Consider the following 144,179-nt stretch of genomic DNA (forward strand, 5'->3'; position numbering starts at 1 on the left):
TGGGGAATATAGAAAACCACCATTAGAACACCAAAGTAGTAATTGCTGCCCATAAGACCACTGATGAATGCTAAATTTAATGAGTAAAACTTTAAGAAGAAATATTTAAGAAGAAATATTTGCATAGCCTCAAAGCATCTCCCCTCCAAATTTTAATTACCATTAAAAAAAAACACCCACAAATTCTTTGATACTTCTCCCCACAGGAGGTAAAGCTTAATTCTCCTTCTTTTGAGCATGGGCTGGATTTAGTGACTCATTTATAAGAAACAGAGTATGGAAATGGAGAAATATCTTACAGAGGAGGAACTTGGCAGACATCATTTTAGCCAAGGAATCAAAGTTAACACCACCACTAATAAATCATGTTGATATCATATCACATGAATCACATCACAGAATACCACAGAAAAGGGAATATCACCTCTGTGTTATTCTTCCCTAAATCCTGTAATCTCAATAATCATGAGAAAACATCAGACAAGCCCAAACTGAGGGACATCTTACAAAATAACTGACCAGTACTCTTCAAAAAATGTCAAGGTCATGAAACGAAAGAAAGAACAACTCTCAGAGAATGTAGGAGAATAAGGAGACATAATAACTAAATACAGTTAGTATCCTGGATTGAATCTTGGAACAGAAAAAAAGGACTATGGTGGCGCCTGGGTGGCTCAGTCGTTAAGCATCTGCCCTTGGCTCAGGCCCTGATTCCAGGGTCCTGGGATCAAGCCCCACATCAGGTTCCCTACTCTGCCGGAAGCCTGCTTCTCCTTCTCCCACTCCCCCTGCTTGTGTTCCTTCTCTCTCTCTCTCTCTTTTTTTCTCTGTCAAATAAATAAATAAAATCTCTAAAAAATAAAATGGGGCCAACAAGGAAGACACTGAGGAGGTAGGGCTTATGCCCGTCTTCTGTCTCAAATTCTCAGAATTTTTGCTCAACTCAGCTAAAAGCCAAGGCATCTGTTATATGTTAAAATGGACATAAACAGACTTTCTGCCCAACACTAGCCCTAGCAACCAATCATATATAGGTTAGTATAACTGTAGCAATACCAGCACCAATCACATTTTCTTCAAAACAGTTTATGTAAATCCCCTCCTTCCTCTTTAAAAACGCTAACCTCCTTTATCTCTCTGGAGCATGTTTTTGATTTTAGTCAAATCTGTGTCTCCTGGATTGCAATCCCTAAGACCCCAGACAAGCACACATATTTTATTTTGCAGCTCCCATTTTTGTCTTTTGTTGGTTGGAAGTCCATTTTGCATTTGAGTTGTAAGAGCTATTCAAATATTAAGGTTAACTCCAAATCAGTAATATATGTTGTAAATATTGCATTGCATTGTTTGTTTTTTGTTTCATTTTGTTTTGAATTTATTTGTATTTTAACATGCTTTATAATATGATTTTGTTTTAAGGCATTTATAATATACTTCATGGAATTTTCTGCTTACAATAATGCATGTGTATAGCAGAAAAAGAAAAGAAAAATAATTAAACATGTTAATAAAGAAACATTCAGACACTGAGAGTGGTAACAACTTTTTTAATATTCGATGTTAAAAGCCATTGAATTGGCAGTGAGGATGCAACATGACATAGTTGTTAAAAACCATGACTTTAGATATAGACAAATTGGGTTAAATTCTTACCTTTCACATGAAGGGAAAGAACAATTCTTCTCTACCTGTCAGGTTCTTCCAGCTGGACTAAATTAAATTTTCATAAGACATCAACAGGAGAAAAAAAGTTTTATTACATGTGCACAGAGCCCCAATAATGAAATTGTAACCTAAAGAAATGACCAAGGCAGGCAGTTGTTATACTTTTTAGACAAAGAGCTAATAATTCTGTGAGGAATTGACAGGACAAAAAAAACACTTTTGGGAGCTTCGATTAGTAAGGAATTCTAAACAGAATTTGGGCTGGGGTAGTAAGTTAATAAAAAGTCACAAGGGTTGTTCATACAGCCTTCTCAGCTCTAAATTTCTCATCTCTGGTGATAAATATGTCTCTTTACCTCCTGGTACAGAGGATACCTTTCACATGGGAGATTTATTTCCTGCTTTCAGGGTGGACAGAGAAAGATCCAAGCCTTCCTGCCTAGGCTATCTCATAAGTAACTTTTATTTAAAATGATCAAAATTCCAATGCCATTTTTCAAAGTGCTGGAACAAACAATCCTCACATTGCCTGATTTCAAGCTATATTATAAAGCAGTGATCACCAAGACAGCATGGTACTGGCACAAAAACAGACATATAGATCAATGGAACAGAATAAAGAACCCAGATATGGACCCTCATCTCTATGGTCAAATAATCTTTGACAAAGCAGGAAAAAATATGCAATGGAAAAAAGCCTCTTCAATAAATGGTGCTGGGAAAATTGGACAGCTATATACAGAAAAATGAAACTCAACCATTCTCTAACACCATACACAAAGATAAACTCAAAATGGATGAAAGACCTCAATATGAGACAGGAATCCATCAAAATCCTAGAGGAGAACATAGGCAGTAACCTCTTTGATATCAGCCACAGCAACTTCTTTCAAGATACATCTCCAAAGGCAAGCGAAACAAAAGCAAAAATGAACCTTTGGGACTTCACCAAGATAAAAAGCTCCTGCACAGCAAAGGAAACAGTCAACAAAACAAAGAGGCAACCCACAGAATGGGAGAAAATATTTGCAAATGACACTACAGATAAAGGGCTGATATCCAAGATCTATAAAGAACTTCTCAAACTCAGCACCCAAAACACAAATAATCAAGTCAAAAAATGGGCAGAAGATATGAAAAGACACTTCTCCAAAGAAGACATACAAATGGCTAACAGACACATGAAAAAATGTTCATCATCATTAGCCATCAAGGAAATTCAAATCAAAACCACATTGAGATACCACTTTACACCAGTTAGAATGGCAAAAATTGACAAGGCAGGAAACAACAAATGTTGGAGAGGTTGTGGAGAAAGGGGAACCCTCTTACACTGTTGGTGGGAATGCAAGTTGGTACAGCCACTTTGGAAAACAGTGTGGAGGTGCCTCAAAAAATTAAAAATAGAGCTACCCTATGACCTGGCAATTGCACTCCTGGGTATTTACCCCAAAGACACAGATGTAGTGAAAAGAAGGGCCATATGCACCCCAATGTTCATAGCAGCAATGTCCACAATAACCAAACTGTGGAAAGAACCAAGATGCCCTTCCACAGATGAATGGATAAAGAAAATGTAGTCCATATATACAATGGAATATTACTCAGCCATCAAAAAGGATGAATACCCAACTTTTACATCAACATGGATGGGACTGGAGGAGATTATGCTAAGTGAAATAAGTCAAACAGAGAAAGTCAATTATCATATGGTTTCACTTATTTGTGGAACATAAGGAATAGCATAGAGGACATTAAGAGAAGGAAGGGAAAAATGAAGGGGGTGGAATCGGAGGGGGAGACGAACCATGAGAAACCACAGACTCCAAGGAACAAACTGAGGATTTTAGAGGGGAGGAGGACGGGGGGATAGGTTAGCCTGGTGATGGGTATTAAGAAGGGCATGTATTGCGTGGAACCCTGGGTGTTATACGCAAACAATGAATCATGGAACACTACATCAAAAACTAATGATGTATTGTATGGTGACTAACATAACATAATAAAATAAAATAAAATTTTAAAAAATAGAATAAAATAATCAAAATGCAGGGACACCTGGCTTGCTCAGTCTGTAGAGCATGCTACTCTTGATTTCAGGTTGTGAGTTCGAGCCCCACATTGGTTGTAGAGATTACCTAAAAATAAAATCTTTTTTTTTTTTAGATTTTATTTATTTATTTGAGAGAGAGAGAGAATGAGAGAGAGCACATGAGAGGGGGGAGGGTCAGAGGGAGAAGCAGACCCCCTGCCGAGCAGGGAGCCCAATGCGGGACTCGATCCAGGGACTCCAGGATCATGACCTGAGCCGAAGGCAGTCGCTTAACCAACTGAGCCACCCAGGCGCCCCAAAATAAAATCTTTTTAAAAATAAAATAAAATAATCAATATGCCAAAGTGGCACATTGACCCCTATAGACAATTCACTTAACGTTTTTGTCCCTCGGGTGCCCTATTTATAAAGGGTAATTCTGATATATTTCAAATGGTTATTGTTAAGATTCATTTATTTAATTCATTTATTCAGCAAATTTATTGAGTGTCTACCAATCACTATTTAAGGCCAGTAGTTCTTAAAGTGTGGCTGTTGGACTAGCAGCATCCCCTAAGAACTTGTTAGAAATGCAGATTCTCAGGCCCCACTCCAGCCTAAGTGAATCAGAACTCTGGGGGTGGGGCCCAGCTACTTGTGTTTCCAAGTTTGCTAGTTGATTATGATGAGTGCAATAAGGTTTGGGAACCACTGCTGTAGGCATGAAGGTCATAACGGATCCCAAAATAAAAGAAACAGAATGAAGGTTACAAATATGAAGCACTTGGCTCTTAAGAACAGTCTGGACAGGGGCACCTGGCTGGCTCAGTTGGTTAAGCGGCTGCCTTTCCCTCCGGGGCCTGATCCCAGGGTCCTGGGATCAAGCCTCCCCCCAGCCCCCTCTCCCTGCTCAGCGGGGAGTCTGCTTCTCCCTCTGCCCTTCCCCCTGTTTATGTTCACTCTCTCTCAAGTAAATATATATAATCTTTAAAAAAAAAAAAAGAACTCAACCAGGACAGCCCTGAGAACCAATAAATCGGCATTATATACTACCTTTCCACATGTTTTTGTAAAAAGGAATTTTTCAAACACATTTATCACTGGTCCACCAAACAGCATGAAAGGGAGAAAGCGCTTGCAATACTCCACTATTACAATAATGGTATCTCCACTACTTGCAAAAGCGGTAGTGAAATTACAGTAAGCATTCAGTTCCTTGACAAGAACAGGAGCCAAATACCAAAGGAAAGGGTATTTTAAAAAATTGATCCCGGGGGCGCCTGGGTGACTCAGTCAGTTAAGCGTCCTCCTTCAGCTCAGGTCATGATCCCAGGGTCCTGGGATTAAGCCCCATGTCAGGCTCCCTGCTCAGTGGGGAGTCTGTTTCTCCCTTTGCCTCTGCCCTTCCCCCTGCTCGTGCTTGCTCTCTCTCTCTCTCCCTCTTTTTCTCTCTCAAATAAATAAATTCTTTTTAAAAAATAAAATAAATAAATAATTGATCCCAAGGGGTGCCTGGGTGGCTCAGTCAGTTAAGCATCTGCCTTTGGCTCAGGTCATGATCCCAGAGTCCTGGGATCGAGCCCACATTGGGCTCCAGCCCACATTGGGCTCCCCACTCAGCGGGGAGTCTGCTTCTCTCTCCCCCACTGCACTCCAGCTCCTTGCACTCTTTATCAAACAAATAAATAAAATCTTTAAAAATTTTTTTAATTAAAAAAAAAAAGAAATTGATCCCAAGGTAAAGAGTGGTATATGCTTTGCATGATGGTGTATTTGCTTAATATGTGTAAGATATCTAGGTAGTAATGTACCTTATTAGGCACTAAGTAGTTAGTAGGCCCGGATAAAAAAAGATGTCTTTGTTTTAACTGAGCATAATATATGGGGAAATAATGATGCTTTACACAGTACTTAGCTTTATAGATTGATCAGTAGGATATAGATTGTGTGGGATAGAGTAAGGAGTTTAATGTTTTAGCTTGAACTTAAATCCTGTGCCACCCTATAATTAATACATTCAGCTAAGTCTCCTGACCTTTGTTAAAAAACAAAATTCAACCTAGTAAATTTGAAGATATAATCGGCTTCATTAAGCAGGAGGGTGGGACAAAGAAGTTATTAGCAAAAGAAAGGATTGTTTCAGGCAACATCACTGTCCTTTAGGGGTAAGAGCAGAGGGTCTTATTAGGTGGATTGCTTCATCTTTCTTTGGGGGATGGAGAGGGCCCATGTGACAAATTACCTCTGCTGCTGACCAGAGAATTCCTGACTGACCAGTTAAGACTGCATTACTACATTTCTGAGGAAGGTTGAAACTGCAATTAGGTTAGGTATTAAGCCCCAGTTTGGTGACTTAGCCTAGCATAAATGACTCTATTTGGGGTCTGTGGTTTTCTATTAACACTTAGAAGAGTGGCCCTAATAGGAGAATATGGAGTGGTTTCAACGTAAGGAAATAGGCAAATAGGGCTTTGTATGTCAGAGTGGAGGGTAAGGAACAAGCCTCACACTAACACGGTATCTGTCGCTCAAATTTATCTCCTTTCCTAGGCCCCTAGCCCCCAATGCATTCATCATGGAAAGAGGGGACCTGTAAGTGAAAATGGCTTTTTGTGGGTGTGTATTGCATCTGTGCCCAAGCAGCACTGGGACAGTACCCATGTGGGTACATGTAATATTGAGGTGGAAAGAAGTATATTCTTTACATTGATTGACGGATAGAGGAGGATTTGGTCCACCAGGGACTCCAGATAAATCAGTAAGATGTGTATTATCTTGAGGACTCCAAAACATCTGCAGCAGTGCGAAGCAGAACATCGCAGTTTCCAGGGTAAGGCTCACGATGGATGGCATAGTAGCAGAAGAATGAAAGAGTGGGCAACCACCTTTGCTGTCTGGTCTTGTTTCTCAGCCTGGGTGTCATAAACATTGGATAGTACCTCCATCAATAACTGAAGGAAATCTGAAGAGCGGAGGTTCTGCATGGGGGTGGGGTGGAGGAGGTAGCCAAACACAACAGCTCATTTCATACTTACTACTTCATTTGATCTACTCAGCAGTCCTGTGAGACATTTTCCCCATATTGCACATAAAGGACTAATTATGAAATTAATATATCTGCAATAACAGCCTAGCTGATACTTCTACCTAAGGGATTCAAATGTCACTTGAAATTTATCATCCTTTGGAAAATTTTTTTCAAGTATTTGTTAGCTGTTCCATACTGCCTTTATAAGTAAACTGACCTGTTATTTTGATAATTTTTATTTTATTTCTATTTAAACATTTCATTAATTTTTATGATACAACTAGAATATGTTCTTTTGGAAAAATGAGAAAGTACAGGTATGCAAAAAATACAAAAGGAAATTAAAATTTCCCATGAGTCTGCTCCTTAGAGAGGAACCAGAATTATTAAGCTTTTCATGTACATTTTTTCCAACTTTTTCTATGCACATATGGAAAGTATAAATATACTTATTTTAAATTGGGATATCATATATATGTATAGATACAGATATAGGATATAGATAGATTTATATATATATATTTACACATACATACACTATTTTCAACCTACTTTATTCACAGTACAATATATAAAGACTGTTTTTCTATGCAATTTGGAAAACCCCCTACTAAAATGCAGGCTTGCATATAGAGTCACAAGACAAAATCCAGTGAGATATTGGTTAACAACAGGAACATCTAAAACCAGTACCATCAAAAGGTTACAAAGAAGATGAGCAAAGTGATATGCAGAAAATGCAACCAAAATAAAAGTTGGGCTCTGATTATATAAGAAAAAAGAAAATTGAAGGTAAAAAGCATTAAAAGGGATAAGGCTGCTTCCTGGACTGCCTTTGCTTCCAGGGCATTATCCTAAATTTATTTCTTAATCTTTTTATCTCTTCCAGGCACCTTTCTATCTCATCTCCTCCTCCTCCTCCTGTCCCTTCATCATTACTGGCATGTCTATGGGGTGCTTGCTCCTGGCTATTATTTCCTCTAGCTTCCTGGCCTTCACCTTCCTCCAAAGGTAACTCTACATTCAACCTTTTCTTCATTTGCTTGGTGGGTATTTTCCATGTCGAGATTTGTTTTTCCTTTTTCTTCTTTGAATTAAATTACTGTTAGGGAGGAAATGCTGAATGTGTGTTGTTCATTCCAGCACCCATCAGCTTTCTCAAATCACGGAAATGGGTACAAAGGTCTCGCCCTTCCTCTAATTCGCTCCTCTCTTCGGGTTCTTGCCTTTCTCCCACACCTGAAAGGCCAGTGTAGATTTCCTCATTCTCTCTCAACAATTTCCCATTTAGTCCTTTCTATGGTCCTTTCCCTTGACTGAATGAGAGGCAAGTAGGAGCAGTGTGGCGTCCTAGTCATATTCTTGCCTGAGCCATATCCACTCTTTCACCCCTCACCCTAGATAGAGCTCCAGGCCAGATCACTGTGTCATACCAACCTGCCCAAATTCCAAGCCGTTCCTCCTCCAGTTTCCCTTCTTGGACTAAGACATGCCTAATGGATATTTAGACCTACAGACAGATAAGAGTGTGTGGTACTGAAGTAGTTGGTGGACAGGCCAGTATACGAGACAAAAGTCCCTTTCAAGATTAGCCACCCCATCTCCTCAAATCTCAAAAGTCCTCCTTCCTGTCCTGGGTGCCAGGGTGGCTCAGTGGGTTGAGCGACTGCCTTCAGCTCAGGTCATGGTCCCAGGGTCCTGGGATCGGGTCTCACATCGGGCTCCCCCTGCTCTTTGGGGAGCCTGCTTCTCCCTCTCCCTCTGCTGCTCCCCCTGCTTGTGCGCGCTCTCTCTGTCAAATAAATAAATAAAATCTTAAAAAAAAAAAAAAAGTCCTCCTTCCTGTCCTGTCTCACCTTCATCCCCAGCCATGAAGCTCCCACCATATTGGAATAGGGAACTTGTTTTAATGGTTTCTTAGTCTCCATTCATTTGCTGTGTGCCCTCTACATAACCACCGTTTGTTTTATCTCCTCCCTCTTCATCTTGAGGCTTATCTCCGTGTTTATCACCGTTTCCCTATAGGCCGGCTATGAAAGAATATTATTTCCAAACTATCCCCAGGTCTATATGTCCCCTCTCTGATCCTTCTCCAGCCCTCCCTTCTATCTCCAGGCCCGTCATTTTTTATTCCAAAAGGTTGAAGAGGCATAGAGCATACAGGCCCAAAACAGCTTCAGTCTTTGCCCTCCTTCCCTTCCACTCACACCCCTTTACACCACATCCACCAACACAATTCCCAGTCCAGTTGCCCACACAGACCTGCTTTGTTCTGGGGAAGTGGGTTCCTCCCTGTCCTGCTCTGCACCGGATGCCAGCCCGCCTCCGTGGAAAAGGGGGTGTTGCAGAAAAAAAGACCTGGACAAGAGGGACTTATGCTCACCTTAACTCCTGGTCATGTGAGGGCCTTGCATCACTGCAGAGCTCGCCCCGCACCCCAACTCACTCCTGGCCCTGCCCCACCTCTCATCTGGCAGGCAGTGCAGCAGGTAGTCCTGCCAACATACACACTCCCAAAGGCCCCCTCTCTGTCCTTCTGTGCATGGAACCTCATCCTGAACTGCCCTATTGTCCATTCCTGTCCACGATAATCCGCGGGGCCACAATTGGTTTCACTGCCTTAGGTTGGAGTTTGCTCTTCCCTGGTTGCTAGTGAATGTCTTCACCCACTCCCCATCCCTACTCTAGCCAGGCCTTGGATTTTCTGCTTTTCCCTCTTCTACCTCTTGGTTACCTGCCTCTCCTGCTCCCTCCCACCCTCCTCTACCTTCCCCCTCAGCCACCAGTGCCCACCTTGCTTTTGTCACGCAAGGTGGCAGGGATCTAAAGTGTGATTTTTGCTAATTCTCAATATTTTTCTGCATAATTGTTTAATCATGAATACAGAAAGCTATTTTCATTTGGGAAGAGAATAGTTTGTTTTTTAAGATCTTTAACATTCCACTAGGTCAGATTCAACTTTAGCATTACTTCTTTTTTTCCACTTCTTGGTCATTGGTTGTTTTAAATTTTACTTTAGAAACTTTAGAAAGAAGGGATGCCTGGCTGGCTCCGTTGGTAGAGCATGTGATTCTTGAAAAGGGATAAGGCTGCTTCCTGGACTGCCTTTGCTTCCAGGGCATTATCCTAAATTTATTTCTTAATCTTTTTATCTCTTCCAGGCACCTTTCTATCTCATCTCCTCCTCCTCCTCCTGTCCCTTCATCATTACTGGCATGTCTATGGGGTGCTTGCTCCTGGCTATTATTTCCTCTAGCTTCCTGGCCTTCACCTTCCTCCAAAGGTAACTCTACATTCAACCTTTTCTTCATTTGCTTGGTGGGTATTTTCCATGTCGAGATTTGTTTGTGGTTATGAGTTTGAGCCCCATGTTGGGCATGGAACATACTTTAAAAAAAACACACACACACAAGGGATTTAAAAAGCAATTCAAGTTTATGACCTACTTAAGGGTGGCTTATCATTAACATTGTAACTATAATTCACTTCCATGTAAATGATACCTGAAATTTTTTAAGGGGACCAGGAAGGAGAGAGATCTTAATAGAAATTTCTACTATTAAAGTAGAAAAAGATTTTGCTGCCATCTCACATCCTCAACAAGTTGCATATTGACCTGTTTGTTCCCCAAAATACATATACAACACACATATACACATAGAGCAGTCCAAATAGATGCATTTTTTTTTATTAACAGTGCAGGCTTCAGCACCAAGCTTCCACATGCTCTCATACATTGCTAAACTGAGCTGAACAATCCAATATAACTCCTTCAAAAAAATAGCAGTGTTGATTCCTCTCCACATTAAAAATGTTTATTAATTGAACAATAATAGCTGTAAATCATGCTTACAAAACTACCATTTATGACATACTTACTATGTACCAGGGGCATTAATTAGATATTTGCCTATAATCCTCACAACCATTCTTTGACAGATGCTCTGTTATTGTCCCAATTTTACAGGGAAATCCTCATTCTACTTTTTACAGAATTCTCAAAGACAAAAAGAACCTGACAAGTAGAGAACATTTTTATATATTTTCATATCAGCTTTTAGCTGTTATTGGAGATGAACTCCATTTGGGGAGTGTTTAGAGGATTGGTATAAAATGTGGTTCTTGGAGGGCAACTTTATGTACACCACTATACTGTAGTCCTGATATATTTCTAGTCTGAATCCAATTTCACCTTTTCTCTTGTGTAAATAAAGATTACATTACTCTTATGTTGGATTCTTTTGCTTTACTCCCATCCTTGCTGCATCCTCACACCCCTTGTTACTCCATTCCTACCATTGTGCTATTTCCTTCCTCACTTGCTCTGGGGCTCCCGACCACTGTTTTCTTCCTGCACTGGATGGGGATTGAATGGGACAGGACCAACCTTGGTCTCTATGACTCTCTTTTTTTGATACTTTCCCTGCTGGCAAAGCAGTTCACGTAAGTCTTTCTATACCAAGATCTGATACAATACGTTCAGGTTTTCTTATTAAACTACACTCTTCTTTTTGTCTTAATGTCCTAAGGTTGTTTCCAGTCCACTTTTATTGGATACTTAGATGTTGTCAAGCTCCTCTCTTCCTCCCACAAGAATCTGATCATATCCATGGTGTGTAGATATTGCTCTTTTAACTTTTACAGAAAAGTCTTGCTGACATGTGGTGGTCTGTCCCAACAAGTTGGCCTATGGAATGATTTCTTAAACTCTTGCCAGAAATAGAGTTCAGCCAGCTGCCCCGTCTTTATGTTCCTCTAAAGTTGTTTGCATAATCTATCACCTCATGTTTGCCGATAACCAAAATTGTCAATCTTGATTCTAGATTCTCATTTAGCCACCTTTTCTTCTGGAGGGCTGACCAGATATTTATGCCTTCCCCCACCCCACTACCACTAACTTTTTATTTTGAAAAGTTCAAACCTTCAAAGTATTTCAAAAATAATAAAGTGAATGCCTATATACTCTTAATCCCTTCACGTAGATTAGATTCACCAATTAATATTTTGTCAATTGCTTTCTCTCTCGTGCTATATATTTATTTTCTTTCTTTTTTCATTGCTGAACTACTTTAAAGCTAATCATAGAATCATAATACTTCAGCATTTTGTCTCTTAACAATAAGGACAGTCTCCTAAACTGTCACAATACGATAATTGCATTCAGGGAATTTAGCATTGATGTAATACTATTTTCTTATCTACTATCCTTATTCAAACAATGTATTTAGTTGCTACGTCTTTTAATCTCTTCTAATTTAGAATAGTTCTCTCGCCTTCTTTCTTTCATGGCATTGACATTTTGGTGAGAATGTGGAGCAACTGAAATTCTCATACATTGTTTGAGTACAAAATATTACAACCAATTTGGAAAACTGTTGGCAATTTCATGTAAAATCAGTTGCCTTTTCTTTGCCCCAGCAGCTCTACTCCTAGATATTTACCCAAGAGAAATAAGAACACATACATGCAAAAAGCTTATACAAGTATATTCATAGTAGCTATATTTATAATAGACCAAAAAATGGAAACAATGCAAATGTCCAAAAATATCTGAGTAGATAAACAAATTGTTGTATATTCACACTATGGAAAAGGACAGGGCACTTTCTGGAGTCATGGACATCTTTTTGGAGTAATGGAAATGTCCTATTTTACACACAATTATATATACTTAAGATCTGTGCATTTCACTGTATGTAAATTTTACCTCACTTTTTTTTTAAAGAGTGTAAATCAGAATAGATGCATTGTAAAGGCAGGAACTTCCTTTTATTCATTGCTGTGTCCCAGGGCCTAGCCAAGGGCCAGGGACTTAGTGGGAGCTCAGTAAACAACAGGGGTAGGGGATGGGGGTGGTGAAGGAAGCAGACCTTGGAAATCATCTACATCAGTGGTTGTCAAATGTGTGATGCAGACTTTGACTTTCAACCCTAGATGTATAGGAATGTCTTGTATCTGAAACCTTATATCATTAATTCACTTCCTAGGTTACTAAGAATCCTTTTGATCAATTACAAGTGTTCTGAAATTTTTTTCAAAAGTCTATTACAACAAAACTTTTTCTGACTCTAAACCTATGCTTTTCCAGTTTTTTCATACTGCCTTGGCTTTACATGTGAGCCTCCAGGATTAAGGGATAAATTGGCTGAGTGATGAGTATGTGTCCATGCAGGGTTATGCCCATATAGTTGGATAACACTTATCTTAGCCCATGTGGCCAGTGTCTGCAGACAGTTGAATATAGAGCCTCAGGAGAAAAGTCTGGGGTGGATAAACTGATTTTGGGCTAGCACAGTCTGATACACAGTAAGCATCCAGTGAATATTTGTTGAACGAGTCAATAAATGAAATGTAGATTTGGGAGCTCTGGCAAATACAGCTGAGGGTGCATCTTGCTGGTATTTTTCTATAATTATGTATTTTTAAAAGCAGAATTAGGAATCAATTTCATAAGGTTTTTTGAAAATTATGTTTATTGCTATTTTATTTTTGAGAAATTAATATCACTTTGTAGGAGAATATTTAGAAATTAATTATGAAATGCCACCTTGTGACCAAAGACAGAAAATACAGCGTTTCTCACAAGGGAGAGTGGCACCGAGGTAGCATAGAAAGGGGTAGCTTGGGCGCCTGGGTGGCTCAGTTGGTTAAGCGACTGCTTTCGGCTCAGGTCATGATCCTGGAGTCCCTGGATCGAGTCCCGCATCAGGCTCCCTGCTCGGCAGGGAGCCTGCTTCTGCCTCTGACCCTCCCCCCTCTCATGTGCTCTCTCTCTCTCATTCTCTCTGTCTCAAATAAATAAATAAAATCTTTAAAAAAAAAAAAAAAAGAAAGGGGTAGCTTCTCAGCTAGTAGTACCCTCAGAGGTCTGACACACCAGGTTCTTCTCAGAAGTAAGTTGGAACAGAAAGGAAACAAGGAACTGGAAGAGCCAACAGGTCCTATCTCAGCTAAAGAGATAGGAGAAATAGAATTATACTACTTTCACCTTTATGATCCTTTTCTAATTGTAAAAACTCTAGATGGGGCACCTGGGTGACTCAGTCGGTTCAGCGTCTGCCTTCAGCTCAGGTCATGATCCCAGGGTCCTGGGATGGCACCCCGCGTCCCGCTCCCTGCTCAGCAGGGAGTCTGCTTCTCCATCCCCCTCCCTGCTCCCCCTTCGCATTCTCTCTCTCAAATAAATAAATAAAATCTTTAAAAAAAAAACAACACATGTTCATTGAAGAAGTTAAAACTGGAAATACAGAGAAGGATAAAGATGAGCTTATAAATTTCCCATAATAATACCATTTAGAAATACTCACTTCCAATAGTTTGATATTTCTCTTTAACCTCTGTGTGTGTGTGTTGCCGCTAGCTTTTTCATGAAACAGTATGATGGTCAGAAACAGCTTTCCATGTCAAAGAGATGTTTCTACATCATGTTTTGTAATTCATGAAAGTGAGATTTTCTTCATTATTTCAAATTTTCGGGCAGGTAACTAAGTAATTGGAAATGTGGAAGGAATTTTTTTTTCATCCTACAATACACAAAAGGGACCAGAATGCATAAATGTTGTAAATGTATATAGGATTCAAATATTTCTCTTATAATTCCTAATGAATGACAGTTACTCCATTTGGTTTATGTACTATTTGCTACTTAGTTTATGTAAAATTTGCTACTAAGGGATAAGGTTGAATGAAAGAAACGAGAATAGACTTTTCTTTTGGAAGGGTGATAAGGAGTCAAGGAATCACAGACTTTGAGTTCTTATTTGAATATAATCTCAGGATCATCCGATAATGATGATGATGATGATGATGATGATGACACTTGATAATGATGATCAAAGATCTAACATTCTCTAAGGGCCTGTTGCATGCCAGGAATTTCATATAGTTTTCTGCATTTACTTCCCACAATAGTCTTATGGGTTTATGTAAGGTTAAACTCATTTTAGAGATGAATGAACCAATCTGGGTTCACACTTCTTATAAGCAGAGAATCCAGTTCTAGCCAGTGCTTTCCCATTATATTGGCCTCACCCTTTAGATGATGGGTTTCCAGGGCTTGCCCACTGATCCTTAGAAATCTTTACAGTATGTGGCCTGTGCCTAACAGGAATCCATTGAATATTCACTCAATACCATTCCTTGATGATGATAATGATAATTATGATAATAACAGCAATGATGGTGGTGGAGAAGAAATTTTCTCTTTGATCTAGAGTTCTATTTCCAGGGAGCCCATGCATGGCCCATTTCAAAGATAGTAGGTGTCCTCCAAGAAAAAAAAAAAGATAATTTGTGATTTATGCAACGTTACATGTTGTAAGGGGAAGAGCCAAGATTGGAACCCAAGTTTTTCTGGTTCTAAGGCTGTACACTTAACCACTTTGCCTTCCTAAACCCAAGAATTTGAATTTTATCTTCACCTTATTGCCCAACCAATCTTTTAGGATATCAAAAAAAAAGTGGTAATAATTCCTCAGATGACAGACCTAAAGAGCAAGGGTCACAATTGCTCCTCCACCATCAATGCTTTCAAAAACATCTTACCAATTCACAGCTTGACTGCGCTGGCCCCCAAGTTTGAGGCCGGGTCTGCAGTGCAAGGGTGTTGTTCAAACACAAGGTGATGTCCTCTTTCTCCTGAACTGTAGGACCACATGCTTTTGCAAGCTTCCTTTGCCCGGGGTTTCCTATATCCCTGAGCCTGGGCTCATGCAGACATCAGAAGTATGACACCAAGCACACACAGAGCTAAAGGCACCAACAGAGGCCCTTCTGGGAGTCTGAGCAAGGTAGGTGGGAGAGGAATGAGGGAGGTCTTGTCTGAGATCTGTTCTCATTTTCACTTCAATTGTTTTCGGAGTTCCTTCACTGGACTCTGAGAGAAGGGTCAGCCTCTTTTGCTTTATCTCCAAGTTACCTGGTCAGACCCAGTTCATACAATTGTTTAGCCAAAGACTATCATGACCCATGTTTCCAGTTAGGAATCTTTGGGGCTTTATCTTTTCCCTCACACGAAGTTCCCCAAAAGAGAAAGGGAGAAGAACGGAAAGGCAAAGTGCTCTGACCTGCAGTGAGGACAGTCGTTGTCTTCCAACTATGTCCAGGACAGGCCATTCATCAGGTTAGGAGAGTCTGTGCCTGCTGCAGGCTGGAGCAGGGAAACCATAGTCAGACCCACCCTGCGGAGGAGTGTGACTTAAGTGAGCCCTTCCACAGCCTACCTGAGCACCAGCCCTCTGAGCACCAGGAGAATGGATTCATCCTGTCTTGTCAAACTGGTACAGTTAGTCCCTGGAATTTCAGCTCACTCCAACCAGAGTCCAGCCCAACTGGCACCCATCAGGCTGTTGCAACCTTGAAGAATGGTCTGAAGACATGAAGATCCCCCAAAATGACATCACACAATGGAAAAAATGAAAACAAAGCCAAAGGGCATAGGACTGGCTCACCATTTTGTGTGATCACAAAAAGAGAATTTGAATACATTTTACTCATATTGGAAGGAGTGAATGCATGGCCAAACATGGTGTTGTCAAGAAAAGTGCATCTAATATTACATTCCCTCATCTTTTTATCTTGTATTTCTTTATTAAAGGAAATCTTTCAAATGCTATGTATAAATCTGTCAGTCTTTTCATAGTTAAAAAGATAAACACGGTTATAGGCCTTCTGAATTTCAGTAAACATTCACCAATATTGTCTTCTAATTAAAGTTCATATTTGTAATAATGGAAAGCATACTGTATATACCAGTCATCCTCATGCTGCAATGTGCGTCATAATCATCTAGAGGAGCTTGCTAACTGTTACTTCTGTAGCCCACCTCCAGTCAGCGAATCCTAGGGTGGGCCCCAGAAATCAGTATTTTATTTTTTTTAGATTTTGTCAGAGAGAGAGTACAAGCAGCAGGCGGGGGGGGGGGGGGGAGAAGCAGGCTCCCACTGAGCAAGGAGCCCGATGTGGGACTTGATCCCAGGACCCTGGGATCATGACCTGAGCTGAAGGCAGCTGCTTAACAGACTGAGCCACCCAGGCGTCCCCAGAAATCAGTATTTTAAAGATGCTCCCCAAGGTGGTTCTAATGCAGGTGATGATGCAAGACTTTGATGAAACATTTGGAGAGCAATCTATTTCATGCACTTTCTTTTTCGAAATGCTTGCCATAATGTTAGAGAAATAAAAAACTTGTGGAAGACTATTGAGTCAACAGCAAAATGTGGATAACACCAGCTCCTTAGTGATAATTAAATCAAGAAACCAATGAAATATTAAAACATGTCTCAGTTAAACACAAGTACATAGGACTATCAGGAGGTTCTATAGGGGAAGTTTTTTGTTCTATAGGGGAGATAAATACAATTCCTAACATTTACATAATAGCCTTTCTACTGGATTTATAGTTCTTAGTGCCTTTGCAAATTTTTTTTTTTTTCATGTTTTAACTCGGGATGGGATAGGGTGAAGGGACTATTCCCTTAGATCTGTTTCCTGTCTTATTGTGTGCAACTTATGGATATTCAGTCTTCTGAACCAGTAGGGCAGGCCTGCCAGGAACCTTCATGGACCGATCATCTCACCAGAGAAGGAAGACAAAATCTTAGTCCTTAGACCTAAGGCAACTCTGACTACCGCTGTTTTTTTTTTTTTTATTCAAACTTACCCCTTGGTCCAACTCCCAAAACGGCCTCATCATGTCTGACTCGTATTTAGAGGAGGGGTCCTGGGATTGAAAACAGAAGGGGCTGTTTTGCTAAGAACCCTGCAAGGCAGCATGGCCCAAACCGTCTCACTTGTGTGAAGGGTCACTAGGAAGCAGAGAGGCTTCAGAAGACAGAGTAGGGGTTTGACCCACTGGGGAGTCCAGGAAAGTGAGTGGGTTTTGGCACCTGAGGACTCCGGTGCACCAGGAGCAGTGAGGGCCAGCAGAGAGCAAAGGGCCCAGCAGGCAGGGCAGAACCCAGGGGAGGAGGAGCGTGGGGCTCAACAGCAGATGACTGGCATGAAGCCCCCAGGGCCCTGCCTCCTAATGGACTTGTTCCTGAGCACAGGGAAGTCGTGTCAGGGCCCTCCCTCCAATAACTGATGCTCTGTGGTGGGTTGGGGTTCTGTATGTGCAGAGCGTAACCAAGCACAGCTTGGAGTCACCTCCTTTCTTCCTGACAGCAGCCCTGCAAGGCAAATGTTTTCCCCGTGGAAAAGACAGAGTCTTAAGCAAGTGTATCTGTAATAATTGCCAGTTTTATTCCTCTGGCTAAGAGATCCAGAGGTAACTTGAGGTTTACATTTTTTTAATATTTCTTCCATCAAGAGTTTAGGTGCCCCCATTGCCCTTAGAAGCTGGTTGCAAATTATTTAACTCTTACTTATAAAACTTCAATTCTTTGTGTGTGTGTGACATGTGTTCATGAAAAAATACATATAAGCAAAAAGAAAAAAGCTCACGCCACACAGAAATAAGCAGTTACGTTTCTGATATATGTTTGTATGTATACACACACACGCACACACGCGCACACAAATTTGGGATTTAATCCTACATATGTGAGCTGATACTAAATATATCGCTTTGTAACCTGTTATGTTTTACTTCACAATATATAATGAATATATTTTCATGCAAATGTGTGAAACTTTCCAATTGAAAAACAGACCTGGAGAATGGGTCAAAATACAAAATCCAGTGAGATGCTGATAACAAGGAAACTACCTAAAACAAAATTCCACCAGATGATTAAAGTAAACGAAGATCAAAGATACATCAGAAAACGCTAACAGAAAGAAAGCAGGGGCCAGATTTTAATATCAGACAAAAAAAGAATTCAAGGCCTAAAGCACACAGGGTAAGGACGGCTGCGTGAATGTCTTTGCTTCCAATGCATCATCACAAACTTGTTTCTTACTCTTCTTATCTCTTCCCTAAGCCTTTCCAACTCATCTACTCCTCTTATCATTTCTTCAGGGTCCAAATGCCTCACAGGAGTGTCCTCTTTAAACCCCTGGCCAGGCTGGGTCAGCCCTCCTCTAAGATTTCCTTCTGCTTCCTGGCTTACACCTTCTTCGGAAGGTTGAGGATTTCCTTCCGCCTCCTGTGGTACATCTTCCGAAGGGCGGTCGGCCTCGGTCTTTGGCATGTTCTGTGGTTTTCCTTCATTTTCTTCACAAGACTTTTGCATGTTGAGTATTTTTCTGTTATTTCTTTTGAATAAATTAATCCTGGAAAACAAGGAAACAAAACAACTAGATGCCAGACAAACAGGCAGCCAAAGTATGGGTTCCCAGAGAGCCTTGCCTCTTCTCATTCAGATCCCTAATTGTCAAAGTTTTCCAACTAGAGAAGGCTAGGTCCTCAGGCTCGGAACTCCCCTGACTCCACCCCTTCCTCCACCTCCCTTCCCTCCCCCTCTCGCTCCAGCTCCATCTTCCCTCCTCCCGCTCCAGCCCACCATTTCCCAGCAGGCCCTGCTTACAGGCCTCTCCTAGCCCAGAAACGGAAGCAGCGCGGAAGCAATTAACCCCCTCCTTAGACGCTGGTCTCCAATATTCCCGCCCTCTTGGGCTTTCCCAAGCCGTCCCAGTCTCCCGCCACTCACCTGAGATCTGCTGGTGCAGTCTCTAGCCTCCCCTCCCCCTTCCACGTCTCTCCAGCCTCCCCCGCCCCCGCCCCATTTCCGCTGCAGGCTCTGCAAAGGCCTCCAGCGCTTAATCCGGATGGGGAGAGGCTGTGGCGACCCCAGGATGTGCTTTGGTGTCATCCACGCACTCCCACTCCCACCCGCACCCCCACCCCCACCCGAAGGGACCTGAGGCAATTGCACCCTTACACTGACCTGCAGGGATCCAGGGGATTTTCCTGCCTCCTTCCCTCACTCGATTTGTGTCGCGCCCAAAAGACCAAAGAGTCCTGCAGACCGACAGGAGTGCTTGCTGAGCGAGCAGGCCAGTACCTAAATCACCGGTCCCTTTCATGATTCTAGGCCTTGTTCGTCTGAAGTTGTCCCACGTCCTCATCCTTTCCTTCCTTTTAAGGCAACCCCGCCCTCCCCCCACCCCCCCCCCCCCGCCGTGCCCACCGGTTCCCTGCAAGCAGGGAGTGGGAGACGCCAAGTTATTTCCCAAATTGTTTCTCTCTCTCTCTCTAGGGACCCTCAATTGGCTACCCTTCTCTGTCTCCACCCCCCACCCCCACCAAACAGCCCCAAATTTCCTGCACAAAAATGGGAGTTTGGCGGGCTCTAATGTTGGGAAAACAGTGGCGACCCCGCCTGGCTACTGCTCTCTGGCTCCTAGACCCGAGGGTCCCCAAGGCAGCGCCCGCTTTTACACTGACCTGAAGGGATCCGGGGCACTTTTCTCCTTCTCCAGCAATACGGAGCTGCTACAGGGAAACAGGCCCTGGACTATAAGGACTTCTGCACACGTCGACTCCTGGTCACGTGAGGGTCGCGTCATCAATGAGCTCCAGTCTTCAGTGACCCCTCCCATTTAACACTGCAGCCCGCCCCCTGCATTCCCTCCACTTGATACTGTCAATCTTTTTTCGTATTTGCCAATCAGAGACAATAGAACTGGTATCTTCCTGCAGTTGCAATTCGCCTTTTTTGGATTGCCAGGGAGGATCAGCCTTTAGGGGTTAATCGACCATTTCTCCTTCTTTCGGGAATGATCTCTTTCTCTCTCTGCTTCGAATTTGCCCACCTCCCCTCCTACCCCAAGACCTACAGTCCACCATTTCCCCAGGAGTACCATCTAGCATTAAAATGGGTGAAGGTGGTAGATGGGAGGAGGGGTGGGGGTAGAGGTGGCTAGAAAAGACGTAGGAGTGAGAGTGTGGGATTTTTTTTTACTAGTTCTCTTGAATTTTTTCATGTTTTAAGCATGATATTAAATGATCATGATGTTTTACAATGTTTTAAAAAGAGATGCCACATGGGCGCCTGGGTGGCTCAGTTGGTTAAGCGACTGCCTTCGGCTCAGGTCATGATCCTGGAGTCCCTGGATCGAGTCCCGCATCGGGCTCCCTGCTCGGCAGGGAGTCTGCTTCTCCCTCTGACCCTCCTCCCTCTCATGTGCTCTGTCTCAAATAAATAAATAAAATCTTTAAAAAAAAAAAAGAGATGCCACATAATCAATATCTGACACAATCTAGAGGCAAAATAGTTTTATCAATTTTTAAGATTTGGAAAAGTTTCCTAATGGCTACAAATGAAATGACAGTTCTCACAACACATTGATGTGTTAGGAAAAAAAATTTTTTTTACATCTTATTAAAAGAGCACCTTTAAAAAAAAAAAAAGCTGACTCCCAGGTTAATCTGTGGCTTTTCTCTTGTTAGCAATTTTATATAAGTAATCCACTACTTTTTCTCTCTCTGGCTGAACTCAAGTTATCAACTGTTAGATGTCTGACCTTTTCATTGATGACTGCTGGATGGCTTCCACTTGGGTTTCAAATAGGCTTCAGACAGACCTCTTATGTCCTATAGGATCTGATGCCTTGTTAATCAGATGAGTCCCCAGAAAAGCCTGCTTTCCTCAGAGTGAACTTTATTTTGGAACTCAAATAAATATGTGGGAAAATAGCTTTCATACACTCACAAAGCCCTCAGAAAGGAGAGAGTACCCTGTATCTCACCATTTGGGGTGAGGCTTAATTAGCAGGTAGAATTTTCATTCATTCATGGCACTCTTGAGATAGTCTGGTATCATTCACTTTGTTCCATTAAAAAAGAGAACTATCAACATGCATAATTGTTATGATCAGAAGCAGAGAGAACATCATTGCTGTAAAAAAATATATATTAGTTAAAAGAGGAAACTGATATCCCAACAACCCATAATCCACTGGTACTTAGAAGTGTGTTATTGCCAGAAATGGCATTCTGGCCAGTGGAGCCAGCTGGAGAATCAGGAGGAGGAAGTGAGGGATCTTTTGTCTAGGATGGTCACAGTGGGATGCGGCAGCCAAAAACAAAGCATGCCATAGGAAAGGAAGGGTTCAAAAAATAAATATTTTTGCTGACTTAATGTTTTATCATTTATATTTAAGCATCAAGAATTTATCCCACGGTTGAGGAATACATTTTCTATTATCCAAGAGAGAATTTTCAATGTAAATATAGCCAATGAATTGTAAAGATGTGATCCTTAACTACCATAAAATGTTTCCATTCATTCTTTTCTGATATTACATTTAATGGAGGAAAACTCTGATTTTTTAAAAATTATTATCATACAACAAAATTGGCCCTTTTCTGTGTGTACAGTTCTGTGAAGTTTAACAAATGTATAGATTTGTGTAATCACCACCACAATCAGGATGCAGTTCAATCACCCCCTCCAAAAAAACTCCCTCATGCTACCCCTTTGTAGTCATATTTTACCCCCTTCTCTGAACTCTGGCAACCACTGATCTATTCCCAATTCCTATAGTTTTGTCTTTTTCAGAATGTTACATAAAAGAAATCTACGATATATCACATTTAGAGGCTTCTTTCACTCAGCATAATGCCCTGGAAAGTCATTTAAGCTGTTTCATGTAGCAATAGCTCATTCTTTGCTTTTTGCTAAGTAGTATTCTGCTTTATGGATGTTCCAGTTTATTTGTCCATTTACCCACAGGACATCTAAGTTATTCCTAGTTTTGAGTAATTATGAAAAGAGCTGCTATATACATGTGTGTACAGGTTTAGGACCTTATTGTCTCACGCCTGACTCAAGGGAACTCCTTCTCTGACCTATCTGCGTTCAGTGCCTCCCTCTCCAATTTACCTTACACGTTACCATCAAATTAAACTTTACTCTTCCTTATTCTTTTTTTTTTAAGATTTCATCTATTTATTTGACAGAGAGATAGACAGAAGAGCACAAGCAGAGGGACTGGCAGAGGGAGAGGGAGAAGCAGGCTCTGCACTGAGCAGGGAGCCCAATGCGGGACTCGATCCCAGGACCCTGGGATCATGACCTGAGCCAAAGGCAGACGCTTAACCATCTGAGCCACCCAGGCGCCCTACTCTTCTTTATTCTTAAAACTTGTTATTTTCCTACTCGAAGGCCCTGGTGGGCAACCCCACCATCAGAGAAGTAAATCCTACTTTACTCTTCCTGACATTCAACATTGATCTGAATTGAGCCTGAGGACACATGTTCCCAGCCTTGTCATATGTTTCTCTACCGCATCAAAGGAACCCTCACTCGCGGTGCCCCAGGTATGCCTTCTTCTCTCTGTCCTCACAGGCCACTTTTTTCCTTGTGATAGCCCTCCACTTCCTCCTAGATCCTGGTCCCGCTCATTCTTAGGAGCCCAGACTTCCTCACCCAGCCACTAAATCCACCCCACCAGGAAGTGATCTCTCCCTTCCCTATCCATGCTGCACAACGGTCTGCACCCCTCATATTGCCCTTAGGAAAGGCTGCCTTGTACCCTTGCCCTTTCCTGTGAGTTTAGGGGAAGGGCATATCTAAAAAGGCAGATGGTCAGAGGTGGGTTGAAAATGGGGTGTAGTGAGTCAGGATCCAGCTCACATGCTGCTTGAGGGGCTCTTATGATTTTTAAAGGCACGTCTCCCAGAAATCTCCGAGTTTCAGAAGGAGCTGTTTGCAGATTGACTCAGAGATGAAGCTTCTTTTTGTCTGCACAAAAATTAGGGCAGAAATTTCATTGTCCCCTCCTCTGCTTATTCTGCTTACATGTACTCAGAGCAGCTTTAACACCATTTTTATGGAGCTATCAATAGAGAATATTGACCCCGTTTTCCTAAATACTCACAAGAGAGAGATCAGTCACCTCACTGGTACACACCTGACAGCCAGATCATACAGGCCTTTACCTTTATTGTCCCTGAGCAATTTCAGTGCATCAATATAACACGTAGCTACCCTTAAAATTAAGTTAATCACAGTAGCTTTTAAATATAAGTAGATTTTTGAAGACAATAGCATTATATGAAAGTAAAAACTATTTTTAAAAAGAAATGAAAAATGTGCACGTATTAATTTTAACAATAAAGACATGAATTCTAGAAAGCAGACACCCCAAGCTGCTGACCTAATCAATGTCCTGTTTTCGTGCACCAAGAGGGCACTAGGGATAGCAACAAAGCCCAAGGTCCTTCAGGTGGTACGAGGGGAGAAGACAGGAGGAAGCATTTTACCAGCCAGGAGCTCTTATACAAGACTGTGATATCCAGAATATTGTTTTCTATGTTCCCTTTAGAAATCACTTCCATAGTGTTTTGTTCTGAGCCTCCATATTTAGCAATTCCTCCTGCATATTTCTTCATTGCTGTTTCAAAGCTCATCCCATAGCAGAGCTTGAGACAGCTATTCCTCTCCCTCACTTCTCTAGCATATTCTATATGGGTTGCAAACATCGTTCCCAGCATGGCAAAATCTGCTCCACATCCAAAGGTTTGGCTGCATAGTGTGGACCCAAGTGGCCACCATCTAAGATGATTTGTCCTTTCAGAGCACAAGTAAACACAACATAATAGGTCTTTGTTCTACGGAGGGTAGTCTACTCCTGTCCTGATAAGTAGAACACGAAAACCTGATTTCCAATTACACTGTATCTGTTTCAGAAAGTAAACTCTTCTACCATCCCTCCCCACTATGTTCCCTGTTATTTGGAAATTTGGCATGGATAAGTTTCAGAAGTTCATAGACTATTCAGAATAGCAATTGGCCACGTCTAAGCAAATGAACTGAACTCAAAGCACAACTTCTATGATTCTTTTCCTCCCTTCCAGATGAGATTCTGCCCACTTCCTGAACTCACAGCTAAATACTACTACACCCATTGTGGATGATGGTGGCGAAGAGTTTTGAATTATCTGGGCATAATGCTATGACTAATTTCTGTGAACCTGAAATGCTGTGCCATAACCACTGCCATTCCAAATGTCCTCGTGGTATCCACGTTGGCCACAGTAACAGGAGCCCTTGGGCCGGACTGCTTAGACTTTTAATATGTGACAGTATGCTTAAAATCCACCTCAGCTAGATTCTCTAGATGGCTTTGTGTAATTAAGCCTTGAGATCCGCATCTATGTAGAACCTCTTGTTGGGTTCAGGGGAGGCACACTTCAGCTGTACTGAAGCTTAGGCCAGGCAACTTTTTCCTGTGGCAGAAGCTGAGTGGGGAGAGAGTGCCCTTGCTGTAAGGCTGAGTGCTTTTATTTATTTTTTTTAAGATTTTATTTATTTATTTATTTGACACATAGAGAGAGAGAGAGCGCACAAGCAGGGGGAGAGGCAGAGGGAGAAGGAGAAGCAGACTCTCCGCTGAGCAGGGAGCCCAATGCAGGGCTCGATCCCAGGACCCTGGGAGCATGACCTGAGCCAAAGGCAGACGCCTAACTGACTGAGCCACCCAGGCGCCCCAGCTGAGTGCTTTTAAAAATTAAATTGATAGGGCGCCTGGGTGGCTCAGTCGGTTAAGCGACTGCCTTCGGCTCAGGTCATGATCCTGGAGTCCCTGGATCGAGTCCCGCATCGGGTTCCCTGCTCGGCAGGGAGCCTGCTTCTGCCTCTGACCCTCCCCCCTCTCATGTGCTCTCTCTCTCTCATTCTCTCTGTCTCAAATAAATAAATAAAATCTTTAAAAAAAATAAATAAATAAAAATTAAGTTGATAATGAAAAGAAAGTCTGTGCTGGCCTCTTGATGCTGCCTTGCTTGCCTGTTCTACATTATCCTTTAGACCCTGTACTTTCCCAGCCTGACACTTTCACCCTGTTTTGTTGGCTTTCCACTTTGTGTCCCTCACTTATCTGAAAATGCCATCAGCACAAAAACTTTATCTGGTTAAACTTTGTAACCATTCCAGTGTTGGAACATTAAGTTGGTGGAAACAATTTAAATGTGCACAGATATGGGAATGATTGGAGAAATTATCCATACTGTGGAAATTGTGCAGGTATAAAAAGGAATGAAACAATGCGCATATGAGTGACATTGAATTATATTAAAATTGTATTTTTTGAATGAAGGAAGTGGCAGATCAGTATTTAAAGAATACTGCTTCATGCACATACACATAATAAATACATATATATATATGCACACAACTAGTTTATTAAGTAGTTCCAGTTTTCTGGGATAACATGGAATGGTTTTATTTTTTCCAACAATTACTGTCAACAGCAGTCTGTCAAATTCTCCCTTTCTCCCTGAATAATGAGTTCATGTAATGACATTTCAGTTTCTTTCAACTGTTCAGTCACTTTCATTCATTAGGAGAGTTTTATCATGGGTTCTTGAAACTCAGCCTGGTGTGTTTTTTAAACTTTATGTTTTGAAATCATTTTAGTTCTAAAGAAGAGTTTTAAAGATAGTACAAAGCATTTCCATATACCCTATGCCCAGCTTTGCCTAATAATTATCCTACTTTTATAAAAACAAAGAAATTAACTTTTGTGCAATACTACCAACTAAATTACAGACTTTATTCAGATTTCTCCAGGTTGCCTACCAAGGTCCTTTTTCTGTTCCAGGATTCAACCAGGATACAAAGTTGCACTTAGTTAACATGGTTTTTTTTAGTCTTCTCTACTCTGTGACAGTTTCTCAGTGTTCCCTTATTTTTCATGACCTTGACACTTTTGAAGAGTGAGGTATTTTGTAGAATGTTCCTCAATTTGGATTTGTCTGATATTTTTCTCATAATGAGACTGGAGTTACTGGTTTGGGGGAAGACTATCACGGGGGTGAGATACCCTTTTCATCGCAATATCAGAGTTACATGATATCAACATGACTGATCACTGGTGAAGTTAATTTTGATCACTTGGCTAAGATGATGTCTGCTGCGTTTCTCTACTACTTGTAAAGTTATTGTTTTTCCCTTCTGTACTCTATTTGTTAGAAGCAAGTTACTAAGTCTAGCTCACATTAAAGAGGGGAATTAAGTTCTATCTCCTGGAGGGAGGAGTATCAAAGAATTTGTGGATATGTGTTTGAAAGCAACCATAGTAATTAATAAATATTTGGGGTCAGATAATTTGAAACTTTGCAAATATTCTGTGGATTTTGCCTGCAGTGATTATTACAGTGATGTTCTGATACTAAATTTTTGTATTACTCATTTCCTTCTACATTTAATACTTCCAAATTATTCTGTAAGGAAGATTTGCCCACCCATTTATTTACTGATACAACTACTTGTTTCTATCAGTATGATTCATGAATTTTTTTTTTATTAAAAACATTTTTAAGAGGTGGGTGAGGGGCAGAGGGAGAGGGAAAGAGAGAATCTTAATCCACACTGGGTGTGGACCCCAATATGGGGCTCTATCTCACGATCCTGGGATCATGACCTGAGCCCAAATCAAGAGTTGGACACTTAACCAACTGAGCCCCCAAGGCACCCCTAATGAATTTTTAAATCTTTGGGGTTATAATTCAATATGATCTTTTTTTTTTTTTGGCCCAAATGATTCCAGTCTTGGCCATTAGGGGCTCTTTCAGGTTGGCATACCCTCATCCTTTTCCTGCTTCCTTGCTTTCTGGTACTAGAAGATGTTCCAGATTCATTTTGTATTTTTCTTTTTTTCAACCCAGTAATCAGCCATTTCTCCAAGCAGTCTTAGTTACTTTTATTGGATAATCATATTTAGGAATTAAGATCTGAGTGCAAGATATTTTTGTTGCTACTGGAGTGTCATTGGTTCTAGGACTTCTCAGCTGATAGAGCAAGGAGATGTATGTATGCTGAACATGGTTTGTATAAACACATACCTACATTTATTTATTGTGTCTGTATCTTTTTCCTTCTCGATCCCTCCCTTCCTCTCCCTTCCCCCACCACATAAGTTCATACTTATACATGTGACTCTTATCCATTATGACAGGTATCCATTTAGCTTTCTCTCCATTTATTACTTTTATTTAAGTAATCTCTACACCCAGTGGAGCTCAAACTCACAACCCCAAGATCAAGAGTCGCATGCTCTTCTAACTGAGCCAGCCAGACTCTCCAATCTCTCCACTTATTTTTTTTTTAAGATCCTATGTATTTATTTCAGAGAGGGAGAGAGAGAGTATGTGTGTTGGGGAGGAACAGTGGGAGAGAGAGAGAGGGAATCTCAAGCAGACACTCCACTGAGTGGGGAGCCTGACACGGGGCTCAATCTCATGACCCTGAGATCATCACCTGAGCCAAAATCAAGGGTTGGCCGCTTAACTGACTGAACCACCCAGGCACTCCCTCCACTTATTTTTAACTTCTGTCACTGACAGTGAGAAACCTGGTTCTCCTTATATATGATTTATTTACTTATTTATTTAACCTTAGTATACAGTTAGAGTAATTTCAGAATGGTTATCATCTATCCCTGTAAGAAACAAATTTCCCAGCCAGAGCACAGAACTTATGTACAGCTCTTTTTGTCTTGAGCTTTACAACATACAGCCAAAACACGTTTTCTAAAGCAACTTGGTCAGCTCTTTTTTCCCCCACCCTTTCAGTGAGGTTAGGGCATGCATCTATCACACAGTGCCTCAGTTTTTCATGATATATATTTTTTCTTCCTTTTCCTTTCAATTTTAATTTGTGAATTAAAGTGTGTCTCCTGTAAACAGCATAGAGTTGGAACTTTTTAAAATTTGGTCTGACAATCTCTGCCTTTCATTTGAGTTGTTTAATTCATTCACATTTAATGTTATTATTGATATAATTGGAATTATTTCTGCCAATTCACTTTTTGTCTATCATATGTCTCATGTATTTTTGTTCCTCTATTCTTCCTTTCCTTCTTTTTCTTTACATTAATTGAATATATTTTAATAAAGGATTTTAATTTCTTTGATGATGTTTTCATTATATATTTTTGAGGTGTTTCTCTTGTGATTGTCCTAGGACTTGGCATATACATCTTAATTTACCAGGATCTATTTCATATTTATATTAACTAAATTCCAGTAAGATATAGAAACATAACTCCCATACAGTTCTATTCCATTTTTCCACTTATTGTGGGAATATTGTTATACAGATTACATCAAAAAATGTTTTAAACCTATCCATTGTTGTCATTATTACTTTACATAATTTTGTGTCTTTTATGGAAGATGCAAAAAGCATAGTAAGTATATACCCATAGAATTATGTTAGTCTTCTTATTTATCTCGTTCTCTTCTGGTCCTCTTCATTTCTTCAGGGATATTTTAGTTACCTTATGGATTCATATCCTTAGCCCAATACAGCTTTGCCCCCACCCACCTCCTTTGTGCTTTTATTGGCAGATACATTTCTATTCTATATGTTATAGACTCAAACAACACATTACAAATGTATTGTTTTAAACAGTTGCTTTTCAAAATTAGTTAAGAGAAGGAAAGGGAAAAATATGCATTTGTACTGTCTTCTATAATTACATAATTACCTGTATGTGTGCTTATTTTTTCATAGATTCAAATTACTGTCTGGGGTTATTCACTTTCAGAACTAGAGAACTTTCTTTCATATTTTTTGTAAGGTAGGTATGCTAGCAACAGATTCTTTTTTTTTTTTAATCTGAGTATGTCTTTATTTTGCCTTCATTTTTGAAAGATATATATGGTAAATACAAGATTGCTAGTTAACAGTTTGTATCTTTGAGCAGTTTGAATATGTTGTCTTTCTTCCTTCTGGCATCCATTGTTTTGATGACAAATGAGCTCTTAATCTTATTGAGGTTCTCTTATAAGTTAAGAGTCATTTTTCTCTTGCTGTGTTCAACATTTTCTCCTTGTCTTTGGGTTTCAGCATTTTTACTATGTTGTGTCTGTTTGCCAGTCTCTTGCATGTGTCCTACTTGAAATCCACTGAGCTTCCTGGATATGTAAATGAATGTTTTTCATTACATTTGGGAAGTTTGCAAACACTATTTCTTTGAATTATTTTCTGCTCCTTTTGGTATTCCTATTATGTGTATCATTGGTGTGATTAATGGAGTTCCATATTTCTCTGAGACTGTTCATTTTTTTTCTCTCTCTTCTTTAGATTACATAGAATCTATGAATCTTAGACTTTACAAATTCTTTCTCCTGCTAGCGCAAATCTACTGTTGAGCTCCTCTCATGAATTTTTTATTTCAATCTGTACTTTTCAGAATTTCCACTTGTTTCTTTTTATATATCTATCTCTTTATTGGCTTTTTTTTCTACTTGATGTAACATTGTCATCATACCTGCCTTTACTTCTTTAATCACAGGGGGTTTTTTCATTCTTTGAATATATTTATATTGGCTACTTTGAAGTTTTTGTTAAATTTAACATCTGGTCACTCTCACAGACCTGCTTTGTTGCCTGCTTTGTTCCCCATATATGGGCATACTTTCCTGGTTCTCTTCATGTCTTGCAATTTTTTCAGATAATACATTTTAGCAACTCTGAGTACTGGTCTTCTTCCTCTGGGGCTTATTAATATTGTTTGCTTGTTTGTTTAGTGACTGGCTATTTTAGTCATGTCCATTTCCTCCCTGTTATGTGAAACCCTTTTGTTGCTCCTGAGAGGGCACAGCATTGGGTATGCCCACAGTCACTGTGGGATGAAAGTGCTTTTGTCAGTCCTCTTCACTGTCTTTTTCCCTGAACACACTTAACTGTTAAAGCTCCACTAATAGCTGGTTGGTTGCTCTATTGTTTTTGAAAATGCACTGAGGCATAAATTGTTTCACAGATTCGTGGTATGACATTTGGGCTTCTTTTTAGAGGTGGTTTTTGAAGTCATTGTTTGATGTTTGTTTTAACCCCCAAAAGACTCTACTTAGCCATCTCTTTCCCTAATTCTGTAATTCTGATAAACTAACTAGCCTGACACTGAGTTATATCTCTCATTAATCTACTGACCTCTTCTTAATTGCATTTCACCACAATCTTCACCTTTTTATATATGCTTTTAGCCTTCAACTTCTCTCTACTGTGTGACATTTCCTTTGGGAAGGGATTGGTTTCTCTGTTTCAAAGCCTGCCTCTCCCACTGGGAAAAATCTCTGATACAAGGCTCTGGAGCTAGGGATGGGCACAGTGGCACAGTTTTCTCTAAGTGACACTCCTGCTTTAGGATCTGTGCATTTGACTGGGGATGCACAGTACCTTCAAGTCCTTTTGGCTTGCCTCTCCCAGTCAATGGGGGCCCCAGTATCCTTAGCACACTGTGCTGGAGGGAGAAATTCTTTCTGATAAATGGGGACTGGGCAGAAGGGAGCCCCCATCTTTCAGCTACACTCACCCAGAACTTAGCCTGAGCAACAGATAACTCAAGGCAGGATGAGAAGTTCCTTCTCTCCCAGAAAGATAATGTGACCCTTACAGTTGTGAGCTGAGGTGAGGAGACCTGTGCTCTTGGCTGTACCCTCTAGGCATGTACTTTCCATCATGCTGAGCTGGGGATGGGGCAGGGGGAGGAAGGAGAAAATCTTGGTTAAAATGCCACAGATTCTCATAGTTATTGTTCTAGTAGGTTTTCTTAAAGAAATATTTTTTTTTCTCATTTGCTGTATGTCCTTATGACCACTTCCAAAGAATTTAAAAGGTTATATTTAAAAAATAACTTCCAGGGGTGCCTGGGTGGCTCAGTTGGTTAAGCATGTGCCTTAGGCTCAGGTCATGATCCTGGGGTCCTGGGATCGAGCCCCACGTCGGGCTCCCTGCTCAGGGAGGAGCCTGCTTCTTCCTCTCCGCTTCCTGCTCCCCCTGCTTGTGCTCTCTCTCTCCCTCTCTCTCTCGTTCTGTGTCAAATAGATAAAATCTTAAAAAAAACTTTCAGCAATTTCACTGGGGAGTGGATTCTCAGAGTTCCTCACATCACCATGCCAGAAGTGGAACACCAACCACAGTTATTTTAAATTCCCCGTCTGATAGTTTCAAGACCTGTGTCACATCTGATTCTGGTTCTGATTATTGTTTTGTCTCTTCAGAATGTTTTATTTTCTTGTCTTTCTGTATTTCTCATAATTTTTACCTGAAAACTGGATTTGTATAAGACAGTAATTACTGAGGTAAATAGAATTTATGACTGAAGATAAGCATGTCTTTCCTGCTAAGTTTTTAGTATGGAGGTTTGCTTTAATCTGCACAGAAGGTGGGTTGAGTTTGATGTTTTCCTCCCATTGGCTTTGAGTTTTTCCAGTTGGCCTTGCAGTTTTCCTTTGCTTTTCTTAGAAAGAATATGTTTCTTACTGTCCTCCACTGTTATTTTTACTCAATGTTTGTTAGTGTGGTGTTGAGGAGAGGGACGGGCATTCTCTCATGTTCTGATCAGGTTTTCATCTTAATGCAACCTTCACAAGTGTTCATGCTTCTCCTTCAGATACAATGCTGAGCCTAGCACACATGCCTGCTCCCTCCCCTCATAAAGCTTTTTGTTTTTTGGTTTCCTTTCCCCAGCTGCAGTGGGTTTCCACCAGTGCCTTCAGGATATGGGTTTTGTTGTCTTCCTGCAGATTGAGTCTTTTGTTTAGTAGGGGAGTTTGGTCTGGTTGGAATTTCATCCTGAGTGAAGGCTGTCTCCCTCTCTTAGCTGGCACTATGGAGCAAGCTTTCTCAGATTCTCCCTGCTCTTACCTGGGAACACCTAGTGAAGTTTCTGGAGTAAAACCTGAGTGTAAGCCTTTTATGTCTGCAGCCCTCAGGGACTTCACACACTCATGCTAACCCTCACTGGGCCTTTAGCAATTTGTTAGCAATTTCTAGCTAAATTTTCTTACTGATCTACATGTTGTTTGGTGGTGTCTATCCCAGATAAGCAGAAGCTCACGTCCTATTTCTCCCTCCACAAGTCTCTCTCTAGATTTTTGGATCATTGTTTGCCCTGTGAACTCAGTTCTCTGATGGTTTTAAGAAAAATTGCTATCTTGCAGTTTATGTAGTTGGATAAAATATTCATTGGGTTTGGGAAGATAGTGAGGGAGAAGCAAAGTAGCTATCTTGTATTATATGACTGTCCTTAGCAACATAGGTCATTGTCTGTTGACTCAATGTGAACAGGTGATAGGCTCAAGAGTCTCCAGTGACAGGAACTCTTCATTGTCAGTCATAAAGCTTTGTTTTTTTCCCCTATCCTTTTTCCCTTTGGAGTATGAAGGAGAATTTTGTAGGGATGGAAATTAAACTCGATACCATAAAACTTTAAAGCATTGTTCCCTTTCTGAGCCAGCTACAACTGGATTGGACCAGATCATTTGAGTTTGAAGTAGAAAGGTTGAACCCTTCTCTCAGAGTCCAGTGAAATAGCCCCCCGAACAATAGTAAAGGATGCAGTTAGGACGATTGGACAACATTCCTCAGACTCCCAGAAGGGCCTTGATTGTGCCTGGGCTTGTTTTGGTGGTTTTGTGGTGACATCAGTTTTGTATCTGCCTGGTGGAGTACTTCTTTTTTTTTTTCCCTCTCTCTCTTTTTTTTTTTAAATTAACATATGATGTATTATTTGTTTCATGGGTACAGGTCTGTGATTCATCAGTCTTACACAATTCACAGCGCTCACCATAGCACATACCCTCCCCAGTGTCCATCCCCCAGCCACCCCATCCCTCCCACCCCCTTCCACTGTAGCAACCTCAGTTTGTTTCCTGAGATTAAGAGTCTCTTATGGTTTGTCTCCCTCTCTGGTTTCGTCTTGTTTCATTTTCCCTCCCTTCTCCTATGATCCTTTGTCTTGTTTCTCAAATTCCTCATATCAGTGAGATCATATGATACTTGTCTTTCTCTGACTGACTTATTTCACTTAGCATAATACCCTCTAGTTCCATCCATGTCGTTGCAAATGGCAAGATTTCATTTTTTTGATGGCTGAGTAATATTCCATTGTATATATGGACCACATCTTCTTTATCCATTCATCTGTTGATGGACATCTAGGCTCTTTCCATCGTTTGGCTATTGTGGACATTGTGCCCGGTGCAGTACTTCTGATGTTTGAGTCATCCTACACCCCAAAGTATAGGAGACCCCAGGCAAAGAGGGCTTAAAAAGGCATGTCATCCTCCAACTCAAGGAGAAAACAGGAGTTAACACCTGTCTGAATACCTACATGTACTATAGGCATAGCCAATGACTTGGGGGCCAAGGCCGTCAAGCTGTGAATTGGCATTAAATGCCTTTAAAGGCAGTAATAATGGAGGAAGTAATGCCATTCCAAGCATTCCTCTTTAGGTCTGTCATCTGAAGAAGCATTACCACTATTCTGACATCTTAGTTTTTTTAAAGATTTTATTTATTTATTTGTCAGAGAGAGAGAGAGAGAGCACAAGCAGGGGGAGCTGCAGGCAGAGGGAGAAGCAGGCTCCCCGCTGAGCAGGGAGCCCAATGCGGGGCTCGATCCCAGGACCCTGGGATCATGACCTGAGCCGAAGGTAGACACTTAACCGACTGAGCCATCCAGGCATCCCTGTTCTGACATCTTAAAGGATTGGTTGGTTAATAGGGTGAAGATAAAATTAAAATTATTCTGTTTAAGAAGGCAAACTAGTTAAGGATCATTGCCTTAGAGCCAGATAAACCTAGCTTCCCATATAGGCCCCTCCCCTTATCAGTATGTGACCTCACGTTAATTACTTATACTCTTCGAGACTCAGTTCAGTCACCTATATAGAAGGCATAATAACACCTCTCCCAGAATTGCTTGTCAGAATTAAGGAGCTAGAAATATGAAAAAAAATTGACTGTGAACAGTAGTGATCTATATCACTTCTAGACCACAGTGTGGAAAAAATGAGTGTGAGATCTCCATGTACTCTTTTCCTCTGTTGCAGGGATATCATGATCAGTCTGGATCTCTGGGAAACTAGGGAGAGCAGAACCTCACCATTCCCCATTCTCATGAAGTTTGAGAAATAAACCTTTGTTCTTAAACCACTGATGTTTTGGGGTTGGTAGCTATCTTAGCATAAGCTTAGTATAAGCTTAGCCTAACCTGACAAATGCACAAATGGTCCTCAGAGTTAAACAACAGAATCACTGGAATGCCTTTTACAATACACATTAGATATGATAAAGCTATATTGGGAGGCAGGCAATAGATATGGGGATTGTGATGGTAAGAGAGAACTACTCAATTATCCTATCAGAAAGTCAATGGATAATGAGTAAAGTTAACAAATCAGGAAATAGCAGTTATAAGTCATACATCTGATAAGAGACTTGTACCCAGAATAAACAAAGAACTCTTACAACTTGACAATAAAAAAACAACCAACCCAATTTTAAAATGAGTAAAGGATTTATTTTTTATTTTTTTAAAAAAGATTTTATTCATTTATTTGACAGAGAGAGAGAGCAGGAGAGCACAAGCAGGGGGAGCAGCAGAGGGAGAGGGAGAAGCAGGCGCCACAGTAAAGGATTTAAATAGACATTTCTCCAAAGAAGATATACAAACGATCAATAAACACATGAAAAGATGCTCAACATCGGGCACCTGGGTGGTTCAGTAGGTTAAGTGTCTGCCTTCGGCCCAGGGTCCTGGGATCGAGTCCCGCATCAGGCTCCCTGCTCAGAGGAGAGTCTGCTTCTCCCTCTCCCTCTCCCTCTGCCTGCCGCTCCCCCCCTGCTTGTGCTCTCTCTCTCTGTCAAATAAATAAATAAATAAAATTTTTAAGAAAGAAAAGATGCTCAATATCATTAGCCATTAGGAAAATGCAAATCAATACCACAAGGGGATTCCACTTTATACTAAGATGGCTAAAATAAAAAAATATAGGCAATGACAAGTGTTAGCAAGGATGTGGAGAAGTTGGAACGCTTGTACACTGCGGATGGGATTGTCAAAATGCCACAGTTGCTTTGGAAAACAGTTTGGCAGTTCTTCAAAAAGTTAAACATAGAGTTAACACATGACATAGCAATTCCACCCCTAGGTATATACCTTAGGAAATAAAACACATATTTAAATGCAAAAAGTTAACACTGCTATACATTATATATGAAAGTTGTTAAGAGAGTAAATCCTAATGGTTCTCATCACAAGGGGAATTTTTTTTTTGCTTTTGCTTTTTATTGTATCTATATGAGATGATGGGTATTAACTAAATTTATTGTGGTAATTATTTTACAATATATGGATTTTATAATATATGTACAATATATGTGATATGTATATCAATCTATATGCTGTACCCCTTAAACTTATATAGTAATATATGTAAATTATATTTCAATAAAACTGGAAAAAATTTTAATTTTAAAAAACAAAAAAATTGAAAAAAAATTTTTTGCTTCTTCCAGCAGAAATGAATAACTAGTGTGTCAAATACTGCACACCTGTGTTTACTTTCAAACAGACAAAAAACAAGTACATTAAATTTAGAGTACCTCTTCACAAAAGGAATCAAAGCATACAAATGAAGTTAAAGCAACTTTGGACATAATCATTATCATGCACTAAGGTTATCTACATAATAAACTAAGGCAGAACCATCATGTCTATACTTGTAAATATTATATTTTTCTTCTCAATAAAGTTTATTTTAAAAGGCAAAAAAAAACATGTACAGAAATTTTTAGTACTGATACACACTACAATGTGGATGAACCTTGAAAACTTTATGCTACATGAAAGGTCGTATATTGTACAGTTCCATATATATATGAAATGTCTAGAAAACACAAATCAGTAGAGACAAAGTAGATCAGTGTTTATCAGGCGCTGGGGGGAGAGAACGGGAACACCATTACATGCTAATGGGTATGAGGTTTCTTTTTAGGGTGATGGAAATATCCTGGAACTAGATAATGATGACGGTTTCAGATCTCTGTCATACTAAAAGACTACTAAATTGTACACTTTAAAAGGGTGCGTTTTGTGGTATGTGAGTTACAGTTCAATCAAGCTGTTTAAAAAAAAGAAATAGCAGCATAAGCATATTATTCAGAAATATGGAAGTAAATACTAGAAGAAACCAAAAATGTTTATGGTAGTTGCCTCTGGAGGATGAGAATGTGGAATGGCAAGGCAGACTGAAGTTTTTAATAATAAATTATTTTGCACTATTGGATTTTAAATTTTTTTACAGGTATCCCATTTGATAAAAATAAAAATGAGCTAAAAACAAAGGACACACACACTTGACATTGTGAGGACAAGTCAAAAGAGATTCTGATATATTGGGTCTGAGATGTGAACTGGGTTTCTAAATTTTTGACAAGGTAGCTAGGTGATTTTAATGCAGGTGGTCTTCTGGTGGCCAGCAAACTTTGAGAAACACTACCATATCCAATGTTAAAATCATTAGCAATGAATTGTCATATAACCCGTCTCCTGTTGTGTTCCTTTTGTAGTGGCAAGCCTCAGTTGCTAAAGAATGAAAGTAATGTGCGCAGGGCTGCATATTCGATCAGGGACAAAACTGGACCAAGAGTTGAGGCCTTCTGACTTCATTATCTGACTAGATAATGAATCTACTGTTTTGTTTTTTTTTTTTAAACTTCTGTTATATGTTGTGGGTACTGAAATCAGTAAGATAGATTCTCTGCTTTGAAAGAGGCAAGTCTAATGGGGTAATTATAATGTCTGAAAAATATATTACTTAAAATTTTACAAAGCATTTTTCCACATCTCCTGTCAGGATTAATAAAACTACAATATAACATGAGAAGAGGCATCTTTTCCACAGTTCAGCAGGGAACGTAGAGGGGATTCGACTCAGCGGAGACTCTAGGGAAATCAAAAGGGTTTTGTTACCTTGAGGATTCCAGCCCACCAGCAGCAGTGGGGCCCTTACGGGGTGGGGGGGGGTGCGGAACCCATGAGAAGACTCGCAGTGCACATCAGACATAGTGTTCCCCAAGGTAAAGTGACACCCACCTCTTAGCTTCCAGGACTTATTCCTGGACACAAGTGAGACGTCCTTCAGCCCTCCCCCAAACATCTGACAGAGTTCTGGCTCTGCTGGTGTAGGGCAGAGGGTAGGATCCAGCCCAGTACAGCTCACAAGCATTACCTCATCTGATCTTCTCCATAGCCCTGGAAGAGAAGTTTTATCCCCATTTCCCAGATGCTAAGACTGTTGCTTACAGCAATGGATCTGTAATAACTGCCAGGTTGATTCCTCCAGCTTTGAGTGCCAGAGGTAACATGAGTTTTACACACCATTTCACATCCTGACAACAGGAATTTTAAGTGTCTCCACTGCCTTCACAAACTTACTGAACTGTTATTTTAGGCGCTTGGTATGTATTGTCCTATTTTTAAAATCTTTTATTATTTATTTTGTGACAAAAGTAATCTATGTTTTTTTAAGGAAAAAAGCAGATGAGAGAAGATAATCTCTTCCATTGCCACTACACAGAGAAAACCACTATTTCTCTTTTGATCTACTCAATTTCATGGTTTTCCTTACTCACGGATGTATTATGTAACTTTTTTTTTTTTTCAAAAATGGGCTGATACCGTTTATGTAGTTCTGAAAACTTTTTTTATTAATATTTTACAATGTACCATCAACATCTCTCTTCCATGCACATGGGTGAAAGTCCCCTACTGAAAGACAGAGTGCTGCAGTTGGGTCAAAAGGCTGCTGGTAACCGAGAGTGACACCTAAAGCAAAGTATCAGCATAAGGTTAAAGCACATAGCCTGGCAAATGCCTGCCAGGGAAAGCAGGGTCGGCAATATTCCCATCAGAGAGATCAGAATTGAAGGCCAAAGGCATTAAAGATATGGAACATCTTCTAAGTCCTTCTGGCCCCTACCTCCGCCCCTCATTCCCCTGACACCCCGTTGCCCCCTTGGGGCAAACGGATCCTGAACATCTCTTTGCATCCAATGAAAACCACCCATTTTCTGTTTTTTTCTTAGCTCTTCCTGAGCCCTTGACATATCTCCACATTCTCTCATCATCTCCTCACTGCCCAAGTGCCTTTCCTGTAAGTCCTCCTGATAGTCCTTGGGGGAATCATCTGTCCCCCTGTCTGTTTTTCTTTTTGCTTTCCTGGGCACGTAATCTTCAGCTGGGCGCTTTTCGGCAGCCCGTGGCTCACCCTCAGGCTTTGCCAGGGATTCTGGCTTGCCCTCACCATGTGGTTTTCCCTCATCTTTGGACTTGCCCTGCTTTTCTTGCTTTCCCTCATCTTCTGGTTGTCCTTCGTCATCTGGCTGCCCCTCATTCTGGAGCTTTCCCTCATGCCCTGGCTTCTCCTCCACTTCCAGCTTTTCTTCCTCCTCTGATTTTCCTTCATCTTCTGTATCAACTTCTTCTTCTGGCTTTCCCTCATTTTCTGGGGTTCCTTCGTTTTCTGGCTCTTGTTCGTTTTCTTTGTAGATCTTTTCCATGTTGAGATTCTCCCTCTTTTGCCTGTCCTAGGAGACAGAAAGGAGGACTCAGATTGGGGAAACAGCGCTTGAAAATAATTGCCTTTTATGATTTAGGGTTTTCCTCACCCTATCCCAAATTACAGGTGCACTCCCACCCAGACATTTTTTTTCCTTTCCTTCCCACCTCACACATATTTACATGATACAACCTTACACAGATTTCCACAGGTGCTTCTTTCTACATTTAAGCGGGGTGTGCTGAGAAGTGTGTAAGAGCAGCTTTGTCCGTAAACTTTGCTCTGGCGTTAGCTACGCCCGTGACAGTTTTAACTGGGTCATCCCAACTGACACTGACCTGCAGGAATCCTGGCCAGTTTCGTTTTTCCCTTGCCTGCAGTTTTAAGACTTCTAGAACTGCAGACACAATAGAATAATGGCCACTTCTCAGATTTCAGGGCTACTCTAGTACCGTGAAGGGGCTGCACAGATGCCACGCTTCCTGTCTCTCACTTCCTTGTTCTCCCCTCAGTCCTCAACAGCCATAAAGCACCATGTTTCTTCCCTTGGAGTCCTGACAGAGGCCATGTACTCTGAGAATGCAGTAAGGTTGGCAGGTAGTGGCCTCCTCAACTTCTGCTCAAGCTTAAGTCACTCTTACTCCCAGGGGTCCTGGGACAGTTACTTTCGCCCACTGACCTGCACTGATCCTGCAGGTCTTTTCTTCTCTTGTCTGGGTTGGTGCCTACAACCACAGACCCGAAGACCTGTGGAGAGAGAGGAGACAGGGTGAATGAAGGGTTGAGAAGTGAATGACTGGCAACTGGGACACTGATTCTTGTCACACTGTAGTTGTCAAAACTTTCCCAAGTCCCGCCACCCCTTGCCCTTTCCCTTGCTTCTCTGATCCTCCCTCTACAGCCCCTCCCTAACAATCTCCATTTTTCTACCAGTGGGCAATGGCAAAGAAAGTTTACTTTCAAAAGGTTTCTATGTTTCTGAATCCTCCTCCCAAATTTCTATCTCACTTGGTCTTGCACAAAAATAAGGGAGGTTCCGGACAGTGATGTTCAGAAGCCAGATCCTTCTGTACTCAGTTATCTGCTTCCCAAGCTTCCCACTCCAGGGTGTCCAGATAGCACAAAGCCCATCACTTCTCTGAAAATGGTGACGATAGAGTCAGGGGGCAGGGCAGAAATGTCCAGAGCATTCCTGACACCCCTTGCCTCTCCACATACACAGAAATACCACCTTTTCCTACAATGCAAGAGAGAAATTATTTCCAAATTCAGTAAAAATTTTGGCTCATGGCATCTCCTCGCAGTCCTCCCTAGTTTAGAAGCCACTCCTCCGCAAAAGGGAGCTGGTCTCCAGACTGAACCTGTCCCCCTCCTCTGCAGCACCTCCTCCCCCACTCCCCCCCAATTGCAGCCCACCATTTCCGGCTCCAAAATGGACGGAAGGTGAAGAAGAGATGCAGAGAGCGCAGGCCCTCCCCACCTCGGGTTCACAGGCTGTGCCCTCTCCCGCTGCCCTGCAGAGATCAGGCCATTACCTCGCTCTCGCCATCCCCCTCTCCCGGCCCTCTCCGTCAGACGTATCGGAGCTCAATAGCCTACCTCCTAGGAGATCCCAACCGGTACCCATTCTCAACCCCTGGTCCCTCTCCATCTCCTCCCGCCAAGCCCTCCTTTTCTTGAACCAAACATATGGCCACTGGGGAAGGAAGGGGTAGAGAGAATCCAGTCCTGGACCCGCTCTGGTCTTTGCCCTCTGCCACCCCCCACCCCAGGGGTCCGCAGGTGCCTGTGGATTTGTAGCCATTCCAGAGAGATGCCTCCTTCTCCTCCCATTTCTCTCTGCCATAAGCCCACACTTACCCAGGGAAATAAGAGATGGTACCCAGACCTCTCCCCCCAACACTCATACAATTCCCTGCGCCAAAATGAATGGGGGTGGGAGGGGGTGGCATCTGGAAAGCAGACCGGATCCTCTGTAACCTCTATCAGTTACCACCCCTACCCCAGCGCCCTCCCTCTTCTCCTCCAGCTGGTACCTACCTGCAGGGCTATAGGGCAGTTGCCGCTCTCCCTCAGTCTGAAATCTTTCCACGGAAATAGAGAGCTAGTACCTGGAGGAGAGGGACTTCTGCACACGTCGGCTTCTGATCACGTGAAGGAAACGTCACCAGTGGGCTCGGGTCCCTAGTTCCCCTCCCACCAGCAGAAAGTGCGTCAGGAGCCAGCCCACTTCTTCCCTTCACTAGTCCGCTCCCGCCTCGCAGCGCTGAAGTCCCCTCCTCTCACCGCTTTTTTTTTTTTTTTTTTTAATGGTCCTTGCTAATCCCAAAGGTCAAATGTGGCCCCTTCTCCCTGTGGTATGTGTTTGTTCTATCTTATCAGGGAAGGGCTCTGTCTCCTAGGGCAACTGGCCGTTGGTACATCTCTGAGGAATTTTTTCTTTCTCTCCTTTGATCTCAAAGCACCTACCCCCTCAATCTACTTCTCCACTCAGCCACTGATGTTCATTTCTCCTCTCCTCCAGACCTTCATATAAAAGGTATACGGTGGATTGTCAGGCAGGGAAGCAGAGAGTTGAAATAAGGATTTTTTTTTTTGCTTCTAAATATTTTTTTCCAGTTTTATTTAATTTACTCCCCTCAGCATGGGTTATCCTTATAGGCAAAACATTAAATAAAGCTATTTTCACTTGGGGGCAAAGAATGTGTTTAAGATAGAAAAACCCCAACAAGATTCCAAAATTAAGTTCATTGCATTAATTTTTAATGGATTCAGTTAGCTACACACAAAATATTTTTCTTAATTTTCAGAAATAAGTAGTTCTGTCATGTTCCACTAACAATACATGAGTTTATTGTTATGATTATATGTATTATATGTATTTATTGTGTGATTCCAAACAATCACTGAGTGTTAAGTAGACTTTCTGGACTCTGATGGCAGACACAGTATCAGTCTTGAAAATTTGGCCCATGGCTATTTTCATTCAGAGATTTAGTTGTGCAAAGGCAGCTGAGGATCTGAGGGATGCAGACGTGGTCTGATTTTCCCTGTCCTTTCAAGAGGGGAGGAATATGCAATTTCCAGACCCCTTCTCACCTTTCAGAGCCTCTCATCTTTTGCATTCAGGCACCTCACTATTGCTCACTCTAAAACATACATGGAGACATGACCAAGGTGACATTTCTGCCCTGCCCCCTGACTCTATCGTCACCATTTTCAGAGAAGTGATGGGCTTTGTGCCATCTGGACACCCTGGAGTGGGAGGCTTGGGAGGCAGATAACTGAGTACAGAAGGATCTGGCTTCTGAACATCACTGTCCAGAACCTCCCTTATTTTTGTGCAAAAACAAGTGAGATAGAAATTTGGGAGGAGGATTCAGAAACATAGAAACTTTTTGAAAGTAAACTTTCTTTGCCATTGCCCACTGGTAGAAAAATGGAGACTGTTAAGGAGGGGCTGTGGAGGGGGATCAGAGTAAATGTCTTTGGCTCCTTCCCTTCCTCCCCCAAATTCCCACAGAGGTAAGTCAACCCCAGCAGAGATGGAATGCTGTCCTGACAACTGGAAACCAGAACAGATCCCTTTCAGACCCCTGCAGGAGAGGGTTTCCATAAAGCCCTGAGAAGTGATGGCCGAGGGGAGAGCCTCCATGCTTGGCTGCTCTCTGCCCTTCTTCACAGTGCCCAGGGAAGCTTCTCTGACCTGTCTGCTGCCTACCACTTGACTTAGGAAGTACAGCCTGGTGGATTTCTCCTAACTCCAGTCTCTTCACCTGCAGGGTACCTAGGAGGAGCTTAGCTATCCATGCTGCAGGGTTGCTGCCTCTCAGTCCATACCCAGCTTTGTGCCCTCTGAGTCCGATTGGTTTCAGTGTCTAAGAAAGTCTGACATGCTAACTGTACTGACTGACCCAGACCAGATGTTCTCAACTGAGGGAGTCTGGGCCACCTGAAATGATATGCAAGGTTGCATGTGTTTAGAAGATAGTAGAGTCTGTACACTTATGAAAAGATCTGTACCCTAGGAACCTGAGAAACCCTGACGCAGGAGCAGATTGACATCACGAAGAAGCAGAAACTGTAGGTAGAGAAAAGACAGAGAAGAGATGGCGAAGAAGCTACTTGGGAGTGAGATAGAAAAAGGAAGAAACAAATAACAGGTGAACTATGTTAAAGGGAGAGCACTTACTCCTTGGGTTCCAGCATTCTTAACTAGAGAAACCTCCGAATCCCCTGGAATTATATTCAAAATGATGTGCATGTGTGTGTAGTTGGGAGAGAGATAAGATATGTACATTTTTGCTGGGTGTATGCATTTGCCTAGGATCGGATCCATTGGTATTGTTGGATGCTCAGAGGGATATGCAATGTAAAAAATGTGAAGGCCAATTGGCTTAGAGAATATACTTATATTCATCTTTTTTCAAATAAGACTATATTTTTAGGAGAAATTAACATAACATAAAAATTAGCCATTTTAAAGTGTACAACTCAGTGACATATAGTACATTCGCAATGCTGTGAAACCATCTCCTTTACCTAGTTCCAAAATATTTTCATTAACTCTGCAGGAGACCCCATACCCATTAAGCAGTCACCCCCAATTTTTCCCTTCCTCCAGCCCCTAACAATGACTAATCTGCTTTGTCCCCATGGAATTGCCCATTTTGGATATTCCGTATAAATGGAATCATGGAATATGTGACCTTTTATGTCTGGCTTCTCTCACTTAGCATAATGTTTTCAAGGTTCATTCACATTGTAGCATGTACAATATAATATTTCATTCCTTTTTATGGTTGAGTAATATTTCATTATATGCCCATATTGTATTTTGTTTATCCATTCAAACATTGATGGATATTTAGGTTGTTTCTACGTTTCAACCATTGTAAATGCTGCCTTAAACACTTCTGTATAAGTTTTTGTGTGGTTGTATGTTTTTATTTCTCTTGGGTATATATCTAAGAATGGAATTGCTGGGTCATGTACTAATTCTATGTACAACTTTTTGAGGAAATGCCACACTGTTCCACAGTGGCTGCGACATTTTGCACTCCTACCAGCAATGCGTGAGGGCTCCAATTGCTCCACATTCTCAAAAACAATTGTTAATTTTTCATTTTTTCAATTTTTGAATTTTCCTAATGACTAATGATATTGAGCATCTTTTCATGTATTTATTGGATATTTATATATCTTCTTTGGAGAAATATCTACTCAAGACTTTTGCCCATTTTTTATATTGGGTTGTTTGTCATTTTCATGTTGAATTGTAAGAGCTCTTCATGTATTCTGGATACAAACCCTTTCCAGATATATAATTTGCAAATATTTTCTTCCATTCTACGGATTGCCTTTTTACTTTCTTGATAGCATGTTTTTATTCACAGAAGTTTTTAATTCTTATGAAGTCATATCATTATGACACCAAATCCAAGGACATGAAGATTTATCCCTTTGTTTTCTTCTAAGAGTTTTAAAGTTTTGACTCAAATATTTAGGCCTTTGATCATTTTAAGTTAATTTTCATATATGGCGTGAGTTTCCTTTTGTAAATGGCTTTATAAGATTTAAAGGTTCTTTTTTTTTTTTTAAGATTTTATTTGACAGAAAGAGAGACAGCCAGAGAGGGAACACAAACAGGGGGAGCAGGAGAGGGAGAAGCAGGCTTCCCGCAGAGCAAGAAGCCCGATGCGGGCTCGATCCCATGACCCCGGGATCATGACTTGAGCCGAAGGCAGACGCTTAACGACTGAACCACCCAGGCGCCCCTTAAAGGTTCTTTTGATGGCAGAACACAACACACTGTCATAAAAATAGATAGAAGTCAGAACTCTTTGTTACTTAGAGCTCTGAAAGAGAGAAGGTTGCCAGGCAGAGCCACACAGGTTATGCCTGGATACCACAAAGTTGGATCTCTAGGGGCAGCTTATGTTTTACAAGTGGGGTGAGGTTAGCTAGATTTTTTCTGAATCTCTGAGGATTGGCTAATTTGAATAATTTCTCAGGCTCCAGGGCATAGAGGCTGTCCTTTGTTGTCTGCTCCCTGGTCCCTGGGCAAAAAGGGCTGGTGCATAGTGTCCCAGAGTGTGAATGCATGATATGGGAAGTGGTTGGAGTGTGTACTTCATCAACCGCTCAAGAAGTGCAGCTAACCGGTCTCTAGTCAGGGCCTCAAAATTGACTCAAGAGGGTATCTTTGCAAAAAAGATGGGATATTTGAGTGGCTCAGATAGTAGAAAAGACTTACATAGAGTAGGGCATAAGTTGCCTAAACAGCATAGAAGACATTTTATTATGAGAGTAAAAGGAGGAAAACAAGTAGAAGTATAAGAAGTCCTTATAGGCCAGCCATAACCAAGTTAGTTGAGGGGTGGTCTAGGAGGTAGTTGCCTCCTGAGGAAGCAATGATCTCCATTAATTTTTAGAATGGCATTAATAGTAATAATCTCTAGAAGATTTTTCTTTAGACATGGGAGTGCAGAGCTATATAGTATACCTTTTGGCAGAGAGCAAAACATGTACCAGGTTCATGGGCTAAGTAAACAATGAACTCAAGAAATGTAATAGAATCCCTAATATCAAAGGAAGAAAAGCAATCAATATATTGTGTTCAATTTGTCATTATCTTCAGAAAGACAGCATTTAGGCATTGTTGAGATGATAGTCTCAGTGTCTGGGGTGAAGTCTTCTGTGTATAGAGCAAAGTCATCTCCGATGGTGAGATGTTGGACTGAGACAATGTCATCTGAAGCAACATCATTTCTAGTAGCAAGCTTCTGGGTTGAGGTGATGTCATCTAGGATGTAGGATTGGGGTATCCTTTCCAAGTAGATACCTCCTTGGGTTGATGTGAGTCATGTTTTCATGGTTCTGGTATATAAGGAGGCTGAGGTGTTCATAGACTTTGAAAGTAATGATGGGCCTGGGAGATTGACTTGCAAATTTTTATTTTTTTATTTTTTTTAAAGATTTTATTTATTTATTTGACAGAGAGAGACACAGTGAGAGAGGGAACACAAGCAGGGGGAGTGGGAGAGGGAGAAGCGGGCTTCCCACGGAGCAGGGAACCCTATGTGGGGCTCGATCCCAGGACCCCGGGATCATGACCTGAGCCGAAGGCAGACCTTTAACAACTGAGCCGCCCAGGTGCCCCGATTTGCAAATTTTTAAAAATTACAGTAAGTTATAACATAAAATTTTCCCTCTTAACCATATTTTAGTATACATGTCAGTGGCATTAAGTACACTCACATGTGGTGCAACCATCACCACCATCCATCTCCAGAGCTTCCTCCATCTTCCCAAACTGAAATTTTGTACCCATTAAACTAACTCCCCTTGCCCCACTCCCTGCACCCCCTGGCAAACACCATTCTGCTTTCCATCCCTAAGAGTTTGACTACTCTAGATATTTTGCATAAATGAAATCATGAATCATTTTCTGTCTGGCTTATTTCACTTAGCATAATGTCTTCAAAGTTCATCTGTATTGTAGCATGTGTCAGAAATTCATTCCTTTTTAAGACTGAATAATGTTCCATTTTATATATATACTATATTTTGTTTATTCATCTGTCAATGGACACTTGGATTGTTTCCATTCCCCCCCCCAGTTTTATCAAGAAATAATTGACATACATCACTGTATACGTTTAAGATATATGGCATGATGGTCTTATTTACATATATTGTAAAATGATTACCACAGTAAGTTTAGTTAACATTCATCATCTCATATAGATACAATAAAAAGAAAAGAATTTCTCCTTGTGATGAGAACTCTTAGTATCTACTCTCTTAACAACTTTCCTATAAATCGTACAGCAGTGTTAACTATAGTCATCATGCTTTACATTACATCCCCATGACTTACTTATTTTATAACTGGAAGTTTGTACCTTTTGACCACTTTTCTCCCATTCCTCCTCCCTCCACCCCCCACCTCTGATAACCACAAATCTGATCGCTTTTTCTGAGTTTGGTGGATTTAATGTATGTCATCAATGTTTTATAGTTTTCAATGTGCAGGTCTTGAATATCTTTTGTCAAATCTATCCCTAAGTATTTCATATTTCTGATGCTATTGTAAATGATATTGTTTTAGATTTTAATCTGGCTGTTCATTGCTTGTAGAGGACTGAATAATTTCCCCCAAATTTCATGTCCACCCAGCACTTGAGAATGTGACCTTATTTGTAAATAGGGTCTTTGTAGATGTAATTAATTAAGAATTGAGATGAGAGGTGCCTGGCTGGCTCAGTCAGTAGAGCATGCAACTCTTGATTTCAGGATTGTGAGTTCGAGCCCCATGTTTGGTGTGGAGATTATTTAAAAATAAAATATTTTTTAAAAAAAGAATTGAGAGAGATCATATTGGCTTAGGGTAGGCCCTAAATCCAATGAATGTATCCTTAGAAGGGACAAAGAACACGTAGACACACAGAAGAGAAGCAAAAATTGGAGTTATGCTGTCACAAGTCAAGGAATGCCTGGGGCCACTAGAAGCTGGAAGAAGTAAAGAAGGATTCCTTTCTAGAGACTTCAGAGAGAACATAGCACTGCTGATACCTTGATTTGGACTTCTGGCCTGCTAAACTATAAGACAATACATTTCTCGGGTTTTTTTAAGCCACCAAGTGTATGGTAATTTGTTACAGAAGTCTCAGAAAATTAGAAATACAACTAAATTTGTATTTCAGCCTTGTATCCTACAGCTTTTCTGAACTCATTTATTAGCTCTGGTGGCTTTTTTTTTTAAGATTTTATTTTTAAGTAATCTCTATACCCGTAGTGGGACTTGAACTCACAACCCCAAGATCAAGATATGCACGCTCCACCAACTGAGCCAGCCAGGCGCTCCATAGCTCTAGTGCTTTTTGTATGTTATAAAAAATTTCTACATAGATAATTGTTTTCTATGAATATTTTCTATTTCTTCCTTTGCAATCTGTATGAGTTTTATTTATTTCTCTTATTGTGCTGGTTAGAACTTCTAATACAATGTTGAATCTAATTTGTGAACATGTCTATTTTGCTTTGTTTTTCATCTTAGGGGGAAGGATTTGGTCTTTAGGTACACATCATTATGTATGTTTTTTTGTAGATGTATCTTATCAGGTGGAGGAACGTCTCTTCTATATGTGGTTGCTGAGTATTTTAATCAGCAATATATATATATTTTAATTTTAGCTTATGTTTTTTCATTAGCCACTGAGAAGATCCTATATTTTTTCTTTTATGTTAATGTGGTGAATTACAATGATTTTCAAATATTAACACTACCTTGAATCCTTGGGATAAAACTTACCTGGTCATGGTATATTGTATCTTGTATATGTAATTGGATTCTATTTTACTGAAGTTTTATTAAGAGTTTTTGCATATATGTTCATGAAGGAGATTAGTTTGTGGTTCTTTTTCTTTTTTTTTTTAAGATATTATTTATTTATTTATTTGACAGAGAGACAGCACAAGTAGGCAGAGTGGCAGGCAGAGGGAGAGGGAGAAGCAGGCTCTCCACTGAGCAGGGAGCCCGATGCAGGGCTCGATCCCAGGACCCGATCCCAGGACCCTGGGATCATGACCTGAGCTGAAGGCAGCTGCTTAACCAACTGAGCCACCCAGGTGCCCCTGTGGTTATTTTTCTTTGTAATATAACTGTCTGGTTAGTTATCTGGGTAATTCTAACCTCATAGGGTGAGTTGGGAGCTATTCCTTCCTCTTCAGTTTTCTGAAGGATTTTGCATAGAATTGGTATTATGTAATTTTTAAATGTTTGGTAGAATTATTAGTTAAGCTATCTTGACTCAGAGTTTTCTTTGGAAGAGGTGTATTAAATAAAATTTCCATTTATTTTCATGGTAAGCATAGCTTAATGTATAGAATTGTCAAATCTGTCATGTTGTACACCTGAACCTAGTACAACATTGGATATTAAATATACTTCAAAAAACTTTTAAAAATTTCTATTTATTGGGTGCCTGGGTGGCTTAGTCAGTTAAGCGTCTGCCCTCAGCTCAGGTCATGATCCCAGGGTCCTGGGATGGAGTCCCACTTCCAGGTCCCTGCTCAGCAGGGAGTCTGCTTTTCCCTCTCCCTCTGCCCCTCCCTACTGCTCGTGCTTGCTCTCTCTCTCTCTCACAAATAAATAAATACAATCTTTTTAAAAATTTCTATTTATTTAATAGCTATAGAGCTTTCTTCTATTCTAATATATATGTTCAGTGCTATAAATTTCTGCCTGAGTGGTCATTTTGTCACATCTCACAAATTATCATATGTTTAGTTTTCATTTTCATTCTGTTCAAAGTGCCTTATAATTTCCTCTTCCATTTCTTCTTTAGGTTATTTAGACATGTGTTGTTTGATGTTAATTTAATATTTGGGATTTTCCAGATATTTTTCTGTGATTCTTTTCTCATTTAATTCCATTGTGCTCAGAAAAAATACATTTTATGATTTGAATCCTGTTAATGTTATTGAGACTTTTTTTATGGCCCTGATAATGGACTATCTTGGTAAATGTTCCATGTGCAAATGAAACAAATGCACATTCTCTGTTGTTGTTGGCAAGTTCTACTGTAGTCAACTAGATAATTTGGTTCGTAGTGTTCTTCAAGTCGTATGTGTACTTGCTGATTGTCTACTTGTTCTATCAATTTTTTAGAGAAGGTTTTGAAATCTCTGACTACAATTGTGGATTTGTCTGTTTCTCCTTGCAGTTCTATCAGTTTTTGCTTCATATATTTTAGAGTACTGTACTATGTGAATGTTTAGGATTGTCATGTCCTCTTGACAAACTTACCACTTAAAATTATGTAATAACTGTAATAACCCTGGTATTATTCTTTGCTCTGAGATTTATTGTATCTGATATCAATATAACCACTCAAGCTTTGATTGATGTTAAGATTATTCATCTTTTTCCATTCCTTTACTTGTAATAAATTTGTATCTTTAAATTTAAAATTAGGTGCTTATAGGCAGCATATATTTGCCTTCCTTTTCTACACAATCTGACAGTCTCTGCTTTATAATTGAGGTATTTAGACCATTTACATTAATGTGATTATTGATATTGATATGTTTGGGTTTAAATCAACCATCTTGCTATTTGTTTCCATTTGTCCCATCTGCTCGTTGTTCTTTTTCCTCTAACATTTTTTAAAGATTTTATTTATTTTTCAGAGAGAGAGAGATAGCACAAGCTGGGGATGTGGCAGGCAGAGGGAGAAGCAGGCCCTCTGCTGAGCAAGGAGCCCAATGCGGGACTCGATCCCAGGACCCTGAGATCATGACCTGAGACAAAGGCAGACACTTAACCAACTGAGCCACCCAGGCGTCCCTTCCTCTAACATTTTTGATTGACTATTTTGAAGATTCCATTTTATCTCATATGTTGGCTCATCAGCTACAACTTTTCTCATGATTGTTTTAGGGTTTATAATATACATTTTTAACATTTCAGAATCTACCTTCAAATGATATTAATGTGTAGAATAAGAACTTCAAAATGCTGTACTTCCATTCCCCCTCTCCTGGTCTTTGTGCTATTATTGACATACATTTTACTTCTCCATATGTTATAAATCCTACAATACACAGTAAGCTGGGGGCAATCAGAATGCTCATATTATTTGTTTCTACTTTCTCAAGGAACTTTCCCCCCAACTGTCTGATGTTAAATAACTGAAAACTGTTGTTTCATGTATTTTGTCCAGGTTTTAGTTGTTTCAGTTAGGAAGATAAATCAAGACGCTGTTACTCTATTTTCATTTGAAGCATAAATGTAGCTTGGTGTTTTATTTATTTATTTTTAAAGATTTTATTTATCTATTTGCGAGAGAGAGAGAACAAGCAAGGTGAGGGGCAGAGGGAAAAGCAGGCTCCCCACTGAGCGGGGAGCCCAATGCGACACAGGTCTCAATCCCTGGACTCCAGGATCCTGGCCTGAGCCAAAGGCAGACGCTTAATTGACTGAGCCACCCAGGAGCCCTGTTTCTTGGTGTTTTAAATGATAGTTAATCATGAAAGTTTTATTTCACCTCTAACCAAAGTTTCTTTTGCTATCTGGACTTCCTGGAAGAGTCCAGTGTCTGTGTATTCTCCCTGCTCTGCCTCTGACTAGAAAGTTCAAATTGCACTGCTTTCTTTGGTCACTAGGTGGCCCTTAAATTCATTTTCTGAATTTCCTTCAATTGACTTGATTTTTTTTTTTTAAGGAAAAAAAATATTTTTATTCAAAAGTCATGAAATAATTATCTGCATCATTATCTTAATTTTGTTAGAAATACATAAGGATTCAAAGATGTGCATACTTGTTTATCATTTGCTGAATACCAGTAAATCCATATTTATTTTGTTGAGTTTTTCATTCACCAAATATCTACTAGATGTACATTATGTGCTAAAACTCCAATGGCCCAACGTGTGTCTACATTTCAAACCTCTTTCTTACACATCCTTTTTTTTTGAGAACCAAGGCACAATCCCTAATCTTTGCTAAAATTTGTAGGCATTTGTGGGAAGAATTTGCTCATCCTTTCGTGGAGAATGGCCACTCTGAGGGAGAAAAGGAGGCTCACTATATAACATACAGAAATGATATAAATAGGCAAATGCAGTAAGAAACTTAGCTATGGCTATTCCCCTCGAAGGAACCTCATGCCCTGTTCCCTTACTGGCTTTTGCTCACTTTCTGCTGATTGTTGCCTGAATATTTTATATGGAGCCTGACCATTAACATACTACTCCTTCAGATGCCCCTTCAGATCCAAACACTATTAAGAACCAAGGGAAGCTGGTTAACAGCAGTCTCTCTCTCCCTCTCTCTCTCTCTCTCTCTCTCTCTCCAGAGACTAGGATCCTAAACTGATCCTTCTCTGAGGTTAACAAGGCAACTTGGATCTGCCTTACATGGAAAAGATGTACATTTTTCTGGGCATATGCATACCTAAACTTCTATTACAATATGCCATGAGTTCACATGTGAGTTTCTAGTTTTTCTTCAAGGAACTGCTGAATATTGTTAGGCCAGTGAAGCCAGAATGCTTGTTTTCCAAGAAAGCTGATGCTAATATTGACAATCAAGTGTAGGAAGTATGGTAGGGCATAAGCTTCTCTGTTCATCAGTCTTCCTGCCCCTTCAACTCTAGCCTCTATCTTTATAAACCTCTATCCTGCATGAAGGTGCCTTGTGTCTCAAAGACCTGGAGGAAGAAGAGTTTTGGAATTGCTTGGGCATCTGATTCATGATGCCTGGGGTTCGCTGTGTTACATGTTTTCACCTGCCTATCTGTTTTTCCCTTTGGTTTCATAACTGCTATTGTGATGTTATATTCCAGAGCGGGGGTTGGCAAACTTTTTCTGTTAGGGCCAGATAATAAATATGTAGGCTCTGCAGGCAGGCCACACTGTTCCTTTCACAACTACTCAACTCTGTTACTCTACTGCAAAATCAGCCACAGACAGTATGTAAATTCCTACATATGGCTGTATTCCAATAAAACCTTATTTATGGACACCAAAAACTGGATTTCATATAATTTTTACATGTCAAAAAATAGATTTTTTTCAATTATTTAAAAATGTGAAATTTAATCCTAGCTCATTGGCCACAAAAATAAGCAATAGGCCAATTCTGGCTCATGGACTGTGGTTTGCCAACTTGTTTTAGAACCCTAACTTTTTTTTTTTTAAGATTTTATTTATGTGAGAGAGAGTGAGAGAGCAGGAGAGGGGATAAGGGTCAGAGGGAGAAGCAGGCTCCCTGGGAGCCTGATGCGGGACTTGGTCCTGGGACTTCGGGATCATGACCTGAGCAGAAGGCAGTCGCTTAACCAACTGAGCCACCCAGGGACCCGAGAATCCTAAGTTTATTTCCATACAAGACTGTCTTCATACATAGTACGTATTTTACCTACATAGCACACTCCAAGGCAATTTCATTTCTCAAGTTCTATTGGGACACTTAAACCCAATAGTCCTCCAATGGACTTCTCATAATTACCCACATTTGCGTATCCACTGAATTCATGGACATAATCTCCTGGCATCCAATTCAATGTAAGTTAGTTCTTTGCATTCACAGGTTTCAGAGAGCTGGGATAAGGAAGGACTGCCTCAGATTGAAAGTGAGCTGTGTCCCATTATACATCTTTAATACAGTCTAATGAACTAAGGTTTCTTAGAGAAGAACTACACTTCTAAGGAGAGAACTAGACAGGTAAGTTCTTTTCATGAAGCTAAAAAGGGAGCAGGGACTTATTCACACTTTCACATAAGAGTGAGGATTCAATTTATTGAGTGTTCTAGATAAAAATCAGTGGGACTCTCTTGAGGATTCCTGAACATCAATACCCAGGGGAGAAGATGGAAATGGGGCACAGTAGCAGAGGAATGGAAGTACCTACCCCTTAGTCCACATAAAGACCTGGCTTTGGAAACTTCCCCAAATAGCTAAAGGGAATAAAGTGTTGGGTCATGCACATTCCAGTGGGAACAAGAACTTGGGAGATAACTTACAAACTTACTGCTTCAAGTACACAAGACAGCCTTTGGAGTTATCATCATCTTGCTGAGAAGTATGATTTTTTTTATAAGTATGATTCTTAGAGATGTGTCTCTTATCATTATTTGGTTTATATTTCTAAACAGGAGATCCAGAGGTAAGCTAAAACTGAGATTGTGTCACAACTGTTTAGGTAAGTGCTCACATTGCTTTTATCAGGTGGCCAAGCCCTTTCACTAGGTAATAGGTATTTAGTTCCAAAGTGAAAAAATACAGATAAAAAAATAAAGATTATTCATAATTATACCATAAAGAGAGAAACACTTTTAACTTTTTACTTTATATACTTAGAGTATGTGTTCATATATAAAATATAGAAGATATGAAGTAAAAGAGAATACAGACAATGTCTTTTAAACTGCTTTATTAACGTCACAATATATAATGAACATCTTGCCATGCAATAGGGTAAAACTCCCCTGCTGACAGAATCTTACATTTTGGGTCAAAATACAACATTCAATTAGAAGCTGGTCATAGGAGGCCCACAGGAGACACGTAACACCAAAAGGTTTACAACAAATATACGTTGAGAACATTAAGTTTAGGAAGCAGGTGTGTCTTCCTATTAACTTCAGGGAAAACATCAAGATTCAAGGCATAAGGCAAAACTCATCATGATGGTCATGGTGAGGAGGGTCAGTGCTAACTGCCCGCAGACTATGACTGAATTGCTTTTCCCTCAGCTTTTCCATCAGCTGTCTCATCTCGTCCCCAATCCTTTCCATATTCTCCTCTCTCATCCTTGCCTGTGGTTCTCCAAGCCTCTGAATCATGTCCCACCTATACTGCAGGATGGGCTGCCTAACACGGAACCGCCTACGATTTACTCTAGGCACACAATATTCACCAGCTTCCAAAGGGAGGGCCAAGGGCTCTCCTTTATTAGCAACTTGCTCCTTTTTATCCTTTTTTTCATTTTCCTGTTTGGCATTCTCCACGTTGAGATTTTTTACTGCTTGTTCCTCTTTGGACGCCATTGCTCCTAAGAGACAAAAGACGAGAGAGAAGAAATTATTTTCTTAGTGGACTGATCAGCACCGAGGACAGAGGCCCTACTACGCACATTCCAAGACTCAGAGCCCTGGATCTCCCAGGCTTTTTAAAATTTCATTTTCCCACCTGAGAGACTCCCTACGCCCTCTAGGGGGCCCCCGGTCCGAGCCCTACCCCACCTCCCCGTCGCTCCTCACCCCTCCCCCCCCTCGCCCAAAGCCCACCATTTTCCCTGCCTATCCCTGCCCAGGCCTCTGCAGGCACCAAGATGGAGGACGGGCTGGCGGGTGGGGGTGGGTGGCGGGAGGGAATTTGGGGTCTCAGGGCTTTCCATACGTTCCCTTCGGCCCCCACTGTCCCCCGCACCGACCTGGGCCTATCCTTGCAGTCTCCTCCTCCTCCCGATTCTCGCCGAAGAGTGCGCCGCCGCGACACTTAGACCTGCACACCTGCAGAGGGCCGGGGTGAGGGCAGCGGGGGCTGCTGCAGCCGAGCGCTCCCCGCCGACCCGACGCTACCCAGCCCCTCCCGGACCCCCCACGGCCGCCTCTCCCCCACACCCAGCCGCCCCATCCCCCGTGCTGACCACCATTTTCTACACCGAGAAGGACGGGGGCGGGGCGGGGGGCGCAAGAGGCAGGTGTTTCCGAAGGGTCATCGCCTCGCCGCGGGCCAGCCCTCCGCCTAGCATTTTCTGCGGCCAAACGCGGGCTGCGGTGGGGCGTGAGGGCTGCGGTCCTTGCGCCGCTTCGCCGCGGGGCAGCCGGTCCCCCAGCAAGGCTCCGCGGGCCGCGTGGGCTCTCCCACACCAAGCCCAGGGAACGCTCCCCTCCTCCCGGCCCCCTACCTGCTTCCCGTCCGCCTCCGACTCTTTGCGGCTGCCTCTGGCCCGCACGCCCTCAGGTCCACCGGGAGCAGGCACCGAGAAGCAAGTGAGCGAAGGCCGGCTCTGACGCTGGAGCGAGGGCGCGAGTCCGCGTTGGCGGGTCACGTGAGGCCTTCGTCACGGCGAGCGGCACCGCCCCCATCCCGTGCCGGCTTCAGCCCGCGCGGGGGCGCACAGCCGGCTGGCCAGCGCAGCTCCCTTCTGCTGCGGCGTCTTTAACAGCACCAGCCTGGGCTCCGTGGCTCTCCCTTCTTTGTGTATTCCTGGGCCTTTCTCTGCGGCTGGGGAAGGGCAGTATCTTCTCAGGGACCTGTTGGCCGTTCCGTTCTTCTCTGGGGCCTTGCCTCTTCCTCTGCTCTGCTCCAAGGATATGCCTTCTTCCACTTACTGTCCTTTCGGCTACCAGTGTTCTCCATTTTCCCTCCACTAAAATGCGTAGAAAAGATGTGTCAGGAAGAGTCCAGGAGAGTGGATTTAAAAAAAAATCTTAATATCTGTTTTGTTCCTTTTATGTTAAGCCCCCCAAAATTAATATACTTTTTTTTAAAGATTTTATGTATTTTTTTTATTATTTGTCAGAGAGAGAGAGAGCATAAGCAGGCAGAGCAGGCAGAGGGAGAAGCAGGCTCTCCGCTCTGCAAGGAGCCGGATGGGGGACTTGATCCCAGGACCCCCGATCATGACCAGAGCCGAAGGCAGACACTTAACCAACTGAATCACCCAGGCGTTCCAATATACTTTTTTAAAAGAAAAAAAAGTTATTATTTTAATTTGAAAATTAGAATTAAAGTTGGGGGGAAAACCCAACCACCTGTCTCTTCTGCTAAATCATTATATAAATATAGACTCTACAGGCAGCTTCTTTTTTTAGAACTTGGAAAAAGACAAGGCAGCTGATGGCCCCTCTTGTTAGGGGCCCCTAGATACATGAGGCCCTTCCATGAGGTGCCAATGAGTCAGTACTGCAGCAGAGTCTTGATGAATTTTCAGAACTAAAACGACAGCAGCAATGAAAATTCCTTCACAAGTTTCTGGTTCAAAAACCAATATGTAAGTCTTTATTTGCAAATCATATCATGTATTTAGAGAATCCTAAGGGACCTACAATAAGCCTACTATAGAACTAGTTCTTTAATTCAGTGAGGTTGCAGCTATAGATGGATATTAAAAAAAAAATTGTATTCCTGTATGCTAGTGATGAACAATTGGAAATTGAAATTGTGTGTATTTTAGATAGATAGATAAATATAGATGTAAAGATATAATAAAGATAAATGTAAGAAAGACCAAGGTCCTGGATCAGAAAATACAGTACTGTTATCAATTATCTCCGAATTAATCTATAAATTTAGAGCAGTCAAAATCAAAATTTTAGCAGGCATCTTTGAATAACTTGACAAAATTACCCCCAAATTTATATGGAAATGAGAAAGACTTGTATAGACAATAATTTTGAAAAAAAACCCACAAATGTGGACAATTATATTACCTGATTTCCAGACTGAAGATGCAGTAATAAAGGTAGTGTAGTAATGGAGTATACATAGACAATGAATTTAAAATTAATAACTTCTGCTCTGTGAAAGATATGGTTAAGAAAATGAGGTGGGAAGCTGAGAAAAAATATTTTCAATAAGTTTGTATCCAGAAGATATATAAAGGCTTCCTAAAATTCAAAATAAGGCGAACAGTGCAATGAAAAACGATCAACAGTTTTGAACAAGCATTTCACTAAAGTACATATACAAATCACCAAAGAGCTCATGGAAAGATGCTCAATGTCATCAATCATCAGGAAAACGTAAAGCAAACAAACAAAAACAATGAAATACCACAACATGGCCATCAGAATTGCTAAAATTAAAAAGTCTGACAATCCCAAGCATTTTTGAAGGTATGGAACAACTGGAAATCTCATTCCTCATTCATTGCTGGTGAGAAGTTCAACCACTTTGAAAGGCTTCTTGATAGTTTCTTGAAAAGTTAAACTCACACTTACCACATATCCAAAAAATTCCACTCCCAGGAATTTTCCCAAACAAAATTCAAACCATATTTCCTCAATAAGATTTGTGTAGGGGGATGCCTGGGTGGCTCAGTCAGTTAAGCGTCTGCCTTCGGCTCAGGTCATGATCCCAGGGTCCTGGGATGGAGTCCTGCATCTGGCTCTTTGCTCAGCGGGGAGCCTGCTTCTCCCTCTGTCTGCCACTCCCCCAGCTTGTGCTCTCTCTCTGACAAATAAATAAAATCTTTTTAAAAAAAGGAATGTTCATGGCAATTTCATCTAGGATAGCCTCAAAGTGGATACAGTCCAAATGTCCATCAACAAGTAAATGTATAAACAAATTGTGATGTATTCATATGTTAGGGTACTACAAAGGCATAAAAAGAAACAAACTACTGGTAAAAGCAATAACATAGATAAATTTCAAAAAATATACTCCGGGAAAGATATCGGACACAAGAGAGTGCATTCTGTTTGATTCCATTTATATAAAATTTTGGAAGAGGCAAAACTAATTTATATTGATACAAATTGGATGAAATCAGTGTTTGCCTGGCTTGAAGGTTGGAATTTTTCTCTGTGTGTAAAAGGGGAAATAACAGAACTTTCTCAGCTGAGGGAAATGTTCTGTGTCTTGATGGGATAGTGACTCCAATGGCGAATACATTTGTTGAAATCACTGAAGTGTATAGTTAAAATGTATGCATCTTATTGTATGTAAATTATATGCCAATAAAGTTAATTAAAAATCAAATATCTATAAATAAATCTAAATACTTGCAAGACCTCTACACCAAAATTTATAAAATAATTTTGAGAAACATTAAAGAAGACCTAAATAAGTGTAGAGGATTGAAAGACTCAATATTTTAAAGTTGTCCATTATTCCCAAATTGATCTATAAATTCAATGCAATCCATATAAAAATCTCAGCCAGTTATTTTTTGTTGACAAGCAGATTCCAACTATGTATATGAAAATGCAAAAAACCAAATGTAGCCGAGAGAACCTTGAAGAAGGGAGCACCAAAACTTCCACCAGTAGATACCAAACTTAACACAATGCTATAGTGCATAAATTATTAATAAATAGTGTGATATTGTCTCAAAGATTAACATATTTGTGTACACACGCATACATGCGCAGACCTGTGAAACATACCTACACATACTCTCGATTTAGACACTGCACTGAAATGGGGAAAGGATTTTTTCCCTAAAAAGTGGTAACAGATCAGTTGGATATCCATATGTGAAAAAAATGTATGTCGACTCTACCCTAAATAACACACAAAATAAACTCCCAATGAATTGCAGATCTAAATGGGAAAGATTAGGGCGCCTGGGTGGCTCAGTTGGTTAAGCGACTGCCTTAGGCTCAGGTCATGATCCTGGAGTCCCTGGATGGAGTCCCGCATCGGGCTCCCTGCTCAGCGGGGGGTCTGCTTCTCCCTCTGACCCTCCCCCCTCTTATGTGCTCTCTGTCTCTCTCATTCTGTCTCAGATAAATAAATAAAATCTTTAAAAATATAAATAAATAAATGGGAAAGATTAAAATGTCATTCTACATGAATGACAGAAATACACAGAAAATCATCTTCATGACTTTGGAGTAGGCAGTATTCTTCTCTTTTTCAATTTTTAATTTAAATTCTAGTTACCATACAGTGCAATTTTAGTTTCAGGAGTAGAATTCAGTGACTCATCAGTTACATACAACATGCCCTCTTTTTAAAAAAAGATTTTATTTATTTATTAGAGAGAGAAAGCACAAGTGGGGGTGGAGGGGCAGAGGGAGAGGGAGAAGCAGACTCCCCACTGAGCAGAGAGCCTGAGATCATGACCTGAGCTAAAGCCGGACGCTTAACTCACTGAGCCACCCAGGTGCCCCTCAAGTGCTCTCCTTAATACCCATCACCCATCTAGCCAATCCCATACCCACCTCCCTCCATCACCCCTCAGTTTGTTCTCTATATTGAGTCTCTTATGGTTTGTTTCCCCTCTCTCTTTTTTCTTTTTTTCCCCTCCCATATGTTTATCTGTTTTGTTTCTTAAATTCCACATATGAATGAAATCACATGGTATTTGTCTTTCTCTGACTTATTTCGCCTAGCATAATACATTCTAGCTCCATCCCCTCCTTGTGAATGGCAAGAGTAATATTCCATTGTACATATACCACATGTTCTTTATCCATTCATCAGTTGATGGACATTTGGGCTCTTTCCATAGTTTGGCTATTGTTGATGATGCTGCTTTGAACATCGGGGTGCATGTACCCCTTGGAATCTGTATTTTTGTATCCTTTGGGTAAATACCTAGTAGTGCAAATGCTGGGTCATAGGGTGGTTCTATTTTTAACTTTTTGAGGAACCTCCATACTGTTTTCCACAGTGGCTGCACCAGTTTGCATTCTGACTAACAGTGCAAGAGGGTTCCCCTCTCTCCGCATCCTCACTAACATCTGTTGTTTCTTGTGTTGCTAATTTTAGACATTCTGGCAGGTGTGAGGTGGTATCTCATCATGGTTTTGATTTGTATTTCCCTGATGCAGAGTGATGTTGAGCATCTTTTCGTGTGTCTGTCAGCCATCTGGATGTCTTCTCTGGAAAAGTATCTATTCATGTCTTTTGCCCATTTCTTAACTGGATTATTTGTTTTTTGGATGTTGAGCTTGGTAAATTCTTTACGGATTTTGGATACTAACTCTTTATCAGATATGTGATTTGTAAATATCTGTTCCCATTCTGTAACCTGCCTTTTAGTTTTGTTGATTGTTTCCTTCGTTGTGTGGAAGGTGTTTATCTTCATGAAGTCCCAATAGTTCATTTTTGTTTTTGTTTCTCTTGAATAGGCAGTATTATTAAAGAGGACACAAAAAGCACTAATTATGAAGGATAAAAATGATTGTACATTGCACTTTATTAATATCAGAAACTTCTGTTCATCAAAAGACACCATTAAGAGAATAAGGAAGCAAGCCACAAACTAGGAAAAGATATAAGGAACACATATATCTGACAAATGGCTCATATCTATAATGTATAAAGAATTCTTAAAAATAAATTTTAAAAAGACAATCCAATTAAAAAATGGGCAAACACCTCCAAACAGCACTTCAAAACTAGAACATCCTAATGTCTAATAAATTTGTGGAAATATAGGCGCCTGGGTGGCTCAGTCGGTTAAGCGACTGCCTTTGGCTCAGGTCATGATCCTGGAGTGAGTCCGAGGATCGAATCCCACCTGGGTCTTCCTGCTCAGCAGGGGGTCTGCTTCTCCCTCTGACCTTCCCCCCCCCATGCTCTCTCTCTCTCATTCTCTCTCAAATAAATAAATCTAAAAAAAATTGTGAAAATATGTTCAGCTTCATTAGTTTGCAGAGAAATACAAGTTAAAACCAACACGTCATACCACTAAACACCCTCCCCCTCCCCCTCGGAATGTCTAAAATAATAAAGACAGAAAGTGTCAAGTATTTTATGAGGATGTGGTACAACAGGAACTGGCACTACCACTTTGAAAAACTTTTTGGCACAGTATAACAAAGGTAAACATATGTATAGTTTACGACCAAGCAATCTCACTCTAGATATACCCATAATAAAAATGTGTGCATTGGTTTACCAAACAACATTTGCACATATGTTTATAATAGTATTTTTTTATGTTGCAGAGACCCAAATGTTCTTTTTAAAAAAAAAAATAGTGGGCGCCTGGGTGGCTCAGTCGGTTAAGCGTCTGCCTTCGGCTCGGGTCATGATCCCAGGGTCCTGGGATGGAGCCCCACATCGGGCTCCCTGCTCGCAGGAAGCCTGCTTCTCCCTCTCCCACTTCCCCTGCTTGTGTTCCCACTCTCGCTGTGTCTCTCTCTGTCAAATAAATAAATAAAATCTTAAAAAAAAAAAAGTTCCCTTAATGCAAAACAAACTGACATCATTCTTCTTATAGTAAATTGTTAAGCCTACAAAAAAAATTCTCACAGTATTGGTGGGTATGTAACTTGGTACATTCTTTCTAGAGGGCTATTTGACAGTAATTATTAAAAAGTCTTAGAAATGTTCATACTCTTTGATGTAATAATTTTTTACATTATATTATACAGAAAAAATCATACATGTGTTTAGAGACTTACACATAAAGATATTCATAGTAGTAAAACAAATACAAGCAAAGTAATGGAAAAAATAAGCAAAAATATAAGCAAAAAATGAAAAAATATAGATTAGCTGGCTTAAACAGATTATTGCATATTGGTATAATTAAGTTCTGTAAAACAAGAAAAATATGCTGCATATACAATGGAATATTATTCAGCCATAAAAAAGAATGAAATCTTGCCATTTGCAACAACATGGCTGGAGCTGAGAGCATTATGTTAAGTGAAATAAGTCAGTCAGAGAAAGACAAATACCATATGATTTCACTCATATGTGGAATTTAAGAAACAAAACAAATGAGCAAAGGGAAAAAAGAAAGAGAGAGAGAAACCAAGAAACAGACTTAATTTAGAGAACAAACTGATGGTTACCAGAGGGGAGGTGGGTGGGGGGATGAAAGAAATAGGTGATGGGGATTAAGGAGTGCACTTGTTGTGATGAGCACCAGGTGATGTATGGAAGTGTTGAATCACTATGTTGTATACTTGAAACTAATATAACACTATGTTAACTATAGTGGAATTAAAATAAAAATCCTAATTAAAATAAATAAATGAATAAATAACTTAATTAAAGTTAAGAAAAAGAAAGAAAAATATGCCATAAAAATGTATTTAATGATAAAGAAAACTTCTCAGGGTTTACACTTTAAATAATAGAAAAGTAGTAGATTAGAAACAGTGTGCTCAGTGGGACTCTAATATACATGTATCTGTATATACATGTGTAAACATAGAATGTAATAAAAAGAATATAATCTATCCTTATTTCTGAATATGCTTATATTATAAATATTAAAACAAAAAATCTTTTTAAAAAAGATCTTATATTTTAGTAAATCTTTACACCCACAACCCCAAGATCAAGAGTCACATGCTCTACCAACTGAGCAGCCAAGCACCCCCAAAACAAAAAAATTCTATACATAAAACCACCAGGAACAAAAATAGTAAATAACAAACTAGGAAACATGTGCAGAACATACATCATGAATTTATTTTAACTTCATTTTTCCACATCAGAAAAAAGTGTGGAAAAATCTTCCTTTCCATTCCACTTGGAAAATCTATCACTTCCTTCCCAAGTTTATTTAGGATACAGGATAAGCCACTATAATATAGAGACCCCCAAAATACAATGGTTCAAACAAGAGAGAAATATATTTCTCCCATACAAAATAGTCCAGAGATAGGGATTTTTGGACAGGTGGATTTTTCTGCTGTATGAGGTCAAGTGCTTATTTTGTTGCTCTGCTATCTCCTAGAGTGTTTTACTTACACTTTGTCAGAGTTCAGGGACACAGGAAGGAGGAAGGAGAAAGTAGTAGGCAAACAATTTTCTTTTAAATACTGGAACATAATTAAAAAAAGAAAATAATGTATGTTGAAGAAATAAATTCAAGAGAATAGGAAAAAAAGAAATTGGTTTAAAAAAAAGTAGTACAGAAGTTGCACATTCCACATCTTGTATTCCATTGCAAAGAAACTGGACACAAAGACACTTGGCTGCAAAGAGGCTGGGGAATGTTAGTTTCTAGTTGAGTGATCAAGAGTTCCTTTAAAACTCTGGGTATTGTATGGTGACTAACATAACATAATAAAATTAAATTAAAAAAAAACTTTGGGGACAAGAATCCTATTACTTAGAAGAAGATGGGGACATCTTAAGCCATTAAAACACCAAAAAAAAAAAAAACCACAAACAAACAAACAAACCCACAACAAAACAAAACAAAACAATTTAAAAAACACACCAACTTGTTTTTATTGAGGTGTAATTCATAAGGGGCTACTTTGCTGATAAGGCTTCTTAGAACTATGGATGGATGTTTTGTTCTAGTTTCCCAAGAAGGGCCATTTTATTTTTTAGAGTCACTTCTAAAGTCATGTGGTCTTTAACTTTGGGGTCTATTTTGCATATAAGTACTAATGCAAATATATTTAAACTCAAGTAGACCTCATCACATGTCACCTCATGAATGTTGACAATGGAAGGAATATCTTGCCTGTAGTATAATATCAGTTCTGGACTGAAAAGCTGGGGAAGAAACTTAATTTTCTTTTTTTTTTTTTAAGATTGTATTATTTATTTTTTGACAGAGTGACAGTGAGAGAGGGAACACAAGTAGGGGGAGTGGGAGAGGGAGAAGCAGGCTTCCCCCAGAGCAGGGAGCCTGATGCGGGGCTCGATCCCAGGACCGTGGGATCATGACCTGAGCTGAAGGCAGACGCTTAAAGACTAAGCCAGCGAGGGGCCCTGATTTTCTTTTTTTAAATCATGAATGAGTGTTGACTTTTGTCAGATATTTTTATACATCTATTGAAATAATAATATGTTTTTTCTCTTTGACTCTATAAATAAGTAGAGTGTATTACTTGATTTTTGAATGTTAAACCAACTTTATGTTCCTGGGGTAAACTCCACTTGGTACTCATCTTTATATATACATCAATGGATATTATATGCTAGTAATTTTATGGGGATTTTTGCATATAGGTTCACGAGTATATTGGTCTATAATTTTTTCTTATAATATCCATAACAGGTTTTATTGTCAAGATTATTCTTGTATCTTAAAATGAGTTGCAGAGTGCTTTGTATCCTCCAATTTCTGAAAGACTGTGTAATGTTGGCAGTATTTCTTTTTTAAACGAATGCTAGAGCTCACCAGTACAATCTTTGTGAGAAATTTTTTTGGTTATGAATTTATTTTATTTTATAGATATAAATTTACTCAGATCTGACGCCTGGCGGCCGCTGGACCACATTCATATGCACCCTCCCTGGCTCCCGCGCCGCGCTTCGCGGGGTCCGCACGGCCGTGGAGCGGCACACTCGGGCCGAGGCGGCGACTGAGACCGCGGCGGGCTCCGTGGAGCTCGCTGTAGTGCGCTGTGTGGCCTCGGAGCCCAAGCTAAGCCTGTCGTTCGCGCTGGCCGACGGCAGCCACAAGAACATGCAGCGCGACCAAAGCGAGCCGCTGGGTCGGGCCCTCAGCCGGCTTGCAACCAGTGCCCTCAAAGGCCACCCTAAGGCGGCTGCTGCCAAGAAGAGCAGGAAGAACCGGCCAAATGCAAGTGGCAGCGTGGCCGGTGCGGGGCCTGGGTCCGAGCTGGCTGCGGCCTGCGAGCCCGTGGTGAAGCTGTACTACCGCGAGTGGCAGCGGCTGAAGACGTGCTCCACGTGGACAGCGCGGTGCTGCAGATCGGCGACGTCAAGTACAAGGTGGAGCGCAACCCGTCCGCCTTCACGAGCTGCAGTTGCCACGCCACATTATGCCGGCTTCCCGGTGTGCCCCAGGATCAGCCTCGAACTTCGGGATCCCGCCAGCTCCTTATTCCGCTGGCACAAGGAAGCCACACCCGGAGCGGCAGAGCCTGAGGGCGGGGGCCCTCGTTACTGTCTCCCTCTTCACCCTCTCCTAGTTGGACGGAGACGGGTGTGAACGAGGGGGGCCACATGCCGTCCAATGCCGACATCGGGCTCCGGGCTCAAGCTTCATTGCACCCCAGGCAATGGGCAGCGCTTCAGGCCAAGCCGGGAGTTGGAAAGTGTGTGCCCCGTGGAGGCTGGGCCTGGCACGTGCACTTTTGACCACCGCATCTCTACACCAAGAAGGTGACGGATGACTCTGTCATCCGCACGGTCTCTTACGACCTCCAGGCTGACGCGTACGCCCAGACTGAGTTTTCGAGGAGTGTCCTGTACCTGTACTGTGCCCCTTATGCCCTGGAGCTGGACTACCGCCAGAACCTTACCCAGCGGAAACTCACGGGCTACAAAGCTGACCTCATCTGTTTGCAAGAGGATGATCGCAACGTGTTTACAGACGGCTTGGTGCCGGCCCTCCAGGCCTTGGGGCTGGAGGGCGTGTTGAGAATCAAGCAGCAGGAAGGCCTGGCTACTTTCTACAGAAAAGACCAAATTCACTCTCCTTAGCCAGCATGACATTTCTTTCCATGAAGCCCTGGAGTCCAACCCACTTCACAAAGAACTGCTGGAGAACCTAGTTTGTACCTGTTTGCACAGAAGAGAGTGCTCCTGAGATCTTCTGTCCTCTGGGTTTCTGTTCTTCAGTCTACAAAGGACTCTTCTAAAAGGGTGTTGCTAATACCCATCTCTGCTGGCATCCAAAAGGTAGGTACATTTCTCTCATTCAAATGGCAGTAGTCTTGGCTCATATTAGACATGTCTCGTGTGACCTGTATCCTGGCATACCAGTTATGTTTTGTGGACACTTTAATAGTACCCCATCAACAGGAATGTATCATTTTGTTGTCAATGGGGAAGAGGAACGGTGAAACATGTCCCTTACCCATTTTTTCAAACTGAGAAGTGCTTGTGGTGAACCTGCTTACTCAAATTACGTTGGTGGCTTTCATGGATGTCTGGATTACATTTTCATTGACTTAAATGCTCTAGAGGTTGGACAGGTGATTTCCATTACCTAGTCATGAAGAAGTTACCACCCACCAGGCCTTACCTAGTGTTTCCCATCCCTCTGATCACATAGCACCTGTATGTGATTTAGAATGGAAATAGATTTGTGTTTAATAGAATGTAAGTCTGCTTTAGTAGGTAATTTAATATGAATCAGAGCTTATGTGTAACCTTCAAAGAGGAAAACTAGACAGACACCAAGGCAAAATGTTATTCTACTAGATACGTTCCAGTGTCTTCATTACATGACTGTTCATAATATTTGCAGTTTCTCCACTTTTCTTTTTTCCTATGGTTGAAGGAAAAATAAATATATTTATGACTCCCAGGAAGAACATTGAATTATTATGTACATTTTTATAAGTACCTTTTTTTTAGCTAGGAATTAAGAATTTTGTAAAAAACAACAACAACAACAACCCATTTGAATGATCCTTTAATTTTTCTATCATAACATTTCAAATTGAATCATGTTTATATAATTGGGGAAAAATGCATACAGGTTAAAGTGAGAGGCCTAAGTCTGACACATGAAAGGAGTGACATTAGAGTCTACCTCTACTTCAATTTGGTTAGCAATTTAATACAACTTCAGAGTTTTAACAGAAGATTAAAATATGCCATCACCAATTGTTATTACTTCTCATCTTTAATTTGTCAATTAACATAATTAATTTTCATTCTATTATTTTTAAGATTTTAATTTTTAGTATATGGTACAAATGGGCATTTATATTCTTATTCTTACTGCAGCTCATTTGAACTTTTAGGATGCAAGCACAATTTAGTATTCAAAGTGAATAGCAACATAGTCAACTTGATCCCATTTTCTTTAATTATTCTTGCCCATGAAAAATGTTCATAAATCAGTAGGGTATTTGACCATATGATATTACAGAATACAGCATAATAGATTATGTGAAACTGCCTACCAATATGGGCTTGACATTTTCGGTGAACCACTGAGCATTTCTATGCTGGAAGTATTTTTGAAATTGTTGGTTTTTATAAATAGGAGAAAGGGGAGTAGTGGGGCTTTTGAGCATTTCTGAAATTAACTGTTCTTTTTATAGACTTGAGCATTATAGTTTGTTATAGGAAAACATTGTATATAGTTTATATACTGTAAAAAATTTAAATATGAAGTCAAACCTTTTAAAATTAGAAATTACAGTTTTACTGATTAGTTTCTAGCCTAGAGTGATAACTGAGCTCTTCTAACTCAGTTATCACCATACCTTATTTGTAATGCTTTAGCTGTTACTTTTTGATGTTCAGGATACTATAATGTTATCTCATATTTCTGCGTTTAGTTTCTATAGCTTAGATATTAAAAGCCCACCCACTTCAAGAGCTCTAATTTTCCACCGTCATGAGAGCTTTTGTCCCAAATTCTTTACTAATCTCTAAACCCAATACCATAAGAACTTTTCTCTTTTGATAAAGTAGGCTGTACTTTCATATTCCACTCACTATCCAGTGTATTGTTAACTCTTAGTTTAGTTAAGTTTGAGGATGAGAGTTTTACCTGCAGTTCAGTTTGAACCTTGAAGTACTTAAAATACTGGAGGGGAAAAATTAAAGTGGCAGTTTCTTGGGATCTTGTTTAGAAAAAGCTATAAATGAAAAATTGATGTTACCAAATTGTGCCTTCCTAAATAACATTTTTGAGAGCATTTTAATATCAGTTTACAAATACATGAATATGTTAAAGCCAGAATCTGATTCTTTTGCAAAATACATATTTTTCCTCCTTTTAAAAAAATTTACTCAAATTTTGTTTCTTCTTTAGTTAGTTTGGAAAGCTTTTCTTTTCAAGTAATTTTACCATTTCATCTATTCATCTGTGTCAGTGACTTTATTGGCATAAAGTTGCTCACAATATTTCCTTACTATGTCTGTACAAAGTGTGGTGCTAGCCTTATTTCAACCCTGATATTGGTAATTTGTGACTTCTTTTTTCTTGATTCATTTCTTAGAAGTTTAATGATCTTATAGTATTTTCAAAGAACCAATATTTGGCTTTGTTGTTTTTTCTGCTTTTTAAAAAAATCAGTTTTCTATTTCATTGTCTTCTGCCTTACTTTACTATTTCTTTGCTTCTATTTACTTTGGATACCATATCCTTTTTTTCTCTAACTTCTGTAGATGGAAATTTAGATCATCAATTTTAAATGTCTCTTCTAATATAGGCATTTAAAAGTACAGATTTTCCTCTAAGCATTGTTTTAACAACATCCTCCAATCTAATATGTTATCACTGAGTTTGAAATATTTCTAATTTGGCTTGAATTTTTTTGACCCATGGATTATTCACAAGTGTCATTTAAAACATTGGTGTTTTTTTTCTAGATATCTTTTATTTCTTATTTTTAACTAATTAACTTTTTGTAGTCAGAGAACATACTCTGTAAGTGCTATTCATGCAAGTCCAGATAGCACAGAAAGTACACTCTGGTTAGAGGAGGAATAAAGCCTTCATATTAAAATATTAAGTCAAATATTTTTTTTAAGATTTTATTTATTTATTTGAGAGAGATAGAGAGCACGCACAAGCCGGGGGGAGGGGCAGAGGGAGAGGGAGAAGCAGGCTCCCTGCTGAACAGGGAGCCTGATGTGGGGCTCGATCCCAGGACCCTGAGATCATGACCTGAGCCAAAGGCAGACACTTAGCCGACTGAGCCACGCAGGCGCCCACTATTTTTCTTTTTTAAAAAAGATTTTACTTTTAAGTAGTCTCTACACCCAACATGGGGCTCAAACTCACAACCCTGAGACCAAGAGTCACATGCTCCACCAACTGAGCCATCCAGGCACCCCGAAATAAACTATTTTTCTAACTGTTCCTTCCCATGGTAGGTTCTACTATTGACTGAGACATTATTCTGAATGTTTTTGTGAGGGTGTTTTTGGATGACACTAACATTTAAGTTGGTGGACTTCAAGCCATTGCTCTCCATAATGTGGGTGGGCCTCATCTAATCAGTTGAAGGCCTGAATGAAACAAAAGACTGACCTCGCCCAGGCAAGAAGGAATTCTGCCAGCAGTTGGCTTTTGAGCTTGAACTGCTAAATTAGCTCTTCTTTGGTCTCCAAACCCCCTATGTATATAACCACATATATGCCATTTCTTGTATACTTCTTTCTTCTATGTAAAGGCACATTTCCAGCAGATGTCATTTTTCTTCTACCTCAAAACTCCCTTTAATATTTCTTATAGTAGCACCATGGCAAATACATTGACCTTTTGTTTGTTGAGAAAAGCCTTTATTCATCTTGATTTTTTTTTTAAGATTTTTTATTTATTTATTTGACCGAGACAGAGACAGCGAGAGCAGGAACACAAGCAGAGGGAGTGGGGAGGGAGAAGCAGGCTTCCCGCTGAGCCGGGAGCCCGATGTGGGGCTTGATCCCAGGACCCTGGGATCATGACCTGAGCCGAAGGCAGTCGCTTAACCAACTGAGCCACCCAGGCGCCCTTCATCTTGATTTTTAAAGGATATTTTCACTGGATATAGATTCTCAGTTTACATTTTTTCTTTCAGTCTTTTAAAGATGTCATTTCATTGTCTTCTTGTAAATTCTGATGTTGTGTGGAGTCATGCTTACATTTATATTTTTGTCTATAACATAAGCTTTTTCTGTGGTTTCTATTCAGATTTTCTCTTAGTAACTGCTTTTCAGGATTTTGATTATGAGGTACTTTGATGTGGCATTCTTTTTTAAGTGCAGATATAATTGACATATAACATTATATTAGTTCCAGGTGTATAACATAATGATTTGATACTGGTTTTTGCAAAATAATACCACAGTAAGTCTAGTTAACATTCATCAACACACATAGTTACAATTTTTTTCTTTGTCATGCCCATTCTTTTTTTTCCCTATAACCACTTCCAACAACTACCAGTGAATCATCTTGCTCAAAAAGTGCTAAAACCTCACTCCACCAGCTCAGTGGGGAAACTGACCAATGAGGACAGGATACAGATTTTTTTCTTTGGATGAGAACTTCTAAGATCTACTCTCTTAGCAACTTTAAAATACACAATACAGCATTTTTTTCATTTTAATAACATTTTATTTACCCCTTATATACAATATGCAATCATTTCAACATGTAATCAAAATAAGAATGAGATGTTTTTCATTCTTTTTTTCCACAATACAGTATTATTAACTATAGTCACCATGCTGTACATTATCCCTAGGACATTTTTATTTTATGACTGGAAGTTTTGACTTCTTTTTGACTATTTTCACCCATTTTGCTCACTTACCCCCCCCCCACCCATGCCTCTGGCAACCACCAATCCATTGTCTGTATTTATGAGTTTGGTGGGTTTTTGTATTTTGTTTTTTTAATATTCCACATATAAGTAAGATGATATCATATTTGCCTTTCTCTAACTTATGTCACTTAGCATAATGCCCTCAAGGTCCATCCATGTTGTCACAGATGGCAGGATTTCTTTCATTTTTATAGTTGAATAATATTCCATTGTGTATATATACCACATTTTCTTTATTTATTCATCCATTGATGAACACTTAGTTTGTTTCCATAGCTTGGCTATGTAAATAATGCTGCAGTGAACATGGGAGTGATGTGACATTCTTTTTGTTTATCCTACTGGAGGTTTATTATGCTTCTTGGGTCTGTGAGTTTATAATAATCATAAAATTTAGAACTATTTCAGCCATTATATTTTTCTTTTTTAAAAGGTTTTATTTATTTAAGAAAGAGTGTGAGCTGGGGGTGGGGCAGAGGGAGACAGAGAATCTCAAGCAGACTCTGCACTCAGTTTGATCTCACAACCCTGAGATCATGATCTGAACCAAAATCAAGAGTCGGACGCTTAACTGACTGAGCCACCCAGGTACTCCAGCCATTATATTTTTCAATATATATTTTGTCTCACACACTTTCTTCTTTGTCTGAGTCTTATTTCCAGTTATACTGCTTTATATTGATCCACTCCTCATTTATTTTTTACTGTGATGCAATTTCAATAGTTTCTATTGCCATGTGTTCATCGATCTCTCTTAAATAAAAACTTTATTGAGATATATAATTCATATATCATTTAATTCTCCAATTTAAAGTGTATAAGTCAATGCTTCTTTTAATATGTTCACAGAATAGTGCAACTATTACTACAATCCATGTTAGAACATTTTAATTACCTCTAAAGGAAACCTACTTGAAATAACTCCCTATTTCTCCCCAAGCTCCCAAGCCTATGCAACCACTAATCTAATTTCTTTTTTTTTTAAGATTTTATTTATTTATTTGAGACAGAGAGAATGAGAGACAGAGAGCATGAGAGGGAGGAGAGTCAGAGGGAGAAGCAGACTCCCTGCCGAACAGGGAGCCCGATGCGGGACTCGATCCCGGGACTCCAGGATCATGACCTGAGCCGAAGGCAGTCGCCCAACCAACTGAGCCACCCAGGCGCCCCCCACTAATCTAATTTCTATCTCTATATTGCTTCTCGGCCTTTTGGCTAAGATCAAGTGTAATTTCTATCTCTACAGATTTGTCTATTCTGGACATTTCATAGAAATGGAATCATACAAAATGTGGTCCTTTTTGACAGTCTTCTTTCACTTACTGTATTGTTTTCAAGGTTCATTCATTTTGTAGCATGTATTAGTACTTTATTTTTATTGCCAAATAATATTCCATTGTACCAATCTACCACATTATAATTATCCATTTATCAGTTGATGTACGTTTGAGTTGTTTCCAAGTTTTGGCTATTATGAATAAGGCTATTATAAACATTCATGAACAAATTTTATGTGGACATATGTTTTCATTTCTCTGTGTATATACCTAGGAGTAAAATTGCTAGGTCATATACTAATTCTATATTTAACTTTTTGAGGAACTGCCAAAATGTTTTCCAAAGCAGCTGCAGCATTTTATATTCCCATCAGCAATGCATGAGTCCCAAATTTTCTGCATCCTCATCAACATTGGTTGGTTAGCCACCCTAATGGGTATAAAGTGATATTTCATTGTGGTTTTGATTTGCATTTTCCTAATGACTATCATGATGTTGAACATCATTTCATTTGTTTGTCAGCCATATTTATACTTTTTTTGGATATACATCTATTCAGATCATTTGCTTATTTTTAATTGGTTTGTCTTTTTATTATTCAGTATAATAGCTCCTTATATATTTTAGATACAAGCTCATTGTCTGATAGATGATTAGAAATTTTTTTTATATTCTGTTGAGTATCTTTTCATTTTCCTGATGATATCCTCAGAAAAGTAAAAGTTTTTAATTTTGCAGTTGTCTGATTTATCTTTTTTTTAATTTAGTTTTTTGTGCTTTTGTTGTCATATCTAAGAAACCACTGTTTAATCCAAGGTCACAAAGATTTATGCTTATGTTCTCTTCTAAGGGTTTTATAGTTGTGTTTCTTACATTTAAGTCTGTGATACATTTGGGGTTAATTTTTGTATATGGTTTTTCTCTTGCAAGTCATTATCCAATTCTCTCAATACCATTTGTTGAAAATTCGATTTTTCCCCCATCAAATTATCTTGGTGCCACTCTAAAAATCAAATGACCATAGTATGTGGGTTTATTTCTGGAGTTTCAATTCTGTCCCGTTGACTTGTATGTCTATCCTTTGCCAGTACCACCCTGTTTTGATTATTATAGCCTTGTAGTAAGATTTGAAATCAGGAAGTGTAATTCCTCCATCTTTGTTCTTCTTTGACAAGATTATTTTGGTTATTCTAGGTTCCTTGCAATTCCATTATATAATTGAAAATCTACTTTTTCTTTTCTTTTTTTTTTTTTTACTTATTTGAGAGAGAGAGAGTGAGTGTGCACACGCCAGCATGAGCAGGGGGAGAGGAAGAAGCAGACTCCCCATTGAGCAGGGAGCCCGATGCAGGACTTGATCCTAGGACCCCGGGATCATGACCTGAGCCGAAGGCAGATGCTTAACCGACTGAGCCACCCAGGTGCCCCAACTTTTTAAAGCTCATTAAACTTTTGGTAGGGATTGCATTGAATCTGTAGATCTCTTTGAGGAGTATTGCCATTTTAACAATTTAATCTTCCAATCCATGAATATGCAATGTCTTTCCATTTATTTAGGTCTTTAATGTATTTCAATAATTCTTTGTAATTTTCAGAACATAATTTTTGCACTTTTTTGTTAAATATTTTCTGAAGTATTTTATTCTTTTTGATGATACTGTAAATAGAATTGTTTCCTTAATTTCCTTTCCAGATTGTTCATCATAGGTGTATATAAACACTACTGGTTTTGTGTGTTGATCTATATACTCCGCAGTTTTGAATTCATTTATTAGTTCTGGTAGCTTTCTTATGGATTTTTTTGGGGGGGGGGTTCTATGTATAAGATCATGTTGCCTGCAAATAGAGATGGATTTACTTCTCCCTTTCCAATCTGGATCCTTTTGATTTCATGTTTTTGCCTAATTGCCCTGTCAGAAACCTCCAGTACAGTACTGACTAGAAGTGGTGAAAGCAGGCATCTATGTCTTGCTCCTGCTCATAGGAAGAAAGCATCCGGTCTTTTGCCACCAACTGTAATGTTAACTGTGGGTTTTTCTTTTTTTTTTTTTATAAGATTTTATTCATTTATTTGACACAGAGAGAGAGAGCGCTAGCAGGGGAAGCAGCAGAGGGAGAGGGAGAAGCAGGCTCCCTGCGGAACAGGGAGCCCAATGTGGGACTCGATTTCAGGATCCTGGGATCATGACCTGAGCTGATGGCAGACGCTTAACCGACTGAGCCACCCAGGCGTCCCTAACTGTGGGTTTTTCTTTATGTCCTTCATCGGGTTGAGGATGGTCCCTCTATTCCTACTTTTTTTGAGAGTTTTCTTTATTATTATGAAGAGCTGTTGTATTTTTTAAAAACTTTGTGCAGTTCACTGAAATGAAATGACATGAAATGGTAATGTGGTGGGGTTTTTTATTTTACTACTATGGTGTATACATATATTGACTTTCTTGAGATTAACTCTGCTCGGTCATGGTATATAATTCTTTTTATGTGTTTCTAAATTCAGCTTGCTAGTATTTTATTGAGGATATTTGCATCTATATCATAAAAGTTATTGACCTGTAGTTTTCTTGTGATGTCTTTGTCTGGTTTTGGGATCAGGGCGATATTGACCACTTAGAATGCATCGGGGAAATGTCCTCTCCTTTTTCACTTTTTGGAAGAATTGGTATTATGTCTTTTCAGATGTTTGGTAAAATTTACTGGTATAGTCATTTGAATTTTTTTTTCTTATTGGGAAGTTTTAAAATTATTACGTCAATTTATTTGTTATCAATCTATTCAGGTTTTCTGTTTCTTCTTGGGTTTGTTTTGGTAGTTTGTGTCTTTCTAGGAATTTGATAATTTCATCGATTTATTTAATTAAATGGCATGCAGTTGTTTATAGTATATTCCCTTACAGTTTTTTCCTAAAATTTCTGTAAAGGCAGTAGCGGTGGCTGCTCTTTCATTCCTGATTTTAGTAAATACAGTCTCCTCTCTCTTTTTTTTTCTTAATCAGTCTAACTAAAAGTCTGTCAATTTTGTTGTTCTTTTTCAAGAAACAATTTTTGGTTTTGTTGAATTTCTCTATTTTTTCCTCTTTTCTGTTTCATTGATTTCTGCTCGAATCCTTATTATTTCCTTCCTTCTGGTTCCTTTGGATTTACTATACTCTTCTTTTTCTCATTTCATGAGGTGGAAGGTACTGCTTTGAGATCTTTCTTTTTTTTCAATGTATGTACGCAAATATAAATTTCACTTTAAGCACTATTTTACATGAATCCCGTAAGTCATGGTATGTTGTGAGTTAATTTTCATTTGTGTCAAATTATTTCCTAATTTCCCTGTGATTTCTTATGACATTCATTATTTCAAATTGTGTTGTTTAATTTCTACATATTTTCAGCTTCCCAAATATCTTCTTTTATTTTTATTTTTTATTATGTTAGTCACCATGCAATACATTATTAGCTTTTGATGTAGTGATCCATGATTCATTGTTTTCGTATAAAACCTAGTGCTCCATGCAGTACGTGCCCTCCTTAGTACCCATCATGGGGCTAACCCATCCCCCCACCCCCCTCCCCTCTAAAACCCTCAGTTTGTTTCTCGGAGTCCATAGTCTCTCATGGTTCGTCTCCCCCTCTGATTTCCCCCCCTTCATTTTTCCTTTCCCTCTCCCAATGACCTCCATGCTATTCCTTATGTTCCACAAATAAGTGAAACCATATGATAATTGACTTTCTCTGCTTGACTTATTTCACTTAGCATAATCTCCTCCAGTCCCCATCCATGTTGATGTAAAAGTTGGGTATTCATCCTTTCTGATGGCTGAAAATTGGACAGCTATATACAGAAGAATGAAACTCGACCATTCTCTAACACCATACACAAAGATAAACTCAAAATGGATGAAAGACCTCAATGTGAGACAGGAATCCATCAAAATCCTAGAGGAGAACATAGGCAGTAACCTCTTCGACATCGGCCACAGCAACTTCTTTCAAGATACATCTCCAAAGGCTGGTAAAACAAAAGCAAAAATGAACTTTTGGGACTTCATCAAGATAAAAAGCTCCTGCACAGCAAAGGAAACAGTCAACAAAACAAAGAGGCAACCCACAGAATGGGAGAAGATATTTGCAAATAACACTACAGACAAAGCGCTAATTTCCAAGACCTATAAAGAACTTCTCAAACTGAACACCCAAAAAACAAATAATCAAGTCAAAAAATGGGCAGAAGACATGAACAGACACTTCTCTGAAGGAGACATACAAATAGCTAACAGACACATGAAAAAATGTTCATCATCATTAGACATTAGGGAAATTCAAATCAAAACCACATTGAGATACCACCTTACACCAGTTAGAATGGCAAAAATGGACAGGGAAAGAAACAACCAATGTTGGAGAGGTTGTGGAGAAAGGGGAACCCTCTTACACTGTTGGTGGGAATGCAAGTTGGTACAGCCACTTTGGAAAACAGTATGGAGGTGCCTCAAAAATTTAAAAATAGAGCTATCCTATGACCCAGCAATTGCACTCCTGGGTATTTACCCCAAAGACACAGATGTAGTGAAAAGAAGGGCCATATGCACCCCAATGTTCATAGCAGCAATGTCCACAATAGCCAAACTGTGGAAAGAGCCGAGATGCCCTTCAACAGATGAATGGATAAAGAAGATGTGGTCCATATATACAATGGAATATTACTCAGCCATCAGAAAGGATGAACATCCAAATGTCTTTTATTTTTTTATTTTTATTTTTATTTTTATTTTATTTTGGTATGTTATGTTAACCACCATACAGTACATCATTAGTTTTTGATGTAGTGTTCCATGATTCATTATTTGCATATAACACCCAGGGCTCCATGCAATACATGCCCTCCTTAATACCCGTCACCGAGCTAACCCATCACCCCAACCCCTCCCCCTGAAACCCTCAGTTTGTTTCCCAGAGTCCATAGTCTCTCATGGTTCGTCTCCCCCTCTGATTCCCCCCCTTCATTTCCCCCTTTCTTCTCCTAATGTCCTCCATGCTATTACTTATGTTCCACATATAAGTGAAACCATGTAATTGACTTTCTTTGCTTGACTTATTTCACTTAGCATAATCCCCTCCAGTTCCATCCATGTCGATGCAAATGGTGGGTATTCATCCTTTCTGATGGCTGAGTAATACTCCATTGTATATATGGACCACAGTTTCTTTATCCATTCGTCCAAATTTCTTTCCATTATTAATTTCTAATTTCACTCTGTTGTGATCACAGAATATATTTTTTATAGTGTCAATCTTTTAAAAATTCTATTGAAGCTTTTTAATTGCTTAGCATATGGCATATATATAATAAGGTCTAGCTGGTAGGTTCCATCTCCTTTAACTTTTGCTTGCTTATTCTATTATTGAAAGTGGTATATCAAAATTTCTTACTATTTTTGTCTATTTATCCCTTAAATCGGTCAGTACAAGTGGGTACCATTAGTCAAAGTCCAAAGCAATCATAGATCTCACCCTGATTCTTTCTCTTCTGTCAGGGACCACACCATTGTGCTTTCAGTTGTACAGAGTCTGAAAACAATTGTAGTTGTTTGATATATTTGTCTAGTTATCTGGTTCTTCAAAGCAGGAGTATATGCCTGATCCCAGTCTGCCTATAACTTTTGTCATTTGGTTTATTTTAGCATATTTTGTACAATTCTAGAACAGGTTGCTTATAGATTTCCTTCACCCGATGTAAAGTCATATTGGAAAAGGAACCAGCAAGTCAGCCAGGTGTCCACCTAACCCACAGGAAAATTCACCCATCCAGCCATAGCAAAGGTAGGAGTACACTATGTCTCTATTTTCACCTTGCCATCTCTTTTGGATCAACAGGATACACAGTGATCTAACTGGGATTGTACAGCAGTATCCCCTTCTCACAGACCTCTCTCTGTATGTGATTCTCTTGGAGTTTCCACCTCCACTTGGTTTAAAAGAGGGAAGAATCTATACTCTTGCTCTCATCCATGAAAAAGTGATAGAATTGACTTTCACCATGTGCCAACCCTGGAGTCATAGTACCTTAGTTAAATTTCTATATCCACAGGGAAATTGGAGGGCGAGACGAACCATGAGAGACCATGGACTCTGAGAAACAAACTGAGGGTTCTAGAGGGGAGGGGGGTAGGGGGGATGGGTTAACCTGGTGATGGGTATTAAAGAGGGCACGTAATGAATGGAGCACTGGGTGTTATACGCAAATAATGAATCATGGAACACTACATCAAAAGCTAATGATGTAATCTATGGTGATTAACATAACATAATAAAAAAATTCTATATCCACTATTTACTCTGTGACTTTGGGCAAGCTACTTAACCTCTGTACTCCTTAGTTTCCTAATAATAACATTATAAGTATTAATTTAGTTAGTATATGAAAAGTGCTTAGAAGAATTAGGCAGTACATAAGAAGTATTAAAAAAGTTTTAAGTATCACTGTTGTTGTTATTATGAACAACAATGACCTCCCTGCAAAGTCAATGGTTCCCACATTTCTTTACCTCTTACCCTTACCTGTCTCCTTATAATGACTTGGGGGAGGGAAGACTAGGATGATTGTTGTAGGTAGTAGAGCTGGCTTGGATGCCTTTTGGCAAGCTTTTTTGAAGGTATCTGGTCCCAATTGTTGGAGTTTCTTTTTATGATACATAATGCCTCTTTGTCCTCACTTGTGAGTCCCATCAGTCAATACTAGGCAAACAAGTCAAATCTAACTCAATATCTTACTTTGCTTGCATTTGCATGTATTTTCATACAAGCTTTTACTTAGAAATGGAGATGTAGAGGGATGCCTGGGTGGCTCAGTTGGTTAGACATCTGCCTTCGGCTGAGGTCATGATCCCAGGATACTGGGATCGAGTCCTGCATTGGGTTTCTTACTCAGGGGGAGCCTGCTTCTCCCTCTGCCTGCCCCTCCCCCTGCTTGTGCTCCCTCTCTCTCTCTGTCAAAATAAATAAATAAAATCTTTAAAAAAAAAAAAGAAATGGAGATGTAGGGACACCTGGGTAGCTCAGTTGGTTAAGCATCCAACTCTTGGTTTCCGCTCAGGTAGGCTCAGGTCATGATCTCAGGGTTGTGAGATAGAGCCCCATAGTTCTGCACTCAGCAGGGAGTCTGCTTGAGATTCTCTCTCTCCCTCTCCCTCTGCCCTTCCTCCTCACTCTCTATCTAAAATAATAAACAAATAAATCTTTAAAAAGGAAATGGAGATGTATTCCATGAAATGTTCAGAAGATCAACTAAAGACGTTCCTATCTAGTAAGATTGTTGGAGGATGAAATAAAATAATTCAGGGCAGTGATATGATCATATCTGTTACTTGGAATTATCATCCTATTGGAAAATAGCAAGATGTAAGGCAAAGAGACCAGTAAATGTTGTGGCTGTCCCGAAGTTTATGGCTGTTTGCATTAGGGGAGTGGCAGTAGAGCTAGAGTGGAAACTGGAAGGATTCCCGAGATCTTTAGGAGGTAATCATTAAGACCTGTCATTTATTGGAGCACTTGGTATTTTTCAGTCATGTACTAAATGCTTTATATAAATTATATCATTTAATCCCAACAGCTCTATGAAGCATTAGCCTCATTTTATAGATGAGACACAGGGACGTTTTAATATCCAAGTTTTAGATCCAAGGTTATACAATACGTAAGTAAATGCAATTAATTCAAACTCGGATCTGCTCAAAGCTATGCGTCTTACCACAATGCTAAAATCTTCAGCACCTGGATCCTTCCAGCCAGCTGAAAACCATGAGTCTAACCATCTGCATGAAAAGCTGTTCACAGAGGATTCAGGAATTCCCCACCCCATCAATAAATCTTATGCTTTTATCACAACTTAGCATTTTGTAATAACTGCGACAACAATGCTGCACTCTTAAGACCTCTTCTCTTTCTTTTAAGTATTTTCTGGAATCATTTACATCAAACTGGTTAGTGGCAACTTTTCATAAGTTTTAAGAACACATTTCTTTTTGCAAAGGAAACAGTCAACAAAACTAAAAGGCAACCTATAGAATGGGAGAAGATATTTGCAAATGTCGTATCAGATAAAGGGCTAGTATCCAAAATCTATAAAGAACTTATCAAACTCAACACCCAAAACCCCCCAAAAAAATCCAGTCAGGAAATGGGTAGAACAAATGAACAGACATTTCTCTAAAAAAGACATACACATGGCCAACAGACATATTAAAAAATGCTCAACATCACTTGGCATCAGGGAAATCCAAATCAAAACCACAATGAAATACCTCCTCACATCTGTCAGAATGGCTAAAATTAATAATTCAGGAAACAACAGATGTTGGTGAAGATGCAGAGAAAGGGGGGGTCCCTCTTGCACTGTTGGTGGGAATGCAAACTGGTGCAGCCACTCTGGAAGATAGTATGGAGGTTCCTCAAAAAGTTAAAAATAGAGCTACCCTATGACCCAGCAATTGCACTACTGGGTATTTACCCCAAAGATACAAACATAGTGATTCGAAGGGGCACATGCACCCTAATGATTATAGCAGCAATGTCCACAATAGCCAAAATATGTAAAAAACCCAGATGTCCATTGAAAGATGAATGGATAAAGAAGATGTGGTATCTTTATCCATTCTATATAGATATAGACATATAGATATATAATAGATATTGATATATCTATTATACATGTGTAATATATATATACCAATATATATTATATGTAGAGAATGGATAAAGATATCACATATATAACCAATATTCATATATATATATATATGCACACACACACACCATATATATAATGGAATATTACTCAGCCATCAAAAAGAATGAAATTTTGCCATTAGCAACGACATGGATGGAACTAGAGGGCATTATGCTAAGTAAATAAGTCAGTCAGAAAAAGACAAATACTTTATGATTTCACTCATATGTGGAATTTAAGAAACAAAATAGATGAACATAGAGGAAGGGAAGGAAAAATAAAATAGGAACAGAGGGAGGCAAACCGTAAGAGACACTTTAGGGAACAAACTAAGGGTTGCTGGAAGGGAGGTGGGTGGGGGAATGGGGTAACTGGGTGATGGGTATTAAGGAGGGCACTTGAAGTAAGAGCACTGGGTGTTGTATGCAAGTGATGAATCACTGAATTCTACCTCTGAAACTAATAATACAGCATGTTAATTAAATTAATTTAAATAAATATTTAAAAAGAACACATTCCTCTTTCTGTTGTATATGTTTCAAACTAACATATCAACAACAACTAATCCACTTAGATTAGTACCAAAATCCTTAGCAACAAAAAATTTGGTAATATGGCCAGTTTCTGTTAGTCCTAATTCCTCGGTGTGGCTGAATGAGGTCTAAGAAAACATAAATAAGATGATGGTGTCTGGGAGAAATGAAAAACTATTTGATTCTCAATAAGAGTATTGAGGAAAGGTGGGATCTTTTGGATACAGGAAATAAAGAAATAAAACTGTATAGTACAAACTGACAGAGCGTGATACTGAGATCAAACTAGCCGTTTTATGACTGATTTTTGAGATCTGAAAGTCTAAGGGCAAAGTGCTGTTGGATTATGGCCTCAGTAGTTCACCTAACGAAAGGGCTTCACTTGCCTAGGGGCTCCTCAGAAGGGTAGTAGCCTCCAGTTGCCCTGTATGTTTTAAACTTCCAAAAATGTGTCTGCCTGGAGGGTCTATATTTATCTAATGACTCAGCAGCAGAAACAGGTGGCTGGGTCTTTTTTCCCTCTTATCCTGGGGCTTTTTTATTGTTATTTTATTTCTGATTAATAAAAGAATATAATAAATTGATGGAAAAAATGGAAGAGTAGGAAATTATCAGAACAATAGTAAAAAACCACAATCTCAATCATTACTTCCTTTCCTAATTTACCCCACCCCCTCTAATTTGATTTCAAGAATTGAACAGCAAGGCAAATGGTGGCTATTTGTGACTGGGGGGTGGGTGGGCGGGTGGAGGGAAAACAGCTACATTCCTGTTGTTCTAGCTTAGAAGAGGATGAGTAATCCTCTCAACACAACCACTAACAAGTAACAGTGGTTAATATGACTATAGGAAGATGCAGCGCTTCTCTGGTAATCAGAGAAAGGCAAATTCCAGACACAGGGGAAGGGGCCACTCTTGACCTCTGGAATTAGCAGTGACAAAAGTGAGTGACAGGGCCTGGTGTCGTGGGGAGGTGGGAGGTTGGAAAGTCGTTCCACTTCTGCAGCACAGCTGGTGGGAGGGGAAAGTGGGGACCAGAGTTGGAGGATGACATAATCCTCACGTGACCAGGAGCTGCCGTGAAGTCCTTATATTCCCGGGCTTCTTTCTCCTCTGGGTACCAGCCCCTTACTGTCCTGTAGGCGTTCGTGCTTGTGGCCAAGAGAAGGACTTAAATTCCTTAAATCTCAGAAGGTTGGTTTGAGGAAACCGCTGGGACCCCTGGGGGTGGTAGTGGCTGAATCTAGTGACTGGAATAGGGCCAGGCTCACTTTGCCCAAATCCCTGCAAACTCGTTGGGAGATGATTGTATTTTTTAAAAGGACGGTGGGGGGAGTAGGTGGAAGTCTCCTGAGAGACACCCACAGATTTAGTGATAGTTTAGAAATAATCGGCTTCTCTCAGATTGGCAAGCTTTCCGTTTATCCTCCTCTTTTTCCAATTCCGTTGAGGAAATGAGGTGTGGACTGTTGTGTGGGGAACGGCTAGAATCCTGGGGTGGAGGCAGAAATTTAGACATAATTTGAAAATATTTCCTCTCATTCGGTGCCTGTCTGTGGGTCATGCGGGGGGGGCGGGGGGGCCGAGGGGACAACAGCCCTCGCAATGACTAGGCCAGAGGGTGAGGGGTGGGGGGGGGGGGTGTGGAGGCAGGGATCCAGGAGGAAGGGATAGGGACACGAGGGGGAACCAGGAGGTAGGAAATTTGGGGCGACGACGGTTGTGAGGATCCCGGACTCAAGATGATGAGTGTCTTGTCTCTGGGGCTGGTGGATCCACAGAGAGCTCCCTCCTCCCCGCCCCCTTCCTTTCTGTCTCCAGGTCCAAGGGTCTGTATTCACAGACATCTCGAGGCAAGAAAAAGAGGAAACTATCCCGAATCCTCACAGGTGAGTGTGAGGGAGGCACTTAGCCCAGGTCTCTGAGGGTGGGAGTTGGGAAGGGCGGGAGCTGGGTAAAATTTGCGGCCTCACAGCTCAACCACCGGTCAGCTCCCTTTCTCCCGCGCGCGTCAGAGAGGCCATTAGCCTTGTATGCTGGGGAAATGGTGGGTTGCAGAAGGAGGGGAAAGGAGGCGGAGTGGTGGGGGTGCGGGAGGAAGGGGCGGCATCTCGAACTTCAGAGGGCTGGACCTGTGTGGCAGGGGTGGGAGATTAGGCGAGTATCTTGCTTCAAAGAGAAACTGACAAACCTGAATCAAAAGAAAAGAAGCAATTTGCTCTACATTTTCTCCCCGGACTTAAGCTGGAAACAACATCATGCAAAAACCCTGCAAAGAAAATGAAGGAAAGCCCAAGTGCAGCGTGCCAAAGAGAGAGGAAGAACGCCCCTATGGAGAATTTGAACGCCAGCAAACAGAAGGGAATTTTAGGCAAAGGCTGCTTCAGTCTCTCGAGGAATTTAAAGAGGACATAGACTATAGGCACTTTAAAAATGAAGAAATGACAAGGGAGGGAGATGAGATGGAAAGGTGTTTGGAAGAGATAAGGGGTCTGAGAAAGAAATTTAGGGCTCTGCATTCTAACCATAGGCATTCCCGGGACCGTCCTTATCCCATTTAATGCATTTCTCCCCTGAATTCAACTATTTTCTGTTATTAATATTACCACCAGTGGCTTCTTTTTGTCTGCATTTTCTTGCTAAATATTGCTACCATTTTACTCCTATCCTTCAGTGTTCCTTTGATTTGCATATGACTCCTGTTACCAACATCTCATCTTTTGACCATCTCACTCATTTAATAAGGATGTTTCATTCATTTGCATGGGAAGATGCTCATTTATATTGTAAAGTGAAAATAGTAAGTTGCAAAACAGTGTGTATGTATATGTGTGTATATATGTATATACATATACACACTTTATATGTACATTTATATATGACAAAATGCAAAAGAAAAAGTCTGAATTATTATACACTGAAAGGTTAACAGTGAACCTCTGTGTGATCTGTATTTTATTTCTTTTTTGGCTATCTGCATCTTCTCATTTTCCACAAAATGAATATATATGTGTGTGTATGTGTGTGTATTGTGTCACAAAAAAAAAACGAAAATAAACAGACACAAAAAAACTTGTCAATCACCTTTGAAGGGCAGTAAAACAATAAACTTTTGACAACAGAACTATAAAAAAGAAATGTAAACTTCAAATTACCTCTGGATCTCTTAGCCAGAGGAATAAAACTGGCAATTATTACAGATCTACTTGCTTAAGACTCCGTCTTTTTCACGGGGAAAACATTTGCCTCGCAGGGCTGCTGTCAGGAAGAAAGAGGTGACTCCGAGCTGTGCTTGGTTACCCTCTGCGCATACAGAACCCCAACCCACCACAGAGCATCAGTTATTGGAGGGAGGGCCCTGACACGACTTCCCTGTGCTCAGGAACAAGTCCATTAGGAGGCAGGGCCCTGGGGGCTTCATGCCAGTCATCTGCTGTTGAGCCCCACGCTCCTCCTCCCCTGGGTTCTGCCCTGCCTGCTGGGCCCTTTGCTCTCTGCTGGCCCTCACTGCTCCTGGTGCACCGGAGTCCTCAGGTGCCAAAACCCACTCACTTTCCTGGACTCCCCAGTGGGTCAAACCCCTACTCTGTCTTCTGAAGCCTCTCTGCTTCCTAGTGACCCTTCACACAAGTGAGACGGTTTGGGCCATGCTGCCTTGCAGCGTTCTTAGCAAAACAGCCCCTTCTGTTTTCAATCCCAGGACCCCTCCTCTAAATACGAGTCAGACATGATGAGGCCGTTTTGGGAGTTGGACCAAGGTACAAGTTTGAATAAAAAAAAAAAAAAAACAGCGGTAGTCAGAGTTGCCTTAGGTCTAAGGACTAAGGTTTTGTCTTCCTTCTCTGGTGAGATGATCGGTCCATGAAGGTTCCTGGCAGGCCTGCCCTACTGGTTCAGAAGACTGTCAGGGGACAGGTATAAATTGCACAAAACAATGCAGAAAATAGATCTAAGAAAGCAATTCCCATTTTTCTATTACTTTCCTTCCTGAAACATGTGAAAATTCTTTGTAAGACTAATATATATATAATATATATAACATATATTATATATATATACATATATAGAAATATATGTATATGTACTTTTTAGTGTATATATGTACAATATGTATTGTATATATATTTAGTGCATGTGTATGTGTGTATATATATATTTTTAGTCTTACAAAAGACATATACACACACATATATGTACTTATATATATTACATATATATGTATATATATATATACACACACACACTTAAGCATTATTTCCTAATTGGACTGCTTGCATTTTGCATCTCAGAGTAAACACCATATCATATATTTCATTATACTTTTGATTAGTGACTTACAAATAGTGGGTATTTAATAAATGTTTACTTAGTTAGAATCTAGTGTTCTTGGCCCAGTTTTACTTCTGATTGCATAAGATGGCAATAATCTATTTCACTACAAACTATAATTTGCATTTTCAAATAGGACCCAGCAGGAAAGGGATTATTTCCCATATTCAGTCTATAAAATTATTGTAACATTATATAACTGATGTCTCTAACAGCTCCTTACATTATAATCATCTGGAGTGCTTATTAAAAATGCAAAATTTGGACACATATGTCCCCATACACACTGATACTCTTACTCTGAATCAGAATCTCTGCATTTCTCCCTGGCCCTTCATTTGGGGTTTCCCATGATATCATGGTCTCCGTTATTGCTTCATATACTCTCACCATAGACCCTGTTTCAGCTGAGCAGTGCAGAAGTCTCCTTACAATCAAAGAGCCAAATGGTTTACAATTCATAATTAGGGGTTCCTGAAAGTCAAAATGGTGGTTATCATAGCCTGAAAACTGTGTACCTAACAAGTAAATATATGTGAACAATAAACATTACTCAGCCTTGGTAGGAGGCGAAAAACCAAGTGAAAAATAAAACAACAAGTTTGCCTATCAAGTAGACAAATGTTTGCTTACAATACTCAATTTTATTGAGGATGTAGGCATTCTCATACTCGTTGAGAGTAAATTGCTATATCCTTTTTTTTTTTTTTGCTTCTATTCACAGTAAGTACCAAATGCTGTATATATTGCATATACCATGACCCAATAATTCTACTGTTTGGAATTTGTCCTAAGGAAATAATCATAGTGGTGAGCAAATGTTTAGCTATAAATATTTTTTATTTAAGGATTTCACATATTTGCAAGGATTTTTTTAAACCTAAAAATCAAGTACTTGTGCTATCCAATCAGAAGGAAATGGACATAGATTCTTATTCACCATATACACAAAAATACATCCCAGGTGGATTGAAGATGAAAATGTGAAGAACAAGGAGCTCCTGGCTGGCTCAGCTGGTGCAACATATGACTCTGAGCTCGGGGTTGTAAGTTCGAGCCCCACGATGGATGGTAGAGATTACTTAAAAATAAAATCTTTAAAAAAAAAGAGAAAGAAAGTAAATGTGAAGAACAAGAATAAAATATTACAATGAAAATTAACTAAAACATGTATAATCTTGTGATGTCATTATCTTCTTAAGCATGAAAAAAAATCCAGAAGTTATAAAGGAAAAAAATATATAAAAGGTCTGAAGACAAGAAATAGCCTGTGAGGAAATATTTTCAATACCATGATGGATAATGGGAAAATATCTCTATAACTCCAATAGCTTTTACAGATGGAAAAGAAAAAGATAAACAAACCAGTAAAAATATGTACATACCATATGACCCAGCACTTCCATTGCTTTTCATTACCATAGAGATATATGTACGCACACGCACAGGAAAGCATAGATGGATGTTTACTGTGTCATTTTAAGTGCCAATATGTTAGAAATAGCCTAGGTCATCAAAAGGGAAAGGTCAAATAAAAAGTGGTCTCTCTATGCCAAGAAAACTACACAATAGTTAAAAAGAGTGAGATTCTTATATTGAAGCATCAATATAGGAATATTGTTAAGTAAAGACATTATGTATCTAGGGGTGCCTGGGTGGCTCAGTCAGTTAAGCATCTCCCTTTGGCTCATGATCTCAATGTCCTGAGATGGAGCCCCACGTTGGGCTCCCTGCTCAGCAGGGAGTCTTCTTCTCTCTCTGCCCCTCCCCACCCAACTCGTGCTTTCTCTCTAGCTCTCTCTCAAATAAATAAAATCTTAAAAAAAGACATTATGTACCTTTATGTTGCTACTGTCACAAATGATATTGTCATAAATAATTAATTACCTAGTTCATTTTAATATACTGCTTTAACCATACCTCCAATGTAAATGGTTAAATCTCCTCCCTACAGTTAAACACTTCTCAGTTCAATGGATATCCATCTAGAAATTTATGTATTTCTGTTTTTCATTTTAACTATATATTATATTACATTGTGACTTTCAGGAGCCCTTAACTAGGAATCATAAACCATTATAAGGAGACTCCTGCACAACTCAGCTGAAAAAGGATAAATGGTGAGTGTGCATATTAACATAGCTTTATAATTATTGTTTTATGCATTTGTCTTTTAAGTCATATAGAAAAAAAGGACTTTAAACCAAATATGAAAATGAAAAACTATTTGCTTTTATATTTACCTATGTAGCTACCTTTACTGTTGTTGTTTATTTCTTTATATGACTTTGAGTTACTTATTTTGTGTCTCTTTTTCTCAGCATGGAAGTCTTATAGGACTTTTCAGAGGTCTGTAAATACAAATACCAATGAATCTACTTTCTATAGTATGAATGTACCGTATGCTATTAAAATCATTCCCCTGTCACTCAACATTTAAGTTATTTCTATACTTTGCCCACTAAAAACAATGCTGTCTGCAATTTACATGTTTGCACATATATTCAAATTACTGGTGCTTATATTTCTATAGAATAGATTTTGGAAAGTAGGATTGCTTGATCAAAAAGTATGTGATCTCTTACATTTTCCAACTTCCCTTGCACATATGTTGGGGCCACCAAACATAATATAAGACACTTCTAAGGCTTTTAAACAATGCTGGGTGATCTTTCCGTCTCCTTTCAGTAACCTTGGAAACCATGTGTGCCATCTGGAACACATGACTGAGATGAATGCAGGCTAGATACCTGAATGGAGCAGAGCCATGCAGGAGAACCAATAACTCTCATCAAACTATGATGTGAATGAGTAATAAACTGCTTAAAATCCACTGAGATAACCTAGTTCATCTTAATATACTGCTTTACCCACACCTCCAATTTCAGTCCCCTTCCCACAATTAAACACATCAGTTTGATGGATATCCATCTAGAAATCTATATATTTCTGTTTTGCATTTTAACTAAATATTATAATATTACATCTATTGCCCTCCTGTTTTTACTCAACAGTATCCCTGGGGGTGCTTTAATATAAGAATCTCATTCTTTTTAATTATTGTATAGTTTTCTTGGTATAGATAGACCACAGTTTATTTGACCTTTCCCTTTTGATGACTTACGCTATTTCCAATATTTTGGTTCTTACAAGCAATGCCATAATAAACATTTATCTATGCTTTCCTGTGCACATGTGTGCATATATCTCCATGGTAATATTAAGTAGTAAAAGTGCTGGATCATGTGGTATGTACATATTTTTGTTGGTTTGTTTATTTACCACAATGCATACCATAAACTTATCCATCACCTCCAAAGTCCTGATGAATATTGATGCAAAATCCTCAACAAAATACTAGCAAACTAAGCCAGCAGAATATTAAAAGGATTTTACATCATGATGAATTGGGGTTTACCCACAAAATTTAAGGGTTATTCAACATATGAAAATCAATGTCAAAGTCTTATATTACATTAATATAAGAAAGGAAAAAACACATTATCATCTCAATTGATACAGAAAAAAAGCATTTGACAAACTGCAATACCCTTTCATAATAAAAACACTCAACAAACTAGGAATATAAGCAGATTGTCTCCACATAATAAAGGGCATTTATGAACAACTCAATGCTAGATCATACTCTATAGTGAAGGATTGAAAGCTTTCCATGTGAGATCACAAATAAGACAAGGATGTTTGTTTTCATCAGTTTTGTACTGGAAGTTCCAGCCAGAGAAATTAAGCAAGAAAAAAATAATTGAATCCAAATTGGAAAGGAAGAAGTGAAATTATCTTTATTTGCCAATGGCATGATCCTATATATAAAAAATGCTAAAGAATATGCAAGAAGTCTACTAGGACTAATAAATGAACTTGGCAAATTGCTGGATACAAGATCAGCTATTCCAAATTGGTTGTATTTCTATATACTAGGAATAAGCAATCCAAAAATGAAGTTAAGAAAACAATTCTATGTACAAAAGCACAAAACAGAATACAATACTTAATAAATTTAACCAAGGTATCTCAAGATTTGTACACTGAAAATTACAAAATTGCTGAAAGTAATTAAATAAGACCTAAATAAATGGAGAGATGGTCCATGTTCATGGATTGGAAGACTCAATATTTGTTAAGATGACAATAATTCCCAAAGCAGTCAAAGGATCGAATGCAATTCCTATCAAAATAAGAAAAGTCTATTTTTGAGAAATGGAAAAGCTGAGAGTAAAATTCATATGGAATTGCAAGAAATCCCAAATAGACAAAATATACTGAAAAAAATGTAAGAAGACTCATACTTTCTTATTTTAAAACCCTACAAATTTATAGTAAAACAGTGTACTACTGGCATAAGAATAGACATGTTATGAGAGTCCAGAAATAAACCCATACATCTATTGTCAATTGATTTTGGGCAAGGGTGACAAGTCCATTCAATGGGAGAAAGAATAAGCTCTTCAACAAATGGTGATGAGACAACTGGATATCCACATGCACAAGAATGAGATTAGACCCCTACCTCATGTTATTCAAAAAATAAAACTCAAAATGGAAACAACCCAAATGTCCATCAACGGATGGACATGATGAGTTGATAAACAAAATGCAGTATATTCACACAGTGGAATATTATTCAGCCCTAAAAAGGAATGAAATACTGGTAACATGCTACAATGTGGATGAACCTTGAAAAAAATTATGCTAAGTGAAAGAAGCCAAACATGAAAGGTCACATATTGGATGATTCCATTTATATCAAATGTCAAGAATATGTAAATCCATAAAGACAAAAAATAAATTAGTGGTTGTCAGGGCTGGAGACAGGACACAATGGGTAAATTGGTAAAGGGCATCCTTTGGGGGGGTAATAAAAATCTTTTGGAACCAGATAGAAGTGAACAGTTGTGCAACAAAGTGAGTATTCTAAATGCCACTGAATTATACACTTAAAATAGTTAATTTTATTTTATATGAATTTCACCTCAATACAAAAATTGAACACATTTTAATTATTAGAAATATTTCCAGATTTTGCTCCTAAGAGGTTATACCATCAACAATGCATGAGAGTATCTATTCCGCCTCACCATTGCCAGGACTATGGTGTGGGGTTTACCCAAAATCTAGTCTTTTCAGACTAAACCAGGTCATGAAGACTGTTACTTTCTCTAAACCTTTTTTTGTCCTTTACCTTGTAGTCTATAATCATCATCAAAATATGTTCATGTCAATGGGTTTTGTCTACTTAGCCAAAACGTCATTTCCAACAGGTCAGTTGTGTCCTCTTAAACCTAGCTCAGTGCTAGAAATATAGTGAGTGCTTTCTATTTGTGCTTTTTACATTTAGAACCATGGACTTATACCTATGTTGTAGATATTATTCTAAATTTACAGATGAAAAAAAAACAGGTTCAAAAATTTTATGCAATGCCTTTTAACACTGGAGTGTGTCACGCCTGAGATTCTAGCTCCAGTTTACCTACTTTTCCATGTGTCCTCCCTATGAATTGATGAGACCTACTTATCAGTATCTATACATTCACATTATGATGGCCATACTATGTTGTGCATGTATGGAGGTTCACTTAATGACACTTCCTGATGAGGATGAGGATGGCAATGAACTCTTGTCCCTCAGGTTGAGAAGTCTGGGTCCAGAAACTACATAGATAGGCTGGTATCCAAGTCAGCATGGTATAGAGCAACATGACTTTTAAAAATTGTTTAGCTCTTTCTCCTGAATTTGAAAGGCCATCCTTATCATATTCTAAAAATCAGGTTGTTCCTAGATCTATGTCAACCTTCAAATGCTATTCCTTAGTTATTTTCTCTATTCTCAGGAAGTCACTTTTAAAAATGTATTAATTTATCTGGCAGCACAAGAATGCTTATTATTTATTTTCATCAATTTCTTGGCCCCTTATGAACATTGTAATTCAGAGGAATTTTTTTTTTTAAGATTTATATTTATTTGACAGAGAGAGAGTTAGCGAGAGCAGGAACATAAGCAGGGGGAGTGGGAGAGGGAGAAGCAGGCTTCCTGGCGAGCAGGGAGCCCGACGCGGGGCTTGATCCCAGGACCCTGGGATCATGACCTGAGCCGAAGGCAGACACTTAACGGCTGAGCCACCCAGGCGCCCCAATTCAGAGGAATTTTTGAACAACATTTTTAAGTTCCAAAATACATTCCTTGTGATTTAAATTAAAACTGAAATGAATTTATGCATAATTGACATTTTTTACAGTAATTATCCTACATAAGATCTTGGACTCCTATCTTCTAAATAACCTAAAGATGTACTTCTTGTTTATTCTCTCAGCATTCCATGGTAACAAGGCTGCAAGCTGCTAAAAGCGCATATGTAAATAACTCAAAGTTCCTTTTTATCCTGGAGAAGGTGATGGTTTCTTCTCCACTACATCATCCCCCTAAAAAAAAAGAAATTTTTTTTTCTAACAGTACGTATCTCACAGGACTATGGGAGAAAGAAATAAAATACTGAGTGGCAGTGATTTTATAAGATTTCATATTTTGAAAAAATTAATCTACTAGATGGGAACAATACATGATATAGTGAGGCCAGCAGGTAACTTTTCACATTATTCCAGGAGTGAGGGGACTGCCGGGGGGAGGGGTCCTGAACCTGAACCAGGGCAATAACAGACAGTAGGACTGGAAAAAAATAGACAGAGGTGGAAGATAATTAAAAGGTTGGGTTCTCAGGAATTGGTTATTGATGAGATTGAGGAAAGTGAGGGAACAAAAGTGAAGGATACTATCCAGGTTTCTGACTTTGGCATTTAAAAGTATGCTGGCATTATTCAATTAAACAGGAAACGTGGTAATGGCTTAAATGTGTAGTGGTGGAAGAGTTGGAGAGGAAAACTAGTTTTATTTATTGTTTATTTTTTTGTTTATTGTTTAATTTTTTAAATATTTTTCCTTTAAATTTTTTTTAATTCCAGTATACTTAACATGCAGTGCTATATTATTTTTAATTTTTTTACTTTAAATTTTTATTTTAATTCCAGTTAGTTAGCATACAGTGTTATATTAGTTTCAGGTGTACAATATAGTAATTTAACAGTTCCCTACATCACCTGGTGCTCATCACAGCATACAGTGTTCTATTAGTTTCAGGTGTACAATACAGTGATTCAACAGTTTTATACATTACTCAGTGCTCATCATGATAAGCGTACTCTTAATCCCCTTCACCTGTTCCACCTACCCACCACCCACCTCTCCTTTGGTAACCATCAGTTTGTTTTCTGTATTTAAGGGCCTATTTTTTGGTTTGCCTCTTTTGCCCTTTGTTTTGTTTCTTACATTCTACATATGAGGGAGGTAATACAGTATTTGTCTTTCTCTGACTGACTTATTTCATTTAGCATTATACTCTCTAGCTCCATCCATGTTGTTGCAAATGGCAAGATTTCATTCTTTTTAATGGCTGAGTAATATTCCAGTGTGTGTGTGTGTGTGTGTGTGTGTGTGTGTGTGTGTGTGACATCTATCTTCCTTACTCGTTTATCTATCGATGGACACTTGGGCTGCTTCCATAATTTGGCTATTGTAATTAATGCTGCTATAAACATAGGGGTGGATGTATCTTTTAAAATTAATGTTTTCATTTTCTTTGGGTAAACACCCAGTAGTGGAATTACTGGATCATTTGGTAATTTCATTTATAAAGTTTTCAGGAATCTCCATAATGTTTTTCACAGTGGCTGTACCAGTTTGCATTCCCACCAACAGTGCAAGAGGGTTCCATTTTCTCCACAGCCTCGCCAACGCTTGCTGTTTCTTGTGTTGTTGATTTTAGCTATTCAGACAGGTGTGAGGTGCTATCTCATTGTGACTTTGATTTGCATTTCCCTGATGATAAGTGATGTTGAGCATCTTTTCATGTGTCTATTTACCATCTGTATGTCTTTTTTGGAGTAAGGTCTGTTCTTGTCTTCTGCCCATTTTTAAATTGGATTATTTGTTTTTGTGGTCTTGAGTTGTATCAATTCTTTATATATTTTGGATACTAAGCCTTTATCAGATATGTCATTTGCAAATACCTTCTCCCATTCAGTAGGTTGTCTTTTAGTTTTGTGAATTGTTTCCTTTGCTGTGTAGAAGCTTTTCATTTTGATGTAGTCCCTATAGTTTACTTTTGCTTTTATTTCTTTTGCCTCAGGAGACATATCTAGAAAATGTTGCCATAGCCAATGTCAGAGAAATTAGTGCTGTGCTCTCTTCTAGGATTTCTATGGTTTTGAGTCTCACATTTAGGTCTTTAATCCATTTTGAGTTTATTTTTGTGTATGGTGTAAGACAGTTGTCCAGTTTTATTCTTTTGAATGTAGCTGTCCAGTTTTCCCAGCACCATTTGTTGAAGAGACTATCTTTTCCCCATTGCATATTCTTCCCTCCCTTGTTGAAGATTACTTGACCATATAATCATGGGTTTATTTCTGGGCTCTCTATTCTGTTCCATTGATCTATGTGTGTATTTTTATCCCAGTACCATACTGTTTTGATTACTTCAGCTTTGTAGTATAACTTGAAATCTGGGATTGTGATACCTGTGATACCTGGGGTTGTTCCTCTTTTTCAAGATTGCTTTGGCTATTTGAGGTCTTCTGTAGTCCATACAAATTTCAGGATTCTTTGTTATAGTTCTGTGAAAAATGCTGTTGGGATTTTGATAGGATTTGCATTAAATCTGTAGATTGCTTTGGACATTTTTACAATATTTGTTCTTCCAATTCATGAGCATGGAATGTCTTCCCATTTGTTTGTGCCATCTTTTATTTCTTTCATTAATGTTTTATAGTTTTCAGAGTATAGGTCTTTCACCTCCTTGGTTAATTTTATATTCCTAGATATTTTATTCTTTTTGGTGCAATTGTAAATGGGATTGTTTTCTTGATTTCTTTTTCTGCTCCTTCATTATTAGTGTGTGGAAATTAAATGGATTTGCATACATTGATTTTGTATCCTGCAACCTTACTGAATTCGTTTATCAGTTCTAGTAGTTTTTTGGTGGAGTATTTAGGGTTTTCTATATATAGTTCCATGTCACCTGCAAATAGTGGAAGTTTTACTTTTTCCTTACCAATTTGGATGCCTTTTATTTCTTTTCCTTGTCTGATTGCTGTGGCTAGGACTTCCAGTATTATGTTGAATGAAAGTGGTGAGAGTGGACATCCTTGTCTTGTTCCTGACCATAGAGGAAAAGCTTTCAGTTTTTCCCCATTGAGTATGATGTTCACTGTGGGTTTTTCATTTATGACATTTATTATGTTGAGATATGTTCCTTCTAAACCTACTCTGTCGAAGGTTTTTATCATAAATGGATGTTGTACTTGAAAATACTTTTTCTGCATCTATTGTTGAAATGATTGTATGGTTTTATCATTTCTCTTGTTGATGTGATGTATCATCATGTTGATTGATTTTCAAATATTGAACCACCCTTACATCCCAGGAATAAATTCCACTTCATAGTGGTGAATGATTTTTTTAATGTATTGTTGGATTGTGTTTGCTAGTATTTTGTTGAGGATTTTTGTATCGATGTTTATCAGAGATATTGGCTTGCAGTTTCTTTTTTGTGGTATCTTTATCTTGTTTTGGTTCCATGTTCATGCTGGCCTCATAGAATGAATTTGGAAGCTTTCCTCCCTCTTCCATTTTTTGGTAAAGTCTGAGAAGAATAGATATTAACTCTTCTTTAAATGTTTGGTAGAATTCCCCTGTGAAGCCATATGTAGGGAAAACTAGTTTTAGAGACATATTTAAAGGTTAGATCCCAATAAATAACCGGGCAATTTATTTTGTGTGTGCCAATAAAGTCATTTTAATGTTTACATGGAGAGGCAAAAGACCGAGAAAAGCCAACACAATGTTAAAGAACAATGAAGTTTGAGGACTGATGACACTACTATCCAACTGCAAGACTTACCATAAAGCTATAGTAATCAAGACGTATTGTATTGGCAAAAGAATAGATGGATAGATCAACAGAACAGAATAGAAAGCCCAGAAATAGACCCATGAAAATATACTCAACTGATCTTTGACAAAGGAGCAAAGGCAATGCACTGGAACAAAGATACACTCTTCAGAAATGTTGCTGGAACAACCAGATATCTACATGTAAAAGAATGAACCTAGACACAGACCTTACACCCTTCACAAAAATTAAATCAGAATGGATCATAGACCTAAATGCAAAGAAAGCAACACAGGAAAAAATCTAGATGACCTTGGATATAATAACTTTTTATTTTTATTTTATTTTTAAGTAATCTCTACACCCAGTGTGGGGCTTGAATTTACAACCCCATGATCAAGAGTCACATGCTCTACCAACTGAGCCAACCAGGCACCCCAGATGATAACTTTTTAGATACAACCCCAAAACATAATCCATGAAAGAAATAATTGATAAGTTGGATTTCATTAAAGTGAAAAACTTCTCCTCTGTGAACGGCAATGTCAAGAGAATGGGAAGATAAGCCACAGACTGTGACAAAATATTTGCAGAAGACACATCTAATAAAGGACTGTTAGCCAAAATACACAAAGAACTCTTAAAACTCAACAATAAGAAAACAAGCAACCAAAAGACAAGTGCCAAAGACTTTAACAGACACCTCACCAAAAAAGATATATAGATGGGAAGTAAGCATATGAAAAGATGCTCCACATCATATGGAATCTTGGAAATGCAAATTAAAACAACAACAGGATACCACTATGGATCCATTAGAATGACCAAGATCTAGAACACCGACAGTATCAAATGCTGCCAAGGATGTGGAGCAACAGGAACACTCACTCATTCATTGCTGGTGGGAATGTGAAATGGTGTATCCACTTTGGAAGACTGTGAATCTCAAACTGCTCTAAAAATGTTTTTATAAGACTGCTTTAAAAAAATATACACAAATGGGATCATACCCAAATAAAAGTTAGAGTCTCCAGGACTTGATTGATTGATTGTGCGGGATGAGAGAGAAGGCATCAAAGTTGGTGGTATGTTGGCACCAATTACTGAAATAGGGTTCATAAGAAAAGGAGAAGGAATGGGGTGAGGGAAAGTCATAAGGGCAAGGGGAAGATGGCAAGATCATATATGGACAAGTTGAGTTTGAGATGTCTGTGGGAGATCCAGATGGAAGTGTTTTATATATCGTAAATAGATACAATGGAACTTAATGTCTAGGATCACATGCTATATAGTCAGACAAACCTGGATATAAATTCTAGATGTGACTCTTCCTTTAGCTGAGCGAACTTAAGTATGTTGTATAACCTCCTTGAACCTCAGAAGGCTTATCTGTAAAATGGGAATATTATCTATAGTATCTATCTCATGATCTATATATATATCTCACCTGGAAAACTTTCATGCTTTTTAAAAATGATAGCTATTGTGAGCAATAGACATTTATCGAGCATGCTAGCACATACAGAAAGCTGCTATTGATTGATTGTCTAGCCAACAAAAATAGCTTTGTCAGCATTCTAAACAGTATATGTTATACTACAGAGTGGTTTTTTTCAGAGGTGCAAGAGGCCTAGCTGTCAGCCTATCTTGACTTTTGACATGCCTTCCTTACTAAGCTTAATCATATCTTGCTCTTGATTTAAAATGAGAGACGTACAACTCTTCCTTTCACTTGAACATGCAGAGGCCATTGTAGGGTTATTAATTGGCCTAATTTCAATATTGTCATGTCTCAGGGAATAGAAAGTCCTGAGGAGAGGGAGAGAGATGGGGAACGGCTGGTTGATGGAGTAGTCAGGACACACATACATTTGTCAATTAAGCTTGTTGTCTTATATGGGTACAGTTTGTGGCACCCCCAAATAATTACAATAATAATAGCAAAGATTACTAATCACAGATAACCATAACAAATAGAATAATAATGAAAAAGTTTGAAATATTACAAAAATTACCAAAATGTGACACAAAGTGAGGAAATGCTGTTGAGAAATGAAGCCTATAGACTTGCTCAGTGCAAGGTTGCCACAAACCTTTAATTTGTAAAGAATGTAATATCTGCAAAGCTCAATAAAGCAAAGCACAATAAAACGAGATATGCCTGTGCCATTTTAGAACTAGCAGCACAAAGAGGGGCTGGCTGAAGATCCAGAATCATAGCAAAACTTCTTTTTTTAAATCACTACAAATATCTGCATAATGTTCTTTGACTAGCATGACCCCACTACAAAAATGCAATACTCGTGCTTATAACACACACTCACACATACACACACACACAACTTTGATGCAATTTCACGTGATCTATAGAGTTCTCCAGTGAAACATCCAGTTTAGGTTAATTAATCTGGTCAACAAGTGAGAGTTTTTTGGAAACTGGCCTAAGTCTGACTGAGGAGCCACTGGGGAGATGGTTTGGTAGGTGGCAACATCGCAGTAAGGCTAGGCTCCTCCTAGGTCTCTAGAAATGTGGAATTCTGTGGTAAAGGGCCCAGCAGACTGCACCCCATAATCCAGGTGGGATACAGTACACAAGGTCTAGGGCAGCTTCCACCTGAGCACCATGAGTGAAAGCAGAGAACAGACAGGTCTGGTGGGGACTGGGGAGTGGGCAGCAGGTAGTAAAGAGTTTTCCTGGTAATCAGAGAATGGTAAACTAAAGTCACAAGGTGGTGATGCCGCTTGTAGCCCCATGAATTGGAGGAGAGTTGAAAGACCCAGTGAACTAGGGTGGGGTGTGGATGAGGGGGACAGTATGGTACGTGTTCCAGATCAGAAGATTTTGTATTTTAAAAACCTGAAAACTTTTATTATGTATGTAGCCAATCAAACATACTTTATACTTGGTACAAATTAGTACAGTGAAGGTAATGTATTTCTGCTGAAACAAACAATTTTATTTAGGAAATATGTATTTTTTCCTACCTTGAATGTTTTCTTTCATCAAATAAAAGTTTTATTAAATTTTCTGATTATCAAAGTAAGAGAACCTGATGGAGAAGAAGAGGAAGAAAAAATATTTTTAAAAAAATCCTTCAATTCTATTCAACCCATCTTGACACCCTACTCTGTATTAATTTCATGCATGCCCCAAACACAGGCAAAATAAATATCAGTGAATGTTGAGAGAAGAGGTGAACTTAGGAGGTCAATGCCTGGGGAGCAAAGGAAAGAAAAAGAAAATTTGTCAGAGATGTGCCAATGGCCAATAGCCCTAATAGAAATTGTAGCCCCTCTCTGGCAAACAGAGAAAGGATAATGAATGCTACAGGGAGGGACACTAAGAACTAAGCACAAATGAAGTGAAATGACTGAGAGTGAGCTAATGGTCAAAAGAGAATACAAACAAAGCTTCAGTCAATGGGTTAAATACTGGGAGAAGCAACATAGTCATAATAGATTTTCAGATCATGTCAATTCTGTAGTTTTGGGGTTTTTTATTTTGGTAAAATATATATAACATAAAACTTTCTATTTAAACCATTTTTAAGTATACGAAAGTGACATTAATTTCATTCACAAAGTTGTGCAACCATCACGCCTATCTATTTCTAAAACTGTTTCATGAGCCCAAGCAGCAACTGTACCCATTAAGCAATAACTCCACATTTTTCCCTCCCCCAATTCTGGTAACCTCCAAATCTACCATCTGTTTCTATTAATTTGCCTATTTTAGATATCTTACATAAGTAGAATCATACGATATTGTCCTTTTGTGTCTGGCTTACTGCATTTAGCATAATTTTTGAAGATCCATCCATCCTGCAGCATGTTTAAGAACCTCATTCATTTTTATAGACAAATATTATTCTATTGGATGTATATACTACATTTTGTTTATACATTCATCTGTTGATGGGAACTTGGATTGTTTCCACCTTTTACATATTGTGAATAAGATTGCAGTGAATATTCATGTACAGGTATATGTTTGTGTCCTTGTGTTCAATTTCCTTTGGTATTCTTTTGTCTACCTCTTTTATGTTTTTGTCACAAATTACATCTTTTCCCATGTGTATCTAATAGCATAAATGTATAATTATTTTTATGCATATTTCTTTTTTACATCAAGCAGGCAATAAAAAGTGAGTTACAAATCAAAAGTACAATAATACTGGCTTTTATATTTGCCCATACATTTACCTTTACCAGATATCTTTCTTTCTTTTTTTTTTTATTCTTATGTTAATCCCCATACATTACATCATTAGTTTTAGATGTAGTGTTCCATGATTCATTGTTTGTGCATAACACCCAGTGCTCCATGCAGAATGTGCCCTCCTCAATACCCACCACCAGGCTAACCCATCCTCCCACCCCCCTCCCCTCTAGAACCCTCAGTTTGTTTTTCAGAGTCCATTGTCTCTCATGGTTCGTCTACCCCTCCGATTTCCCCCGCTTCATTCTTCCCCTCCTGCTACCTTCTTCTTCTTCTTCTTCTTTTTTTTTCTTAACATATATTGCATTATTTGTTTCAGAGGTACAGATTTGAGATTCAACAGTCTTGCACAATTCACAGCGCTTACCAGAGCACATACCCTCCCCAGTGTCTATCACCCAGTCACCCCATCCCTCCCACCCCACCCCCCACTCCAGCAACCCTCAGTTTGTTTCCTGCGATTAAGAATTCCTCATATCAGTGAGGTCATATGATACATGTCTTTCTCTGTTTGACTTATTTCGCTCAACATAATACCCTCCAGTTCCATCCACGTCGTTGCAAATGGCAAGATCTCATTCCTTTTGATGGCTGCATAATATTCCATTGTATATATATACTACATCTTCTTTATCCATTCATCTGTCGATGGACATCTTGGCTCTTTCCACACTTTGGCTATTGTGGACATTGCTGCTATAAACATCGGGGTGCACGTACCCCTTCGGATCCCTACTTTTGTATCTTTGGGGTAAATACCCAGTAGTGCAATTGCTGGACCATATGGTAGCTCTATTTTCACCTTTTTGAGGAACCTCCGTACAGTTTTCCAGAGTGGCTGCACCAGCTTGCATTCCCACCAACAGTGTAGGAGGGTTCCCCTTTCTCCGCATCCCCGCCAACATCTGTCATTTCCTGACTTGTTAATTTTAGCCATTCTGACTGGTGTGAGGTGGTATCTCATTGAGGTTTGGATTTGGATTTCCCTGATGCCGAGCGATATTGAGCACTTTTTCATGTGTCTGTTGGCCATTTGGATGTCTTCTTTGGAAAAATGTCTGTCATGTCTTCTGCCCATTTCTTGATTGGATTCTTTGTTCTTTGGGTGTTGAGTTTGATGAGTTCTTTATAGATTTTGGATACTAGCCCTTTATCTGATATGTCATTTGCAAATATCTTCTCCCATTCTGTCGGTTGTCTTTTGGTTTTGTTGACTGTTTCCTTTGCTTTGCAAAAGCTTTTTATCTTGATGAAGTCCCAATAGTTCATTTTTGCCCTTGCTTCCCTTGCCTTTGGCGATGTTTCTAGGAAGAAGTTGCTTCGGCTGAGGTCAAAGAGGTTGCTGCCTGTGTTCTCCTTTAGGATTTGGATGGACTCCTGTCTCACATTGAGGTCTTTCAACCATTTGGAGTCTATTTTTGTGTGTGGTGTAAGGAAATGGTCCAGTTTCATTCTTCTGCATGTGGCTATCCAATTTTCCCAACACCATTTGTTGAAGAGACTGTCTTTGTTCCATTGGACATTCTTTCCTGCTTTGTCAAAGATGAGTTGACCATAGAGTTGAGGGTCCATTTCTGGGCTCTCTATTCTGTTCTATTGATCTATGTGTCTGTTTTTGTGCCAGTACCATGCTGTCTTGATGATGACAGCTTTGTAATAGAGCTGGAAGTCCGGAATTGTGATGCCGCCGGCTTTGCTTTTCTTTTTCAACATTCCTCTGGCTATGTGGGGTCTTTTCTGGTTCCATACAAATTTTAGGATGATTTGTTCCATTTCTTTGAAAAAAGTGGATGGTATTTTGATGGGGATTGCATTGAATGTGTAGATTGCTCTAGGTAGCATTGACATCTTCACAATATTTGTTCTTCCAATCCATGAGCATGGAACGTTTTTCCATTTCTTTGTGTCTTCCTCAATTTCTTTCATGAGTATTTTATAGTTTTCTGAGTACAAATCCTTTGCCTCTTTGGTTAGATTTATTCCTAGGTATCTTATGGTTTTGGGTGCAATTGTAAATGGGATTGACTCCTTAATTTCTCTTTCTTCTGTCTTGTTGTTGGTGTATAAAAATGCCACTGATTTCTGTGCATTGATTTTATATCCTGCCACTTGACTGAATTCCTGTATGAGTTCTAGCAGTTTTGGGGTGGAGTCTTTTGGGTTTTCCACATAAAGTATCATATCATCTGCAAAGAGTGAGAGTTTGACTTCTTCTTTGCCAGTTTGGATGCCTTTGATTTCTTTTTGTTGTCTGATTGCTGTGGCTAGGACTTCCAATACTATGTTGAATAGCAGTGGTGATAGTGGACCTCCCTACCGCGTTCCTGACCTTAGGGGGAAAGCTCTCAGTTTTTCCCCATTGAGAATGATACTCGCTGTAGGTTTTTCATAGATGGCTTTTATGATATTGAGGTATGTACCCTCTATGCCTATTCTCTGAAGAGTTTTGACCAAGAAAAGATGCTGTACTTTGTCAAAAGCTTTTTCTGCATCTATTGAGAGGATCATATGATTCTTGTTCTTTCTTTTGTTAATGTATTGTATCACATTGATTGATTTGCGGATGTTGAACCAACCTTGCAGCCCAGGGATAAATCCCACTTGGTCATGGTGAATAATCCTTTTAATGTACTGTTGGATCCTATTGGCTAGTATTTTGGTGAGAATTTTTGCATCCATGTTCATCAGGGATATTGGTCTGTAATTCTCCTTTTTGATGCGGTCTTTGTCTGGTTTGGGGATCAAGGTAATGCTGGCCTCATAAAATGAGTTTGGAAGTTTTCCTTCCATTTCTATTTTTCTGTTCAGGTTTTCTATTTCTTCCTGGTTCAGTTTTGGTAGTTGATACATCTCTAGGAATGCATCCATTTCTTCCAGGTTATCTAATTTGCTGGCATAGAGTTGCTCATAATATGTTCTTATAATTGTTTGTATTTCTTTGGTGTTGGTTGTGATCTCTCCTCTTTCATTCATGATTTTGTTGATTTGGGTCATTTCTCTTTTCTTTTTGAGAAGTCTGGCCAGGGGTTTATCAATCTTGTTAATTCTTTCAAAGAACCAGCTCCTAGTTTCATTGATCTGTTCTACTGTTCTTTTAGTTTCTATTTCATTGATTTCTGCTCTGATCTTTATGATTTCTCTTCTCCTGCTGGGTTTAGGCTTTATTTGCTGTTCTTTCTCCAGCTCCTTTAGGTGTAGGGTTAGGTTGTGTACTTGAGACCTTTCTTGTTTCTTGAGAAAGGCTTGTATTGCTATATACTTTCCTCTTAGGACTGCCTTTGCTGCATCCCAAAGATTTTGAATAGTTGTGTTTTCATTTTCATTGGTTTCCATCTATTTGTTTAATTCTTCTTTAATTTCCTGGTTGACCCATTCATTCTTCAGTAGGATGCTCTTTAGCCTCCATGTATTTGAGTTCTTTCCAACTTTCCTCTGGTGATTGAGTTCTAGTTTCAAAGCATTGTGGTCTGAAAATAGGCAGGGAATGATCCCAATCTTTTGGTACCGGTTGAGACCTGATTTATGACCTAGGATGTGATCTATTCTGGAGAATGTTCCTTAGGCACTAGAGAAGAATGTGTGTTCCGTTGCTTTGGGGTGGAATGTTCTGAATAGGTCTGTGAAGTCCATTTGGTCCAGTGTGTCATTTAAAGTTTTTATTTCCTTGTTGATCTTTTGCTTAGACGATCTGTCCATTTCAGTGAGGGGGGTGTTAAAGTCCCCCACTAGTATTGTATTGTGTCGATGTGTTTCTTTGCTTTTGTTATCAATTGCCTTATATAATTGGCTGCTCCCATGTTAGGGGCATAGATATTTACAATTGTTAGATCTTCTTGTTGGATAGATCCTTTAAGTAGGATATAATGTCCTTCCTCATCTCTTATTACAGTCTTTGGTTTAAAATCTAATTTGTCTGATATAAGGATTGCCACCCCAGCTTTCTTTTGGTGTCCATTAGCATGGTAAATGGTTTTCCACCCCCTCACTTTCAATCTGGGGGTGTCTTTGGGTCTAAAATGAGTCTCTTGCAGACAGCATATCAATGGGTCTTGTTTTTTAATCCAGTCTGATAGCCTGTGTCTTTTGATTGGGGCATTGAGCCCATTTACATTCAGGGTAACTATTGAAAGATAGGAATTTAGTGCCATTGTATTGCCTGTAAGGTGACTGTTACTGTATATTGTCTGTGTTCCTTTCTGGTCTACGTTGCTTTTAGGCTCTCTCTTTGCTTAGAGGACCCCTTTCAAGATTTCCTGTAGGGCTGGTTTTGTGTTTGCAAATTCCTTTAGTTTTTGTTTGTCCTGGAAGCTTTTTATCTCTCCTTCAATTTTCAATGACAGCCTAGCTGGATAGAGTATTCTTGGCTGCATATTTTTCTCATTTAGTGCTCTGAATAGATCCTGCCAGTCCTTTCTGGCCTGCCAGGTCTCTGTGGATAGGTCTGTTGCCAATCTAATGTTTCTACCACTGTAGGTTACACATCTCTTCTCCCGAGCTGCTCTCAGGATTTTCTCTTTGTCTATGAGACTCGTAAGTTTTACTATTAGATGTCGGGGTGTTGACCTATTTTTATTGATTTTGAGAGGGGTTCTCTGTGCTTCCTGGATTTTGATGCCTGTTTCCTTCCCCAAATTAGGGAAGTTCTCTGCTATAACTTGCTCCATTATACCTTCTGCCCCTCTCTCTCTTTCTTCTTCTTCTGGGATCCTAATTATTCTAATGTTGTTTCATCTTATGGTATCGCTTATCTCTCAAATTCTGCCCTCGTGATCCAGTAGTTGTTTATCTCTCTTTTTCTCAGCTTCTTTAGTTTCCGTCATTTGGTCTTCTATATTACTGATTCTCTCTTCTGCCTCATTTATCCTAGCAGTTAGCGCCCCCATTTTTGATTGCACCTCATTAATAGCCTTTTTGATTTCTACTTGGTTAGATTTTAGTTCTTTTACTTCTCCAGAAAGGGTTTCTCTAATAACTTCCATATTTTTTTCAAGCCCAGCTAGTATCTTTAAAGTGATGATTCTGAACTCTAGATCTGACATCGTACTAATGTCCATATTGAGTAGGTCCCTGGCAGTCGGTACTACCTCTTGTTCTTTTTGTTGAGGTGATTTTTTCTGTCTTTTCATTTTGTGCAGAGGAGAATAGATTAATGAGAGAACAAAATGCTAGCAGAGTAACAACGTCCCCAGAAAATATACTCTAAACAAATCAGAAAAGACCTGAAGCAGTGGGAAAAGAAAGGGAAAGAGAGAAAAAAGAAAAAGAAAAAAAAGAAAAAGATAAAGATAAAAACAAACAAAAACAAACAAAACAAAACAACAACAACAACAAAAACCCAGAATGTGATCAAATATGATCAGGCTGGTATATAGATCAGTGCCACACACTAGATTTGGGGTGTATTTTGGTCTTTTAGAAGAAAGTGCCTCCCAAAATTTTAAAGAAAGAAAAACTTATATATGTACAAAAATAAGGGTTGATATGATGAAGGGATGGAATATGACTGTAAAGATGGAAATTATAAAAAATTTTATAAAAGGAATTGATAAGTTGTTTGAAAAAAGAAAAGAGGATTTAAAAAAAGAAAAAAGAAAAAAAAAGGGAGAGAATGTGATCAGGCAGGGGAGTAGAAAAACCATATACTAGAGATTTAGGGTATATTTCAATCTGTTAGAAGAAACTACCTCAAAATTTTAAAGAGAGAACAACTTATATATATAAGCCAAAAATACGGGTAACTACTATGAAGGGATAGAATATGACTCTAAAAATGAAAAATAAAAATGTTTTTTAAAAAAAGGGATTGATAAGATGTTGGTTGAAAAAGGGAAAAAGAAAAATTCAAAAAAAAAAAAAGACAGTTAAAAAAAATTAACTTTGAAAGACTAAAGAATCATGGTAAAAAAGCCATGAATTCTATGTGCAGTATTCCCCTAGCGCTGGAGTTCTGCCGTTCTCAATGATCGGTAAACTTGGTCTTGGCTGGCTGTTCTCGCTGATCTTCTGGGGAGGGGCCTGTTGCCGTGGTTTCCAAATGTCTCTGCCGGAGGCGGAAGTGCCCCGCCCTTGCCCCCTCCCGGCTAAGTAATCTGCTCGGGTTTGCTCTCCGTTCCCTGCGAGCTTTCCGTGCAGCTTTGAAGGCGGAGAGTGAAAATGGCGGCCTCCCAATCTCTGCCCCAGAGGAGCCGAGAACTCGGGGCCCCGCTCCTCAGTGAGCCCCCAGATAAAAGCCATCAGTCACTCCCATCTCCCTGGTCTCCGGCTGCACTCCGTGCTCACCCCGCCTGTGACTGCGCGTTTCTATCTCTGGCACCCGACCCCGGGTGGAGTCTCCCAACCCAGCAGATCCCTGCGGTGCACTCCCGCGTGGCTCCTCCCGGGGGAGGAAGGGGAGTCTCCCCGGATCTGCCGCTTGTTGGGTCCCTGCTGGAGGAGCAGTGGCCCGACTGTGCCGCGGATCATGGTTTAGGGCAACCCCGAGCCGAGAGCCCGCGTCTGGGCTCCGCCTCTGCCGCCAGCTTCCCTGCTCCATTACCTGGGAGCTCTGCCACACTCAGGCACCCCCGGTCTTTCTGTGACCCCGAGGGTCCTGAGACCACACTGTCCCGGAGGGTTCCACCCCCCCCCTTAGCCACCAGAGTGACGTCCCTCAGCGGAGCAGACTTTTAAAAGTTCTGGTTTTGTGCTCCGCGGCTCTATCACTTGCCAGAAGCGGCCGATGGAGGCCCCTCCCCCGCCGTCTATCCTCCCGAATATCGCCTCGGATTCACTTCTCCGCACGTCCTACCTTCCAGAAGGTGGTCGCTTTTCTGATGAGAGAGTTGTTGCTCTTCTTTTCTTCGATCTCCTGTTGAGTTTGTAGGTGTTCAGAATGGTTTGATCCCTATCCAGCTGAATTCCTGAGAGGAGACGAAATCCAGGTCTCCTACTCCTCCGCCATCTTGCTCCGGCCCCCCAGATATCTTTATTTCTTATATGACTGAGTTACTATCTGATGTCCTTTCATTTGATGAACACCTTTTAGGCTTTCTTGTGGGGCAGTTTTCTTGGTAACAAACTCCCTTTGTTTTTGTTTTTCTGAGAATTTGTCTTAATTTCTCCCTCATTTTAAAAGGACAGTTGTACCAGATATAGAACTTATGGTTTACAATTTCTTTTTCATTTCAGCACTTTAAATATGTCATTGCACTGCCTTCTGATCTCCATGATTTCTAGTGAGAAATTGGATGATAATCTTACTGAGTATCTTAACTTGTGAGAAGTTGCTCTTCTTATTGCCTTCAAGAGTCTTTTTCTTTCAACAGTTCAATTATATGTCTTGGTGTAGATCTCTTTTGGTCTATCCTGCTTGGAGTTTTTGAGGTTCTTTAATGTGTAGATTTAATGTTTTTCATCAAGTTTAGTAGTTTTGGCCATTATTTCTAGTTCATCTTGAGTCAGTTTCAGTAGTTTGTGTCTTTTATATGGATGTGTCCATTTAATCTAAGTTATTGACTTTGTTGGCATTCAGTTGTTCATAATATTCCCTTATAACTCAGTTTATTACAGTAAAGTTGATAGCATTGTCCCCTCTTTTATTCTTGGTTGTAGTAATTTGTCTTTTCTCTTTTTTCAGTCTAGCTAAGATTTGTCAATTTCATTCCTCAAAGAACCAATTTCTGGTATTGTTAATTTTCTCTTCTGTATTTCACTAATTTCTTCTGTAATCCTTATAATATTCTTCCTTCAGGTTGCTTTCAGTTTAATTTGCTCTTCTTTTTCTAGGATTTTGTTTGTTTTTTGTTTCAGCAAATTGGGAAGTTTTCAGCCATTCTTTTTTTTTTTTTTTTTTTTAAGTAAGGTTTATGCCCAACATTGGGCTTGAACTCAAGATCCTGAAATCAAGAGTTGCGTGCTCTACTGACTGAGCCAGCCAGGCACCCACAGCCATTATTTCTTTGAATACTTTTTCTACTCTTTTCTCTTTCCTCTTTTTCGGGTATTCCCATTGCACATATGTTGTTGTGCTTAAAGGTGTCTCACATCTTTTGAGTCTCTGATCATTTGTCTTTATTCTGTTTTATCCTTGTTCTTCAGATTGCATAATATCATTCTTCAACTTCACTTATATTTTCTTCTACCAGTTGAAATCTATTGAGTACCTTTAGTGAATTTTCATTATTATACTCCTCAAATCCAGAGTTTACATTTTGGTTTTTTATTTTTTAAAATCCTTGTTGATATTCTTTATTTGATAAAACATTGTCTTCATATCTTCCATTATTTCTTTAAGCATGGTTTGTTAGTTCTTTGAAGATATATATAATGGGTACTTTGAAATCTTTGTATGTTCAGTCTGACATCTGGTCCTTCTCACAACACAGTTTGTGTTGCCTTCTCTTTCCTCGGTATGGGTCTCATATTCCTCTTTCTTTGCATTGACAAGGATTTTTTTCTTTTATTATTAAGATTTTATTTATTTATTTGTGAGAGAGAGAGAGTGTGCAAGCACAAGCCGGGGAGGGGGATGGGGCAGAGGGAGAGAGAAGCAGGCTCCCCACTGAGCAAGGAACCCAACATGGGGCTCAATCCCAGGACCCTGAGATCATGACCTGAGTGGAGGGCAGATGTTTAACCAACTGAGCCACCCAGGTGCCCCGACAAGAACTTTTTTCTTGACCAAAGTAAATCAGGCTCTTTTGAGTCCTCTTCTTTTTTTTTTTTTTTTTTTTTTTAAGATTTGTTTATTTATTCTAGAGGAAAGAGGGAAGGAGGAGCAGAGGGAGAGCGAGAATCTCAAGCAGACTCCCTGCTGAGTGTGGAGCCCAATGCAGGGCTCAATCTCATGACCCTGAGATCATGGACTGAGCTAAAATCAAGAGTCGGATGCTTAACCACCTGAGCCACCCAGGCACCCCAAGCCCTATTCTTGATTAAGCCCTGTCCTTGGACTGTCAAGATTAGTTTTAGCAAAGAATCCTGGGGCGCCTGGGTGGCTCAGTTGGTTAAGCGGCTGCCTTCGGCTCAGGTCATGATCCTGGAGTCCCTGGATCGAGTCCCACATTGGGCTCCCTGCTCGACAGGGAGCCTGCTTCTCCCTCTGACCCTCCCCCCTCTCATGTGCTCTCTTTCTCTCATTCTCTGTCTCAAATAAATAAATAAAATCTGAAAAAGAAAAAAAAAAGAATCCTGTTCATCCCTGGTTTAGCAAGAATCCTGCTAAGCTAGTTTAGCAAGAATCCTTCTACTTTTGAAATTCAGTTAAGTTCCTCTTCCTCCACCCTTGATATCTAATCAAGTTCCTCTTAGTAATTTTAATCCAATGACTTTTTCTCCCTGTGTATTGATTATAAAAATCACCCGCTGCCCCTGCTGTAGTAGTTGGAGTTAAGTTCAATCTCAAGGAATACAATCTTCCTGTCATATTTAACTCTCTACAATGCAGTTTTTCTTTGAAAGAATATTTTGTAACTTGTGTTGAAATCTGCATGGTTTAGGTAATATATTTTAACATCTTTGAATACCGATTTCCCTCCCCACCTTCTACACTCTTTGTTTTGGTTGTTGTTTGCTTGCTTGTTTTGTGACTTGACTAGGTAATGTTAGTGAAGCTGTTTCCCCCACTGTGTGAACATTGTGGTATCATTCCTCAGAAGGTGCAATCAGGTACATGTACGGGCATCCTGGAATTACAGTGGTTTCTGCCAACACCCTTTTTGACTCTTTCTCTGATCTCTGTATTAAGCTGTTTGCTTCGTTTGGCATTACACTTGGCCTGTTAGGCTCCACTAATTATAGGCTGATTGCTCTGTTTTCAACAAAGCCCTGGGGCATAACATGCTCAAAAGTCTGACCCAGTTAAATTCAATCAGGGATAGTTTTTGAGGCCAGTCTTTCAAGTTTATTCCGACCCCCAGTAGACTCTTATTTACTAACTCTTCCCCTAATTTTCTCTGGTGTACTTGCTGGCCTACAGTGTAACTTGTTGCTTTTATTTAAGGGAAGCTATTGTTTTCTAGTGTAAGTTTAAGCTTTATCTTCCCCAGACTGTGTTTCAAATTGAGTCCTCTCTTTTGGGAGAGCATAGAAGCTCTCCTTTTTTATGGGCTACTTCTCTCCCTGGGCAAAAACTGTGAGCTGCTACTCTGGGCAGGGCTGTAGCCTCTGGTTTTCTTTCTTTTTCTTTCTTTCGTCTTTTCTTTTCTTTTCTTTTCTTTTCTTTTCTTTTCTTTTTTCTTTTCTTTTCTTTTCTTTCTTTCTTTCTTTCTTTCTTTCTTTCTTTCTTTCTTTCTCTTTCTTTCTTTCCTTCCTTCCTTCCTTCCTTCCTTCCTTCCTTCCTTCCTTCCTCCCTCCCTCCCTCCCTCCCTCCTTCCCTCCCTCCCTTCCTTCCTTCCTTCCTTTCCTATCTTTTCTTTCTTTCTTTCTCCTGGTATGAAACTTCTGCTCTAAGAGGAATCCATGATGAGGGCAATTAGGACCCCTTTATTCTTGGTCTGCCTTGTTGGGTAAAGCATTTGTCTTTTGGATAGTGACTGGTTACTAGAAGGGAATCCATGACTTCTTGGTCACATTTGGTGAGAATTTAGCTTCTTCAGCTCTAATTTGGAGGGGATAAGAAATGCTGGTGACCTGCCCTCCCAGTGAGATATAAACCTTGATTGGGAACTGAGGGGAAAGGAAGCCCTGTAATTTTGGCTGTGTCTCCAGAGTATAGTTTCTTTTTTTTTTTTTTTTCAGAGTATAGTTTCTGTTAAGATGAGCTGGGGGTTAAGAGGAAGGAGGCAGCAGGTCCTGGTTCAAATACCAGGAACCCTTATTGTTTTTACCAAGTTTTGGTAGCTTTTTCTTGAATAAATGTTTCTTCATATGCTGTTTTCCCTTAGGACAATTCCTAAAGACATTAAATGGTTGGTTTTTTTAATAGTTTTCATCTGATCTGCTTGTTTAACTGTTGAGTGGGTCTTCATAACTCTTCTTGTTATCACCACAAAAGTGGGCATTATGTCAATTTTTAAATTGCAATTCAATTCATTAATAGATATAGAACTGGTCAGATTTCCTATTTCTTCTTTTTTTCCATTTTAGTAAGTTGTGTTTTTTAATAAATTCATGGATTTAATCTAAATTTTTAAATTTATTAGAATGACGTTGTTCTTATTATTCTTTTATTATATTTTTAAAATCTGTAGAATATGTGCTGTTCTCCTTTCTTTTATCCTTGGTATTTATATTGTGTCTTCTCTTTTTTTCTTGAACAATTTCGTTAGAGGGTTTTGATTTTATTAGTATTTACGTGCAATTAACTTTTGTGTGTTTCTTTGGTTTCATTGATTAATTTATATTCTTAATTATTTCTTGTTTTAAGAATTGTGTGGATTTATATTGTTTTCCCCAAAAACTTATTTTCAAGCAAACTTAAGATTGATATTTTTCAGTCTTTCTTATTTTCTAATATATGCATTTAAAGGCATAGACTTTCTTATTAAGCACAAATAGCTGCCTCCCACAGGTTTCCATGTGTTGTGTTTTCATTATCACTCAATTAAAGATAATGCTAAATTTGATTGTAATTTCTGCTTTTACTCATGAATTATTGAGAAATGTATTGCTTAATTTCCAAACACTTTGAGATTTTTTGTTGTTATCCATTTGTTATTATTAGCTTAATTTATCTGTCATCAGAGAACATATTCTGAAGTATTTTAATATTTTAAAATTTGTTGCCACTTGGTTAAAAGACTGAGTAAAAAGTTAATTTTAGCAAATGTCCTGTTTGTACTTGAAAAAAAACGTATATTCTGCAATTGTAGTTTGTATTGCTCTATATATGTAAATTAGGTCAAATTTGTTAGTCTTGTTGCTTAAATCTTTACTACTTCTGCTGATTTTTTATAATTATTCTATCAATTATTTAGAGAGATATATTTACATCTCCCACAATAACTTAAGATTTCTCTATTTTTCCTTTTATGTCTGATATTTTTTGTATTGCATATTTTGAAGCAATGTTAGTAGAAGCATACAGATTTACAATTTTAGTACCTTCCTATTAGATTGACAATTTTATCATCATAAAATATATCTCTCTATCTCTAGTAATATTTCTTGGCTTATGTCTTACTTTGTTGGATATTTTCATAGCTACATCAGCTTTCCTTTGGTATACATGTATGTATTTTTTCTGCATTTTGACTTTCAATCTTTCTGTGTCCTTAAATTTATATTGTGTCTCTTTAAGCAGCATATGATTTATTACTTTTATCATGTGTGATTTGAAGTGCTCAGTCTGTTTATATTCACTCTAATTATTGATCTGTGTTTATCTCTCTCATCTTACTATTTGTTTTCTATCTGACCCTCCTATTCTAGGTTCCTACTGATTAAATTAGACCACAAAAGCTTAATAAAGGAAACTTGTGGATCCCCTTAAACTTGTGTGTTCAAAATTAAACGCACATATGTGGGTAGGGATGGATGAATCCATTTATTCAAGGTGTATGTATGTGCTAAGGAGAGAGTCTACAGCTCTCATTAGTTTGGGAAGGGAGTTTATGATATAAAAAATAGTGAGGGTCACACAGCTAGTAAGAGGCAGAGTGTGGATTTGGTTCCAATGCATGGACTCTTACCAAGTATCCTGAGGCTATCATGGGTAAATTTTTGATATCCCTACTGATATTTTTCTGACTGTACTATTAGTTACCAAGAAACTTCTGTTATTCGTTCTCACTATGATTGTGGATTTTTCTACGCATCTTTTTATTCTGGTTTTTATTTTTTGCTTTATGTCTTTAGGTGCATATAAATTAGGTGTCATAATACAATCCTAGTGGATTGATCTTTTTTCTTTATTAAATATTCCTCTTTATAAATGCCCATTGCCTTGAATTCTACCTTGGTTGATATTTAAAAAGCAACAGCAGCTTTTTTATAGACACAATTTGCATAATATACCTTTTTAAATTAAGTTTTAATTCCAATATAGTTAACATACAGTATTACATTAGTTTCAGGTGTACAATATAGTGAATCAACAATTCTATACATTACTCACTGCTCATCATGATAAGTGTACTCTTTAATCCCCATCACCTATTTCACCCATCCTCCTGCCCACCTTCCCTCTGGTAACCATCAGTTAGTTCTCTATAGTTAAGAGTCTCTTTCTTGTGGCGCCTGAGTGGCTCAGTCATTAAGCGTCTGCCTTCGGCTCAGGTCATGATCCCAGGGTCCTGGAATCGAGCCCCGCATCAGGCTCCCTGCTCTATGGGAAGCCTGCTTCTCCCTCTCCCACTCCCCTTGCTTGTGTTCCCTCTCTCACTGTGTCTCTCTCTGTCAAATAAATAATAAATAAAATCTTTAAAAAAAAGAGTCTCGGGGCACCTGGATGGCTCAGTCAGTTAAGCGGCTGCCTTCGGCTCAGGTCATGATCCCAGGGTCCTGGGATCGAGCCCCGCATCAGGCTCCCTGCTCGGCAGGAACCCTGCTTCTCACTCTCCCACTCCCCCTGCTTGTGTTCCCTCTCTCGCTGTGTCTCTCTCTGTCAAATAAGTAAATAAAATATTTTAAAAAAAGAGTCTCTTTCTTGACAAATACCATATGATTGGTTTGTCTCTCTCTTTTTCCCTTTGCTCATTTGTTTTGTTTATTAAATTCCAAATATGAGTGAAATCGTAGGGTATTTATCTTTCTCTGACTGACTTACTTTGCTTAGCATTGTACTCTCTAGATCCATCCATGTCCTTGCAAATGGCAGTGTCATTATTTTTTATGGCTGAGTAATATTCCATTATATACATATACCACATCTTCTTTATCCATTCATTAGTCAGTAGCACTTGGGCTGTTTCCATAATTCAGCTATTGTAGATAATGCTGCTATATGCATTGGGGTGCATGTATCCCTTTGAATTAGCATTTTTGTATTCTTTGGGTACATACCTAGTAGTAGTTCTATTTTTAACTTTCTGAGGAAACTCCATACTGTTTTCCACAGTAGCTACACCAGTTGCATTCCCACCAACAGTACAAGAGTGTTCCCTTTCTTCATGTCCTCACCAACACCTGTTCTTCCTTGTGTTGTTGATTTTAGCCATTCTAACAAGTGTGAGGTGATATCTCATTGTGGCTTTGATTTGCATTTCCCTGATAATAAGTGATGTTGAGCATCTTTTCATGTGTCTGTGGGCCACCTGGATGTCTTTTTTGGGGAAATTTCTATTCATGTTTTCTGCCCATTTTTTAATTGGATTATTCATTTTTAGAGTATTGAGTTGTAAAAGTTCTTTATATCTTTTGTATACTAAGCCTTTATCAGATATATCATTTGCAAATGTCATCTCCCATTCTGTAGGTTGGCTTTTAGTTTTGTTAATTGTTTCCTTCACTGTGCAGAAGCTTCTTATTTTGATGAAGTCCCAGTGTTTATTTTTGCTTTTGTTTTCCTTGCCTCAGGAGACATATCTAGAAAGAAGTTGCTATGCCTGATATCAAAGAGGTTACTGCCTTTGTTCTCCTCTAGGATTTTGATGGTTTCCTGTCTCACATTTACATCTTTCATCCATTTTCAGTTTATTTTTGTGTATGGCATAAGAAAGTGCAAAGTTATTTTGTTCAGTTTCATTCTTTTGCATGTAGCTGTCCAATTTTCCCAACACCATTTGTTGATGGGACTGTCTTTTTCCCATTGCATATTCTTTCCTACTTTGTCAAAGATTAATTGACCATATAGTTATGGGTTCATTTCTGGGTTTTCTCTTCTGTTCTATTGATCTATGTGTCTATTTTTGTGCCAGTACCATGCTGTTTTGATCACTACAGCTTTCTGATATAACTTGAAGTCTGGAATTGTGATGCCTCCGGCTTCACTTTTCTCTTTCAAAGTTGCTTTGGGTATTCGGGATCCTTTTTGGTTCCATACAAATTTTAGGATTGTTCTAGCTCTGTGAAAAAACACTGTTGGTATTTTGATAGGGATTGTGTTAAATATGTAGATTGCTTTGGATAATATAGATATTTTAACAATATTTATTCTTCCTTCTTCCAATCCATGAGCATGGAATGTCTTTCCATTTCTTTGGGTCTTCTTCAATTTCTTTCATCAGTGTTTTATAGTTTTCAGAATACAGTTCTTTCACCTCTTTGGTTAAGTTTATTACTAGGTATCTTATTGTTTTTGGTGCAATTGTAAATGTGATTGATTCCCTTAATTTCTCTTTCTGCTGCTTCATTATTAGTATGTAGAAATGCAACAGATTTCTGTACATTGATTTTATATCCTGCAACTTTATTGAATCTGTTGATCAGTTCTAGCAGTTTTTTGGTGGAGTCTTTTGGGTTTTCTATATAGAGTATCATGTCATCTGCAAATAGTGGAAGTTTTACTTCTTCCTTGCTGATTTGGATGCCTTTTATTGTTTTTGTTGTCTGATTACTGTGGCTAGGACTTCTAGTACTATGTTAAGAAGAACAGTGGTGAGAGTGGACATACCTGTCTTGTTCCTGACTGTAGAGGAAAAGCTCTCAGTTTTTGCACATTGTGGATGATATTAGCTGTGGGTTTTTCATATATGGCCTTTTTTATGTTGAGGTATGTTCCTTCTAAACCTATTTGTTGAGGGTTACTTCATGAATGGATGTGGTACTTTGTCAAATGCCTTTTCTGCATTATGAATATTGTTATTATTATCATTATTTTCTGCATATTCCAAATTAATGTGATGACATAATTGTTTTAATTGCAATAAGATTGGAACTGTACAATAAAATAAAATATAAAAACCTGACACTGAAGTACGTAACAACAAAAATTTTGCCTTCAATTACACATCCATTCCAAATATCACCAGTGATGAATTTCTTTATGTCTCTTTGTATTTGTATATGCACACTCCTCTATATATTTATACACCTAACTTTCTTGATTGTTAGATTGCAGCATCAGCAACATACACCATTGATTCAGAAACAGTTTCTTTGAGAAAAAATAAAACCATCACATAAAATCTACTTATGTATTTTATGATGTTTTCCAATATGAAAAATGTTGAATGATTTTTTTTAAAGATTTTATTTATTTATTTGACAAAGAGAGACACAGCAAGAGAGGGAATACAAGCAGGGGGAATGGGAGAGGGAGAAGCAGGCTTCCCGCCAAGCAGGGAGCCTGATGCGGGGCTCGATCCCAGGACCCTGGGATCATGACCTGAGCCGAAGGCAGACGCTCAATGACTGAGCCACCCAGGCGCCCCTGTTGAATGATTTTTTTAAAAAAATAGATACTAACACAGAATAAGACAATTTAAGTCATGTGATATATGCATTGCTAGGATCTCTGACATTTTGATGTATTTCCTTACAGTCTTTTTCTAGGCATATTTGTACTTACCATAGACTAAATGTGTCCCCCTGCCAAATTAATATGTTGAAATTAATCCCCACCTTGATGGTAATTAGAAGTTGGGCCTTTGGGAAGTGATTAGATCCTGAGAGTGGGCCCCTTGCAAATGGGATTGGTGCCCCTATAAAGGAGGCCCCAGCATGTTCCCTTGCTCTTTACATGATATGGAAAGCAAGGAGACTTGAAAACATGAAGTGGACCCTCTCCAGATGCCAAATCTGCCAGGGCCTTATCTTGGACTTCCCAATGTCCAGTACTATGAGAAATAATTTTCTGTTATTTAAACCACCCAGTCTATGGTATTTTTGTTATTGCAGCCCAAATGGACTAAGTCAATACTCAATATAATTGTATTTCTACTGCACTACCAGTGGTTCACCAGTGTTAGTCCACATCAGAATCTCTCAGAGGAGCGTGATAATAATGTATGTTTTGGGGCCCAGTTAAGAGTGTGTTTAATTCATGGAATATAGGAAGGAGTGCCAAAGTCTACATTGTTAGCAAGAGAGGTAGAAAATTCTAAAGCAGGCAGTCTATGTGACACATTTAATTTGAAAATCAAATTAAATTTTATTCATGTTTTAATTTGGCATGCCATCCGGACCCTACTAGGCTCCTTAGGAAATGCAAGTCAGCCTCTAGAGAAATAAAATTACTTACTTGCTGTTCTTTAGTTAAGAGCTAGAACTGGATCAAGGACAAGGATCCCCACAGAGTCATAGTGTGCATAGTGAACATTTATTCAACATTTACAATGTGTCAAACATTACAATAGGCACTAGGAGTATAAGGTTGATAAAGAAACTGTACTTGCTAAGAATGGCACAACTTTGCAGAGGAGTAATTGATAACATTTTTGTGGATTTTTTTAATCTTATAAAATATTTTAAACCCTTCATGTAGGGACAAGATCAGGTTTTGGGAGTGTTATTCTGTTTTGATCTAAGAAGGTGAAAATCTCTATAATTTATATACTTCATATATGCCTGTTGCCCTAGTGGGTAGACCTGCCCAGAAGTCATCTCTGGCAAGAACATGGGAGGCATAAAAAGCCAATGTTGTCACCATCTGAAGGTTATTCTTGAAATTTCCACTACTAAACTATATAGAAAACCAACATAGTCTTTATTATAATTAAGATAATAAATGACTGGCTCCAACTGTTCAAGGTATCATTTTATTTTATTCATCATTTACTCTATTAATGAAGTCTCATATTCATGTGTTGACCCAGCACTCTCCATCCAAATGGAATCATGTCTGATCCTCTGGACAGCAGAGGACTTATAAGTAAAATGGAAAAGGTCTATTTTTACTAAGACCTTGACTAACATATTAATTACTGAGGCACATTTGTGTGGTACCCACCTTCATAAGTGTGACAGTGATCTCATAGAAATCAGTGGGGTTTGGTCACCTTGAAGACTCCAACACATCAACCACTGTCAGCAGAAGGAAAAAGATGAAGGAGAGAGGACAGTAGAGTCTAGAAGACATGGCAGAATCCAGGGGAGGGTGGCACCCACTTTTCAGCTGCCTGAACTTGTTCCCGGGCTCAGGTTAGCTATTTCTCAGCCCTTCGAGTACCTCTGGGGTTTGGAGTTCTGAAAAGGCAGGGGCATGGGGCAGGGTCCAAGCCAACACAGTTCACACATTCAGTACCTCATCTGATTTACTCAGCAGCTCTGGGAGGCAAATAGTATTCCCTTTTCACAGGTGACAAGGGTGACCCTTTAATGTCACGGTAATAAATACTAGGGTTATAGTGCTAAATAAGAAATTCTAAAAAATAACTTGAAATGTACCTTTTTTATTCTTTCAACAAGTTTTTATTAAGTGGCACTTAAAAGAAGTTGATTGACACATTATTTCAACTATTTTTATTATATTTAGGGATACAAGTAATATATACAAATTCTGGGAAAGTACAGTTATCAAAGATAAAAAATTTTAAATAATCTATAAGTATGACATATAAAGAAAAACAGCCCCATTTTAGTAGATATACTTAAGACTCTATTCATACATATAATACATAATTAAAATATAAGCAACAATAAATTCACACATTGCTTTGTAACTTTTTTCACTTTAAAATCCATAATGAACTGTACACCTGAAACTAGTGTAACATTGTGTGTCACCTATACTCAAATAAATATTGAACATCTTTCTATTCAAATGTGTGAAACACCTCTGCTGACAAAGACTTGTTGATTTACTCAGAATGAAATATTCAAATAGAAGCTGGCAATACTAAAAGCTTTGAAGCAATTGAATCAGCAAAATTACATCAAGAAAAGGCGAAGAAACAGAAAACAAACTGGAAAAGTATTAACTCCAGAGAAAACCTCAGTTTTTAAGGCACAAAGAAAAACTCATCGTGGTGGTGATGATGACGGTAGACCCCATTAAGGCCGTGTGGACTATACCTTAATTTCGTTTACCTGAGTTTAACTCTCATCCCTTCCGTGAGCCATTCCATGTCATCTACATCTACCATGTTGATGTTATTGACAAGACTATTGGGCACCCCTCTTCTAAAATCCTGGGAAAGTGGAGCCCAACTTCGTTATTGCCTTCAGGCTCTTGGTCTTCATTCCCTCCCATCGGGGGAGCTTCCTCTCCATTCTGCAGAGAGACTTGTTTCTCCTTTTTCCCTTTTCTTTTTTTTTTCCTGGAGGACATTTTCCATGTTGAAATACCTCCCCCGACCCTCCCGATTATGTTTTTTTTTTTAGACTCCATTACTCCGAGGAGACAAAAGCAAACGAAAGGACTGAATGCTTGGTGGAAAAATTAGCACCCAGGACAGAGGCTCTACTATGTGCCTTTCAAGGTTCTGATACCAGGTTTTTTTAGTTCCATTTTTCCCACCTGAGAGGACTCTTGCGCCCTCTAGTGGGCATCCAGTCACAGCTCCTCTTCCCCACCCCGCCCCCCAACCCCCCGCCCTCCCCGCTCGCTCCTCTTTCCTCCTTGGTCTGAAGCTCACCATCTTTCCTGTTGATCCTTCCCCAGGACTACTGCAGTCACCAAAAGGGAAGACCCCGAGGGGAGCCCCAGAAAGGGTCTGTTCCCATCTCCACTGTTCCTCACACCGACCTGAGCCTATCCTTGTAGTCTCCTCCCCCTCCACGTATGCATTCTCGCTGGGAGGCGTGCAGCCCTGACCCGCTGACCCTCAGCCCCGCGGAGCGACGGGGTGGGAGGATCCCCGGCAGCTGCAGCCAAGAGCTCGCTGCAGACCCGCCACTCGCGCCTCACCTCCCAACATCTTGTGTCCCAACTTTGTCACTCCTCATATTCCCTCCTTCTCAAAAGCCACCCTCTGCCTCCAGTACTCCTGGTCTTTTAAATACCCACAATGGTGGAAGAGGGGATACTACTTAAAATAGATTTTTTACCTACTGTGTCTCTCTATTGCCTTCTCCTCTGATGCGTTTCCACACCTCTACTACCAAACTGTTTTGCACCAAATGGGCATGGGACCCAGGGAGCGGGGCTTGTGTACGTTGGAAACTTTCCCGAGTATACCCGTAGATCCATATTCATATACTGCTTGCCCCCAGGACCACCCACAATGGACTTTAGGTAAGGAGCGGGTGTCAAGAACGAAGACTGACCCACTTGGTGGTTCTGCCTTCAGCTGCCAGCCATCCCGGTGCCAGAGTTAGCCCAGCCCGCTCAAGTCGGAACACAAACCCAGGACGTTCCTGGACAATTGTTTTGCCCCCACTCTTTGACTTGAAGTTTTCCCTCCTCTGCAACAGGAATCATTACTCAGGATACAAAGCAAGAAAAGGACTTGGGCCCAGATATACTCCCGTCAGGTGACAGCCACATCACAGTGGGGCATAGGCTTTCAATCCTCCCTCCCACTCAGGCAGGGCAGCAGGAAACTTTCATCCCCTCCTCCTCCTGTCACGCTGGATCTGGAATGTCTCTTTTTCCACCTAGGCAGCGTTTTCTCTTGGGAGTTACTGTCCATTTGCAATTCTTGCAGAATTAGCCCTTTCTCCTGTTTCCCCTGCCCTCTAACATGTTCCTTCTCCTGGTCTCCTCTCACCCCTGTCCTTATTTTTCTCCTGAGGCCCTTGTTTGCACCTAAATGGCCATAAAGTTAGTATCAGGAAAGGGGGCTGGGAGTGGAAAGTGGAACATTAACTTTCTTCTGTGTACTTTTCTGTTCCATTTTTTTAATTTAAAATGCTTTGTTTTTACATTACAGAAATATAATACTTACATTTTGGGTGAGGAAGAGAATGAGTATCCCAAGATTTCTCTTTTCGCAGGAGTGCCTTGTTATTTGACTAAATTAACTAATAGCCAATAGAAAATATTTTGCATCAGCTACAAATGAAAGAGCAAAATTTTTAAGAGCTAATTCTTCAGGGGGCCCCTGGATGGCTCAGTTGTTAAGTGTCTGCCTTCGGCTCAGGTCATGATCCCAGGGTCCTGGGATTGAGCTCCACATCGGGCTCCGTGGGAAGACTGCTTCTCCCTCTCCCACTCCCCCTGCTTGTGTTCCCTCTCTTGCTGTGTTTCTCTCTGTCAAATAAATAAAATATTTTTTTAAAAAAGAGCTAATTGTTCACAATGTTTAAGACATATTCTTTGGGGAGAAAAGTAATTTAGAATAAAAAAATTAAATTTTTTATTAAATAGGAAATCCTTCATAACTTGGTCATGTTTGTATTTGTCAATTAGAAAATGTTCTAATAATGCCTCCTAAATAAGTTTTTTTGAAAATACAGTCTAATTAGTTTGGCAATTTTAAGCCTAAATTTTTCAAAAACAAATCAACATTGTACATGTTCACTAAATTAATCCCTATAGAACCTAAGTGTCTTATTTTTGTCCTGTTTTAGAGAAATGATCTATTGTTTCCACTTCCAAGAGTTCTTTTTAAAGATTTTATTTATTTGAGAGAGAATGAGTGAGAGAGAGCACAAGCTGGGGGAGCAGCAGAGGGAGAGGGACAAGCAGGCTTCCTGCCTAGCAGGGAGCCCAATGTGGGGCTCAATCCCAGGAACCTGGGATCATGACCTGAGCCTAAGGCACATGCTTAACCAACTGAGCCACCCAGGCACCTCTCCACTTCCAAGAGTTTTTAATCTTCATAATTGTTTCAGTTATGTTCTGTTGGAAGGATGAAGCCTGCTAGGCCTCTCACCTCTGGCCTCCTTACCTGCAGGGAACTCTAGCCTTGCCTCACTGGAGGGTTGCTGCCTGCCATTCCATCCCCACCATGGTGGCCCCTCAGCCAGGCTTAGGCCAGTGTTTAAGCAACTCTCACCCACTGACCATATCAAATTCTTTTCTTTGGGGGGGGTGCACAGGGGGAGAGGGAGAAAGAGAATCTTTAAGCAGGCTCCACACCCAGCACAGAGCCTGATGGAGGGCTTGATCTCACAACCCTGAGACCATGACCTGAGCCAAAATCAAGAGTCATCAAGAGTTGGAGGCTTAACCGACTGAGCCACCCAGGTGCCGCCCCCCACTCACTGACTATACCAATTAACCTAGACCAGATGTTCTCAACCCAGGAAGCCTATGGACTACCTGAAATTCTAAGCAAGTTTGTGCATGTTTGGGGCTAGTGAGGTACATGAAATTTTGTGGGGAGAGGGTTGTACCTTAGGAACCTGAGAAAGCCTAATACACAAGCAGGGTGACATTATGAGGAAGCTGAAACTATGAGATAGAGCCAAGACATAGGAGGAGAAGGGGATGTGAGAGGAAGGGAGAATGAGACAGCAGCTGAGCCAAGTTAATGGCAGAGCACTATAGTGTGCTGGTCCTGGCGCCTAGAGGTCCACTGGAAACTGGCTGTTGGTTCTCAGATTCCCTTAACATCATAGTGCTCTTCACTGCCCCATAAATGCTCACCATGGATCCTGCTTCAGCCGAGCTAGCCTAAGTATCTATATCTTACAACCAATCGGACTAACTGAAACAATAGTTACCTGTAATAAAATGTTCTTAAAAATCAACGAAATAACAGTAGTTATCACTACCTGAAAACTGGTGAAGAGACATCAAAAAGTGACCAACGAAGACATCTATATGGAGAACAAATATAAGTTATTCAGACTCCCTAGTGGTCAAAATATATGAATGAAAACTTTAGGGTACTCTTATTCACCTGTCAAAGTGAGGAATTTTTAAAAAAAAACATACTATCCATTTTACGTGAGGTTACTCACATGGACTGTCAGTATACTTGTAAATTGGTTAAATTATCTTGCAGGCCCTTTGGCAATATACATCTAAAATTCATAAGATTTTTCAAACTTTTAGACCTAGCAATTTCAATTCTTGAAATTCTTCCTTAGGGAATAATTATGATGTTGTGCAAAGATTTCAGTAATGGCTTGGCTTATGATAGAAAAAGAAAATATAGAGGAGGGCACCTGGGTGGCTCAGTTGGTTAAGCGACTGCCTTCGGCTCAGGTCATGATCCCGGAGTCCCTGGATCGAGTCCCACATCGGGCTCCCTGCACGGCGGGGAGTCTGCTTCTCCCTCTGACCCTCCCCCCTCTCATGTGCTCTCTCTCATTCTCTCCCTCAAATAAATAAATAAAATCTTAAAAAAAAAAGAACTTATTAAAAAAATATATAGAGGAAACCTAAATATTAAGCAACAGGGAATTGATTAATTTACTGTTAATTTTAACATGATGAAGTACAATAATAATAAGTTTGAGTTATCTTAAAAATATGTATTTCATTGTCTTGTGTGTGTAATTCAGATAAACTGTAAAGAATTTGGAAAATATATAAGAATTATAGACATAAAATTTAAAAAATCCATATTCCCATAAAACTTACATACTGATAAGCTTAAATACTTTGTTATGATTTTTCCCCCACTAACATTGCAACTTATGTTAATATGCTATGAAGTAGGGATCTAAATATTTCAAAGGTAAATTTGACTAGGTGGGATTTCACTTCATATGCTGACTTTAGAATCCAGCCAGATGCAACTCCATTGTGCTAACACATCCAATCAGGGATGATAACTGAGACGAAAAGTCTGGAAGAGACATATAGATTTGGGTTGACAATACCCAGTAAACACCTAATTAATATTTATTGATAATAAGTGGATAAGATACATGTTTGAGAGTCATCAGATAAATGAAATTGAGTGTAGATTCTTGAGGGGTTTCTTTCCTAAATATAACTAGGATAATTTTATACACATTGTTTTATAATCTGCTTTTACATAATAATATTTATTGTGTTTATTTGCAAAAGTAAAACATTTCCACTGGAAAAAAAGTCAGGAACTATAGATAAATGCTGTTTGTCAAGCAAAGCCAGAAATACAATCCTTTCTTTTTCTCTTCACGTAAATTTCTAAAGGAATTGAACTGGGGGGGGGGGCGCGTCTGGGTGGCTCAGTTGGTTAAGCATCTGACTCTTGATCTCAGCCCAGGTCTTGATATCAGGGTTGTGAATTCAAGCCCTGTGCTGGGCTCCACACCTGGCGTGGAGCCTACTTAAAGAAAAAAAAAAAAAAAGAATTGAATTGGTGAATTGGCAACTAAAACTATTTTATAATCTGCTTAAAATATTATATTATTGCTAACAATATCACTTTCCCTGGCAAAACATTATCATAAAAAGAAAGGTTTCTCACCAGGTAAAATTTAGGGAAGAGATTCCTCCTTTCCTATGTATGACTAATACTTCAGCTTGACTATCTCAAACTTAGATTGGAGAAGGCATAGTCAGAACAATAAGAAGAGTCTCATTTTAAGGCATACTAGTCACAAAGAGGGCAAGGGAACCAAATGCGAAGCATTCAACCATTGCAAGGACCCCACACTTTAAGTGGGTAGTGGAGCTCTTAAATCAGATCCTACTCCACTACAGAAGTACATATGTGAAATAATGTCCTATAAAATAAGACTGCACTATTTGCAGACTACTCTTTGTTATAGAAGTTACACATCCCCACTGAGAAAATGTAAAAGAATCTACAAAGAAGCATATAAAAAGAGAATACAGATCACCCATAAGCCCACCAACCATACAATCATACCCACTTTTAGTATTTTGGTGTATATTGTTCTATAATATTTTCTATGCAGGCATACATATAAATATCTACATGCATTTTACTTTTTAAAATTAGATCCTCTGCAAGTTACATTTTGTAACTGGCCTTTTTCACATACCAATATATTATAAAAACACTTCCATTTCAATAAACATATGGTTGACTTATATTTGTAAGATATTTTATTTCTTCTGCGTGTTTTCAAAGGTTTGTCTCATTTTTCTGAATATTATTAATTAATACATGACTATTAAAGATAAAATTTAAATATATAAATGCAACACTTAGAAAGTAAAAGTTGCCTTTATACTAAATACTCATTCTCAAATATATCCTAGGGGAATAGTTCAGAGTATATTCATTCACATTTCTACTATGACAGAGAAACACAGTAAGACCCCACAATAAGATGGTGTGGGATAAAATATGGTGGGTGAATTGTGTAAGACTGATGACTCATAAACCTGTACCTCTGAAACAAATAATACATTATATGTTAAAAAATAAAAGAAGATAGTAGGAAGGGAAAAATGAAGGGGGGGAATCGGAGGGGGAGACGAACCATGAGAGACTATGGACTCTGAGAAACAAACTGAGGGTTCTAGAGGGGAGGGGGGAAAGGGGATGGGTTAGCCTGCTGATGGGTATTAAAGAGGGCACATACTGAATGGAGCATTGGGTGTTATATGCAAACAATGAATCATGGAACACTACATCAAAAACTAATGATGTAATGTATGGTGATTAACATAACATAATAAAATAAAATTAAAAAAAAATATGGTGGGTGATGGGGTATGGGCAGGGGCGGAAATGGAAGGATGACATTTAAGTGCCAGTGCTGAGTAAACATCTGTTACAAGGTGGCCTCAGAACTCAGCGGAGTCCCTGATGGATTTGGGTTGTGCACCCCGCTAACCAAACAGGCTCACATCAGTCATTCATTCATTTCTCAATAACACAACCTGAAATTTTATAGGTTAATTTTGTGGACTTTACGTATGTTATGGTGCAATTTAATTATATGCTCATATTTTGAATGCCCCCAAATAAATATATGTATGTTGTGACAGAAATGTAGTTCAACATATATTAACTTTCAATTTGCCTTTTTTTATTTATATGTATGTATAATGTAATGGTTACTTTCCATTTCCAAATGGTAAGTACATTGGTGTAGTTTGAATTGTTTTAACAGAATCATAAAGTTTGTCTTCTTTATCCGCTATCAAAATTATCTGGGAGAATCCTTGGCTCATGAAAATGTGCACACAAGTGTGTGAATGTGCATGAACACATGCTTGGGTGCATATCTGCTATTGCCTAGAACAATTGTCTCTTTCTGTTCCTTCATTGCTGCTTTTCCCTTGGGGCTTCTCTTTGTATAAAGTCCAAGTCAAAGGACTGATGCTAGGAATTCAGATCTATGAACTTTGGTGTGGTAAATCATTGTGACCACCATTAAATATTTTCCTATTATGAGTACATAAGAAGATATTTACAGGCTCAAGGGAATGCATATTTCAAATACTTAGCAATTGCTTAAGTATGTCCTGTCCAGAAAGGTTGACCAATTCAGATTCCATGACCTGAAAATAAGTGAGAAAATCCTCGGGGTTAAGTGCAGAACATGTTACCAAGTCCTTACATTGAACCTGCTTTCAGATGAAAGCCACCGGCAATAGACTTAAACGCCCCTAAGGAGGTGCGAGTGTACTTCTACCACCAAGGCAGCATGAGGCAAGCCAGGGTGATGGTAAGGCCACAGGGCCTAGGTTCAGCCTGACTGCTCTTCTTTCCTGCCCACCCTCCATCTAGGTCCTGCCCACATTCTGAGGCTCGGGTCAAGGTTTGTTTTGGGTTTGTTTTTGTTTTTGTTTTCCCCCTGCTTGAAGCTTTCTCTGACTGTTTTGGGCTAACTGGTCATTGACTTCTCTGAGTCCGTGTTGGCCTGGCCGTCCACTCTTTCCTTTAGATTTCTCCAAATAGCCTCATGTGAGATTCTGCCTTTTGAGCTATCTCTTCGATTCTACCTTTAGTGTGAACCTGCAGGGAATGTGGCCCACTCTCAGGATAGACTTAGAGAAGAGGCACAAGCGGGTCTTGGATTTGGGCTCCAGGTCCTTTGGGCAGGATATTCTAGGGTCTTAGGTGTCTCAAATGTGGTCTAGAAGGAAATAAATGAAGGCTCCAAGTAAACACATCTTCTTGCCCCGCTGACTCTTCACTACCTGGGGAGGACGCATCCAGAAGAGGGCCCGATGCTGACCCTCTAAAAGTGGGGCCTTGGGCTGAGGCCTTTTCTGCTCAGATACGAGGAGATAATGTCTTTGGGCATATTGTTTAAATTCTTTGTTTAGTTTAGGGCATGCATATATATGTATATATAATGGAAATGACTTACATAAAATAGAAATGAAAATATCCTCCTTGCAGTTGGGTTGCTTGAGAGTATAAAATGAGATAACGGCAGCAAAGCATCTTTCCCTTTTCAGGACATTCTCGGGATTTCTGGAACTATTTTCATCAAGCCGAAGGAAAGCAGCTGCCACTCAGGATGTTTCCGTTTTCCCATGGACAACATATTGAAGTGTTTTACTAATCACAAGCTTCTTTCTAAAGTTCTGAGAGCTTGCCTGGGCTCTCCTGTTTGGGAGGTAAGGCCAGTACAGGGAAAGTAACTTACTCAGGGTCACACAATCTAGTTCTGGCCCTGGGACTAACATCTCCTGTCACACCAGTGTTCTGTTTGGCAGACCCAAACCAGTCTATCTTGGGTTTCCTGGTACTCAAATACACATGCTCCCCAGAAGATAGGAAAATGTGACAGAAGGGCAAGTGAAATAAAAACAACATGGGGTAAAGGTTTTTTTCTTTCTTTCTACATAATCTATTGAGCTCTTTATTCTGCCTCACGAAGGGGCACCCAAACTTACATAAAACAAAAATACATGTATGTCTCCTGCTATTTTTTAAGTGTTGCCTCTGAGAGCTATGTAATTTTTTTTTAAAGATTTTATTTATTTATTTGACAGAGAGAGACATAGTGAGAGAGGGAACACAAGCAGGGGGAGTAGCAGAGGGAGAAGCAGGCTTCCCCGCGGAGCAGGGAGCCCGGTGTGGGGCTCGATCCCAGGACCCCGGGATCATGACCTGAGCCAAAGGCAGATGCTTAACGACTGAGCCACCCAGGCGCCCCGAGAGCTATGTAATTTATATTGGCAAGTTTGTGACTTATACTAAAAGACTGAAGTGAGGCTGAAAGGTAATCAGTATCTGTTGAAGATGATATGAGCCAGGTATCATTTAGAATTCCCAAAAGTCAGTTCTCTGAGGTGTACGTTATTATTCCCTTTCAGATGAGGACACTTGGGATCATGATGTGTACCTGCAACTGATGATTCTGCAGGAGCACAGCTGCCTGGCAAATACCGCCATCAGGGCTCTGGAGTCAAACATTACTTTTTTTTTTTTTTAAGTTTTGTATCATTTTCCCCAAATGAAATCCTAATATAATTATAATAATAGCTTGCACTTTTAGAGCACTTACAATAGGCCAGGAACTATTCTCAGGACTGTACGTGTATTAAGTCATTTAACCAAAGTAATTTTGTCTTTGTCTTTTCCAAATATATATAAAAAAAAAACAAAAAACATGTTACTTTTGTTTAAAAAAAAGAATATACAAGTATTAAGAATAAAATGAAAATTAAATTTTAAAATGTCACTCCTGTCCCAGGCTCCTTTTTTTTTTTCTCACACCTCGTTGCCAAACCAACCCTGTTCCACAACAGCCAGGGACCAGACTGCAGATGAAATGGAGTCTGGGGGAGGGGCGATGGATGTAGGAGTTCTTAATCCTGGGAGCTGAAGGCACCGAAGTGACCATTCTTAAAAGAAGTAGAAAAGTTTAGTAGCTCCAGAAAAAAGATGCAGCCCCTCCCTAGTAGTCACAGAAAGGCAAATAACATTTTGCCCTCCGGCATAGGCAACAATAACAGAGAATGACAGGCCAGATGTATGGGGGGGAGGGGGCATAGGCGGGCCCACTTCTGCCGCGCTTTTGGTGGGAGTGGAGATTGGGGACCAGAGCTCACTGGTGACGCAGATCTCACGTGACCAGGAGTCGACGTGTGCAGAAGTCCTGCTAGTCTGGTCCTTGTTCCCGTCTGGGTACCAGGTTTCCTTTAGCAGTGCAGACGACGGAGCCTGACGCCAGGGGAAAGAGGAGTCAACTTGTCGGAATTTTGCAGGTTGGTGTCAAAATAGGTGCTGCTTGCGGCTTTCTAGGGTGGGAATGGCCTAGGGCAGAGACTTGAGAGGAAGCCCTGGTCAAAACCATCCCTCCACCTCCCTCCTCCGAGTCTGCAGGAAATGATGACCCTTGGGAAAGGGACTAGGAGTCCCGGGAGAAGGATAAGGAGACCTGTGATAGTTTAAAAATAATCATCCTCTGCCACTTCAGACCGCTTTCCCAAGACCTACCCTACCCCCCCCAACCCCCGCCTCAGTAAAGATAGTTTGGAAATAATCTGCTTTTCCTACTCCCTGTCTGATGGGAAATTCGAGCTAACTTGCACTGTGGGGGCGGGGGGAGAAGTGGGAGAAACAGAAGGTGGGAAAGTTTCATAGCCAAATACCTCAATGAGGAAAAAGGTACTTGGTGCGGGTGTGCCCACCAAGCGCTCGCCCCTCCCCCACCCTCCCCCCTTTTCCAACCTTCCCTCTTCCCCTCCCGTTTTCCGTTTGTCAGCAGGTCTGTCGTTCCTAGCACTACACAAGGCTAGAAAAGGGGAGGAAGAAAGCGATCGGATCAGTACAAGTAGGTGAGGGGAATATTTTAAAGACCCCTGAGGTGGAGGGGGGCGAGGGCGGGACAGAGGTTGTGGGCCCCACCGTTCCTACCCCCGGCCCGTTCTCCCTACCTACTCAGTTCTAGGAGGGCCTTGTATTTTGCCTTGTGCGGAGAGATGGTTGGGGAAGGCCTTGAAAAAGGCTGGAGGGAGGGACGAGAGAGAGGTAAGGAAATGGAAAGTGGAGGTTAGAGCCGCAGGCTCAGGGAAGTCCTGATTGCTGATTAAGTCTCCCAAGTGGAAGATATTTAATGATAGCTCTGAATCAAAGAAAGTAAATGCTGAGACCTCTGTCCAGAGCACCAAGCCTTTGACTTACGGTCACCTTGCTTCCCAGGAGTAATTGTATTCAAGGAGGAATAAAGCAGGAAAAAAGAAAGGAAGAGAAAAGGAAAGAAGGAAGGAAGAGAGACTCACAAGATGAAACCCTGTCAAAAAATTGAAGGAAAACCAGAAAATGAGAGTGAACCAAAGCTTGAGGAAGAGCCAAAGCCTGAGGAAAAGCCAGAGGAGGAGGAAGAAGAGCCAGAGGAGGAGGAAAAAACAGAAGGAACTTTTAGGGAAAGGCTGATTCAGTCTCTCCAGGAATTTAAAGAAGATATACACAACAGGCATTTAAGCAAGGAGGATATGTTTAGAGAAGTGAATGAAATAGACGAGATAAGGAGAGTAAGAAACAAACTTATAGTCATGCGTTGGAAGGTTAACCGAAACCATCCTTATCCCTATTTAATGTAGTTTGCCTTGATTTTAATTTTTTTCTGATAGTAACATTGTCATAGAGCTTTCTTTTGATTTGCATTTTCCTGATATACCTTCATGCATCTTTCTACTTTTACCTTGTTGCTATTAGTGATTTTAGATGCATCTGTTGTTAATCTTCATCTCATTTTTTATCATATTTTGAACCAATATACAAGTCTCTGTCTTTTAATAGGAGAGCTTTACTCATTTGTACAAAAAGAGGTTCCTGACAGGATATAAAATGAAAAAAGGTTACTAAGTAATATGTGAATATCATATTTTTGAAAGGAAGAATACATTTGTATATTACATATATGCACAAAGAAACGTGTGAAGGATGAAAGACAAAAAGTATAGTCAGTGGTAGAATTATGAGTAATTTTTTTATTCTGCTTATTTGTATTTTTTCTTATTCCTAGAATGTATGCACATTATTGTTAAAGTAATAAAAGTTTTATAACAAAAAAGAAGTAATCTACAGCACTTAATCAATTTATTTCTAAAGGCACTGGGGGCCACTTAATATTTGTTGACAGAATTTTAGAAGCAAAGGTGAACTCCAAGTTACCACAAGACCACTTAGCTAGAAGAATAAATTTTTTATATCTTTTCTCATCTGTAAAATAGAGATAATAATCTCTAAGGGATCATGTGAGGACCAAATAAGGTAATGACTGTGAGCTCTATTTTAACAGGTTTTTTTCCCCCGTCTGCCCATGTAGGATCCCAACTCCCAAAGGCTTTGATTCAGCTATTTGGGATGATGGAGAAACTAGTTCTCACCTGTGCTTAAGAATAAATCCAGGCAACTGTTAGGTGGGTGCCCCCCTTTATGTTCCTTTCCTGCCCCACCTCCCTTTCTTCTCCCCTTGATATTATCATGTATATTGGGTAGTTCTGCCCCTTCATCCAGGCCCCTACCTATCTGTTGCTGATGTTCTGGAATTCTCAAACAGTGAAGCCCAGCATATTTCTTCAGAACCCCCAATTGGCTGAATCCTCAGACTGACCTGCAGAAGTGGGGAGAATGCCCATTTCTTCAGTTTAGACAGATAGTTATGCAGGGCAACTTGGGCCATGGTATCTTGACAGTTTGGGGAATTTTAACCACAGGCCCGAACTTCCCTCATAAGACTCTGACAACAATGGGTCCATTTGGGGATTGGACCAGAAAGCAAGTCTGAGTAACAGATGTTATGCTTTAGTCAGAATTGCTTCTCTTTGAGTCTAAAGATTACGGTTTTATCTTCTGACTGTTTCCTTAGGGTGAGTGATCTCTCCCAGAAGACTGGTGGCAGGCCCTCCTCACCAGTTCAACAGATACCTCTAGGCCTGTGTAAATTTTAAAGGGAGGTTCAAGTGGGATTTGGGGATACTGCCATCCTTACCTGGAAATGTGAAAATGCTATGTAAGACTGTATGTGTATATCTACATCCAAATCTATATATCTATATATGTATCTATATATATCTATGGCTCACAGTTTTTCCAGTTGTGTGTTATTTTATTTTTCCTCCGTGATACTCTTTTTGGGGCAATTCATGACTCCAGACTATTCAAGGTTGCAACAGCCTGATGGATGCTGGTTGGGCTGGATTCCAACTGGAGTGAGATAAGCTTGCAGGGGCTCACTGCCAGTCTTATAAGACAGGATGAATCCAATCCCCTGGTGCTCCGAGGGGCAGTGCTCAGGTAGGATAGGATATAGAAGGGCTCATCCAAGCCACACACCTCTCCAGGGTGGGTCTGACTTTGGTTTCTCTGCTTCAGATTGAAGCAGGCACTGGACTCCCCTCAGCTGATGGCCAGGCTGTCCTGGATATACTTACCTGGAGGATGACGACTGTCCCTGTAGCAGGTCAGAGCACTAGACTTAGTTTCTCCCTTTTTTTCCTTCACAAGGGGGCTTGATGAGAACTTTTTATAGGGAAGAAGACCTCAAAATGGACTAACTAAAAGCATTGGTTGTGACAGTCTGTCCCCGCCATGACTCCTGTAGATGCAATCAGCTTGGGGTTAAAGGAGAGGGCCTGGCGGTGGGTGGGGATGATTTTAGATAGTACCCAAATATATTAAATTGTGATGTTCATGTGTTTATTTGGATGTGTATTAATGAATACTCTGTCTCAGGCAAATGATGATAGTATAGATTTAGCGTGGTATAAAGTTTCCTTTGCAAAAAGGTATTCAAATTAAGTCAGCGAGTCAATTTGAAGACAGACATGAAGTAGAACACAATAGTAAGAGCACAGGCGGGGCACAGACAAAGCAAAAATCATCCTAGTGGGAAACATTGCACTAGCATAACTGATTTAGGGATAATATCTGGAAACACCTGCCAAGAATTATACGATCTGAGATTTTACCCTACTTAAAACGTAACAAGTTAACCTGCTGCTGTTTAATGGATACTGGCAGAAGACACTAGAATCCCGGGTCAGAGCCAAAGGACATTATTACTCATGGCAAGAGCCATAGCCAGAGCTTCATATGGGTTTGTATTAGTTTTCAAGTGATCCTCAAGTCCTACGGGGTGACACAGGCCCTTTTATGGATGTCTGCACACGCCGTGCCTTGTGTAACAGGAAAGAAACTCCGTGTGTGTGGAGAGTTCGTTGCTTTCATGGTAAACAGAAGCAAGCCTGCTCTGTATCCAGGGTAAGATATTACCTCATTCGTCCAAGTTGCTTGTTGCAAACACAACTCTGAGACATGGCCTGCCTGCATAAAGAGTGGTCAGGGTCTTACAGGCTTTGTATATGCAATAAAAATGTGCAGGGATGCTCAGGATCCAAGGTGGATTGACTCCCAGTAACAGTTTTCTCTGTGCAGTAAATCTTAATGTGAATGGTAAGCCTTTCCTAACAGCACAAATTTGGATTTATAATTCCAAGTTAAAGTAGATAATCCATTATACGGTAGAGTGTAAACAGGGCATTTGTAACTTTCTAATTTTTACTTAATATATAGGATTTTGAATAAATCTTAATTAACTGGAAAGAACAACAAAGAAACTAAAAGTAAATAATCTAGGAGGAGCTTTAAAGTTACAAGAAGACATAGCTACCATGATGCACAAAATAAAAGGAGAGGAACAAGACGATTATCAGGATGCTAAGGACCGGAGTAATCTCATGCAAAATTTTTCACTGAGAAACTAACAGGAGAGTGTGTGTTTGAAAACCAGCCTCAGATCCCATACCCACATAGTCACCACACCTCTATAAAAGGAAAAGGCAAAAGCCAAGAGAAAAGCTGATTTGTTCCCTCTACAAGGAAAGTTCAAGGTAGGGAAAGGGTTGATGGAGGGTGGGGCCTCTCATAACAGGGACCAAAAGCAGTTATTTGATACTCTGACACCAGCGTTTTGCAAGAGCCTTAGCAAAAATAGCTGAACCATTGGATGGATAATTTAGTTGGGTATGGAGCATCTTTTTGTGTACTTATTGGCCATTTTTACATTTTACTTTGAGCAATGTCTATTCAAATATGTTGCCTGTACCACCCTCCCAGCCAATATTTTCAGTATAGTGTGGGTAAAGAATCTTTAAAGGAATAAGGTAGGTCCGTATATACCTACACATTCACCAGCCATGATTAAAAGAAAAATGAAGAACAGGAGGTATAGTATAAAAATATATACACACACACACACACCCATCCCCACAAATATCAAGATGAAGCCCTTTAGCTCACTAAAGGGAATGATCATGTCTTTTTAAGTGGCATTTTGATATCTCACCATACCTTCTGCTATCTTGTTGTTTAAGAAATATTTTTAAAAATTTATCCTAATGGATAATTCTATTATCCTTGCTTTGTAACTGTCAAAATATTTTCTTGGACTTAGAGTCCTTTTTCCCTTTCATGAACTCTGAGTCCTTTTCCAGATGTATCATTAGCCTACTATTTTTTTTTTCTAAGATTTTATTTAAATTCAAGTTAGTTAACATAGAGTATAGTATTTTAGGAGTAGAATTTAGTGATTCATGACTTACCTATAACCACCAGTGCTCATCACAAGTGCCCTTCTTAAGGCCCATCACCCATTTAGCCCATCCCCCCACCCACCTCCCCTCCAGCAAACCTGTTTGCTCTCTGTATTTAAGAGTCTCTTTTTAAAAAAAAAAAAAAATTTTATTTATTTATTTGAGAGAGAGAGAGAGAGCAGGGGGAGGCACAGAGGGAGAGGGAGAGAGAGAGATTCTCTAGCAGACTCTGCTGAGCGCAGACCCCAACTTGGAGCTCGATCCCAGGACCCTGAGATCATGACCTGAGCTGAAATCAAGAGTCAGACACTTAACCAGCTGAGCCACCCAGCGCCCCTATATTTAAGAGTCTCATGGTTTGCCTCCCTCTCTGTTTTTATCTTATTTTATTTTTCCTTCCCTTCCTCTATGTACATCTGTTTTGTTTCTTCAATTCCACGTATGAGTGAGATCATACAATATTTGTCTTTCTCTGACTGACTGACTTCGCTTAGCATAATACACTAGCTCCACCCATGTCATTGCAAATGGCAAGATTTCATTCTTTTTGATGGCTGGGTAATATTCCATTGTATACACATACCACATCTTCTTTATTCATTCATCAGTTGATGGACATTTGGGCTCTTTCCATAATTTGGTTATTGTTGATAGGGCTGCTATAAACATTGGGGTCCTTTGAATTAGTATTTTTGTATCCTTTGAATAAATACCGAGTACTGTAATTGCTGGATCATAAGATAGTTCTATTTTTAACTTTTTGAGGAATCTCCGTACTGTTTTCCAGAGTGACTACACCAGTCATTAGCCTACTATTTAGTAAAAAAGGAAAGTGAAGCTAAGAGAAATTAAGTGTCCTGGCCAAGGTCACCCAGCTATTAAATGAAATGCCTGCCTAAGGTCAAAGCCCTTGCTTCTAATCTCTACTCTGCAACAGTTGATATTTAATAAATAGTAACAACAACAACAACAACATCGTGCTTAAAGAATTCCCATTATTTCTTCAAAGCTTCATGCCCTTTTGAGTCCTGATCTTGGTTCCCACAGTTCTCCCTGACTGAAACATTCTCTTAATCACTCTTCACACATTTAGCGTGTATAACCCCTACTCATCCATCTCAGAATAGACGTTACTTCTTCTTTTTAAAACAGCTTTATTGAGCTATAATTCACATACCATACAATTCACCCACTTAAGATGTACAATTCATTGGTTTTTACTATATTCAGTTATTTGCAACTATCACCATAGTCAATTTTAGAGCATTCCCAGGTCAAAACCAAACACCATACCCTTAGCTATGACCCCTCCCCCATGCTTCTATCCCTCCAGGTCTAAGCAAACACTAATCTTTCTGTCTCTACAGATTTTCCTATCTTGGACATTTCATAAGAGTGTGCTTATATAAAATGTGGTATTTTGTGATTGGGTTCTTTTACTTAGCATATGTTTTCAAGGTTCACCAATTGTGTAGCAAGTATGTCTTCTTTCTTTTTATGGCTGCACAATATTCTATTGAATGGATATGCCACAGTTTGTTTATCCATTAATCCATTGATGGATATTTGGGCTGTTGCCATCTTTTGCTTTTTATGAATAGTGCTACTATGAAGAGGTTTTGTGAGGACACGTTCTTATTTCTCTTGGGTGGATATCTAGGAATTGAATTGCTGAGTCATACAGTCACTCTACGCTTAATTGTTTCAGGAACTGCCATACTGTTTTCCAAACTGGCTGACCATTTGACATTCCCATCAGCAGTGTGTAAGGCTTCCAGTTTTCCCCATATCCTTAACAGTACTTTTTATTATCTGACTTTTTGATTCTAGCCATTTTAACAGAGGTGAAATGGTATCTCAATGTGGTTTTGATTTGCATTTCCCTGTTGACTAATGTTGATGAGCATCTCTTCCTGTGTTTAGTGACCATTTGTATATCTTACTTGGAGAAACATCCATTCAAATCCTTTGCCCATTTTTAAATTGGGATATCTGCCTTTTTATTATTGAGCTGTAAGTTTTTATTTATTCTGGGTACAAGTTCCTTATCAGATATATGATTTATACATATTTTCTCCCATTCTGTGGTTGTCTTTTCACATGCCTGATGGTGCACTTTGATGCTCAAATGATTTTAGTTTTGATGAAGTTCAATCTAGTCTTTCTTTTGTTGGTCATGTTTTTGGTATCATATCTAAGAACCCTTTGCCATATCAAAGGTCATGAAGATTTACCCCTATGCTTTTTTCTTTTTTCTAAGGTTTTTATTTATTTCTTTGACAGAGTGAGAGAGAGCACAGGCAGGGGGAGCAGCAGGCAGAGGGAGAAGCAGGCTCCCCGCTGAGCAAGGACCCTGGTGTGGGGCTTGATCCCAGGACCCTGGGATCATGACCTGAGCCACAGGCAGACGCTTAACCAGCTGAGCCACCCACGTGCCCCCCTATGCTTTTTTTCTAATGGTTGTATTATTTTAGTTTTTACATTTAGGTCTCTGATTTATTTTTAGTTAATTTTTTTGTATATGGTGTGAGGTAGAGATCTAGTATCATTAATTTGCTAGTTGCTATCTAGTTGTTCTAGCACTATTTTTTTCCATTGAATGGTCTTGGTACCTTTGTTGAAAGTCAGCTGACACATGGTTTTATTTCTGGACTCTTGATTCAATCCCACTGACCTATATGTCTATTTTGTGCCAGTATCACACTATCTTGATTACCGTTGCTTTGTAGTAAATTTCAAAACCAGGAAATGTGAGGGCGCCTGGGTGGCTCAGTTGGTTAAGTGACTGCCTTCGGCTCAGGTCATGATCCTGGAGTCCCGGGATCGAGTCCCGCATCGGGCTCCCTGCTCAGCAGGGAGTCTGCTTCTCCCTCTCCCACTCCCCTTTTGTGTTCCCTCTCTCGCTGTGTCTTTCTCTGTCAAATAAATAAAATCTTTAAAAAAAAAAAACAAAAAAAACCAAAAAACAAAAAACCAGGAAATGTGAGTTGATGTACTTTATTCTTTTCCAAGATTGTTTTGGCTATTTAGAGTCCCTTGCAATGCCATACGAATTTTAGAATCATTCCATCAATTTCTACAAAGAAATCAGATGGGATTCTGAAAGGGATTACGCTGAATCTGTAGATCAATTTGGGGATTATTGCCATTTTAACATATTAAATTTCTCAATTCGTGAACATGAGATTCTTTTTTCCATTTAATTGCTTCTTTTTTTTTTAATGTAAGCTCTATGACGAATGTGGGGCTTGAACTCATGACCCTGAGATCAAGAGTTGCATGCTCTACTGATTGAGCCAGTCACACATCCCAAGGTTTATTTTATTTTTATTTTCTTTAGTAATATCTACACCCAATACGGGGCTCAAACTCCCCCAAGATCAAGAGCCACATGCTCTTCCTACTGAGCCAGCCAGGTGCCCCATCCTCATTAATTTCTTTCAATAATATTTTGCAGTATTCAGAGTATGAATTTTGTACTTCCCTTATCAAATTTATTTCTAAATGTTTTATTCTTTTGATGCTATTATAAATAGAACTGCTATCTTAATTTCATTTTCAGATTGTTCATTACAAGTGTATAGAAATGCAGTTGAGTTTTGTATATTGCTTGCACCCTGTAACCATGCTGAAATTGTTCTATTAGTGTATCAGTGGATCCCATAAAACTTTCTATATACAAGATCATGTCATCTATAAATATAGTTCTACTTCTTATTTTTCAATCTGGATGCCTTTTATTTCTCTTTCTTGCCTAATTGCCCTGGCTAGAACCTTCAGTGCAATGTTGAAAAGAAGTGGTGAGAACACACATCTTTGTCTCGTTCCTGATCCTAGGGGTAAGGCATCCAGTATTTCAGCACTAAGTGTGATGTCAGCTGGGTTTTTTTTGGTAATGCCCTTTATCATGTTGAGGAAGTTCCTGATTTGGGGATGTTAAACCAACCTTGCATTCTGGGAGAAATCCTGCATAGTCATGATGTATAATTGTTTTTATATGTTGCCAGGTTTGTTTTCCTAGTATTTTGTTGGAGATCTTTGCATCCATGTTTATAAGAGATTCTGGTCTATAGTTTTTTCTTGCAATATCTTTGTTTGGTTTTGGTATTAGGGTAATACTGGTCTCATAAAATGAGAGGCGTATTCTCTCATTTTCTGTTTTCTTGGAAGAGTCTGTGAAAGATTCTTCTTTAAATGTTTGGTAGAATTCAGCAGTGAAGCCATGTGGGCTTACACTTTTCTTTGTGGGCAGTTTTATTACTACTACTACTACTATTAATTCGATCTCTTCACTTGTTATAGGTCTTTTCAGATTGTCTATTTTTTTCTTGATATAGTTTTGGCAGTTTGTGCTTTTCGGGTAATTTGTCCATTTCACCTAAGTTATCTAATGTAATGCTATACAATATTTCATATTATTCCTTTATAATCCTTTTTCATATCTATAAGGTCAGTAGTAATGACCCCTTCTTTCATTTCTGATTCTAATAAATTGAGTTCCCTCTCTTTCACTTTCCCCTCCCCATCAATCTAGCTAAAGATTTGTCAATATTGTTGACCTTTTCAAAGAACCAGCTTTGGTTTCACTGGTTTTCTCTACTCTTTCCATTTTCCATCTTATTAATTTATGCTCTACTTATTATTATCCTATCTTCTGCTTGCTTTATGTTTAGTTCACTTTTTTGTCCAGTGTTTTAAGGTGGAAGGTTAGGAATTTGATTTGAGATCTTTCTTCTTTTTTAATATCAACATTTGAAGCTATATATTTCCCTCTAAGCATAGGTTTAGCTCCATCCTATAAGTTTTGGTATATTGTATCTTAAGATACCAAAGTTCCATTCCATAAGTTTTAGTATGTCCTATGTTGTGTTTCATTTTCATTCATTTCAAAGTATTTTCTGCCTGCCAAAAAGGATTTCCTTTTTGATTTGTTCTTTGATGCGCCATCCATTTAAGAGTGTTTTGCTTAATTTCCAGATATTCATGAGTTTCCAAATTTTTTTTTCTGTTATTGATATGAAATATTCCACTGTGGTCAAAGAACATATCTTGTATTATTTCTAGCCCCTAAACTTATCTGTGGTTTGTTTTATGGACTATCACATGGTCTACCATGATAATATTCCATGTGTACTTAAAAGAATGTGCATTCTGCTGTTGTTGGGTGGGATATTCTACATATTTATTAGGTCTAGTTAGTACATAGTGTCCTCAGGTCTTTTATTTCCTGGTTGATCTTCTTCCCATTTGGTCTATTTACTATTAAAAGGGGGTATTAAAGTCTCCCAACTATTACTGTTGAATTATCTATTTCTCCCTTCATTTTTGCCAGTTTTTGCTTCATGTATTTTGGTGCTTATAATTCTCATATATTCCTTATGGACTGACTCTTATCATTATAAAATGTCCCTCTTGCTTCTGGCTTTTGGTCTGGCATGGGAAGAACTTGGAAGCCATTGCTCCATCCTAACAACAAGTAAAACACTGAACAAACTGAAAATCAACAACTGTTTTAAGATCCATTAGAGAATTGAGGCCACCAAGCAAATCATTGTCCCAAAAAAGGAGAGACAGACAGGCAGATATGGAGAATCATAATTTGCTGGAGCAAAATCCATAAACAGAAACTTCTCCAGGAAACCAGTACTGAGGTAGAAAAACCTAAACTACAATTGATAAATTGCCAGAAGTTCAATGGGGGACAAATCTGAGAATTAAAATTCCAGATAAGCCCAGTCTTAGGTGGTGTTCCCCCACTTTTATGAGTTTTACCTCCAGGAGCCCTATGAGGTTCTCACAGTGAATACTCTAGAAAATCCCCTTGTGTTTCTGGCCGGGGGAGGGGAAAATAGCTGTTTTTAAATACATATGGAACATTCTAGTCTTCTTAAGAAGGCTTTCACTCAAGAGCAAATTTCACCAAGCCTAACCTACTAGAATTTTATCAGAGACCAGCTGACGGGGAGGAAGGGAAATATCCAACTCCAACCCCCTCTAGCCAGCCTGTCTCACCTAAGTAAGTGTGGGGTGGGGAACTGAGGAGCACTTATGAAGTCCACAGCCCTGACCATACCCAAATGTTAGGCTCCTCTAATTGCTGACTGATTAATCTATTATTTTCTTTTCTTTTTTTTAAGATTTTATTTATTTATTTGACACAGAGAGACACAGCGAGAGAGGGAACACAGGCAGGGGGAGTGGGAGAGGGAGAAGCAGGCTTCCCGCAGAGCAGGGAGCCCAATGTGGGACTCGATCCCAGGACCCTGGGATCCTGACCTGAGCCGAAGGCAGACGCTTAACGACTGAGCCACCCAGGCGCCCCTAATCTATTATTTTCAATAATGCCCTTGGGCATCAATTGTTCTGCAGACTAATTCAATCAAATTTGAGCTGTTCCAAAGGTCAGTGCTTGATATTTGTTCCAACTCAGGGAGGAGGAGTCCTCCCAACCATCTCCTTCCCTGGATCTTTAAAACAATCTAGCCATCCTACAGTTAACTTGTATTTTCATTGAATATATTAGTCAATTCCCAGTTGCCTCCACCACAACCATCACTGTTTTTAGAGCAACTTGTGGCTTGAACTTCTCCATGGTCTGTTGAAAATTAAGTAAGTTTCATCAGGAAATGTTTGAACCTATATGCTTTATGGCTTTCTTCTTTTCCCAGGCAAAATCTCTGAGCCTGGATTCTGGATCTGGGGGTGAGGACAATGGCACTCTTTTCTCAGAGTGATACTCGTGCTTCAGGAGCTAATATCTCAGTGGAGGCAGGGAGGAAACAGCAGCCTGAGGTCCTCTCAGCTTGCTTCTCAGAGTGCGAAACCATACCTTATGAGCCATGCCAAGAGGGAATAGGGCCCCGGTATTCTCAGTGATGTCACACTCACAGGACAGCCTCCATTCTATCAGTGGGGGCTGGTTGCAAGGAGAGAGCACTCACCTCTCAAATGCACTCACTTGGAGCTTAACCTTACAATATCAGTCATTGGGGCAGGATGAGAAATGCTGACGTCTTCCTCTTCCCAGGAAGAAAGATCCATAGCTGGGAGCTGCAGGAAGAGGATGCTCTATGTTCTTGGCTCATGGTTAGGAGTGCAGTTTGTGCCTCCCCGACCTGGGAGTGAGAAGGTAGGGAGAGGTCTAGGCTCAAATACCACAGACTCTCACTTTCTTACGGATTTTTTAATAGATTTTCTTAAATAGATGTTTCTCTATTTGATATATGCCCTTAAGACCATTTCCAGAGGCTTTAAATTGTTTTGTTTTTATAATTTTCACCAGTTTCACTGGAGAGCAGGTTCACAGAGCTCCTCATGCTGTCATTCCAGAAACTGACCTTCTACACATTGCTTCTTCCTGGAAGACTTCCCTGGCAAATGGATTAAGTCCTCTTAAGTGTTCCAACTGCCCCTTCAGTACTTGCTACACTCTTCCTCTGGTTTCCTCCCATTAAATCATGAGCTCCAAAAGAATATAAAAGCTATATCTGCTGTGTTCTCTTTTATATCTCCAGGGCCTTGCCTGGCACATAGTAGATGCTCAATAAATTATGGTTGAACTAAAAGTATAGTTCTTATATTTTTATTAAGTGGAAAGTCCTATGTCCTTAGAATCACTGCTAAATCGGGGCACCTGGGTGGCTCAGTCATTAAGCGTCTGCCTTCAGCTCAGGTCATGATCCCAGAATCCTGGGATCAAGCCCCACATCCGGCTCTCTGCTCTGCGGGAAGCCTGCTTCTCCCTCTCCCACTCCCCCTGCTTGTGTTCCCTCTCTCTGTGTGTCTCTCTCTGTCAAATAAATAAATAAAGTCTTGAAAAAAGAAAAAGAATCACTGCTAAATATGGTAGTGAGATTGAGATGTGAAATGGGCAGGCAGTGCTTAGCACAGAAAAGGGCTTAAACAATGGATGGATAAAAGAATGAATGAGATATAGATTTGGGACTTATTAATAAACAAAACTGAGTAGAGGTTAAGAGCATGGACTTGGGAACTACACTACATGAATCTGAATTCCTGTTCTATCATTTCCTATTGTTGCTTAGCCTTGTTGTCCTGCAATTCTCTTATTTGTAAAATGGGGGATAATATTAGTACCTACCTCGTAGGATATATGCCTGGCATATATCAGCATTTATATGAATGCTGTTTATTTTCTTTTTTAAAAAAGATTTTATTTGTCAGAGAGAGAGAGAGAGAGCACAAGCAGGGGGAGCAGCAGGCAGAGGGAGAAGCAGGCTCCCCAATGAGCAAGTAGCCCAATGTGGGACTCAGTCCCAGGACCCTGGGATCATGACCTGAGCTGAAGGCAGATGCTTAACTGCCTGAGCCCCCCAGGTGCACCCCAGTGCTGTTTATGTTCATCACTATATATGTTTTTAAAAAGTGGGATAATTCTGTACATGCTATTTCATAATGTGAATTTAAAAGAAAAATAATGATTTTTTTCTTCTACTTACCAAAAGGATACATTCTCCTTGAAGATAATTTAGTTGATAGGGGTAATCAACACCTGATGACCAGCATCTGAAATGCATCTTTAATCTCAAAGATGAGGACCACTAAATGGGAAGGGATGAGTGAGGAGCAAGGGCATCAAGTCACTAGGCATAGGTTTCTAAGTATAAAATATGGTACAAGATACTGTCATGCTACTATTGCCTGAGTCTCAGATACATGTTGGGAAATGTAGCCCCTGACTCAGAAGCTGGGGTAGGGGTATAAAGGGGGAGGAGGAAGGGAGAATGGGAAGAGATGTGCCCATGTGTTTGTGACAGAGAGTTTACTCTTTTGTTAGAGATATATAAAAATCATCTGTACTACCAACACATAAAAATTATTGGTTTTACTAGACTTTAAAAATAATTTCTTGCTTATTCTCTTAATTTATTGTAGAATATTTGGAAAATGTGGATCATCATAAATTAGAAGATTTATTATTATGGCTTATCACCCATCACCACAAAAGCCAAAAGCAGTTATAATTAAAATATTAGTGTATTTCTTTTAATTTTAATACAATATGCATAAACCTACAAGGTATGTGATATGTATGTGTATATACACAAATATATAAACAAACAAATAAACAGTATTAACCAAGAAAGCATAGGTGGCTCTATTTCTAGTTCTGCCACTATCTTCTCTGATAAACTTAGGCAAGCCTCTTAATTTTTCTCAGTTTCCCAATTTCTAAAATAGCCTCTTGAATGAAAATAATTCTAAGGTTGTTGTAGCTTTTTTTAAAGATTTTATTTAATTATCTGAGATAGAGAGCAGAGTGAGAGAGAGAGAGCATGAGAGAGAGAGAGAGCAGAGGGAGAGGGAGAAGCAGACTCCCTGCTGAGCAGGGAGTCCCGATGCAGGGGCTCGATCCCAGGACCCCGGGATCATGACCTGAGCTGAAAGCAGACACTTAACTGACTGAGCCACCCAGGCGCCCCAAGGTTGTTCTAGTTTTAACAATACATGATCTGTGAAAGCTTAGGACTCCTAGTGATACTAGCAGTATCATACTCTGTATATCCAAATCATACTCTGTAATATAAATCATACTTTGTAAATCCAAGATTAGGCAAAGGCATAGAAAACATGACTATAAAATCTAATGTTTTATAAGCCTACTAATCCATTCTTTTGGCCTCACAGTTTATTTTGTTCTATTTCCTATCCTTTCTGATGACTTTGCACATCAGTACCCAATCAGTACACAGGTGGATAATTGTAGACAAACATCCTAAACTTTTTTCTAGTAAAAATTAATTTCTTAGGGGATGCCTGGGTGGCTCAGTTGGTTAAGTGTCTGCCTTTGGCTCAGGTCATGATCCCAGGGTCCTGGGATGGAGTCCCGCATTGGGCTCCTTGCTTGGCAGGGAGCCTGCTTCTCGCTCTGCCTGCCGCTTCCTTTGCTTATGTGCTCTCTCTCTTTCTCTTTGACAAATAAATAAATAAAATCTTTAAAAAAATTAATTTCTTAGAAATCCTTAAGGTAGGAAAAATACTGCTGGAACAAGGCTGTTGAAATTCCATTTTAGGTCCTACTCAAAAATTATTTTGTACTTGATAATTGTAATCAAACAAGTGTCACTTAACATATTGACTGCCTTGTCTAGCTGGAGGGTAAAAAAGGGATTGTAAGAGGCACATACCAGTAAGGTGTGTGATGGTTTTAAAACATGGCTACCAATTATTTGGCACTCCTTCCATCAAAAGTTGGAATCTATAGTCCCTCCCCTTGAATCTTAGAAGAGGACTTATGATTATTTTGACCGGTGGAGTATAGAATTTGATTCTGTGTGACTTCCAAGGTTTGATCATAAAAGGCCATATAGCTTCCACCTTGTTTACAGGGAAGATTTGCTTTAAAAGCCCTGAGATGGCCATGTTGGACAGGCTACATATGGGAACTTTGGTTGATAGTCCCAAATGAACCGGTCCCTAAGCCATCTCAGTCTCAGTTGTTCCAGGATCCAGCTGTTTGAGTCATTTACAGCCTTTCCAGGTACCCTCAGCCAAGCCATCGTAGCTGAGGCTGCAGACGTCCTGAAGCAGAGAAGAGTAGTCCCTGATATGTACTTTCTGAATTTCTGACTCACAGAATCTGTGAGCATAAATATCAGTTGTAGTTTACACCAGTGAATTTTGGGAGAGTTGTTACCCATCAGTAGAAACTTGGAAGAGCTACATGTTATGCTGCAGGTGCTAGCCACAGGCACACAACAGTCATGAAGCCAATGTGTTATCAAGTCAGTCAAATGGAATTGGGCAAGTGTGAGAAAAGG

At 39.4% G+C, this 144,179-nt stretch overlaps 5 protein-coding genes and 2 pseudogenes across 14 annotated transcripts; 4 read left to right on the forward strand and 3 right to left on the reverse strand.

Annotated features, from left to right (window-relative positions):
* Window positions 1-17,943: 17,943 nt before the first annotated feature.
* On the reverse strand, window positions 17,944-20,278 carry TCEAL8 (transcription elongation factor A like 8). Of its 3 annotated transcripts, none has more exons than XM_045903674.3 (3): window positions 20,053-20,188; window positions 19,553-19,669; window positions 17,944-18,938 (listed from the first exon to the last, which is right to left on the reverse strand). In XM_045903674.3, the coding sequence occupies exons 1-3, from the start codon at window positions 20,172-20,174 to the stop codon at window positions 18,545-18,547; spliced, it is 633 nt and encodes a 210-aa protein (XP_045759630.2). In that variant the 5' UTR covers window positions 20,175-20,188; the 3' UTR covers window positions 17,944-18,544. The 3 variants fall into 3 exon arrangements, with proteins under 3 accessions (XP_045759630.2, XP_045759718.1, XP_045759548.1); XM_045903762.3 differs by having other exon boundaries at window positions 19,553-19,626; window positions 20,053-20,183; XM_045903592.3 differs by lacking the exon at window positions 19,553-19,669 and having other exon boundaries at window positions 20,053-20,278.
* Window positions 20,279-38,266: 17,988 nt separating this feature from the next.
* Window positions 38,267-41,120, reverse strand: LOC123863847 (transcription elongation factor A protein-like 5). The gene is given in 4 exon segments (XM_045903888.3): window positions 38,267-38,427; window positions 38,429-38,995; window positions 39,647-39,714; window positions 41,008-41,120. Coding segments are annotated over 2 exon segments (570 nt in total). The 5' UTR covers window positions 38,969-38,995; window positions 39,647-39,714; window positions 41,008-41,120; the 3' UTR covers window positions 38,267-38,397.
* Window positions 41,121-53,893: 12,773 nt separating this feature from the next.
* LOC123863906 (protein BEX1) lies at window positions 53,894-55,536 on the reverse strand. Of its 2 annotated transcripts, XM_064574426.1 has the most exons (3): window positions 55,389-55,536; window positions 54,912-54,990; window positions 53,894-54,530 (listed from the first exon to the last, which is right to left on the reverse strand). In XM_064574426.1, exon 3 carries the CDS (start codon window positions 54,523-54,525, stop codon window positions 54,139-54,141), a length of 387 nt encoding a protein of 128 aa, XP_064430496.1. In that variant the 5' UTR covers window positions 54,526-54,530; window positions 54,912-54,990; window positions 55,389-55,536; the 3' UTR covers window positions 53,894-54,138. The 2 variants fall into 2 exon arrangements, with proteins under 2 accessions (XP_064430496.1, XP_064430495.1); XM_064574425.1 differs by lacking the exon at window positions 54,912-54,990 and having other exon boundaries at window positions 55,389-55,526.
* Window positions 55,537-57,198: 1,662 nt separating this feature from the next.
* Window positions 57,199-66,133, forward strand: LOC123843904 (2',5'-phosphodiesterase 12-like; annotated as a pseudogene).
* A 5,388-nt stretch (window positions 66,134-71,521) lies between these two features.
* LOC123851856 (U2 spliceosomal RNA) lies at window positions 71,522-71,628 on the forward strand (annotated as a pseudogene).
* Window positions 71,629-81,937: 10,309 nt separating this feature from the next.
* TCEAL7 (transcription elongation factor A like 7) lies at window positions 81,938-127,890 on the forward strand. Of its 3 annotated transcripts, XR_010406221.1 has the most exons (5): window positions 81,975-82,046; window positions 82,634-82,741; window positions 87,231-87,301; window positions 126,307-126,468; window positions 127,171-127,890. XR_010406221.1 is itself a non-coding variant. In XM_045871444.3 (3 exons), the coding sequence occupies exon 3, from the start codon at window positions 83,111-83,113 to the stop codon at window positions 83,411-83,413; it is 303 nt and encodes a 100-aa protein (XP_045727400.1). In that variant the 5' UTR covers window positions 81,938-82,046; window positions 82,674-82,741; window positions 83,097-83,110; the 3' UTR covers window positions 83,414-84,154. The 3 variants fall into 3 exon arrangements, 2 of the variants coding, with proteins under 2 accessions (XP_045727400.1, XP_064430497.1); XM_045871444.3 differs by lacking the exons at window positions 87,231-87,301; window positions 126,307-126,468; window positions 127,171-127,890 and adding an exon at window positions 83,097-84,154 and having other exon boundaries at window positions 81,938-82,046; window positions 82,674-82,741; XM_064574427.1 differs by lacking the exons at window positions 87,231-87,301; window positions 126,307-126,468; window positions 127,171-127,890 and adding an exon at window positions 83,097-84,154.
* A 38-nt stretch (window positions 127,891-127,928) lies between these two features.
* On the forward strand, window positions 127,929-130,962 carry TCEAL9 (transcription elongation factor A like 9). 5 transcript variants are annotated; one of them, XM_045861872.3, is made up of 3 exons: window positions 127,929-128,064; window positions 128,565-128,637; window positions 129,002-130,962. In XM_045861872.3, exon 3 carries the CDS (start codon window positions 129,085-129,087, stop codon window positions 129,400-129,402), a length of 318 nt encoding a protein of 105 aa, XP_045717828.1. In that variant the 5' UTR covers window positions 127,929-128,064; window positions 128,565-128,637; window positions 129,002-129,084; the 3' UTR covers window positions 129,403-130,962. The 5 variants fall into 5 exon arrangements, with proteins under 5 accessions (XP_045717828.1, XP_045760095.1, XP_045760180.1 ...); XM_045904139.3 differs by having other exon boundaries at window positions 128,565-128,633; window positions 129,002-130,961; XM_045904224.3 differs by having other exon boundaries at window positions 127,935-128,064; window positions 128,568-128,637.
* The last annotated feature ends 13,217 nt before the right edge of the window (window positions 130,963-144,179 follow it).

The sequence above is a fragment of the Mirounga angustirostris genome, unplaced genomic scaffold (assembly GCF_029215605.1).
Source record: "Mirounga angustirostris isolate CCGP_5_RB_7025 unplaced genomic scaffold, mMirAng1.0.hap1 SCAF_11, whole genome shotgun sequence".
NCBI lineage: Eukaryota > Metazoa > Chordata > Mammalia > Carnivora > Phocidae > Mirounga > Mirounga angustirostris.

Excerpts from the sequence above, each read along its gene's own strand:
- TCEAL8 (XM_045903674.3), bottom strand. The coding sequence starts at position 20,174 with ATGACGCGACCCTCACGTGACCAGGAGTCGACGTGTGCAGAAGTCCTT. Across the intron at positions 19,670-20,052 it reads AGTGCCCCGGATCCCTTCAG|GTACTGGCCTGCTCGCTCAG; the intron begins GTCAGTGTAAAA and ends CCGGTGATTTAG. Across the intron at positions 18,939-19,552 it reads AATCCCCTGGATCCCTGCAG|GATTAATTTATTCAAAAGAA; the intron begins GTCAGTGTAAGG and ends CTTGTTTTCCAG.
- TCEAL9 (XM_045861872.3), top strand. The coding sequence starts at position 129,085 with ATGAAACCCTGTCAAAAAATTGAAGGAAAACCAGAAAATGAGAGTGAA.
- LOC123863906 (XM_064574426.1), bottom strand. The coding sequence starts at position 54,525 with ATGGCGTCCAAAGAGGAACAAGCAGTAAAAAATCTCAACGTGGAGAAT.
- TCEAL7 (XM_045871444.3), top strand. The coding sequence starts at position 83,111 with ATGCAAAAACCCTGCAAAGAAAATGAAGGAAAGCCCAAGTGCAGCGTG.